General features: G+C 45.7%; 1 protein-coding gene across 1 annotated transcript; it reads right to left on the bottom strand.

The window, feature by feature from the left end:
* Nucleotides 1-26,060: 26,060 nt before the first annotated feature.
* On the bottom strand, nt 26,061-137,030 carry LOC144179269 (uncharacterized). Its single transcript, XM_077707560.1, has 6 exons — nt 136,244-137,030; nt 64,246-64,611; nt 36,473-36,910; nt 31,599-31,616; nt 29,040-29,144; nt 26,061-26,622 (listed from the first exon to the last, which is right to left on the bottom strand). The coding sequence occupies exons 1-6, from the start codon at nt 136,305-136,307 to the stop codon at nt 26,615-26,617; spliced, it is 999 nt and encodes a 332-aa protein (XP_077563686.1). The 5' UTR covers nt 136,308-137,030; the 3' UTR covers nt 26,061-26,614.
* Between the last annotated feature and the right edge of the window lie 7,149 nt (nt 137,031-144,179).

The following is a 144,179-nucleotide window of genomic DNA, read 5'->3' as shown; positions in this document are numbered from 1 at the left end:
CGCCATCGAAATCGAACCTGGGTACCTAGCGTTATGAAGCCGACGTGTATCCGATTGTGCTCTTCCGGCACAGACGAAACAGTTTGGATTTGGAGAGGGGTGGATAAACGTGCAAAATTAGGCATAAAATGCAACCCTCGGTGTAACCATCAAGATGGTTGAACGCTAGGGGAAGCCATGGCATTCCCGTATCAGCAAATTACTAAACAGCGCTATCGCAGTGCTGAAAACAACCCCGATAGGAAACAGGTGCTCGGTTCTTCGTTAGTTCGTTTGGTGTTAAACTTGATTTTGGAAAGTTTCGCCTTCCCCCATTGCTGTCGTTTCGCAATAGGTGTAGTTAATTTTTTTTGTGGTGATTTCAAATTGCGAATAATTTAATACTTCGCTGAATTGTCTATTTTTGGGTAGCTTCAGATGCTTACGGCGGTAAAGGAAGCGAGGATCTTACAGCGGCCTTCGACGACACTGTACCAGTTGACATTGACTTACAAGGAGCGACGACGAGTACAGTGAGCACTACGCACAGAAGTGACAAGCGGAAGAACTCATCAAGATCAATTGATTGATGCGCTGGCCTCAGTTCGGTATTGTCGAACACATCGCCAACGTGCCAGTGAACGTGGCCGACACGGTTACTAGGGCCATTTCATTTTAGCCAGATAGATTACAGCCCTTCCGCGCACCTCTCCCCCTGGCGAGGCATTCTACGTCCACCTTAAAATCATGCAAGTGCTTAAGTAAGTTTGCGAGTACAAGGGCAAGGTTTTGCTGTACAATGATCCTCACTGCTTTCCCATCAACGTCATGGGCATCTCGCAGTCAAAATCATCGCCATAATTATCACGTGGGGCAGTGGTGTAGCCGGAAATATTTATCACGAGTTGTTTACGCCGCCAATAAAAAAAGAGATCCTGTGCCTCAACCGAACTTTAGACGCTTTGTGCTTAATAAACCGACACCCTTCTTATGTTTGTTCTTACATTCTAGTCTATAGATTCAGTGTGCAAATAGCATAGGGGAAAAAAGGGGTGCGAAATGAAATGGGAGGGAGGGATCCGGAGCTCAGAAAATTTCTCAGAGAATTTCTCAGAAAATGTGGGGGTGTTTTGACACAGAACACCCCCAAGCACTCCCCCCTCCTCCCCTGGTTACAACCCTGCCATGGGGTCCGATACTGCGATGTTTTACCTTTTCTCCGGGGAACAATCGGCGCTTTTCACCGGGCATCTATTCGTTACCATATTTTCGAGTTTGCAATGAATTTGCACGTTTATGGTTTATTGCAGAAACGGAATACTACTTCTTCTCCATTGCACAGTAAGATACGACAAAAAGGGCCGCAATGATAGTCAAATTACACGGGTTTATCCTTCTTTTAGCCGAAATATTGTTACGAGAACCAAAGACGCGACATTACAGACGGCGACGAAGGAGTGGGAAGCACGCGGCTTCGCTGGGCACAGTCATGGCCGCCATGTACATACTGCTAATAGATCGCTCATCATCCTTATCCACCGTTCGTCTCATTTGCTCGGTCGCCTCGTAACAATTTATATAAGCGGGTTTCAAGCTTTCTCACTCTGCTAACTAGAATACTCTGCTGCGCTCAAGTTTGTTCGTAGCGCCATTGCCAGGTTTTTTATTAAAGTTGTTTTGTTGATCGGTTGTGTTGGAAACCCTGTTTCCGATACCGAGGGATTTCAATGCTCGCTCCCTTTTTTTCTGCTTAAAGGGGACATGCCTACAAAATGCAAGATTGGTTGATTTGAAAGTTTGCCTCATTAAAATAACACTGATCCCACTTTTACCGCAACATTTACTCAAATAGGCGCCATAATTAGAAAAAAAAGAGAATAGCCCCGCGACCCACTAGCTCATTTGCCGCACTAGAACCCATGACGAATTTAGAGAAACTGGGCGATTGGCTTAGGCCGGCAAAAGCAAACGCAAGTTAGGCAGGGCGCAAATAGCTTGCAAAACAAGCGATTTGCATTTAATTTAGTGCATATTCTTTTTATAGCAATAAGAATGGTGCGATAAACAATGGAAGTTACGAATGCACACGTAAACATGAAATCACCTGTGGGTACCACGCTATCTATGCTTGTTATAGCTGCACATCAGTCCGGCGCTTTGGGGTCGTCTCACACGACACTGGCCCATCGGCAACACTACATTGTCTTACGTGACCCTGCTTGTCCAGCTTACCAAACGTTGCAAGAAAGGATTACTATCAAACCCCCTAAAAATAAATCAGGTGCGAATCCGGTCACAAACAAAGCGAGTGCGGACAGCAGACCTGCGCGATACTGCGACGCCATGTAGAGGAAGTGCGGTAAACGAAGAAACCAAAGCTGTTTCGTCGTCTGCTGCAGTTTTAGTTAACATACTTACCACTAGTTTCAAATACGTGCGCCGGATAGGTGATCCCCGACATCACGGAGCAGACGATTTCGAAGAAAAATTGAAATTTTGGCTTATATTTAGTAATTGTCAGTGAACAAAGCATCGTTTGCTGCCGGAAAAGTGCTGGGGGCACTATAACACATCTAATTTTTCGAATAAAAGAAGCTACTTGTATTTAGTATTTATGGCCACCTTAAAGTCAACTCTCGAAAACTCCGACAAACGCAGCAAAAAAAAGCAAGAAAACAATTTCGTTTTAAAACTTTGCGTTTGATTTTCGAGTATTTATTTGCCTGATAAACAATGCCGTCATGAACGCACGGACGAGATAGATGGCGCTATTGATATAGAATCACGGTATTGAGTGATATTGATTTAACCTTTTTCGTAAATCACCCATTTACTGTGGTGTCCAGTAGCGAAAATAAGAAACCAACATCACAAAGCCGACATAAAAAATGCATTGCCGCTAAGTTAGCAATTATGCATTGTTGTCGTACCTCACAAAAAATTCCCCGCATTTCCCCGAGGGGAAGAATGTGAAAGTGCGAATGCACGAGTTGAATTTGCGCGGTTCGGTAATGTTCGCGAAAGAGAGATCACACACACACACACAACTACAAAAAAAGAAAGATGCATTTATTCACAGACACCTATTTGTGTTGTCGTTGTACTTGATTGCTAGAGCGGATCTCAGCTTTGAAATTTCGTGTCAGTACTCCTTTAAGCAGGTGCATTAGCCCTTCTCACGCCCGATTATTGGCCAATCCCCCACGTGGGTATGTGCCATGTCAGCGGCCAGGTAGCGCGCGCCCATCTCCCCCCGTTGCCAAGGAAGACGAGGAGATTCCTGGCCAATCCCCCACGTGGGTATGTGCCATGTCAGCGGCCAGGCTGCGCGCGCCCATCTCCACGTGCGCGGACATCGCCGGTGGACGCAGGTTCAGGGTCGCTTAAGAAGTGCATTGCACTTAAAAATTGGTGCAGCTTGGACTCGTGGTGCAAGGTTGAAAAAACAGCAGATCTGGCGTCCCCGCTTCCTTCGTCGGAGATCCAGGCTTTTGCACCTCACGTGTATTTCATAACTTGCCGCCGAAAGCTTTAAATGACGGGCAGGCCCGGATCAGTTGGTCCGCTGGCTTTCCCACCTCTCCCAAAGTGGACCGCGCTAGTACGCCGTAGAACTCTCTGCCACAGGATTCGCGAACTTGGCGTCTGTAGCGCGAACTCAGCGTCTGTGCTCCCCACTTCAGGCGCGAACGCACGTGAACTGGTGAGAGGAATAGGACGCGAAAAGTCACGCCAGGAAAGCAATTGCATTGAAACTGGTTTCTTAACGCGAGGGACCCAGGTTAGATTCCCACCACAGAAAGCGTCTTCTTCCCCTGGTTCATCTCTTGTTTCATGCGGCGGCGTTATTTTAATTTTTCCTTGTGGGTTAATCAACCTCTCAAACCCATATGTGCATTTTCCTCCCGTCTCGTAATGAGGTGGCGTGGGAAGGCGAGCTGGAATGGTTTTTGTCCGCTATCGCCGGCTAATTTTATCGCTAAGTTTTTGTTGAGTCAAAATTAAATAATGTGGCTCTAATACATATGAAAATTCCTATCTGGGCTTTTTTTTCTTGCAGGTGTTGCGCACTGCCTTCGAACACAACCTTTTATTTCCAATTGGCTGCACAAGTTATTGTTTCCCGCCGCTGCTAACCCCGTACTCTTCGGGCCTTTGGGGTTAGGTTGCCGGTTTCATGGCCTAAACGTCCCGGGTTCGATTCCCCGGACCTCCCTAACCACATTCGCGAGCTCCCAACATCTGCTCATGGGCTGCTTGCCTGCTAACCACTTTCCCTCGCACTGCCTGTCCCAACATTTTCACCCTCTCCCCTTCCCCGATGATGATAGTTTCCTGGTAACGCTCCACGACGGAACTAACAGCTTGAACAGATTGATTGATTTATTGTAGGGTTTAACGCGCCGACGCAACGCAGGTGATGAGGCGCGCCGTAGTGGAGGGCTCCGGATTAATTTCGACCACCTGGGTATCTTTAACGTGCGCCGACATCTCCTACAAACGGGCGTTTTTGCTTTTCGCCTCCATCAGAAAAGCGGCCGCCCCGGCCGGGAATCGAACCCGCGACCTCGTGCTCAGTAACACCTTGAACAGCTCCGCTGTTAAAATTATTGGGGTGTATTTGGACACCACAATGATGTTTAGAGAAAAACAACGTCTCATAAGCAACTATACACTCTTAGCCAAAAAGGACTAACGGGGCATCGGCGTTAGTCCTTTTGGGGACTAACTGCGTTGCCACTAGAATTAGTCCTTTTTGGGACTAACGGCAAGGGTACCAACTGTTAGTCCCTCTACACTTAGTCCCTTGATGGTTCAACTGTTGGTCCGCCATAAAGACTAACTGTTGGTCCCTTGCAGATCAACTGTTAGTCACCCCTGTTAGTCGACTGGAGACCAACCGTTGGTCCTCTGAGTATCAATCGTTAATCTTTCCTATTACTCCCCCTAGACGAATTGATGCTTTCAAGACTAAATGTTCATCCCTGCAAATGCTCCCCTCTGGATTAACCGTGCATACGAAAAGACGGTGTGCTGGCTCGTGCAAGTACTCCATGAGTGACTGTCGTTCCATTAGACCGACAATTCAGAAGACAGGAGTAAACACCAAAGACCAGAAGCACTATTTCTTGGCCACTCGTTCACGACAAAGTACTCACTACAAAGAAAATGTTACTTTCAAGCTTTTTATTGCAACACTGTGTGAGCAACATATACAACAAAAGTAAACCGTACTCTACTCTTGACGTTGGAGTCTCTATTTCGAAGGCCTGTACAGCACACCTTGTTGAGGCGATGCGCCCAGTATTGGGCTATTCCGGGTATACATGGCTGCTGTCCTTGGCGCAAGCGTGCTCCACTTGTCTTGAGGTACTTGTCCGTTGAGAGGAGACAGCCATCCTCCTTGACGCTGTCGGCAATGGGCGTATGTCGTCACGCTCCTGCAGGAAATAAATAGGGCAACAAAACAAGTGTTATTCATGGTAGGACGCAAAATTGAGAAAAACGCAGTTTCCAGCAGCCCTAACAAGCATTCGTAAAAAATACCTCAAAAAGCAAAAAGAAGCAAAATCAACGCTTTATGTAGTGCAGCCAGATATGGCCTGTGAATTGCACTGAGTATAAGACTACGGATTAATTAAGAACATGGCCACGGTAGTTAACAAGCGAAATTGAGACATTGTTGTTTTTCCGACTCCAGCAGAAAAGACGCCACTCAAACCAGCAATAGAACCTGGGGACTCGTGCTCCCTCACTCAACGCATTAAACCACTGTATAAGGGCAACAGAAAATAGAAAGATTGCTCATTTCTCGCATGCAGGTTCGCTATCATTCTGAGGCTTGCGTAGCACGAAACAAGGGCATCTTCCCCCTCTTTCACAAGACATGTAGGGTAAGAGACGCTTCCTGTCAGCACCAGCTCTAAATCAAAATGGTTAGACTGCAATCATAAATAAATAAAAAAAAAACAAGAAGAAATATTTAATTATTGGAAGAAAACCTGCTTTCCTGCGCTGATGGTGCGGGTTTGTATAGAACAAGGTCATTATTAATTTCTGGCTGTGATGTCGGTGTCGAAGAATGCGTTTTAATTTGAAAAAATGTATTAAGAGCCAAATTTTCTCAATGTTTAATAAATTGAACAATGTTTAAGAAATAGCCTCGGGCGAAACAAACAAAACGGCGTCCTCTCAGCTTTCTGAATGGGGAGTGGCTATGGCTGCACGTTTTTATTTCCTCTTTGCGGACAGTTCACAGTGAGTTCGTATGTGCACACAAAAAAAGGCTTTCAAAGAAAAGGGGCAAAAATGTTTGAGACTGACCACGCTGCGAGCGCTTGGCTACCAGTGAGGGAGCAACGAAAATGAAAAAAAGTGAAGGAAGCTTTCGGCCACGTTAGATGAGTCACGCGAGCGTGCGCCTGCTACTGTTAAATTCATGTGAAAGGCACGGGTGACGGGTGGGTGCGGGAAGGACTGCAGGACGAGAATGTTTCGTAAACGAGTTCCCCGAAAGCCAAACAATTTTGGGGGGGCGCGTTACTGCCAGTTAGGAGGTTCGCTGTGGCGGCCACAAGGAGGGCCGGTACTGGAAAAGGGGCCATTAGATGACACTGTATTCTCAAAAAAAAAAAAAAAAAAAAAAACTTGCCGTGAGATACATAAAGATTCTACGATTTTGTTAGATGATTTTTATTACGGCGGTCCGACCGCGCCTTCGAGGAACACTTCATTTTGCCTTTCTGCTGTGGTCCGGCAGATTACAAGTTCGGGTTCAGCAAAATATGGAAAAAAATGCCTTACTCAGCCAATTTACATCAGATTTTAACCGTTTTTGTCTAGTTTTATTCTGGACGTAGTTGCGCTTACGAGGGTGCAACTATTTTTGCCCTACTCAGCCTCAGAGTGTACGCGTCCGTTGCAGTTCCGGCGTTCTGCCAGACTTCTTGTAATTTTCCTGCTTAAAATATCACGTTTTCATTTAAAATTTAATATGTCTGCGAGTAATTCTTGTGTCCTAACACAACCATGTTGTTATTTTAGTGTTCATATGCTTGCCTAAAAAGTTAGAGCCCTTCAAGATTCTCGGCCACGTGTTAACCACGCTTTGACATTTCTGGCTATAAATGTATTAAAACTGCAATTTCAAAAGAAAAGAAGTTAGCGGTTACCTTCCTTTTTGTACGCTGCTCCTGCTGGGACGGTTATTTATGCGGTTGGGCCACTTGTTTAAAGAGAAATTGCATTTTTACTATTTTAGGGTTAAGCAAAAAATTGGGTAAATATTGACCGAAACAAATAAAAATTAGGTCGCCGTCGGCAGTAACGCACAGCGAATCGACTGGCGTTGGTTTTAAAAAATAGCTGGCACGCTGACACTAAGATGCAAGCTCACGAACTTCAAAAAAAAGGGCGAATGGGGAAAAGCCGTCGCCGCCGCAGCTCACCTTTCGCACGTCCGTCCCCGCTGGCCGCCGAAAAAGTAGAAACAAGTCGGAGGGCCCCCGCCGGGGGGAGCAACAGCAACGTTGCGGGAGCAAAGGGCGCTGTTAGTCTTTCCGTTGGTCCCATTCGCGTCGAGGGACCAACGTTTGGTCCCTTCATTTTGCACACGGCCCTAATCTTCGCGCGTTTGGTCTTTTGGGGACTAAATGTTCCGCGCCAGGCGTAATTGCTGCAGTTAGTCTTATTTTCTCCCATTTTGGCTAAGAGTGTAGGATGGTGTGGCGAATCTAATTCAGCGGCCTTTTGTCTGCGAATGTTTGTTTATCTTGGAGCGAAGTATTTTCTAGATCACCACATCAAATTGAGAAGGCTAGTAATCAAACCACAATAATATAGGCGCACGAACAACGAATTAGGCTTTTTTTTTCTATCAAGGAGATAGCCAACCCAGCTTCAGGCAGCCTGAGTTTAGAAGAAGCTGGACCATAGTTCTCTTTCAGCATAGAATAAGCTGGCGTCTGCGGGCCGCCACGAGGAATAAAGCCGTAACAAATAATAGCTAAAAAAATCATAGTTTGCGGTAATGAGCCGAAAAATAGTTCAAAGTCTTCCTGACAAAAAATGATCAAACAAGCTACGACTCTTTGTGGCTAACAAAAAAAAACTGTGTTAAAATGTAGTGAAAATATAGCACGAAGGGATTCGACATAATTACAACGAAACACTAAAATTTCATCTGTACGTTCGCTGTCCTGTGAGTTGGCTAACCATGCCTGTAGCGTTAATAAAATACTGTCTTTATTGTACCCATACTTTGCGGTGCGGGAAGAATGTAAAGGGTGCCAAGGAAGTGGAATCCGGGATGGAGTTTTGCTAGTGTTACGCCTTTTCGACCGCGAGGTCGTGACTAGACAAGCCGAACGAAAATAAAAACGCGCTCTTTTTGCATATTTTAAAAGTTGATCGCGAACATTTTTGGCTAGTTGTTCGAGCACCCTGCTCTTTCAGGGGCAAAGCCCCTTAGGGGCTGGGGATGCTGGCGTCTCCTGTCGTCGTCATTGTCGTCGTATTCGTTATCATAATACTTGTCTCATGTAGTCACGGTACTAAAACACCGGAACATTCGTTTACGCCTCGCTCTAGAGAGCTTCGTGCTTCAATGCCAAGAGACGTTTACAGCAAAGCTGTATACTTTTACCCCCCCAACGGTTTCATCTCCGTTGGCAAAAACTTCAAGACGCCAAGAATACACCTATACACTGCATGCTTCGCCCCTCCCCAGGTTTCACGTTAGTGGAGATGGCCCGGAATTTCTATCTTTTGCTTCTAGAGTTCTTCAGGCAAGCTCCCTGCAGAAATTTGTTACAAACTTTCGTGACTACAGGCGCGAAGTTTATAGTGAGAATGACGGTACTTCGAACATATGTTCAGTCATGGACAAATAAAATGCGAACAAGAAAATTTGAAGCAGAACAAGCAAAAATGAAAAAATACTGTTTGTGTAGGCGAAATAATGGCGTGCTATTGGTCTACTTGGAAAACCAGGTTTCTAAGCTTTGTTACTGTAATTAATACACGCGTCAATTTGAGCTTGACGGAAAGAAATCACCATATTTGTGTGTTCTGCTTCATTACTGCGCGATCGTATTTCATTTGAATGTTATGGTACTTTCGGTTTCGGACAACCGAAACAACCATCTTTCTGTTTGCTTGCCCTTTTGTCCGTACTCTCACTCACATGAATGTTTGAAATATTGTCATATGCTTGAGCTTTGCACCTGATGGTATAATTACTAAAGTACCTTATTAGGATTCTTCCAGTTTTTAGAGTCCTGTCATGGTGAAGTTTCGAACACAAATCACAATGCTGTTTCATTTTTTTAAAACCTAGCAACCATTCAGGGTTATATCTGTGCTTAAGAACCTAAGGAGACAAACCAGGCCTCTTACTGCAGTTTTAACCGAAATTCTGCTGCAAACACTGTGGCCAGCGTTCACGGCTCCGCAGACCTGCTTCGAGTGCTCTCTTGGGGAATATTCTCGGGGAAAGAAAACCAACCAAGGAAAAGAGGTGCTTAAAAAACATAGTTTCGTGCGGTGTGCAAAAGAACTGCTGTTATGAAAACGAAACGCGGGCAACAGAAGCTATCTTTCTGAAAAGGGAAGCCAGCGGCATCTGAAGTACAGACCACGTTCGTTTTGTTCGAGTGCACCGAGAGATAGCATTACGAATTGAAGTCATTGCGCTTTTACACCCGAGCCGTTGCGTTGTGCCTCGTTCCGGGTGAGGGGTGACATAAAGGCACGCAGCAGGCAGCGCCGCATTTCGCACGTGTGCGGTATGAAGATAACAGAATGCCGCGAATATAAGGGAAGAAAAGGAACGCCAGGATGGGTTGAATTAAAAGGGGGCGCCTGGCGTTCACCTTTGCGAAACCATGCCCTGAAGGCTCGTAAAGAAATCTCAATGGCCTTGCCTCCAGTTCAGAAAAAAAAAAATGGTTAAACCTTACGGTCCTGGTCCGAGAGCACCATCTTTATGGCCTTCCCGGCTGCTTGCTTTTTCTGAAAGTCTGTGAGAACGGTGCTGTAACTTATACACCATCCTGCCTTCTTTCACTGTGCCCAGCTATATGTGTGTTTCCCGCGGAGTTTGCTTTTATGGAGCCGCGACATTCCACATTGTGACCGACTAACCGTAACGACCTGCCGAACCAACGTCAACCGCCGCGTTTTTTTTTCGAATAGCTTTCTTTGGTTATTATTATTCGCCTCTCGGAAGCTGGTGTTGAAATGCGGGTAACCTAAAGGTGCTTCAGCACGTAATTTTAAAACTCCGAAGGCCGGACTTTGCGTGCGTGTCGAGGTGCAAGAGTGTTCGTGCATGATTTTGCGGGCACGAATTGGCGTGCGATAATTCACGCATGTCGTGCATTTAGTTTTAGAGTTTTATTTGCGTTTACTCACAATAAATGCCCACCATTGCCTTTTACGTTCAGCCCCAATACGGACTTTCACTCCTCCCTGTTGAGAGCCGCCGGAACCACTGACCTTTAAGTTCCCTCACGTCAGGCACACCCTATTTGGGAAATATACAGGCGGAGCGCACAAAACAAAAATGCCAAAGGGAAGTCAAATGTCAGAGCTGCAATATCTTTGTCCTGCACTAAGCAAGACGTACAAACCATTTGTAAGAGATGCCGACGAGAGGCGTTTAAAGGAGCCATACTTGCTAGCCAGCCACGATTCGACGACTCGCTCTGGTGGTGTGGGGCTTCGAGAGCTACAAGTGTTGGAAACCACTCACGGGTAACGAAACAGTCGAAGGGAGGTAAAGGATCCGAATGTAAGCGAGTGTATCGACATTTTACACAAAGGGAGGCCGAACGGATCTGAATCATTGTCGATTCAATTTCGAAGAAGAAGGCGAGAGGCATGTTGGATAAGAAAGGCTTCTCCGCTTTCGGAAAAGGCGTCATTTTACCAGGGTTGCCTTCCCGTAGGACTTGACGGAAAGCAGTCAGTGGACCCGTCCTTAGGTGTGCCACGTTGCCCAAAGCGGGATTTGTTTTGCCGTTTGTTAAAATGTGGGGTTAAAATTCAGTTCAGCGTTGCACCAATCGTAATTACTGCCAGTCAGAGGCACTGTTACCCTTTTCAGAAAAGAAAGCTGTGCGTCCCACACCGCTCCTTCTTCCCCGACGATTGGGCCCACAGGAGCACGAGGTCGCGGGTTGGATTCCCGGCCGCGGCGGCCGCTTTTCTGATGGAGGCGAAAAGCAAAAACGCCCGTGTGTACGAGATTTCGGCGCACGTCAAAGATCCCCAGGTGGTCAAAATTAATCGGAGCCCTCCACTACGGCGCGCCTCATCGCCTGCGTTGCGTCGGCGCGCTAAACCCTACAATCAATCAATCAATTGGGCCCACAGCAATCTTCTTCAGCGCTGCAACGTAAAAAAATCAAGATAGAAAAAGATGCAAGAGAACAACATGAGCTTATTATTTCACGAATCAAACAGCAGAAAGATGTGACTATAGCTACGCTATGTTGTACAGAGCTATTGCATTTACGCAGCATTGCAGTGAGCCTTATGCTTCTGAAGCTAGTCATTGGCTTTAGCGTCAACCCCCCCCCCCCCCTACCCCAAAATGAGAAGCGTGCACTAAGTCGCGCAGGGCTTGAACCATTGCGGAGCTGGAGGAGTTCTTTCTTTGTGAGCCCTGAAAAACACACCACCATACATTGCCTGGGGTTAGAAATTGTTTATTTACATGTTCCGTCGATGCTTTTCACTGTGGTAGTAGTGGTAATCGCCATATTCATCTGTGTCGTCTTCTTCTTCATGCATGACTGGCACGCCCGGATTGTTTTGTCCGCAGGCTTTCATATTTCTCCCAAAGTGGAGTGGGTCAACATACTTTAGAACCGGCGGCAACCGATTTCGTGTACTGGGCGTCTGCAGCGCGAGCTGTCTTGTGTTTCCCGTTGAGGCGCGGACGCACGTGAAATGTTTTATTTGTATTTTTTTGCGAGGCCCACGCGCATACCTTGACGATGCCGGGTGCTCCCCATTTACCGCGTGGTAGACAGCGTGGTAGACAGCGGGAGCAACTATGACATGGAGTATTTGATGGTGCCGCACACATTACAGTCACCAACAACAGCTCCGCTGCCAAACAACCCTGATCCTCATGTTTCCGCCTGACAGAGAAGTAACGGTGAATGCCGATGAGGACTCCTTTCATACCGAACTACGGTAAGATATCTTTAAAACAGCACAGTCAAACTACGGATAAAGACGCACGGAGTTGCGATATGGGGATTCTATGAAGACTTTTGGAGACGAACAGTTACAAATGAAAACGAAGAGTGCAGTTGCAACGCAGAACCAGGTGGATAATAGGGTGTTTTAGTTGCGCATCTTCACGGTGCGCTCAGGTCCGAGTTGTCCCGCTATGCTACAATGGGGACAGCGGGTAGTTTTCTCACTTTGGCTACAATGTTTGTGCTGTGGAAGCGGCCTTCCCCATTTGCGACACCGTCTGGCTTAGATCGGAGTAATCAGCAATAAAACAAAATAACCGACAATTTTGTCACTTTAACGAAGTATAACGTATTAATAGCAAAATTGATTTCACGTAGCGGAGCCAACCACAAACCTAAGGTAGTGGCTTTCCCTTACTCTGCATACTTTCTACACCGCGAGAACTATTTACGAAAGCACAATGCCTTTGTCACTTGCGATGGTGGGTAATCAGATTCCCTCCAATATAATGAAACTTACTGCAGCACTGAATAAACAGTGCACATATAGGGTTTACTTTCAAGAAGATGTTCTGACTGCACTAAATGACTTGCACGGTTTTAGAAGGATTAAAACAGGGATTTATAACAAATTATAAAGCCAGCGCTATGTCATGTTTTGACATTGAGACACTGTTAAGTAGAGCATACGGTTCCATGGTTAAATTGGTTTTTAAAGCACTGTTTTTGAAATAAATTTTGGTGTCGCCATCCATTTTTTGCATTTGAGACGACGCGATCTTCTTAATAAGTTGTGCTGATTAAATTGAAATAATGGTAAATGAAGCATTCCAAATAAGGATTTTTATCTAAACATTAGACGGCACTGGTGTGAGGTTAAAATTACTCCTCGATCATAAAAAAAAAAACATCGCAATGCTATCTGCGCAGCAAAGATAACGGTAAGTTGGAAATAAACTCAAAAAACTCAGTTTACCAAGGTTTCGCCAAATTTTATTGACGGTTACCCTGTATTCATTTCAATCGTGTGTCTTGCCATCATTGACAAAGCCGGGTTTTAAAAGGTTCCAAACAAGAAATACGACTAAGCTCCACTTCAAAACAATTCTTCCTCACTTACCCAGTGATATTTTTGTTAATATGTGTGCAATAAATTTATTTTTGTTTATACAAGCTATTTTGGCTTGAGTTAATGAGAAAGAAAGCTGGTGCCTGGCGGCATTCACCACCGCAGCCAATTAATCGTACTCCCTGACCAAAGGATTTGTTCCAAGATGTCATAAAGCAGCGTACTGTTGCGCAAAACTTATTAAAAAAATTCGTCTTGTTTCAGGCTGCCTGGTTTTACATATTTGTAGTGCGTCTTTTGATCCCATGCGCCGTTTATGTCACCTCAAGGGAAAAAAAATCGTTCGATAACATCCCTATGGTTTCTAGAGCAGTTCTGCTAATAATTGTAAAACGTAAATCCTTGGGGCATGCACGGAAAATATTTTCTAAAGGAGGGTTCGCGTACTATAGACGTAGACTTCAAAGGCGTTCTTTACTGTGCCTAACTCAAATGCCCGCAGCCTCTGTTCTCGCAGAGAAGGAAAGAGAGAGACAAAAAAAAGAGGATAAATATCTTTATTAGATGGGTTCATCGGTGCGTGATGGTGAATGCACCGAGCCTGTGGGGGGCTTCCTCCAGCCCAGGACCCTCTTGCTGGTGTCACGTGGCCTCTCTATCAGCAGGCCAAGCATAAAAAGGAGACTGAGGCTAATTGGGAGTGAGGGTAACCATGATCCACTATAAAGGACCGCTGTATTTCCATTGCGGTTTGTATGCCAAACTTTGTTTGCTTGGTGAGTAAAAGAAATCCCCCGTAGAAAACACCGACCAATTACCCTCGCATCTATTGATTCGTGGCCAAATGTAATTAGCATGTTTGCCTTTAATTACCACGAGTGCTGGAAACGGTACGGCCATCCAATCCACGGTGGGCCTAACTGCTGTCCAAACAGTCTTTATATTAGATATCGATTGCACGTTCACTACACACGGAACCTTTATAAAAGAGAACAGTCCTAAACATTGCCTTTACAGCTGGCCATTATTAAGGTTTGCTTGAAGTGCGCAAACTCAATATTTATTTGGATAGTTGCAATGTAGAGCGATTTTATTTACGTGTCTGTTCCGTTATTTTGGTTATAAAAAGGAGCACCGATCAATGAATGGGAAAGTTCCGTGAGCTGCCGAAACGTTTGAGAAAGAATAATGCGAGGCAAATAAAATACGCTAGTGACGTTATTATTTCTGCAAAATCTTTTGTCACACAAAAGAAATATACAGATGAATTTACAACTGTCATCATAACCTCAAGACTTTTTTAAGATGCGACATTATGCCCTACGCCATAGGATAACTTATATCTACTGGAACAGTTTGGCTCGCGAGTTATAAAAAAATGCAAGAAGAGAGCCTTGGATGAGTCCTCTGAGCCTCCGCCAGATGTCAAATTGCCTCCCAGGTTAGATGTCTACGTCTCCAAAGTGTCAAGGTCTCGCTGATGCCAGTGAAGGGCGCGTTCATAATAATGATTCGTGTCAGCTTGTTCCGCAGCAGCTGCGCCAGTTGACGGCGCATGGTAGCGAGGTGGACCATCCTGGGTCATAGCAGGAGAGGGCAGCAATAAAATCACGATGTCTGAGCAGCAACATCTCCCAACGACCACGTCTACTGGGGAGTTCTCTTCCACAGGGGTGAATATGAAAACGTGGGGTGTGACACAGATTCCTTTTATCAGCGAAATATTTCCTGCGTGGCTAATGTCAGTAGGGGCAGCGGGCGAGAAATTAATTTAGGGTGGTGGGCCCCATCCGCCGCAATGATATGGGGGGAGCGTACTACGCCGTACCCATAAAAGCCGGAGAGGGAAGGGATGCGTATGCGGTATGTTGCAGATGTCTCTTGAGAGGTTCGAGTCGTTCGCTAAGCGGCGTGAATTCCCGCCGCGAATTCTGTTATGAATTCTTCGGCGTGAATCCCGCCGTGAATTCCCATATTTCCGCCGTGATTGCAAAACAGTCAAGTTTCGTAGACTTCTGCCAACTCCCTCCATATGAGAAAGCAATGAATGAAAAAACAATTGTTCCCAATGTAAAAAATCAGGTTAATGGCAGAAAAAGATGGCAAATATTTCGTAACATTTTGGTATCTTATGAATAGTTTACTTTGTGCAGACGTTATGAGTCATCAGGGTACGGACCTGCACCATGCTGCGGTTTTTTTTCATTGGTTTCACAGCGAAATCTTAACCAACGCCGGGAGGGCTGTCTGCCAAAATTTCTTTCATTTTCAGAGGACTTCTCTGTGGAATCAGAGCGCCATCCAAATGCAAACCCACCATCTTTTTCACTCATGCCCGACTTCTTTTCCCTTAGAATTCCTTTTTGCGGCAAGCGTAATCAGTAAGCGAATAAGCCTTTCTTCAAAGGGCGGGAACCGCTCAGCGAGTGGGCGACGTCCTAATACCCTCTATTAAATGTACGTTACCCAACAGCCTGCGATAAAGTTCGCACCCTCTAGAGACCATTGCACAACAGTGCGAAAAGAACCGTTCGCGCAGAAACGAATACAAATGTATGTCAGTAGGAATCTGACGTAGGCAGGGAGGATTAGAAGAAATAAACGTTTATTGAGAGTGCACAAAGAATGGTAGAGTCGTCACTCTTGTGGGATGTCTCCGAAGTCGCGTAAGTCTTCGTGGGCAGGGTAAGGCTGTTCATTTGTTTTTAGTTTCATTATCTGCGATAACGACTGCAGTCATGGAGTTGTTGCGAAGGAACTCCGAAGATTCAGCGAGACTCCTGACAGGGCTCACCTGTTTAGCGTGATTAATACGTAGGTACGAGCGCGTTCCCAGTACGTCTTCTTCTGTTCCCTGCCGCTTGCACCCTTTACTCCAAATTGAGACATACGTAGGTAACTTTGGAAGAGATACGCAAAGTTTTTAAGGCCGCCATAACTCCTCTCACAGCCAGAAAATTATCCATGAGAGGGATTCACAATAAGTGAAACAATATCTTCGAAATGATTTACAGCCTCTCTAGAAGGCGGATTTTCGGTACCTTACTGCGCGAAATTTAATGAGCGGATGATCTTGTAAAACGAATGATTTTATATCGACCGATATCATTTTCTTATTCAGAATCCCAAAAGAGCTTGGAAGATTCATTTACGGTTGCAGTTGCGAGAAATCACTCGCATTAAAGATTAATCAGAACACTCATAGTGTGAAGTTTAAATGCGAACGAGCAAGCCCTTTTTTGTCTAGGTAAAATGTTCTAATATGTTTGCGTGGATCCATTTATCTTAGACGAGTTCTTATTCGGATCTACCTATAGGTAAAAAATTGTGCTTGTAATATATATCGACTGAAGTGCATACGTGAAGAGCTTTCAAGTAATAAAAGTAGGTTGCGTCTGTGTCTAAAATGGCACAACTGTGACTCTGGTCTATGGTCATTCCGCACAACACACACCCCTAAGGATTTAAGTGGTGTCTTTAGACGCTCAGTGCTTTAGGTAATACTCTTCGCGGTTGTTTTGCCATTGAAAGTTTTTTTAAAGCCACCCATACTGTCACAAAATTTAGGTTGATATGGATTGTATCTTCTGTATATGAAATTCATCGCTGCTCTGAAATTCGAGGTCCTTTATATTGGCATCTGGTTGTTTACAGACACAAATCTTTGCATGTAGCACTTCTTTTAGCTTGATGTATCCCGACTGGCTGTTTTCTTCAATATGCCTATGGTTCGTAAACCACATTACTATTGAGATCTCTGCATTGTATTATTCCCAAATATTGCTAAAGCATCGTATTTCCGTTCGCAGGGTCTAACAAAAAAAGCTCGTGAGGCAGGGCAAATATCGACTCTGTTATATCTTCCAATATCCCACTTCCTGTCCAGTGATCGGAATTCAGTATAAAGCTATATACCGAAAAAAAAGGAATTTATTTTAGGATTCAATCCTTGAAAAATACCGAACACATCTTTGAACGCTATATATTTAAAAGACAGGTTTTAGGTACGTTACATTTGTGTGAGTACAAAGAAGACCATTGGTCGCACAAAGCAAGCGCAAGATTTAAGAAGAACCCGGTGTCGTATAGCGCTCAGTCACAAGTATGCTTATTTCCTCACGGCACAGCTGTATGCGGGAGTGAGAGCTACTGAACGTTCGCCGCATTAGATCCCCCAGGGAAATTTGAAGTCTTTTTCTAAGCCTCTCAGGGGATTCTTTGGGGAATAGGGCAGAAAAGACGACCACCATCTCCAAGAGCTCAAAGTAAAGCGCCCACAACAAAATATCCGGCGTGGACGCCCGTCAATTCGGAGGAGGAAAAGTAAAAAATGGCACAAAACCACAAGAAACTTCCACTTCGAGCGAATTACAACTGCTGCAGCCACACCGAAGAGAGGCTTGGGAAAAAAGAATAAATTTAAGCGAACTGACCACTGCATTTTCCTAGTAATTAAGAGTCGGGTGCGTGCTCAGAGGACGTCAGACACCGACTTTGTGTGCATCCTTTGTTGCTGTAGCTTGACTTGGAAAAGTCTGTGCGCCCTTTGGGTGCGGTGCATTTCTTTTATTGCTTCCTTCCGCACGTGCAAAATAACCCAGACAAAATCTAAGCCCCATGCATTTGCTTCGACCTGAGGTCTAATTACAACTAGGAACTCTTTTTTTTTCGGAGTTGCTGCTTCCTTTTGCTGACTCTGTGTTCATCTACTTTGGAATGTTGTTCTTCCTTCCCAACTAGTGAGATATACTAGACTTTTTAGGATTTTTCTGCCATTTGTCCGCGCCGCTCTTTGCTCCGCATTGCGTGGTTCCGTTTAAGCAACGGTTCAAAAATCGCCTTTTTTTTTCTCCAATAGGTAGGCAGCAGAAAAGACACATTGCTTAGCTTAAAAAATGTTTCCGGATTTCGTAAAAAAAGTTAGCCTGTCAAGACCGACAACCCTCCTATCTATTCGTATTCACTTCAATTTTAATTAAAGGCACTCATTGCATATACTCACGAATTCATATGCAATAAACTTTATCTCTCCTACTCACCAGTAACTTTGTTTCTATCACCCATTCAGCTTACTTGTGATAAATTTCTCTTCGTGTTCTGCGGGGAATAGCTTGGCAGTATCGAATATACTTCTGTACTCAGTAGGTTCGTTTTTGGTGTTTTTATATATTAGTGTCGCAAAGCGCAACCTAAGCAAACAGCAGATATATATCTCCGGGAACACCTAAGGGAATGACAGATAAGTCATTTGTATGTTTCACTTACCGAAGACTCAAGTCCCTGCGCGGGACAACTCGAGAAATCTTGGATACGATGAAGGGCGACATCGCGTACTCCGAGCCCCCATAACTAAGCTGTCTCCTATCGTTGCGATGTTTTAACAGTTAGTGTGTTAAAACCGAAAACGGATGCCGTCGGAGCCCTGGTCAAAGTTCGGCGGGTGGGTTTTCTTGCATCTACAGTTCGGAGAGCTCCGTAACCTTGCTGAGCAGGAGCATAAATTGGGTGTGCCTTATACTCCATCCCTTGCTTATTTTTATGCTGTATTGTATCTTGAGGAACTCCCTCTTCCCCACACAAAAATGATAGGGACCCTAAAAGGGCTCACACTTAACTCCTTATGAGCCCATTATCATGCTAGCGTTTTCAAATACTGCAACACGAATTCTTTTTTTGATGGTGCACTCAACCGATAAAGACACCCCTGTAACCATCAAGGCTGTGATCTTGGTTTTGCAGGTCATTGACAGTGCTGTCACAAAGACCTACGAAGCGAAAAGGCTAACGTCAAGGCACATTCCCGTCGAATGTAAAACCAAACAGCAGTCAAAGGATCTTCTTGGCAACCTAACCTTGACGCGCTGCTGATTGCATAAGGCTTACTGAACCAACCACACCTGTAAGGGTGGGATTTTTGAGACTTAACTAGTTACAAAGCGGGTAGCAATAGCTATTTCTACTGGACGATTGGACTCGTCCTTTCGTTTGCTTAGAAGGGCACGCATAGACAGCCAAATCTGCGCACTAGTGATGAAGAGACTCACGAACCAAGCACCGCTTTCATGTGCGTGCATCCTGTACTTCTATAGTCTTCTTTTTTGTAAACTAAGTCAGCACAGTGTTGTTGTATCACAGTCGTTAAACCCTCGCTTAGTCGCATAGATCGTTTGCACTGATACGCCCGCACAGATGGCCCAGTTGCCGCCGAGAGACAAGGCGCAAGCGAAGCAGCCGTTTTACTCTCGCTTTGTAACACTGTACCACAGCGCAAAGCCCCGAGCATAATTATCTAGTTGGAGGCAAGTAAACGGCCTTGATTTTGTATATATGCTCTTTAGTGGTAGCAACCGCAGGAACACATGTTTTTGCTTAAAATATGCTGCTTGTCTCTCCAATGAAGTTACAATACGCAAGATGCTTACTAACGCCGTGAGTGATGAACGCTATCATCCCAATAGGTATAACAAGCTCTAGTATTTATTATGGCAACCTTGCAAACAAAAGCCAAACCAGGTTATCGGAACGATATATCAGATCCCGTAAATGATAGCATAAACGTTTGCTTTTGCCGTATTTATTTTTTATGATATGTATTTATTTATTTATTTATTTATTTATTTATTTATTTATTTATTTATTTATTTATTTATTCATTTATTCATCTATTTATTTATTTATTTATTTATTTATTTATTTATTTATTTATTTATTTATTTAGGTTTGTTTGCTTATTCATTTTTTTATTTGGTTTAGTTCGCCAGTTAGTTAAAAAGCTGCGGCGCCATTCTTCACGGCCCTGGTCCTGGGCAAGGCCAATGCGCATCTCCTGCAAAGGATTCGTTTGAAAATTTGGAAAGTGGCCGCCCAATACGACGCTGTACACGTCTTTCCAGAATTTCTGGAACAGTATGCTCCCGAAGAAATACTTTTGTCCTTCAGGGAGGCATTAGTAAAGAATATAAAGGTGTCTAAGATTTCGTATTTTATAGCAAAATATAGAACAGGAGAGCGCTTAATCTAGTACAAAAGTTCAGCAGACGCGTCCGCAACTCGGTTTCGGCAGAAATTAGACTCACCTCATTATGTCCGTGCAGCTTCCTGCGCACGTAATCTTAGCCATTATTTTTTTCTTTTTTCAACGCCATTACTCACTTTTTCGGTTTGTGAAGAAGCATTATCCATAACGCAAAAGCAGCGGCCAAGCATAATGAAAACCACGAAGTCTCATGGGTATTTGGAAGTCCCCGGATGAAGTCTTAACACTAAAGACACATAATTCAGCCCGCCATATTAGCTTTACTGGGGCGTCACTACGAATTATGAGAACGATACTCTTTAAAAGACTAAATTTTGCTTCCTCAAATTTACTATAGTTTTTGTTCTCTTTATATAAATGTCGTAAATATTAGTACACCCTCGTATTAGCCAGAAAAAATTGTGCTGGTGACAACCTTTATGGCAAAAAGAGTGAACCATGGCACGTTTAGTGATATCCTTATTTTCCAATACAAACTTGAGGTCCTTAGGTGTATTTACGTAATGTTTCACCTAGAGTTTTTCTGTAGGCTATACCGTGCTCCCATATGGTAAAGTTACACTTCGTTGTGAACAATGACATCCGGGAACTGTAGAAGCGTCCTTACCTTGGAAATCTGGCAGATCGAAGAAGATTGTATAATGTACAAGACGTAAAGCATCGGTATACAGAGTGAATGTTGGAAGAGGGCATGGGAACTTTTTTTATGTGCTGAACGTGTCATTGAAGCCCTGGCATATTTTTGTGGCGTCGGATTTCTGTAGTTGCTTCGTAGAACCCATTTACAGCTTCTAGAGCACCACCTAACGTTAAAAAAATATCACTATCTTTGTAAACAGCGTGAACACAAGGTATAATTAGCTAGGAGTTCTTTCAATGTACTACATTTTGTTGCATGGTTCATAGATGTCAACATTTTTGAGCGCCAATAACACGTTGGGTAATTTTAAAAAAGTACATGGGTTCATGACAGATAATAAGAACGTTTGTTATGAAAATATAATCTTTTTCGGTTTTTACGAAATAAAGAAGAAAAAAACCGTAAGTAACAGAGTCGAAAAAAGGCGGGATAAAAGTGCAATAAGGAAATTCACTGGTTTTGCAGGTGATTCAGAATTAATCAATCGCATGAAGGCACTTCTTGCTGAGTGTTCGTCAGTCCCCATTAAAAAGTGGAATTTACACGATACGACCAGGATGAGGTTACTTGCACAGGATTCAGCTTACGTCGATGTTTATTTAGACAAAGCGGATTTTGACGCATCGGCATTTACAAAAGGCAGAGGGCATCTACGTTTGTGTGGCTTTAAGATAGGGCAGCGGGAGTGAAATAGACGCTATCGCCTCCTGTGCAGCCGCTGATGCTCGTTTGGCTGGGGCGTGGTGACCACTAGTTTCAAGCAGTGGTCTATATCAGCTGTAGCGCATCACCGACATCATAAGACTCATTCAGACGGTCGATAAAAAGTCACTTAGACACAGCCTACAAAAAGCCTACGAATTTATTGACTTTGCCTTATTGGGCTAGAAGCCGTGAATGGAGAGCTTTAGAGGAAATGGAATGCATTTTTTAATGATACGCTCTGAAGCCAGAGACATAGCAACAAAGGATAGATGCTGCGACCACAAGTGCAATCGCTACGCATGCCCACCGATACCTTGCCTTCGCGTTCTTTTTGCTTTAATGACCTTTTTTAAAAGCTAGCGGAAACCCGAGGAGTCTACTGGGCCCACATGTGGGGAGAGACCTTTAACCGGTCACCACTGGAGGTGCCAATACGTAGGCAGCCACTAACACCAACGCAAAGGACACGACCGAATGCGAGAGGTGGTGAGAGTAGGTCCTTTGGTGCTAACAACGTCGAGAGCGTCAAGACGTGTTTTTGTTTCGAATTTTATTCAGCTAAAGTTGTTTTTCCTTGGGAGGGCCAGCTGGTGGCATCATTGGGGAAGATGGATTGGGGAAAACAGGCATAAAGTCATGACGGAAGGGGCCAGCTTTTCTACAGTCTATGAGTTACTGAGAAGAAGGTTCTTACTATTCCGGGAACATCTTATAACAAGGGGTATGCCTAAGCTATATACGATGGTGCCAATGCTAGACAGAATTCTTGAGCAAAGGAAATGTTATCGGCGTGCGATCCAATCACAGAGCCGAATAGAAGAATATACTCGATATAGTTTCCCATAACCACTTGTCGTTAGCTTGTTACTTCTCTGAGGGCCAAGGGTATAAAAAAATGACTAGGAACGATGGGCTTTAACCCACTTATCGGGTTTACATAAAGTGCGGTAGTGTAGGAATCCACCTAGAAATTGCCTGCCGTTTTCTAATCATTGTTATTTATGTAGTAGTCGCTGTCGATGTCGTCTGTCGGAGATCTGCACGTCTGTAGCCGTAGCTTTGTCGACAACGGCTGCTATGCGAGCCAACGCCACCGCATCTGTGTGATGCCACTCTGAAAAGTAGGTCCGTACACACAAAATCCGTTTACCCAAAAATGGTGCAGTAAAAAAAAAAAGAGGTTGTCTTGTTTGGCAGCAGGTGCAGACGCTTCGAAACGAAAACTCGCAAACCCTAGGCTGAAATTTTATTGAAATCAAGATCAAGCTTATCAAGCTCTCCGAAGTGTACACTCAATAAAACCCACCAGCTGAACTACGACCAGGGCTCCGACGGCAGCAGTTTCTGAAGGTCATTGACAGTGCTGCACAAAAACTACGAAGCAAGGCACATTCCCATCGAATGTCAAACCAAACAGCAGTCAAAGGATCTTCTTGGGCGACCTAACCTTGACGAGCTGCAAATTACACAAGGCTTACTGAACCAACGATACCTGTAAGGGTGGGATTTTCGAGACTTAACTAGTTACAAAACGGGTAGCAATACGTATTTCTACTGGACGATTGTTGTGAAATTCTGAGAGGGCTGGCGAGCGTTGTCGCATTTTTTTATTGCAAGCGACTTGCTGTGAGGGAAAACTGCCGCTGCGACATTTTGATCATCAACTCACTTCGGGAACAGCGCTCCATAACCATTCTGACAACGTGCCGCACCTGAAAATGGCGTGCCTCACGTGTAATAATATGCGAGGGCACTCAAATAGGCTTCGGCTTCTGGTTCACAGCTCAATAGGGCAGGCGTGACGGAAGCACCGAATGACGATGCTTAAACGCCGATTGACTGCGTTTTACATAACACTTCTCCCGAGAGAACAGTAATGCCCTTATCCTTTTAAGTGAATGGAATGTAGAAATGTTGGTATGGTAGGGCCCTCACCCTAGGTATCCACCTCCGCAGGCTATTGACCACGACTGTGAGTTCTACTTTCCACGCGGCTTCCACAAGCGCTCTGAAGGAGTACTCCACGGACCACGCCTGAACGTATAGCGTTTGCTCGAAGTTTCAAGATTAAGGTAGGTAGAAACGATTCACCCCTGTGTCCGACTTGCGCCGTTCGTGAGCCTTTAAATCACTTGTTGTGCGTCTGCCCTCGATTTGCTGCTGCGAGAAAAACTGCAGCGACCTCCCAGTTTTATTTTACGCCATGAAGGCGCGCTCAAACTGTGTCATTTTCTTGGGCCCTGGGCAAATAATACTGACACTACCTGGGGAAGAAAAGTTCGGCTCCGGTTCCTACGAGACTCCGAAATGGCCAAATCTATTTCGATCGCAAACAGTGGAAGTGTGTCAAGATATGTACTCTTTTGCGCTGAGGTGTTTATGTACTTCTTTCTTTTGGGTTGGTGTTCTTTTCTTTTTCAGTTCGTTTACTTTGTATTTTGACTCAGAGTTTACAATAACGATTTTCTCTTCAAATTCATTTTGATGTCCAAAATTTCGCAGCAGCATTTCCTTGTTTATTGTCTTTAATGTTTATTTTTTGTCTTCCCGCTGCTGCACCTGTAATGTCCAACATTCACCACTCATCACTGTAGTCATCCCCCCTCTGGCGTGGCAAGCCTTGTCACTAACAAAGCTGACCTCAGCAGTGCATATTAAAGAGTCCATCTTTCTCTTCCTCCCTCTCTCTCTCTCTCTCTCACTCTTCCTCTATCCTTCATTGTCTCTCCATTAGAAACTATTTGGCTGCATTTAGAGGACCACATAAGACACGATGGTTCGCAATAGGTATCCAAAGGATTTTATTTCAGGATACGCACGATCGCGCATGCTGGTTCCGGCATGATCAATTTAACAGAATTCTCTCGCTTGCTTGTGTATCATAATAGTGCATGCGAGCCGCGAAACCACGTACATTTCTCCCTTTGCGCTCGACTTTACGTCTGATCTCTTTTTTTAAAGCGAAAGGTCCGTTTGGGTTTTCTGGCGTTTTGATGTGCGGATATACACTGCGTTTAGGGCCAATAAGTACCGGATAACCACAATGCCTATGAACACGTTACACAGACTGTCGTTCTACTGGAAGGTAAAGACGTCAACACATATTAGAGACTTGAGAGCTGAAGGAAAAGACGGTATATAGCGTTACGCATTCATTTTATAGCTTATATGGGTTCGCATGCGTATTGACGGTGAGTGGCAATAAAATTCGCAGCCGCTGGTGTACAGAAACCATCGAGTACGGTCACATTTACAACTCACCTTTCCGATGCTTGAAAACTGCTCCCTCCATCCTTCCACAGGAGGATGCCGCAGTGAACGGAATCTTCTAGTCGCAGGCTCTAGCCGCTGCCCTAACCCGGAAAATTAGGCTTACCTGATTTCCCAGCCAAACGCTGGTCAGACTGCCTTCTTACCGCTCTGCGTTGGACGAAGCGTAGAAACCGGGAGGTCGGGATCGTCCCATACAATCGTAAAGGCGGTATTGGCTGTGTATCAGTTAGGGCAGTTGTACGGGTATGTCGTGGAGGATAAGTGACAGAGGACGGCCGTGTTGAAGTTGGTGAGAATTTGGAGCCGGCTTCGTTGGGACACATTGCTGGTGTGGAAAGATCAAAGGGGGAGAGGATGGAAAAGACAGCTTCTTTGGCGTTACTGGTAGACAGTGTCTGTGTACCTCTTGGGGACATCAAGTGTGAGGAGCAGAGGGGTTGGAGCCGAGCCGGTGGTTGCTATATTCGTTTCAAAGCCGTGAAATTAAGCATAAAGTGGTGTTTCTCCTTGCACGAACCCTGAATTTCGACCTCCACTTCATAAGCAGCTGCCGCCCTGCTCTTCAACTGTCGAAGGAAAGCGTCAAGTGCCCCTAGTACTGTGTTCTTAAATTACGGGACAATTTCAAACAAACATATTTGAATTGTTTTTTTTTTCAGTTTTTAAAATTTTCCTACTTCCAATACACATTGTGTTCGGGTCACGAAAAGCCCTTGTTCGAAAAAAAGTGTGTGCGGTTTGTTCATGCATTTTATATTTTTTGTTGCTCACTACCTGCATATCAGACATTCCCTAGATTGGATTTTCTGAGGCGCACTAAAAGTACTTTGCACCTGTCCGCAGGTATTTCCAGTTTTTCTAAATCCCATTAGCGTGCAACCATTCTTTTTTGTTAGCAAGTTGAGAGCGTAAACTTTGTGAAATCTTTCTGAGTATTATGCCGTGCTGGATATTGGTAGGTATTTATAGTATGAGTGAATGAAAAATTTATTGCGCAAGTGAACAATGTAACTGCATCCAAAAACAGCGAAAGTTTCCGAAGCAAAGAGCTACCTTGAGGGTTCGTTGTGTTTGTATTCTAGCATCAAGAGCAGGATTGCATTCCCCTGCCGCAATGTTCACACATAAATTGAAGTACCGTGGTGGTTTAATAAAAAATACCCTTTTTATTTATATCTCACCATCACGCTCATCTGAAGAGTTTCAACGGGCTTAAACACCGGCGCGGCGGCCTTGCGTCCGCCTCGTGTCGTATCGCCAAACCATCAACTTCAAAACAAAAGCCCGCGTATGTACAATTGCTGCAGTCCTGTGCCATTGGTGATCTTGGTCTTCTCTTCAAACATCCGTACAATAGTCCCTGTAACTAGCCGGCCCCAAGCGCGCGGGTTTCTTTTTTTGCTGGTTAAAAAAATAGCCGCAACGAGGATGGTTGGAACTTCCAATGTTGATTCAACTGGAGCATACCAGCATTGCATTTCTGTAACACCATTTAACCATAAAGAAGCATGGAATGCAGGGTGGAGATCAAATTCAGAAAAACAGAACTATTGATGTCTATCCCTTATTCCCGCCTCCCTCTCGTCATTGCTGTAAATGCGGGTACCATTCTGTTACAAATATATGCGGGTATGTACACTTTAAATATCAAAACTTTGAACGACCGGCTAGGCCCCCTTGAAGCTCCTGGAACAGCGTCGTCAACAACCTGCAAAAAAGTGTACAGGTTTTATAACACACGGTAACTGGAGACGTACGGCTTTCGAAAACACACTGGTTGACATTAATTAGCACATGACACTGCCACGTATTTGGTGATTGTTGGTGCAACACCGGTGAAAAAGGTTTTGAGCTTCATTTAAACTTCCCCGAAAACACCATTTCAGAAAAGTATGCAGAAATTTTATGCGTGTAATACTACAGTGCCGAAGCCATTGCACGGAGTCTCAAGATCACGGCCCCTTCTGTTGTAAGTGTTAAAGTGGAAATTTTGGTTTTGCGAATATTAGGACGGTTTTCGGAATTCACACTAGCACCTCTTACGCAACGCCAAACCAAACCGGCGAGATGTGGGATCAGAAAAGGCAAGCCGCTCAAAAAGAGGCAAGACAAATTTGTGACGGAGTTTGAGAACACATCAATTATATCATTTGTCTTAGCTTGGCAAGACAAGAGCACCCAGACGGGTAAACCTCGCGGTTAACCTAAAGCTGCTATAGCGTGGTAACATTTGTTTTCATTGCCTTTCAGACATGAAGGCTGCGGTTCCGGCGTGCCTTCACAACGCAATCAGCAACTTCCTTATTCTTGTAAAACGTAGCATAAACGACGAGCTCAAATCGTCAATGTGAATTGACAGTAATACAGATTTACTACTAGCATAGCCCGGAGATCTCAACTATAAATGTAATCGGTGATAATGGGAATTTCCCCTTAAACCTCGATGTAACGAACGTCTAGGTAGCGAATTCCTGGATTGAACGACATTTTTCAATTCCCCATTTCCAGCCCAATCTAATCCCATGCGCTGGCGACCTCTATGTAGCGAAGGCGTTCAAATGGTTAACATTGATGTACAGAATTGATGTACAGTCATTGTTTTTCGCACTTTTTCTGAAAAATGGGCTGCAGAAATGCAGTAATTTAGCTCATTTCGTCTGCACCGCAAACTACAGAGCATTTCCAGGCGTGAGTGCAGCGTCGGCTAGGTGCTAGGCCTGCCTGTCAGCGTGTAGTCGCGCGTGTCCACTGCTATCTGTGTTGTCGATGCGTCAGGGATGCGTTCTGCTGCCAGAAAACAACAAAAAAAACGTTTGTCTCTTCAAGAAAAGTTCGAAATTTTAAATGCCCTGTCTGCCAGCCAGAAAGGAGAACGTCACCAACTGATATAGCATCCCAGCTAGCACCTTCTCACCGATTTTGAGTGCGGGTAAGCGGAACAAGTTTATTAAATTCACGAAAAGGTGCCCTGTCAGCATAACTTTGGACCTTGAAACGCGTTAAGGCACCGTCAAGTGGCAAAGGGCAAAAGTGATACTTAAGTTACGTTTGTGAGTACGGGTGTAAGTGACCGTGCTTCTTTGGAGCGCCGTGAAATGATTAACCTTATGAAAAAGCAGCTTACGCAAATCACGCAGTTTTCACTATGAAATAAATCTTCGAAGGGTGAGCCTACTGTCACTGATATCTACCTTTCGGTTTTGTTTCTGTTTGGCTCACGTGAGCCTTAAATAGAAACCTGCATGCAACGAAAAATTGGGAATTTTTGTCAACGTCGTTATGTCCAGGCTTAAGGGTAAATGAAAGCGACAATTTCAAAGCACTTTCAGAAAAGACCATTGTTTTTCATTTTGTGTACTCCTTTTATTTTAAAGTAACCCTGCTTTTGTATGTCTTTTTCAATTGTTTAGGTTTATTGAAAAACTTATTCTGGCACGGTGTTTCTCAGCTTGCTTGCATGATACTGTTTTCTACCATTCGAGCCGGCAATATATTCAGCAAACGTCGCTAATTTTTTCTTCTCTTTTTCCTAGCTAGAGGAAATGTACCATTACTGCGCATTTGTGAGTCATAATACTACCAATGGGCAAACAATAAAATTTGTGGCAGTTAAAATTTCCCCTTGTAGGTAGCAAGAAGTACCTGACCATTATTTATGTTTGCCCGAAATAAAACAATGACTATCCTATCGAACCCATACCTTTCTCTTTCGCGTAGATGTCGTAATATCTAACAAGAACACTTTGCCGGTTTATTTGGATTTAAAAGTGCTTCTTCTAGTGCACGTCAATTCGAATGAAACAAAAGAGGTGTTAAATCTGCATAAGGCAGAACATTTTGGCTAGTTTGCATAGAGCGACGGGAGGACGCTTGAAAACACGAACAATTGGTGTTATTTGTTTCTTGCGAAGCAACATTTGTTTTTGTTTACCTTGCAATGGTTACTTACCACGGAATTGCCACACTTTAATAAAAGCACAGGCCATGTCTCGAGTTTTTTTTTTTTTTTAGGTCAGGCAGTATGCATAGTTTCTAACGTGACTCCGCTAACAAAACATTTCATAAAAAAAAACTTTCTAGATACGAGGAACTTTAATGGGAAAGAGCCGTCTCTGTAATACATACCTTGGCATAATCTCGAACTTGCGCGGAAATAAACGTTCTTGAGAAGCGTCATGCTGACTAGTAGAATCATTAAGCTCTTTGGCGGGAATGTCTTGTGAGACCCACCTAAAAGAGATCGCATGCAAATTAACGTTGAAAAATGAAAGTAAACAAACGAAACTGAATACCTAGGAAAAACAATACCGTTCTACACATTTATTAAATCTTAAGCGATCAGCACATCAATTAAAACTTGGCAGCGTATCTACTTGTTTCATTGAAATTTAGAGGAAAGATGACAGTTGTGTGGCCGCTCTTGCCACGCAGCTCTTCCGCTCTGCGCTTCCACCTCTGACCTACGCTCTCGCCCATCTCGTGAGTACTCCAATGGAGGTATGCCGGAGGGTTGCGATGTCTGGGTCAACCCCTGAACGCCGAAATATTAGTGTGCCAATGTATTTACACAAATGCAACGAAGCTGTGAATTGCATCTGACGCAGCTACTGAGCCTCCGAATACCGCTGTGTAAATATTGCCGTAATATCCACGACAAATGTAGGTCGCCGTTTTGCTGAGAAAACAGTGAGCTCGATCTACAAAAGCCGACTGGCCTGTCCATTTTTTGCACGATTCGGTTGCAACTAAAGTGAACGTTCAGCAAAAACTAGGCCTGACTGCAGAACAAGAAAGTCACAAAAGCACCCGCATTAAGGGACATTCGCAATTCGACAGCGCACCAGTAATCGTCCGGGGCTTCTACACCATTCATGAATGTATGCATGAGCATGTTCATGTATGCATAAGCATGAGGTCAGAGAAGGAGAGGCGTTATTTCTGTTTTCAGATTTGCTAAAGTGCACGAACATCAGTAAGCAATGATACGTTTCCCTCTTTCGAGGAATTAAAGCACGCCACAAAACTGGAATACAAAATAGGCGATTAGTTCTTGTAAGAGTGGACTGGTGACGCAATATCAGAGAGGTGTTGCTTGCGCTATATGTCTTAAACAGCAGAATATTGGTAAAAAAAACTTTCATAATTGCCACATTGCTTCAGAACGTTCGGCATATAGAGACCTCAATATAATATGAGTTAACTCCATGTAGTCTGCGTAATGATGTTCACCCGGTGACGGTTATGTGAATTTTGGTATGTTTTTGTAATATACAGCATAGCCTATAAAACAAACAAAAGCTAGGTAGATAGACTGAGCGAAATAGTTCCTGAAATACGAAAAAAATACGGTTGGATAAGTTACGCATCACCAAAATCATGTCGACGAAGGAGAGACAGCACTCAACATATCTCGAGGCTATCGTGCGGGTCACCCATTCAGGTGCCTCATGTACCTTGCTTATTGTCCGGTTGGTGCACGAGGTCGCGGGTTCGATTCCCGGCCGCGGCGGCCGCCTTTCTGATGGAGGCAAGAAGCAAAAACGCCCGTGTGTACGAGATTTCGACGCACGTTAAAGATCCCCAGGTGGTCAAAATTAATCCGGAACCCTCCATTACGGCGCACCTCATCGCCTTAGTTGCGTCGGCGCGCTAAACCCTACAATCAATCAATCTCCCGATTGGTAGCGTGTAGCCAGCCATCAACTGCAGTGGCTTAGCCTTAGTGCAATCGCTCTTGCGGCGTTCGCGATTGGAAATCCAGAAGCCGCAAGTGCGGAAGTGCTGGCAGCACTATTTGATTCGACTGAACCATTTACATGACCAAAACCCCTGCCTAACGGACTGGTATCCGCTGCTATTAGGATGTTCATGGTCGCCTGGTTTTCAGGACGTTTTTGTATTATTGCTTATAGGATTTGGTTTTCAGTCTTTCCCTAGCGCTCAAAAAATCGGTACTTCTACATAACGTCTGTCTACAAAATTGATTTTCTCTGTTCCCAATAGCAGGTTTCAAAAAAAAAAAAAAAAAACAATAACGCTAGCGTGCTAGTGGTTACGTCTGCCTCTTCGGTAGCAAGGTTTGATCGCCCAAACTTTCCAAGTGCAAGACATTTCTGTTTTAAACATCTCTGCTAGTAAGAGCAGGCCTCGCCATGCCACCAACGGAGAAAGGACCGCAAGCACACACCGAGCAAAAGTATCCCAGGAAGCCCTATACTGAATCCTGTCGCTTTATAAAAAATCATATCGCCGGAACAAAATTTGCACGAGCAAAGTGAGACAAAATGTGTACCCTGAGACAACCACGCATTCAATATTTGTTGCATTTGTTGTTTTACCCCTCACTGCCGCAAAAAATACCATTTCATGAACTCATTTGAGGCGTTAGTCTGTGTGACCAACGCTTTCGCCTCCTTTGCTTCCTTCGGTATACAAAAAAGCAGTTCTTGAGAACTGAGTGTTTTGTTGCGACGGCACGGTAACGCTTGCCTAAAAACTGACCGTTAGCTTGAAGATACAGTCAGTAAGTACAAATACCGTAAGGGCTTTCCGCTTGCGCCTAACAAAATGTGTGAAGGTGTGTTTTTCTTGGGCAGCGTAGCGACTACGAGACATCCAGCCGGAAAACACGGCTGCCACTGAAACATGCACACCATGCAGTCTGAACATCGTGAAAAGACATACCTGTTAAGTAAAGATATCCTGGAAAGGAAGCAAAGGCATTCAAATTAAACAGTTTTCGGAACAAGACACAAGAGCCAATTTCAGGCTTGAAACACAGCCACAGAGATAAATAAGGTACAGTGTATGGTTCCGCAGCAAACTTCGCACACAAGCTTTATTGTTCAATGATGGCATCAATAAAAATGGTTTGATGTGATTTTATGTGAGCAGCACGCCTCTGAATTATGGCGGCCTAGCTATGTTGAGGTTTGCTTTAATGAGTAGAAATCTACCGCTACCAAAACGAATTTTTGTGGTCTGTCTGGCTTCGGACACCAGGATCAGTCCGCAGTCTGCAGTCGGTCCGCATTACTTCACATACACGCGCATGAGTCCGCAGTACCTATTGTCTGCTGTAAAAACAACAGGTGGCTCCTCCCATCTCTCTCTCTCTCCCACGCACACACACGCGTACCGCACACACCCGCACACACACGCACGCACGAACACAGACAGTCTACTTGGTGGAACATTTCAGCGGTGGTCTACGTGATGCCACCAGTCGCAGAGCTCACCACGTCAACAAAACAAATAATACAAATAAGTACATTTGCTAGGAGAAACAGCCCAAAAAACTTGGGCACAGTAGACAAATGAGGACAGTGCTTGTCCTCGTCTGTTTATTGCGTCCAAGTTTTTTGTGCTGTTTATTTTAGAAATCAGTACCCAACTACCCCAAGTCAAGCCTTCGTGCGGTAAATAAATACCGCGTGTTGGATGTGGCGGGGGGAAACACTCCGATATTTATTCGGGACGGGTGCATACCTCAGTGGGTATTCACTGCGACATGACCTGCTCTCTTATCCTCCAAATGTGTCTGTCGTGGCTGAAAATGATGTGCGTCCCGAAATCACTCGATTTACACTTCTGATTTCGAAATTAAATTGCCTGCGACATTAGGTAAAGGTTTTAAAATACTCTTTTTTTTACCGTGCCATATTTTTCTTTTCGAACGTTGATTTAGGAATGCAATTATGTGTGGTGTTAGAATACTGTGTAAAATGGGCTTTTTATCATGATATTTCACGCATTCCTGCCGTAATTTTGGACTGCAATTAAAATAAATGTCAGAGCAATGCTTAAGGGTAGGCCTTTTACAATACCACGCTACCGTTGTCCAGATCTTAGAAGTACAAACAAGTGCTCGTTAGACAGTGGTCTACAATACGCTTTACATCCTACCTTTCTGCGCTTTTATAGCGCTGACTACAACTGCAATTACATACGGGCTTCGATTTGATTAAGGCCAAGAATATACTTTAATTTTACGTTTTATCCTGTTAATTTTTTGCTGCTGTCGCTCTATCACTGGGATAGCCATATTTATGAGCTAAATACGCAGTGCAGCCGAAGAAGGAGACCCACCCCCACATACAGATACACAAAGGAGAAGCAACAACATGTGTCAGTGTCACATTCGGACGCGTGGAGAGGTACTTGGCCCAGTTGGAAACACCACCCCCTTTTTAAAAGCGATGCCACACTACCCAGGTGTAACCATACTAGGAGGGCTGCCTCGGACACAAATATCTGTCCCTAGCGAGAGCAGGATCGGGGCACCCTGGGGCTGTATTCCACTGAAACCAACCAACCAACACACAGACCACCGAGGAGGTCCCCCTGCAGTCTTTGGCTTCGGGACCTCCTCCTGTATATACCCATTGTATGTTGTTTCTTTGTGTTGAAAAAACCACCATCGAATCAAAACGCATGGCCATCAGTCCTCAGCTGCTGCAGAGTACTTCACCACGGCGGCAGTCAAGAAGCAATGCAAAAAAGGTTGTTAGAAACCTAGCTCCGGAGAGGTGGCATTGCAAACTAAAACTGGAAACATTTAACAATAGTGGTCGCTCGAGCGACGGTAGTTCAGCCGTGTTACTACAGGAGCTCTAATGCTATAATGGATGTATAATAGGATTAAGCTAGGTTAGAAGAACAGGAAAGGACTTTATGCTGTTTAATACAAGGCACAAACTGTGCTACCCAAGACATGAAAAAAGAAGGAGCTTGGGGTATGTTTCTTGATCGAAAAAATGTAGCATAGAATGTGGAAGAATTTTACAGCATTAGGAAGGTGCAAACAAATTTGACAAGAGTTATTTGAATAATAGTACAAGCATATATACCTAATTCTGGCTAGGCTGGCAAGGCTGCGAACAACTTCTCGTTGGAGGTCAACTCGACATTGAATAATGCAAAAGCGAAGTACTTGATAAGGGTGGGGGGATATATCCCGAAAATAAGAAGATAGCAAGCAGGCGAACATACACTGGGAAACTGCGGTACAGGCAGTCAGAATGGCGGCGTTTATACCTGGCCATTCCTACTGCTCATGGCTCATGAGTAAGTCTTCTGCTCCTGCCATTTCCGGTTCGAGATCTCTCCTGGCCTCCCGTACTACGCCGGAGTCCTTCAGGGGCGTGTGTGCGTGTTATTTATTTCTCACGGAGTTCTAGCCTTTCAGAGAGGCCCCTAGTAGAATTAATCGTTGTCATTCATTGAATGTACGATGCATGAGTGTTTTTATTTCTGTGCAAATAGATAAACAACACACACTCGCGAGTGAAATCCCCTGGCGTACGGGAGGCCAGGAGAGCTCTCCAACCGGCAGTGGCGGGAGCAGACTATGTACCCATGAGCGTTCGCGCTTTTTACCGGTAACTTATTGCATTTGCGGAGGGAAGAAAAGAATAGCTTTGTCAGAGGGGGCATGAATGCCCTTGTGAGGAACGAGAGGGGCATGGAGAGAGGAAGGGAATAATCGAAATGATATCACTGTTCACGATTCAATCACTGGAATTGGTGGAGAGCATTTTAATGTCTTCGGTACCGTGAAAATATAGTTCGTACATTTCGTGAAGAGACAGGTGCTCAAAAACATTTATAACAGGATTCGGTCCAGGTTGTTACACTAGCTTGTATCAAGCACTGGTTAGTGAGTATTCAATTATTTTCTCTTGCTCTGAGGGGTCTGCTTGAACGCGTTGCAAATGCGCTTCTTAATCTGCCGGCAGGTGGGGAATCGAGTTCCGATAGTGGCTCGCGACGAGCGGTGAAGTGTATACAGTGTCATATCAAATGATATAGGCTAGTGATGTTTTTATCGTCACAATACGGGCAGCGTTGGAAGTGCGAGCAGTCTCCGTGGGTCCATTTGTATACTAAATGAGGGGTTAGTGCCGTGTTAGCATTGGTCTTATTAGCTGTCACCTCCCCCGGATGTGTGAGCGGCTTCAGCGGTCTTAGTACACACCCACTGGGGTTGTATCTTGCAGCCACTTGGGACTATCTGCCTTGAATGTTATCAGGTAATGTTGCCAGTCTGGTCGTGGTAGGTGTTGCAACGGGGCACGGGAAGCCACTGGAGGTGTCTCACGCCCTTTCCGGGCGGCCGTGGGGGCCGTGTGGTTGCCACGTGCCGGAGGCGCGTATAACGGGGAACAGACTATGTGGATGGCGATGCCTTCCAGTTAAAGGGGTCGGATGTCATATTGTATATTCGTGGCCGTATAATTAGGTGGAAATGTTATGTTCAATTCTTTACGGCAGACGTGAAAATCCATAATGATGCGACATTTCGGGTTAAAAAAGAGCCACAATGGTCGTGGATGGAGTGGACAGAGCCCAGAAAACCCGTGAGCACGGCTTCGTCAGCTAGGCCATGTGTATTCAAGATCTTCCGTGAACCGTTTAGCAAGGGGGCGCCCGAATATGTCCATGCGATCACAGCCTCAGTGCTGCGCACGCCGGCATGAACGACAAGGTGTCGACTTAGTTCTCTGTCCTGTCATTCTGGATGGTACGAACGTATAACTCGCGTGCTGTCGCCTGCCGCAAAGGTATAGGGCGACGCCGATGGATGTCAATCGCAAGCCGCTCCCAGGTGGAAGAAGCAATGTGTAATGAGGTAGTGGTGCCAAATTTACTCTCCACATAGTCCCGTGAGCCTATACCCTTGCCTTCGGGGGACTGCTCAAGGTGTTCCTGAAGGCGTGGCTTGTTTTCTTCGATGAGAGAAAGAACCTGACGGTAATAAATAAATTCCCTCGCAAACGCAGAGGTAGGAACGGAGCATAGAAAAGCCCTAATGGTGAAAATAAGAAACAAGTCGACTTCCTTGTAAGGGCCAATCTAGATAAGGACAAGGTTTTGAGGTGCTGGGAAAAGTAAACAATTGTGATCACAGGCTGAACCACTGTATTGCCTAACGAGTAAGTTTTAGCACAGGAAAAACAAAAATAAGTATCTTTTACTGTGCTGTACTGTCGCGTGCGATTTGAAGGTAATCGCGTGAGCTTCGACCTATAAAGACGATAACGCCCCCGCGCGGCAGTTTTCGGCATGCCTGGGACCTAGTCTATGCAATCTCCTCTCCCTCGCTCGCTGTTCCTTCGAGCAGTCATCACTCCCGGTGCTAGTAAACCACCCTTTCCGATTTGTGGCGATTGTGTGTTGTTGTAACACTTGTGCGTTTTCTTCTTGGTTATCGTGAACAGCGATAGCAGCCATTGTTATAAATACCCAGTATTTGCCGACAATGTGTTTGTGCGCACCTCTTCGAGAACAGATGTAAGATACAAGTGGGACGTCGTCGCTGCGTGCGCGATAAAAAAAGAGGAAGGGGTTACTGGTTTTGCCGCGGTAGTGATGGCTGCTTGATTAAACAGCGACCGAGGGAGAGAAGAATGCGTAAACTAGGAACCAGGCGCAGTAAAACAAGCCGCGCGGGGGCGCTGTCGTAGTGGTCGGTCGATGCTCGCGCGATTACCTTCATATCGCACGCGACTGTACAGGCTCTCCGTCGTTGTATGGCCGCAGTAGCGAGGAACACTCACCAGGATTGTAATCCGTACGACGTCGCACCTCGTAATCGGTTCCCGGGATCTCGAGCACGCACTCGAAGGTAACAGCTGGCGGCAGCTGTTCTGTGGCGAATGAGCGGGACAGCTCGATGTCGTAGGTGCCGTTCACCTTGCGTGTCCGCGGTCTACCGCGCTGCACCTCGGTGCGCCGCATGTCAGGCGTGATGCTGAACAGGCGCAACGTGGGACGCGGGTGCAGCCCGAATGCACCGCAGTGCACCTCGACACCCGATCCGCCATGCCCAGCTCCTGCACTGGAGCCACCACTCGAACTCGATGCGGAGACTAAACCGCCGTCTGTAGGGGTGCCGACGCGCGCTCGGGCGGCGGTTCCCAAGGACGAAGCCGCCGCGGGTGACGCTGCGGGCGCGGACGTCGTAACGTACGTCAGCGTGAAGTTCTTAGCCGGCACTGAAAGAGCGTGAGAAAAAAGGAACAAGTTTAAATCGCACGTTCAACTGAGAGTGTTGCCAAATAAAGGCAAAAAGTAACGTAAGTTACATTAGTGCGGAAGGGCTGGACAAACAGTTTTTGGTAAGCGCCAGTAAAAAAAGGGACAAATCTGGTCCAGTGGATGCTACACTAAACTTAAAACACAAATAGAAAGAGGTTAGTTTAATCAGCATTATGGAACGTATGCAATCGTACCTAAATATAAGTAAGCGGGAAACAATTTAGTTTGTGTTTCGACCTGAACAAAGCTCCCCGTCCAAGAAATAAATCCCAGGCGACCGCCGTGTGACGACTGGTGCTCGCTCCTTCGGCAATTCAATGTTACAAGAACACATTTTTATTGCACACGTGAACATCACCGAATACGTCTTTATTTTTGCGCTGTGAGTTACATCTGTTTTCTGTGTGGCAGGTTTTTGAGTGTCGTGACTGGTTTTGTGCGGATTACTTCTGAGAGTTTCTAAGGTGGCATATCTGGTTGGTATGTGCTACTCGCCTTAGTCATTTGTAGTTTTCAGAGTAATTTTTCTGCTCACAGCCTTTACCCCCGCCGCCGAGTCTCCATGCGCTACAAAACACGTCAAAGCGAACGGGCGCACTCCTTTTTAAACCTACCTCATTGGTGCACATCATCTGGACCGGCACCAAATACGGACACTATCACAACCGATTAACAGTATCTCTAAAAAAAGAACACAAAATAGCATGACGCAAAGGCTTGCGGGCATACAGCAATCGCGAGACGCCGTTCACACCAAAAATGAACTCGTGTTTGGGGAGTTTTTAGCGGGGCGTTCAAGAAGCAAGGACGCACATAGGCCATCCTTCGGCCTTCCAAATACGCTTACTCTTGTCTTTCCTGTAGATTTCCATTGTTTTCGTGGTTTGTTATATCTCCCTGCAATGAACGTGCATAAGTAGAATCTTTTTTTTTTGTGGCCAAGAGGAACAAAGGAAGTTACAGTCAACGCCAACAAAGAAGAATACGCGTGTCTGGCTCAGCGATGGAAATACTTTATCTCGGTGTTTCTTGGCGTGTGTTGCTATCCCGCACTCTTCTGCGGAGCCGTGACGAAATAGCCTCCTGTTTCTAATTGAAAGGTATGTGATTGTGTGTGCGTTCATGCGTGTGTGTGTACACGTGCGTTCATACGTTTCCGTGTGTTTGAGATGCAGAGAGAGAGAGAGAGGGAGAGAGATAGAGAGCGAGCGAGCGTAATAAGAGTTGAAGAGAGAGTGTACGTTTACAGGGATTTTTTGTGAAGTTGACGGGAGAAAGAGGTGAGGTAAATGTTGGTGTGCTGTGCGTGGAGGCGTAAAGCTTTACTCGGATGTTTAGGGCCAGATACTTCACGCCTGACTGCAATTTTTTTTTGAAAGAGAAAGTTTATTACAAAAAAGGATTACAAACATATTAGTATGCAGACGAGGGTTCCAGAGTCAACTGACTGAAAGGGGACCCTCGATTACAAATACATCAAACGAATTGTGTAGAAGCAGCAAATGGGCGAAAGAGCCCAACAAATCAATATGCAGTATAAAACACACAAGAAATTAGCATTTTATGCACAAACATTCGAAAGGTAGCTATAATTGTAGATATCTTATATAAAAAGTAAAAAATCAGTTCGTAAATGACACAAAGGAAGCATAGGCACATGAGAACATTTGGTATAACGTAGGAATAAAACAGGGAACAAGATCCTAATTACAGCAAAAGAAATCCTCTAAGGTTTTTTTTAAAGCAACCAAGTGATGGGGATGATTTGACAGCAGTAGGCAAATTATTCCAAAATTTCACATGATGCATTCGCGCTTCGCATGCTAGTAAAGAAATTGAGAGCTCATTTAGGTTGAAGTGTTTACGTCATTGGTCCAGCAGCGGTCCGCCAGAGCGTTAGTTTATATCACTTTTACCTTTATTTTACATTCGTGGCGTATACATGGATGACCGCGATAGGCTTTTTGTGCGTGCTCTAACGTCGCTTTTATGAAGCCCATTGTAATTTTCAAAGATATTGTGGTTGTGGGAGTGCCTCGGCAGTAGGAGTGCCTAAGATGAGACACACGTCTGAAATGGGGCCGAAATCAACGTAGTGCAGAAAGTTTTGTCGTTATTGGCTAGGGCGATGATCTTATGAATACCGTAATTTTAACGACAATTGTCCGTAGGGCGAATTTCAAACAACGGCATTACATGCTTGATAGCAATAAAGCGAAGCCTGAATATTACGCATACATATTGACTTGCGTTACGAAAAGACTAATTTTATCCCGCTCATTGAGCAACTGCTTCGAACGGGGGTAAGCCAAATGCATTCTAAACTAACAACATTTTAAGGCCGCCGGTAATGTCCAAATGCTTCTACCAACGATAAGTGCATGATTGATTGTATGGTTTAACGCGCCAATGCAACGCACGCGATGAGGTGCACCATAGTGGAAGGTTCCGGATTAATTTTGACCACCTGGGGATCTTTAACGTGCGCCGAAATCTTGTACACACGGGCGTTTTCGCTTTTCGCCTCCACCAGAAAAGCGGCCGCCGCGGCCGGGAATCGAACCCGCGACCTCGTGCTCAGCAGCACAACGTCTTAGCCTCTGAGCCAGTTCGGCGGGTCAACGATAAGTACAGCTTTCGCTGCTGCGGAAGTATGGGAGGGCTGCGTTACAATCACCGAGATGGAGTGGGGTTATTCACCTTACCTTGCAGATAGCCGCGCAATCCTTGATAGGCCCTCAGATGAATCTCTTTGAAAATTTTAAAACTCTACTTTCCTTGCCCCGCGTCTTTCAGCTTTTCACTTGGTAGTGTTTAGATTACGGGCTTTTCTTGGATATATTTCAGGCTCGTTTTCACGGCTGCCTCCTTCCGTGCCCATAAGACACATTTTTAAACTGATATGCATCCCCATCTACGCTACGTTAAACGCAGAAGGATGCCTCTACAAGTAGTAGTGCCGTATAAGTGATTTATCGTGTTTTATGACTCAATGCTTCTATTTTAGTCTATTTTAACCACTTTTAAATGGCGGGAATTTTGCATCAACTCCGACGCCTTCGTCTGAAAGATGAGCGTCTGTTTTTGCATGTTCGGCGCAAGTCTATATCTCTGGAGGCTCCAGGAAGCCATGAATTGCTAAAATGTATGGTAATTTGATTCATCATATTTGGTTTCAGCGCTCTAGTGAGACAAATAATTTGTGCTTGTAGAAACGCTTACTACCATTATTCTGCGGGGACAAATTGCAATGCTTAAGTTAGCTTTGACAATTGTCTTGCAAGTTATTTGATAGAAAGTAATCAATGTTTTTTTTTTTTGGCTAGCACACTCTTAGTCGAGAAAACATTATAACATTGGGTTTTTTTTCCGGTCTCTTTCAAACCTTGTTTAATTTTTTTCTTTGACGCCTTTCATAATACCAGTAAATCTAAAGCAAGAGCGTTTAAACATCCCGTTCAACAACCTGATTGCAATGAACGAATGAATAAATTTATTCCATAAGGATGGCGCTATCACCAAAGAGGGAAAGGGGTGGGGAAAAGAAGGAAAGATAGTTCACGAGGTGCGCCTCTTTGGCGAATGCCCATATCGCGAGCAACGTGTCTTCCCCTTGGTCTTTTTGGATGAGCAATAAAATCAAGAGCATTCGAGTCCACATTAACACTGACAGAGAGGCGCCTGGAGAAAAACGAACGAACTCCATCACTTAATCTGCACAATGCACAGGAGAGTAAGCCCAAGCACAACCCTAATTCCAGCAGTCAGTCGAGGAGGCGAAATACACATCTTTAATGAATACAACTTCGTCCCGGGCAAAAACGGGTGTTTCAGTTCGGGCCCACGACTACAGGGGATTCGCTATTCGACGAAGCCCTCGACCGCCAACAATCCCCGAAATAAATAATGAGCCTTCGTATGACGTTGGTCCGCTCCCCTCGCAAGCGTTCATCCCAGGGCCCTCTGGACAACCAGACAAGTTCCCGAGCGCCCTCCGGCTGCTCGGAAATGGATACAGGCTGGCCATCTTGCACCGCGTCCCGAAGGGAATGCCCGCAGCGGGGCTGTCCATGGTTAATGTCTTATTCATCGGCGCAGCAAGCTCACGTCGCTCGCCTAACTCTGTAATTAGGAGCCCTGTACTCGCTTTCCGGCCCCTCATATATATAAAGGTTCCGGACATGTGGTTCGGGGTTCCTTTTCAACCATAAGGGCGTCTGTGCTGGATTGCAGAAAGATAGGAACAGGAAGGTACGCCGCGTGCATTCGTTTTACGACCAGGGGTGACACTTACGGGCAAAGCTGCTTTTACAAAAAAAAAAAGGCCACGCATGTTACTTTACTTTTTTTGCTGCATTTTTTTATATTTTTATGATTTCTATGCCGCTGGTTTGTTTCGGTCAGCGTTAGTGAGAGCGCGTCTTTCAACTAGGCGTCCGCTTAAGCAACGAGGTAATTCGTTATGGAACAGCTACGCCCTCTGGGCTTAGCAGCTGATATTAAATGCACATTCCTAAAGACTTAGGTATGTTCAGCCGTGCACTTGGCCTCCAATAACATTCTATACAACAAAACGAATTGTTTACACTCCACGTAGTTGGCTAGGAGCCAAACCTTCAGCCCTGTTTTCGTTGACTAAATATTGAATTAATCCCGCGTAAAACGGAACATCTGTTTTCACTAACCATCAATAAAATAGTTGCTGGCTGACTTTCGCAGTGCCTGGTCAGAACTTTCGGCGAGTCGACAAGAGACCGAATTGTTTCGCTGCCTAAATGCACGTGCGCGTGTCGAGAAAATGCAGACTAGAAAACTCCTAACAATAACAACACTTTTATCCGCTTTCTTTTTTGCTCTTCGCACACAACGCCATTAGTTCGCCTCGCTCACACAACTTCTCGTGCCTTTCAGCGAGTGTTAGCTGTGTTGCTTCGAACGTTCGCCTGTGATCCTGTGGGCGTTCGCGCGTGCATGCGTCACCCCTTCTACACCCTGAAGGTCCTTCGTAAGCGCTGTTGCTTCATTTGTTTAAAGCTTCTTGGAACAGAAATCCGTTAATCCTGCTTCCGACAGACTCGCGCTCTATGCAGCCGGCTTGAAGTCATAAAGCATTCATGGAAATGTCAGAAAGAGGGGCGACTGCTTGAGTATGATGATCCTATCTTTAGCTTTTTGTTCTGTGTTCGTACGTATTCCTGCTCGCGCATCGATGCTATATAGAACCATGTTTTCTTTACCGTGAATATTGAGGTCAGGACCTTCTCACTGCCTCAAAGGCAAGTTGCGTGTTGACAGGCCGGACTAAGCGGCTCATGCATTTTGCGAGCGAAAACTGGCGTGATCAGAGGCTTTTTACACCCACACGAAGGGGGCTAATGAAGTTGCAGGGAATGAGCCACAGTGTATTTACATTTACTGAGCCCGTGTTGGGTGTTTCAGGCTAATACCCAAGAAAAATAGGTTGACGCCACGCGTCTCCGCTCCACACACCCCCTAAAAGAAAACAAGCTCGGAGTTAACGCAACATCACGGTGTTGGAACAGACGTTTTTCGATCCGGACAACGCCTGCATCGTCGCAAATAGAGAACTATAGACCTGTGCTTTGACCTCCCAATCATTCATTACTATGTAGAGAACGCGATTCAAGATACTTTCTTGAGTTGGCAGACCGTGTTTTATCATATATGAACCCCAAAACCTATGAAATCCAAAAATTTGCAGTGAGAACAGGATTCACCAGGATGCACAAAAATAGTCTTGAAGACGATTCCGGAAGGCGCACGTCCAGATTTGTGCACCGTGCAATGGTTTCCATCAATTTGAACTTTGTCTTTAACCATATAGCGGCTTTGTGAACCTGACAGCCCAGTGCGACGCGTGCAGCGCAAACACGAGAAATTAGGTTGTCCTGGAAAGCGCACCAAGGTGATACAAACATATGGACAAAAACCCGTTGGAATAGCCACGGTCGGCAGTCATTTGCTGTTTTAGGGGCAGGAAACGAACTTTCTGGATCAGAGAACCAAGTCGAGTAGATGATATCATAGTTCAAGTAAAGAAAAACAGTGGACATGGGCTGGCCATGTAGTAAGGAGGACCGACAACTGGTGGAAAATTACGATAGCAGAGTGGATACCAAAAGACGGGTCTAGAAGAAGGAGAAGGTCAGTAAAATGTGATGGAGGGATGAATTCCGCAAATTCGGTGGCCAACTGGGGAATCGAACGGTGTAGGACAGGAGCGATTGGAAGTCGATTGGAGAGGCCTTCGCCCTTGCTGTGGTCCTGAGTAGGTTGTTGGTGATGATGATCATAATGAAAACAATCCTGTGCATATGTTAGTCTTGGCAAAGCTATACTCAGGCTAGTGAAAACAGTAGCGCTCTTAAATGGGATTTAGCTTCAATTCGAAAATTTCACGGGGAACGTAAGTGCGCTTCCGTACTTATAAAACAAAAGCGTGCGTACTATTGTGACGGGTGCCTTTTCAATACACGTCCGCCGGTCGATACAGCAGCCACGCTATTTTACCGTACCTAATTCATCTTAAGCCATTCTTATCAATCTTAATCTAACTTAAACCATCTTAGTCTACCTTATTACACTTTACTACTCATTATTGCCCAAACCTAACCAATGAATAAATAACTTTGGTAATTCTTTATTATCTATATACACGGCTGGTATGATTTGGTTCTCTTCTGGCCTTCTTGTGTTTCGCTACCTTTCGTCTAGACACCGGGGACTGCCACTTTTATTTCGCGATCAAACATATAACGCTTCGCCTTAATAAGTACAGTAGTTGATTACATATTGCTGACTCACTATGCCGCTCCGCGATCGTACTATCAAAAGCGCTGATATGTAAACAGAGACGCTTCCAAAAAGCTACCAACACAAGCGACTGTAGCGAAAACTTATCTTTTGCAACTACTCTTCGTTGTGTTTTACCACCTGCTTCGACATCGTTGTATAATGGCATGATTGGCGAGAGAGAGATCTCAGGAACCAACAACGAACAGGTTTCACTAGTTTAATAGATTTGACTCGGTTTTACAATGCTTTACAAGATCCTCCTTGACGGGTAGCACACCGTAAAACGTCCCTACAGATATCCTTCCAAATCATGTTGTCGAATCGGGCGTCAGCTGCCAAATAATCAATACTTTAAGAGCTATTTCGGTTCCATGGGCCCGCATTCCTTCAAAAGCAGTTTGGTGCACACGATTGAGGCGCAGAATTGCCACACGAGTGTTGCAAAACATACTGTGAAATAGCTTCGTCCAAGAAAATTTCGTCATTTCGGAGCCCTTCCACGTGCAGTGATCGCTATTTCCGCTTCACAATCAGTTTCCCAAATATATTTGTCGAATGCTGGTTGTGTCAGCGTTCAATAGGTATATTTGATATAGTACAGATTGGTTCTGAGTTGTGAATGGTGCGTTTGACGCCTTGCATGTTGCTGTACTTGAATACGTTATTTTCATACATTTTGCAAACGTTTACTTCGAATAGATATGCTGCAAAGTTTTGAAAAGCGCCATCCAAAGATCAGATGACATACAAAGCATGCCTTAAAGGTTAGCTGATAATCGTTTATCAGGCGTGTGGTTTTCTCGGTCAAATCATAAACGAATGAGTGCTTACTTCTAGGAACAGGTTTATAAAAAAACAACAGGGATAAAGTTAAAATTATAGCAACTTCAAGCCATAAAATCCTATGCCGTAGTCGGAAGCGTACACGTATGAAATATTAGGCGCTTCATAAACTCTACTTTCAAAAGGAACACCGAATATGGCCTCGAAGAAGAAATCTCGTAGCTCACTTTGCTACGCAGTGGGAACCAAAAATATTTGCAGAGCATCCTTCAGCATATTCTTGTCGTACGAGAACACTAAAGCGTTTCTTTTTCCGATCTTCGGCGACCGGTCTGCTGCCGAGCGGCATTAAACTCACTGAAGCTACTAGGGCGAAACGTTTAACCTTAGCAATCGATGTGCAGTACAATGGGGGAGGCTTATCCGCATGACTGAAGCACAGAGACGCCATCAATGTCACGTATTACCCGCCACGGTGGCCCAGTGGCTAAGGCGTTGTGCTGCTGAGCCCAAGGAAGCGGACTAGATTCCCCGCCGCGACGACCGTTTTTGGGATGAAGGCGAAAAGAGAAAGCGCCCGTGTGTTCGAGATTTCAGTGCACGTTAAAGATCCCCAGGTGGTCACAATTAATCCAGAGCCCTCCTTTACAGCAAGCCTCATGCCTGTGTAGGAAGGAAGGAAGGAAGGAAGGAAGGAAGGAAGAAAACTTTATTAAGAAAGGATGGCCCGAAGCCGCTGGGGAATAGGGAGGGCAGGAAGGACGCTAGTAAAATGAGCCATCATGGCGCCCTGCTGGTGCCATGAAGTACCAGCGGCCGAGGCAAACGCCGAACGCTGCCTTGTGTAGCGTCGGCGCATTATGCCTAATCATAAATCAAATGAGGTAACTTAAACACTGACAATAATGTAGAATATTTGTGCTGATTGGGCCCAGTTACAACTTGTGAGGCCAGAATCGACCGATGTGACTGTCGGTACTGCTCCGCCACGACCAGTTAGTCGTGCTTCACTGCTGGCACAGAAAGAAGCATATTCCATAGCAGACGTATTCAGATTTCTAATAACACAGGGCAGGCGAGCCATTTTCCGCCAGTTCCTCGATTTCCTTCTCATCTCGACGTCATCCCTCATAACGAGAGGGCTGCGCAGGGCTGTGAAGCTTTAGTTAACGCAGAAATAACAGATCCTGAAACCTATGAGCGAGACAAAGTTTCTCAGAAAATATGCTAGACAGAAAACAGACACTGCAACTGCGTGTAATCACGGGAAAAACAGAAAGAGTACAGATTTAACTTCGTAATCGTCTTGGCTTGTTCTTGTACACCTTCTACAAGAACAAAACAAAATACCTTTAAAATGAAGCCCTTTTCTCTGCATTATTGCCACGATGGTTTTTCAGTATGCTACAGAGTAACTATGATCGTCTGACTACCACGGATTGTTTTCATTTCGTGTGTAACCAAACCTTTCTTGGCGTGATTTGTTCTGCGGTTCACTCGTTTTCGCATTCACTAAAAAATCACAAGCTAATGGATATCTATTATCTTCTCACAGCAAACACGCTTCCACGCCATTGCAATGTCAATTCCGTGTCTAGAATATTTGCCTCCCACTACATTCCACTCATCGGTTCCAGAATCTCATAATTCGGCGTGAACTACACATCACGGCTGGACACAGCGCTGGCGTCATTGGAGATGACGTAGAGGTGTGAATGAACTCGACAAAGAGCGTCAAAATTTATATTACTTTGTACGGTTAAATGCGTTAGTTGCAATATTTGCTCATCAGCCGCAAGTAATACAATTCCTGAATGATGTATTTTTATTATGTATCCCAAAAGATTCCTTCATTCAGCTAACATCGTTCGTTAGTCTTAGCTACAAAAGGAAAAACGCTGCCTTGTATGAGATTAAAATTCATTGCGAAGTTCTCGGCATTAGAACATCCTAACCACAGGTCCGCAATAGAGTCCTCCTTTTTTATTTTGTTCAATCGCCGGAACACTTCGGCCTTCATGCTCTGGGAAGGTTTTATCGATTGCCTTCGCTGCCAATCATACCCACGTAATTACATTTTTGCTGGCTTCAATGCTCTCGCTCAAGCTGAAACCGTAATTAGGTTAGCACTGGAGATTTCTGACGCTTTCTAAACAAGATTTCCCTCCTAATTAGATTCCCCATGCAAAAGAAATAATAAACGCAAAACAAAACCACTAACGCCCACCACGTGCTCTCGAATCTCAGGCATCCGCCAGAAAGAGCAGAATATGAGATCAAACACGCGAACGAGGGTGTAATTTCTGGCCCACAGTCTTGGTGTCTTGGTGGGAGCCTTTACTTTCCTTAATAAGCATTTCTGCTGCGGACAACGTTATGAAATAAAAGTACACCCTCCCTAAATAAATGTGCGTCTTTCTTCAATGGGAAGAACACAGGTAAGTAGCTCTTGTTTCGTTTTTATATATTAGGGTTTCTTTTAAACTTTTAAAAATGTGTTCTTTAGATATATGCCTCGGGTTTGTATGGATCAAAACCGCTCATTATTTCGTTTTGTGAATAAAGATAGTGGCCCCTCTGATATTTACCTTAGTTGATATTATTGCTATGCGCTAACGCAATTTCAGAGGACTGTAAGAAATATCGGATCCAGAAGGCTGACGATAGCGATGAGAAAAAGGAACAAACAAAGATTTTTTTGCGTTTCGTGAACTTTTGCTTCTTCTCAGTAGGAAAGGTTCATTCGGAGTATAGGAGGCTGCGTGCAGCTGAACGGAGGCGTTCAGAAATCGATCGACACCATTGGAATGGAAATGTTAGACATGAAATTGATAGTGACAGATGTAATTTGACTAATTCAGATATAAATCACCCTAAAACGCTAACAGCCGCTCCGCTAGATACAAGAGTGAAAACAAAATGCGTTTGAGGTGGCGCTCCTACCAAGCATTCCCTTTTCTATTAGTGTTCTTGATAACGCCGGCTCTCAAAAGTACACAGGCTTTCGGGTTTTGCGCTACTTCTAAACCGACTGAAAATAATAAATGTCCCATTTTGTGGCGTGAATGATAGTACCAAATATTGGTAGTCGTGTAAAATGTCACCTTGTTCTCTAAAATTGTGATTTCAAGTCAGCCAGCTTTGCTAAAATAACCATTTTTCTGATTAATGAAAAGGAACTTTATCAATAACGTTTTTGCGAAACCCAAGAAATGTACAGAGTACTGCAGTTTCAGTGATATTTCATTGAATTGGAGATAACGTATGGAAAGCCAGTAAAATTGCAGAAATGTAGGTATGACGGCATAAGCACCTGCCCAGTCCCACGACGCTTGATTTGCAAGTTTCATAAATGGATGTTTTGATTAATTAAGTTTTAGATGCGACGCATCTCTTTCACTCGCCTTGTCCCTCCGGCGTCGTCCGGCGTAGTCCGCATCCCTCCCCCATTCTCCTCGCCGTGCCAGCTGCGCGCTAGCGCCGCTCTCACCGCAGCGCTATCTGCGTGTTAGCGCTCACCGGCGCTCGCTCTGTCGCCGTACCAGCTGTGCGTGGGTGCGGGTTAGCGCGCAGCTTGCGCTCGGTTAACACATGCGCATGCGCTGCTATGCGCTGCTCTCTTTCATTCCGCTGCATATAAACGCGGTAACTGCGGCGCTCCGCTCAGTCGTCCCGCCGCCGCTCCGCCGATGACATCCTCCGATGACCACCGATGATTTGAATGGAGACTAACAGGCCTGCCATCGCGATGGTCGGCGCAACCGTAAAAAAATTTACACCATCTTCCCGCAAAGAGGACCATGGAGTACACTACATGCGACGCATCGGGGGTGAACATGCTGCGTAAAATATGGGCACACAACAACAATGGACACGCTAAGATAACGGAAACGCAACGAAAACCCCCGATGCGTCGCATCTACCCCATGGTTCCCCTCGCGGGAAGATGGTGTAAATTTTTCTTGAACACGTGGAACAATGAATAAAGTCACAAAAATATCACAAAACATTCAGTACTCGCGTTTCTTCTTTTTACTCTCCACAATGTTATAAAAAATGTAAAGCAGGAACAATTCGAGAAAATGTCGAGAAAATGCTACATGTAGGAGAAAGGCAGACAAAACGTCCAAAATAGGCCAGCCATCACCGCTCTGTTTAGCCGGCCTTGAGCGCATTAATAAATGTTGGCGGCCCAAGTCCAAAGTCCAAGGGCCTCATCTACATAGGCATCAGCGTTCCTCATTCCTGCAAGTTTCGTTACTGCCAGCATATTTCGACTAACTATTCAGGCGTGACAGATGGAACAAAAAACAATTGGAAGCAAGCACAGCATTCTATAATGCGAATGCGTGTCAGCAGTCCTGAAAACTACAGATGTAAAGGGTTGAAAAAGAAATGAAAGATTTCAAAGAAAAATGAACAGTAACTTTTCCTTTTTTCTACCAGGGTAAAGTTGAAAAAAAAACAGATCTTCCCTAGGAATCTGGGATTTTTCGACCATCGGTAAATGTCGGTACACTTCCCTTAAAGGGACAGACAACGAATTTTTGTGAAGTGCATGTCCCCCAGCTCATTAGAACGCCAGCGTTTTCTATAGCAGAGTAACTGCAACGGATTTTAAAACAACAGGCGGAAAAAATTACAATTTGGCACCAAAAGGTCCAAAGTCTGCAAGGTGGCGACATGTAGTGCCTAAACATGACACTACCTTACGGGTCAAAACAATTCCGGTGATTTAAACGTGCGAATGAAAAACCGCATGAAGGAGTAGCAAAGGTTGCATGTGACTGTTGTTTTAGCCAGGGGCACGTTTTTAAATACCTCTTTTAACCTTACGTGAAGTTAAAGGTGTGTTGCAGCATGGCCCACTGTCATGGTTTCGAGCGAAAATTGTGATTCCAAAAGTTCAAGAACGCTATTAAGAACGTCATTTCGGGTTAGGGTGTTTTAAGTGATGGCCTTTCATTTCGAACGAGGAAAATATACTGCACAAAAATCGGCTGTCAGTCCCTTTAACATCGCAGAATAAAAAGCCCGCAAGGGAATTTCGTCAAAAGAATGATTTTGGGAGCCTTCGAAGCCCCTGTATTCCTCCACGCGGTGGCAAGGTCTTCGCTTCAACCAACCCTGAAATCCTTCGCCTGTCGCGCACTGAAGATTCCATCCTTTTCTCTGCAGCATGTGAAAGAAACTGGCCAAAGTTTTGAAATATGCTCACGAAGCTACGGAATAGGCTTGCATGGGGTCGTACCTTAAACCTTGTGTATGGGTAATCCAACCTAAATGTCCCTAAATTTTTATCCACTGCACAGCTAACCATTGACGTGTCAAACGATAATTATTCAGGCGTGGATTGGTATAATGGCCGATCTTGACGCGTTGATTTAAAATCAATGCCTTGACCTAAAATCTTGCCTAAATTTTAAATGCGGAAGCCGTGCAAGGGCTTTTGTGATGCAGTCTTTTAACAATTACATTCGTGCTGGCAGAGTTGTTAGGGCATTTAGTGATAATGATATGAGTGTGTGGGAATTTTCACAGCCATGTGCGGAGGGGTCTTCTTTCAGCGTTTGGCATTTTTCTAAAAGAAACAGGAAAAATCTGCATTGAAAGTTTGCGCCTCTAAAAAATGGAAGCGTAATTTCTTTTTTCCAGAGGGAATAGTGATGGTCGGTTTTTACCACAGGTTTAGTAGTTAATGCCCGCTCTATGCGGTACCAACCCACGATCAAGCTGCCCCTGCGGCGCAAGTAGGTTCAAAATTTCTCTGTGGTAAAATTAAGGTCGAAAGTACCGGCAAACCATTCAGAAAACACACTACTTTGCTTCACTAAAAATGAGGTAAGCCCACACTAACGCGTAGGGACTCAAAGGTAGCGAATCTGTACGCAACCTCCACGACCATCACGAAGGTTTAAGTCCACGATTGCAGCCGATTTCTTTCATCGCTGCCGCAACGATCTTTACTCCATCACTGTTGCTATAAGTGTGAGCTTCTTTGAATTTTTCGGAAGTGATAATCACCGAACATCACTTTGTAGGGGCTTAAGCTATAACGTGTCTTTCTCGTTCCGAGCGAGTGTTGCCCCGATTACGGCAAACACTGGAGTCTTTCTTGTTCCGAGCAAGTGTCGCCACGATTACCCCGAACGCTGAAGTTCTTTTTGCGCCAATTTTGACAAGTCTCCCTAAGTGGGTATACTTGGCTTGAAAAACGTGTGCAGGGGACGCTGGGTGGTCGCCGCGATACCCACGTTCACGTGCGCACGCTAGGAAATTTCTTGGTATTTTTAACTGCGGACACAAAAAATAAGGATTTGCTACACAGCATCGCTGTTAAAAACCGCCTTGTCGGAGTAAAAAAATCTGTCATACATTGCCCGCACGAATGAGCGTGAGATATATATATATATATATATATATATATATATATAGAGAGAGAGAGAGAGAGAGAGAGAGAGAGAGAACCTGTCGATTGTGCGAAAGATGGTGGTTGATCCTTCACTTAGAGGAATGGGTTCGCATAAATATAGGTGCCCTTATTCTTTCGTGCAACGCTAACATGCGTGACGAGAAATGTATGGTTAGCGTGGACAGAGAGAGAGAGAGAGAACTCTTTAATGTGGGCTGGAGAGGTCAGCTCTGCTAGCGGCAGTGCTTGCTGCGCTATTTGGGGTTGATTTCAATGCAGTGAGGTGAATGTGAGAGATTGGGAAAACAACAGTTGCACAGAAAACAAAATTAAATAACAATGACATAAGGAAATTCAAGAAAAAAACACTAAATAAAGATGAGTAAAAAAGTTCAGCAACTTGCGCCGAGGAAGCACAGAACGCCAAACAAAAAAAGGGGGAAGAAAACGTACATGAGGACGCAAACGCGTACAGATGCAGTGATGCGTACAATTCAAGACTTACAAAATTTTCTGTAGTCCATTACCAGTCTATCACACCGTTAAAATGCTGTACTGGGATTATTATGCTAAACGTTTGTACCACGACTCCCGCTTCCCGTCGTGTTGCACCCATGCTGGTGCAGTCATGAGGCTCATTCCTGTATTTTAACTTCTCCAACACGCAATTAATAGACAGTTCTGTGCGTTGACATACCTTGGAAGCCGATATTCCAAACTACGTCCATGAATGCAAATTCATTCACAATAAAAGTATTGTTCCACGCTAAACAACACTGTAGCATACTAAGAATAGCTCAATCTTTCAAATGAGCTATGTTGTACGTTGTCTTCGAGGCCTTTTAGTCGCCCTCGCAAGATTTAATGGCTGGTGATGGAGGCGAAAAGCGGGTACGCCCATGCGTTCGATTTTCGGCGCACGTTAAGGATCCCGAGTTGGTCAAAATTAATACGGAGCGCTCCACTACGGCGCGCCTCATCGCCTTTGTAGCGTCGGCACGTTAACCCCAACAATAAAAACCAACAAACAAACAAACAAACAAACAAACAAACAAACAAACAAATAAAAATAAATAAATAAATAAATAAATAAATAAATAAATAAATAAATAAATAAATAAATAAATTTGTCGCTGCCTCGAAAACTCTGAAAAATTAGTATATGGAAGGCATCAAATTTTAGCAACAAAACAAGGCAGTGCAATTAAGGAATAAATAAATAAATGAATTTATTAGAAACAAGAGTGTTTCCCCGTCGGAGGATGGGGCAAGAAATTTGGAGAAGCGCCACAAATAGATTGTCTTAGTTGCAGACAATGCTAAGCTGTTCACTTCAACGGGGGTGCCCCGTGAGGTACTATTTTCACCACACCCACTGTGGCATTTGCCAGTGGGCGACGGAGCGTCCACATAAGTTGCTGGAAATACACGGAAACAGAAGTTGTTCTACTTCCTCGTCACTCGTCGTAACTTCTAACAATATGGCGCTACACGCGCTTGCCAAAAATTGATTTAAAAAGTGGTATGAAAAAATCAACTCGCGCACCTACCGCCAAGAAAAACAACTATAGCCACAAACCACACTTTCCTCCAAGTCACCGTATTTGCATAGCAACGCTTCTTATGCAAATGCTGGAAAGTGGGGAAACTTGTTGCCATTTTCATAAGCAACAAGCGTGCGAAAATGCACGCCTTCAGCGTTCTAGTGACCTAGGCGGCGAATATAAGAAAGGAGACGGAACAAAAGAAATACCTTTTTACGTTCTCCATAAACTAAGCGAAGGGGCGGAAACAGCCGCCAGTTTCAACAATTGTCCGCCCGCGCCGGAGTTTACGCTCTACAGCCGGATCCGCATTTTGAATTCCACCACGGAAACTCCGGTCAGCCAGGCGAAAGAAGGGACCCGCTCTTCGTAGGAATTCAGCTTTCATTGGCTGCGTGCCTTCTGGAATGCCCGCTTTTCAACGCTTTTTTCTCGCGTATCCTTCCGAGCCCTCATGCCTCTCTTTTTCCCTTCTTTCTTCGGCCCGCTACCTTTATATCTATATCCCCACTTTGAAAGAGCACTACGCGCACATATCTTGGTCGCGTTTTGTTCTCTTGGTCGGAGATCATTCGTTCCTCCTATAGAGATTCTTGCATTACTCTTCCTTTTTCTACGCATTCTTAAGCAACCGATGTATCGTTGCTCTTTTGTTTGCACACTAAAAACTTCTTTCGGTCTCCCTTTAGCGTTGCGGGTTTCTGTTGTTGCTTCACCTTTATGTCTGAAAACATAGCAACCTTTCGGCTTGTATTTCAGTCGCTGCCTCAGCCACTACGACTGAAGCAGTCTGCTTCCGTTTGATCCCTCTGCGCTGCTCCTCGTCTTGTCATTGATTCTCAGCCATCCGGAGCTAGGCGCGAGGAGAAGTTGCAACGCCGGCATGGCCGCATCGATTTCGCGCATCGAGAAAACTCGCTGAGGGCTGAGAACCTTGAATTCATTCTCCCATCTGAATGCTGTCTTTCTCCACAAACGTTTCCCTCCTCCGTCAAGAAACGGTTGCCGTTTTTTTTGCTCTGCTGGCGCCGTGCTATTTGAGAATCTGGACATGCTTGGCGCATGTGCCGGTGAAAGCTTTTCGAAACGACCCTCGGCCTTTCTTCATCCCAGACAGAGTGGGTCGTTTCGACATCGTCGAATACACGATCCCACTCTACGTCACAAGTATTCTCTGGATGTCTCCCCAACTAGTGTGTTTCAATTTGCATTTATCGAATCCGTGAAGACAGCTACTACCGGCGCCCGGTCGATTAGGTTGTCGCATCCTGCACAGGGACTCTTCCCTTAAAGGAGCCATGAAGAGAAAATACAAGTTGGGTTTATTAGAAAGGCTGCTTAGTCCCGATAACAATGATACCAATATCATCGCAATCTTCGAACAAATAACGGAGATATGAAAGAAAACGTGTGAAGCAGTCGTGACCCCCTAGCCAATTTCCCGCAACTTTTCTATGACGTCACGGAACCTTGTTTGTGCGATTGGCGGCCGCCTAACTCACCTGTCGCGACGACACATGACTGGACGTCTGTAATGAGGCCTCCAGTTCCATTTGACCGCATCACTTGAATGCTAACGTGCAGTTAACGCACTGAAAATTATGTTTTATTGTTGGCCCGTATGACGTCATTCTTGCTCATAACACGTCACTGTGGCGCGAAATTTGAAATTTTTAAATACTAAATTGCTTTTTTTTTCGTTAAAAAAACATCTTTTGGGGCTGTAATGGAGCTGAGTGAGATACTGAATCCTAGTTCTTTCGAATTAAACCAAGTTGTATTTTCTCTTCATGGCTCCTTTAAAGGTTTCTTGCAGCAAGAATGTGGCCACGTCATCGTCACAATAAACAGCCTATTTAGTCCACTCTGGACGAAGGTTTCTCGCGTTGACTTTCACCTTCCCTGCCCTGCGCTTCCGGAGTCGATTCTTTAGTTTCGAATTTCCTTCTTTCGTTCCTTCATCGAGTTCCCCTTCTTCTAGACCCTACTCCCATTTTTCACTACATTGAACTAAATAGTCATAAAAGATTACCCCTATTGCAAAATAAAACTTGACTTACATTGTAATTTTGTCCACCTCAACGACAGCTCTAAAGTTCCGCAGTCAGCCGTTATGTGTAACAAGAAATGACGTAGTCAGTGCGAAAAAATGTGAGAGAAAGAATGCTTCCAGAAGGAATAAAAATGCAGAAAGAAAGAATGCTTCCAGTTTTTCTTCCGTAGAATTTTAGATGATTCAAAGTACAATAACCAAGGTGCTAGTGCTGTAGAAGCCGGGGGTAGAAGGTTGGTTGGTATCGCAGAAACGTCCTTCGAAATCTCGCGGTAATTCGCAGTGGGACATACGAGTAACTCCTGCGACTACCTTGCGCGTAGATATGGAAGCTAACCGATGGGGCAATGCATTTTCTATGTGATTGTGCTTATTAGATCGCACACACCAGTGTCTGTCCACCTCAGGCTCTTTCGGCCTTGCGCTGTATGCAACTAATATTAAGGACATCAAAGACTTTCCTGTGGAGGTTGGGCAGATTTCCTCTAGCGGCACCACGCTGTCGTGAAGGGTTGCTATTCCACAATGATGCATACCATCGTCACCACCGCATACCGCGCATGCTCGCCGGTGATCGTCCATCCGTGCGATTAGTGATGTCGTTTCACCAAAATTTTCAGCGACACACGCAAAAACACATTAGTTTTGAAACCTATAGAGTCTGGCATGGCAATTCAGAACCCCGCAGGTACCAAGTTTCAAAACCGCTGCAGTTGCCACTTGGCACTTTATGGCGCCTCAAGCGAATTCCAATTTGCGTTTTCTTGGTGGTGGAAGGTGAATTGTTGGTTATCTCTCATGCACGTCTTATGTGTGTCGCACAGTTTATATAATTGCGCGCTTCTGCGTTTTGAATCCTTCAGAAATAAAGCCTCTCCCTCCACAGGAAAGGCCGCACAAACTCGTCCGCTTTAGGTAATGTCTTATACGCGGTGTGCACGCTCCCACTGGGATTCGCAACCTGCGAAAATGCGCGAACTTCATGAACATGCCCGATGCGGTCACTAACCCCTAATCCAAGGTACACTTCATGCACTCAGAGTGAACGTGAAATACGTGACCATTGAATTTGGCTAACAAAGTCACAGGCTTTCTCAGTGAATTATCCCGTGCCAGGTCAAGCACCACCAATGTTTTAAAAAGTTTGCCGCGTTCGCCTGGAGACGTTCGCCCAGTCGTAGCACCTTGCTTTTATGGCTTAGATAATAATTCTGTTATGTGTGTTAGTTATCTTCGATCCCTGCTCTACTTCTGCGTATTTTCATGAACGCGATGATTTTGATATTGCTTTAGTAAATTAGGAACAACAATAGCTATGATGTTTTTATATACCTTTGAAATAAATGGCAACCCCTGTCTATTCCTATAGAAATATCTTCATGAGCTTGACATATCTTTCGAGATAGTTACATTGTTACATAAGCTCTCCTAGTACTTCGTAGGAAATAAAAATTACTTGTGGGAGGAATCATATTTTTGTTTCACTGGTTCCGTACGCCGCAGATTAAAAAGGGAAGGAATTAAGAGCGAGGAGAAATATCTTTATCAGAGGGTGCATGAATGCCCTGTTGGGGAACGAGAGGGGCACGATGAAAGGGAGGAAATATTCCAGAAAAAAAAAACAGTGTTCAAGGTTTAACTTTTCTATTGATTCGAGAGTTGGATGATGTTCATATGGCCTCCACTCCGTGAGAGGCATCGTTAGTGCTTAATTACATGGTGCTGGCTGGCCGTGCACGCTCTCTCCGCCAGTCGGCATTCATCCAATAGCTCGGAGCTGGTCAGCTGCTCTATTCAGTGTTCATAGTTAGGGTTGGGATTAGAGGTAAGAGTAGGGGTCCGTTGTCACCCCAATGTCACGTGGCATATGGTGTCAGCGACATAGCAGAAGTTACAAGCGGCGGAGTATTGGGTGGGATACATAGCGTATTGAGGAGATATGATTTGGTTTTTAGGTGCTGGAAAGTGTTTCCTACCTCGGGTTTTCACTTTGAAAGGGAAGTGATGTGGGTGGCTTTGTAGCTGACTAAAAGTTCGGTGTATGTGTGGAGTGGCGCTGACTTCGAGGTGGCCTTGGTTGTGGAGCTGTTCTCCTTCTGGGGAAACGGTCCGGTAGGAATGAGAACGGGCAGAAGTGTGTGCCCCATCGTTCCTTTCCAGGGACTCGTGGCCAGGTGACCAGATTATATAAGTTCTAGCAATCTTTTTGCTTGTCGCAGCATGTTCACTGTTTTGGGAGATGCGGCCATTAAGGAAGTTCCTGCGGGCGGTCTGGAAGTTGTTAGCGATTAAAATCATAAATTCCTCGCCCGTTGTGGCAGCAACAGCGATGACAGCTTCCTCGGCCGTGTCGATGGAAGCCCTTGGAATAGCCGCTGTGACTTAGGTTTTCGTTAAATTTTACTTTTAAAAGACACTCTGGTGAGCACCAACGGAAATATCTCGTCGGTTAAGTAATAATAAAATTACTGATAACCGCTTAGTGCAGTGACATCGCGCGGGAAACACAAAATACAGGTAGAAGGACGCGGCGATGCGTATTCAAAATGGGAAGGAACCTCATACAAACTTTATTATCGAAAACTCTTAGTGCCAAACTTATGTTGAAATGTTTTCATGATTTCTTTTCACACATAATTATGTTCCTGACCCAGTTCACCCCAAACATAGATGGGATACACACTGCATGCTGTGTGCTAAAGCACATTAGTAGCAGTCCATAACAACAGTCGGCAATAACAGTCCGCACATTAGTAACAAGCATAGGTCGCCGCATATTTAGTCTTGTCGCGGCAAACTTCAAAGTAAAGTTGTAGGTAGCCGTGTAGGATCACACACTGGGCATTCACCTAGCAAGTGAACACAGAATTAAGACTACAAATGTTCAGTTTTCTGCCACAAACTTAATTACTCATTATTCAGCGTTGCGTTAGTCATCTCACCTTATACATATATTTTTGTTCAGTCAAAACCTTTGTATGAGTGAAACCACCGGAAAATTTTAATTACAAAGACAAAAAGCGTCTCGCCAAGTGCAGCAGTATCAACAAGAATACTATGGTGTAGAAGACTTGTCACTGCTTTCAGAAAAGGGCCCCAAATGGATAGGACCAGGAGATGGAGCACATCATTTAAGCCTTAAGCTGAGAGTACTTTTGAATGGACGTGCGCTGGGATGTCTCAGGCACACCACCCCCGTTATTATTACCAGCCACCTGCGACTGAAAATTGGCGTCACGCGCGAATTTTGTTGCTATTTTATTAGAATGCCATCGATTATCCCGCAATCGAGAAATTCTGACACTAACTACGGCATGCGGAAATAATTTCAGGCGCTCTATACGTCAGGAAGTGAAATATTTTGCCTGGATTTTCTCGCTAAAAATTTATTCACGATATATGAACATATGCCCAAAAAACATGAAATGTAAAAATGGTTAGATGCACTCAACTGCTCTTGGCACACTTGTTCATTTTTACCTCGGTGCGGAAATTCTAAGTTTCTATTTTGGGTTTACATGTTCTTTTAGAGACTTTGGTTTAAAAAAAAAAAAACTAAAAGAACGCCGAATGTAGTCTTTACGAATTGTTTACGCAGTTACGCGGATGTCAACTCGACAAATTCCGTACCGACATCTCAACTGACAAACACAAGCTGGATAATTTGTTTCGAGTTGCTTATTTTAGGCGCGGAAATTATGATTGGTAATGGCACTCAGGTAATACATAAACCAATGTCACGGCGCAAATCTCCGAAATTTGGTTTATGGTCCTACTAAGCACGCGTAATTTCGGCTCTCAGATGGTTTTGTGTTGCGTGTCGTAACGCCGCTCACAGCATAAATGATACAGGGCGGAACACAAATGCAAATGTACCTTAAGGAACATGTGACCAAGCATTGGCAAATGTTCAAAATTCTCTATTACGCCAGAATCGGCCGCAACGTTTGCCTTTGTGAAAAACTTCTGTTTACAGATTTAAATCTATTCGCAGATGCAGATGTGTCAGAAAATCCCCTCAGCAGTCCCTTACCCATTTAGAAGAAAACAAATATCCTCTCCATTCGTACCGACGGCATACTTTGAAACTGCTGTTATGCTGGCGATCAAACAGGGAACGCCAGTGTTTCTGATCGCGACCCTCGGAGGGACGTATCTTTGACCACAATGAAGATTTGCGATTTCCAGACGGTGAAATAGCCTTAATAAAAGATAAAATGGTGGTGTCACGCCATTTCTAGCACATATTGCCCACCAGGATGCACAAACCGCAACACAAACTTGAACACCCATCGGTGGTTCACCGTGCACATAAAGCATTAAACATTATGTATCAGTCTGCACGCGCATTTGGAGAAAGCCATTCTTAGGTATGGTTCCCAGCACAGGAAACCTTATATTTTTGTGTTTGCGTTGTAGAACAGCGGGATGTGGGCTCTCTGAGCAGTGCAACGGTCATGTGGCTGCTGTGGGACGAGAAGGAAGTGCGAGAAGACAGCCTACGGACCCTCCAAACTTCCAACCCGCCGAGACCACCTGGATGACGGAGAAGCTAAAATAGCGGCGGCACAGAGAAGACGCCACCAGAGTGCGCAGCTTGCCTCTCTATTGGAACGTGCAGAATGATTGGTTGTCACAGCACTCGGGAACACAAAAGGTAACCGTGCCCAATTAACATCAATTTATCAAGCTGTTGAATCACCCACTCAACACGTTGCCCGATAAAAATGTGTTTGCGTGGCGAGGCGCCGTCGTTTCCTAAGCGGTGCAGAAGAACGCGAGCCTTCTCTCACTGTCGGTTGCGCACGCGGTTCATCGCCGTAACATCACTTGTCGGCTGGGTTTGCGTTACTCTTAGCGGTTTCTCAAGAAGACATCTTCATACGTCCACATAAAAAATGACTTCCTGCCCAGTCATTAATAAGGCGCGCTTTACGCAGTAACCATATGCTAGAACTGTTCCGTGTGATAGGGAACACCCATAATTATTCGCCATTACATTTCTCTTAGATGGTAACACGAGGAGCAGTGATCTTAATAAGCGTAGCGTCCTGGGCACGTTGGTACTCCATTGTTGAATAAAATGATCGCGCTAAAAAGGGACACGGACGGAGTGAGGACAGACACACACGGCGCAAACTTCCAACTACTTTTTATTGAGGAGTCATAAGTGCCAGTGATAAGTGTGTTAGCAAGCCCTCGCTGGCTCTTAACGAAAAAGAATTGGTTTTCTTGGCCGCCGCATCACCAAACGTTTAATCTCTCCTTTTTTTGCGTGCGCATGCGCGATCGTCCTTTGCAAAGTGTATAAAGTTGACACAGTGGCGATAAAAATTCCCGCGCCTTCCCGCGAGGGGAACACGAGTAAATGCAGAGCATTGGGGCCTCAGTACTGATTGAAGGCAGTGTTGCTTCCATCGCTTCTTCCGTGATGCTGGAGTAGCAGACACGAGTAAACGTGGGCACGAGCGTCAACCAAGGAAGGAAGGAGCAACGCAGTGACTGAAACACGAGCGACCGCTAGCCGCTATATTTGCAGCGCGCGCAGTAGAGGGAGAGCAGTACGGGGGGGAGAGCGCGCATGCGCAAGCAGCGTGCGCCCTTCCACGCCCCACCGCGCTGCTATCACGCACCTGTTACGCCGAGACCGCGACGGAGCGAACGGGCTGACTACTACGCATGCGCGCGCCAGCTGCTGTTGAGAAAGAGGAGGGAAGGAGAGGCGCACCTGCTACGGACGCGGAACTGTTGACACCGTCCGACGCAGGAACAGGCGAGGCTAAGAAATGCTCTGCATTTAAAAGTAGTTGGAAGTTTGCGCTGTGTGTGTCTGTCCTCATTCCGTCCGTGTCCCTTTTTAGCGCAATCATTCTATTCAGAGCAGTGATCGTGTAAGTTGCAGTGCTCTTGATTGTAGGGCCGCAGTTGGATTGCATAGAAACTTGCAACCTTATAACAGTGTATATAATAAATGTTCACGGGGCGGCGAGCATCTCCTGTATGAAGTTTTGTGGTTGACGATTTCAGCCGGTTTGTCGATGTGAGACTTGTTGACTTGTCGGTGTAAGGTCGGTGTAACATCGTATGAAACAGGGTTGGATGAGAAAACTAAAAAAATTGCTACGTAATGGCTCAAAAAAAGACGATAACGTTCGCTTCGTCGATTCCGAGAGAATAGAAGGAAGCCGGCGTTGCAGGTAACGCGCAGGCAGTTAAACGCTTTTGAAGTAAAACTCGCTGCCTAATTATAGTGCGGAAGAGGAATCTACGATTTGTTTACTAGAGCGCACGTACCCTTGGACCCATAGTCTCTGGAAGACTCCCACAAACGTATAAAATCGGTCACCCTTAAGTAGTTGCCCCCGGGGTGTCTCGACTGGTTTTCTCCAAGGTGTCTCGCAACTACAGAGCGTGGTCCTGGTTCCTAAATAAAATTGCAGACTGACGAATGCGGTGGCCCAACGGGAGTTCGCGTTCTGTTCGCCTGGATAACTTTTCCTAGTTTCCCCACACTGCCAGCATTCTTGGTGACATGGCTCCCAGAAGGAGCTCACTGGAACAGCTGCGTCTGCTGTGTTAACTCTATAGACTATAGACAATTGTGTATATTTTAAGCCAGGAAAATGTTAAGTTATTCGGTACACGCGAGAGAAGAAAGGCCTCTCTTGTTCAAAACTTTGCCACTATACTACTGCGTTAGACGGAAACGCATGTCAGGTCATGTGGCACGTTTTGACCCCTTTACAGCCCACGACTGGCGTGAGAAATATATTGAAATATCCGATTCCTCATGCCATATTCAATTCTTAAACTTAGTTCTTTCGGGACACATTCAGTTAATTTGTTTCTTAATTATCATCGAAGCTGTTGAGAAAATCATTTGCGTTTGGTGTTCGCAGTTAAAAATGCCAAGAAAATGCGGAGTGCTCGTGCACGTGCGTCTCGAGCAGACGTTCGTTAAGCTAAGCATACTGACTTAGGGAGACTGGCCAACATTGGCTGCAAATGAACTCCAGCGTTCGTCGTATCCTGGCCACGCTTGAACCGCTTTTTTTCGAAACAACCAGATCCACCTAACGCGAATTTGAGAAACAAGCGGAAGTTTTTTACCGGACTTAAATGCAACGCCGTCAAAGCTATTATATGACATATTTTACATGTCAGCTAGGAAACGTTTGTGGCCACAAGTAGTTAAAAATTATGCGGTGAAGTTGACCAATATTAGGGTAACACGTTTGTCATATTGAATTGAAGCGCTTAATTTGATGCGGCATTCTTATGAAAGCTTTTTTTTATAATTGACTTTCAAGTATAGTGCAATTGAGTTCTGACAGAAAAGGCATTAAAATATGCAAAATAGCTTCAACAACAGTATAACCATACATGGAGAGCAGGTGAGTCCTCTTGGCAACATTAGCAGCTTTCTTCTAATTCTTCCCAAGGATAATTTTCTAGGGAACGCTTATAGGCACTCACAAAGTAAGCAAGCTCTTCATTGGTGTGCCGTGAATCTCCAAAACGCTCCACAAGAAGGCTGCTCATATCTTCTCCATCTAAATGAAGTGGTTCGTATTTTCAGAGGGGGTGGGAGGGAGGGCAATTTAGCGGGGATTGTAAGCGGCGGCTATTTAGTTAACTACTCAAATGGTAAATACGGGAGTAAAACAATAAATATAACATGCGTTACTCCGTAGGGACGGGAGAGACGATATGGAATTATTGTTTAACATCTCTGAGTTTCATTTCCTTACCTCCTTCTTACGTACACTTCGTCGTTGACATCTCGGGACAAATATTTCGCCGCTCTCCTAATTGCTATCTGACTTCATAATAAGCCAGGTCCAAAACACAAAAAAATATGAAAACACTCAAGAAACAGTCTCAACCGTCAAGCAAAAAGCAAACTCCCATTGTGAAAATAAATTTGGCTCATTTTGATACGTAAAACAGCAGTATCTGGCGCATTGTCTATAGGAACTATGATCTGCGTACACGTTCGAAGGGTGTTGTTTCACCTATTTTCTTGCCACCCAGTTTATGGGGGAGATTTACCGAGTATTTCTTGTCACTGAAGTTTTAACTGACGCAGTTTTGGTTTCTAGATCTGGCTTATTTCGAAAGAAAATTGTGGTTGATTCCTCCCTCATAGCAATCAGTAAAACACAAAAGTGAGATGTTAAGTGAAATCTGCAGGTGATCGTAATTTGTGGGTCGGTGGCTGTCTTTTGGGTGTGGTTGGTGAGCAACGTTCTGCTGGCGGGTCGCTTCGGCAAAGGTGTACTGACGGCATTTCGGTGACGGATATGACGTAAGGGAAATCTCGGGGTATCACGCCATAAAACACTTTCGTGTTAAAATATAAAACCCGACAACGGACAACCCTCTGTATAACGTAATCTTTGGTTCTGCATGTTGGTTCCCCGCTAGAAGACCCTGTGTGCAGGGGTGCACCCTTTATAGGCCGCTTGCTTCGGCGTCACTTCACTGACAGATATAACGTCGCCGAAATCTTCTTGTAGCCGGAACAAAACCCTTTCCTGTTAAAAACAACCGCCCCAATTGCTCAGAACGAGAGACACGTCATGCGCGTTCCGGTTGTGATTTCGGGAAAGAAGACCTCTTCTTCGCATCATCCACGATTGCAGCCGATTTGCTTCTTCTTCGTCGTTATGACAACAAAGATGGAGTGAAGGTCATTGCGGCAGCGAAGTAGAAGCAAATCGGCTGAAATCGCGGAAACCGTCTTGATTGTCGTAAATGTTGCGCACGGCTTCATCCCTTTCAGGTCTTACGCGTTGGTGTGAGCTTCCTGCATATTTTAGGGCAAGCGACTTTATAGGGAATTGTACAGATAACAGTGCATTTTCATTCCAGTGAACTCGAAGGGAGCAGAACTTATATATCTCTGTGGGTCTACAAACTAAGACGAAGTAAACGCTATGCTTCAGAAAGTAAATCCGTTACCCAGCTTCGCGGCATCAGTCTCCATTTAACCGGTTGGCAAGCAGCTCCTCCCTCGGCCCGGCAAGGGAAACCCATTATTTTTAGCCCGAGATGCCAGGTACCAAATGTGCCACTCATTGCCGTCCGGGTACGCTCAACTGCGCATGCGTCGGCAACGCTCAGACGTCCTAAACCGATCCAGCGAAGCGTTTACCGCTCCAAATTAGAATAGTCCGCTACGCTTGTGGACGCCGCACAAAAGTCGCTTTGATTTCCGCCCAGGAAAATCCTGGATCTCCCCCGCGAAATTCCCCCAAAGAAGAGCCCACGTAATTAAATACGTATTCGTGGATGAGTGTGTTTGAATGTAGCATCGTGGGCTTTAGTCGATCGGCACGTTTGCATTTTTTCGAGACATCCCCGCCCACAGCAGAACAGGGTTGGGAGAATGTACTTCCTCATAAAGATGAAGTAAATCTGCTTTCCCGTAGTTTCTGTCCTGTGTTGATTCACATCTCCTAGCCGCAATTTTGGCAATGATCTATCTGACTGCGTCCGCCATTATAGGTAGTTTTAGGCTATCACACCATTTTTCGCAAGCTCACAATGATAATTGCTGGGATTTGTCAGGTCGTCCTTCTACCTGTGTTGGTCCCAGGTCACAAATGCACAAGTCGTAGGAAAACACGTGCGTACTGAACTCAGAGATATTTTAAAACCCTCCTGGTATCGTACACTCACCGTACACCATCATGGATTGCTCCCGTGAGTCCTGTCCAGCCATAGACGATACAACGCACGTGTACCGCCCACTGAGCTCGGTGGTGGGTCGAATGATACGGAGCGCCCGGTACTGGGAGTCCCTGGGCCCGCCGACAGTGAACGAGTCGTCGAGACGGCCCGTCAGGATGCCACTCGTCTGTCGCGCGTTCAGTTCAGGTATCCACTGGTAGACTGGCTCGAGAAGGTCGTTAAAGAACCACTTGACCACGAGTCGGACGTCGTGCTCGTTGTACACGTACTCGCAGTCAAGCAGTATGGGCTCCTCTGTACCGTTCTGCACCCAACGGGGGACCGATAACTTCCAGATGGCCACGCACCAGGCACCTGCAAACACAAGGGAGCAGGCAGAGTCAGTATGCGAAAGGATAAAATTTACACAATATGTGGTGACACAATATAGTAACTTGCCCAAAGCTGACAGTGAGCACGCACATTGGAAAAAAGGTTTGTCAGAACTTGCGCCCCTTGTTTGACCCGAACGGTGCCATTTCCACATTCTTACTCGCCAACTTAATGCCAGCAATCCCAGCACTGGAATCTCTCAGTGGCCTAGGACATCTATTGTTTTCTGTAGCTTTGTACGCCATCAATAACGGCATTCAAAGGTGGCTGCAGTAATTAAACAGCGAAAGCGTTCTCTATAATCTGAAAAGTTTCACGGTTTCTTCCCCGATTCTTACACAAAGGTTTATTTGAAGTGTAGTTTTCATCAGAAACCGCACATTGTGGCCAAAATAATAAAGGTGGACAACTGCATAATGGTTCGAGATAATAGAAGGCGCAAAACTGACTACAACAAACGGAAGGTGCAAAGTGGCCCAGCTGTAGATTTGCACCTGCAATTATTAGCACTTCGTTTGATAATATCTCCACTATTCTTGCATGTGGGAATATGTATTTTCTGTACGAACAGTACTCAGTGGGAAATTAAAACAACGAAGAAATGGCTGCCCTGATGCCTAATTTTCTGCCCCCGACTTTTTTTTTGGCGCATTTACGACCTCCTTGACAGACTGCGTTCTACTCCGTGCAATTTATATGGCGATGATATCGCATCATGTTCCCGTAAATTCGTACGTTCTGTTACAACAAAGTTAAAATTCGCAATACATACTACAGTGATGGTTGTGGCAACGATAGCCGTGTACTTAGTAACTTTCCAAAAACTAAAATGCGGTTCTTCCTTCAATTATAAGCACCTGAACACACTCACTAGCGTAACAATCGGTCCTCATTCAATTCCTGTGTGCGGCAGCGTTTCATTTGTGCGAGTATAACTGGAGTTTAACCTGAAACTCATCATTCGCATCAAACACACAAAGAAAAGATGTGCATAGGTTACTGTCGCTCTCAATTCAGGCAGCCACCTACGTTTTGATCTTAAATTTCGGTATCTTCGGCCCCATAAATGTATGAGAGAGATAACACTTTTAATAAATGCTGAAAAGGTCAGCCGCACTAACGATAGGGCTTGCTACTCCACATAGGGGTGAATACAGTGAGATGAAAGAGGCAAAAAAGAGAAAATAAAAATAAACAGGGGAAACACGATTAAAAAATCTCAACATATATCGGAATACAGATGGCGATATGTACGGTCATACGTCACTTTTAAGTATCGCTACACAAAACATTATCTAAATGTCCATGGTGGGGAGGTGTGCACGTATTGGTTGCACCTGATTGTACGCAGCTCAGGCTGCGTAGAAAGATGGTGGAGTAGTAGGCAGATGTGGTCGGAAGGGTCCAGACGTCAGGATGTGCTCCACGTGAGATGTAGAAACCGCAGCGCATGGATGAGCAAAGCATCGAAAAACATGGCAGAGGCTTGTACGGATCAATTCTTCGGAATAGACAACTGTCGCAGAAAAGCACCTTGACTCCCAGAGGGTACCGATCATGGAGCGGCAGTTTAGAATCTCCAGGCAGATTCGTAGCGCTCCAGCTTACAAGCTTTCCATGACCTTCATGTTCGTTCTGGCACAGCATGTAAAATCAAAAGGCTATATCTCAAGAGGCCTGAAAAGAGCGCTTTGTAGAGCCGTAAGAGTGCTGCCACTGAGCAGCGCCAGGTAATCCCTGTCATCATCAGCATAATGTGAACGAACAAAGGGTGGAAATGTTTACCAAAACGTACCTGCCTACCATCGTGCCCACTGATAAAGACAAGTTTTTAAGGCTTGTTGGCTTTGTACTTCGCTTTCATGTAACATTGCGCCAAATAAGAAGTAAGGCTTTTGGGAACACCCACCGATGTCACATAACCTCCATTGAACACATGCAAATCAAGCACTTGGTATTAGATCAAGGAATTTTAGCGAAATTACTTTTAAAATATCTGTTCGGCAGCGTGGACATAAGTATCTTTCATTGCAAATCTCCGGAAAAATGTCGCCATCAGGAAGAACAATAAAGGGTGTCTAACGAATAGCATCAAACGGGAAATCGGTTGGTGCAAGGTATGCGGCCATCTTACATAGCGGCTGTTGGATGCGGTATATTTTTGTGCCAACACTGGGGTGAACTCTCGTATTTCAGCTTCACCACGGTGCACTGAAGTTTACAATGCGTGTCGCCACCCAAGCGAATTCGCCAAATGACAGCAACCTGAAACCATTTAACAGCAAAATTTAACGTGCGCTATGACACAAGTATAACATTCAGCGCAGTAGATAACGTCATACTTGCCCTGCGGGATGCCACAGCTAAAAGCGAACTTTTGAGTCAAATTGTACGCTCGACTATGTAATTTGCTGAAGCGTTTTTGTTGGCTACATGAATTGGTCAGTAGAGTGCGCTGCAAGGAATCTAAACGACAGAATTGCTTTAGAGTGGGACTGCTGAGCAGGTAGGTATAACAGCGGTAGACTACTTGCCGGCGCTTCGTTTTTTTCAATAACGTCAATTTCCATGGCGACCAACGAGACAGGATATGCGGGCAGACCGCAGGGGAAGGACAGCCCAAAGTGATATGCTGCGATTTCCGTGTGCCTCCCGATGCAGGGCTTTCATCGGAGGTGGGCTCGCTCTTCCCTCCACTCTATACATAGAGGGTATGCAAATACGAAGGCTGGCAGACGGGCCGACGTCCCTCCACGAGAGTACGGAAGCGGGATAGAAAAACGGGGGTATTGCGTGCCGCCCATAGCGTGCCAGGGTATGGAATAGCGTGCCTCAAGCGCTTTTTTTCCGCTTGTTCACCTTCAAAACCAGATATGATTGTGCGCACATTTTTAGCTTAACATATGCTCGAACGTTTGTTCCTTTCGTGGGATGCTGAGCGCGCATGGCGTGACACAGTATCAACAGTGGAATCGAGATCTCAACGAAGAGCGGAGCTCGCATTTCGCAGCCCTCTCTTGGCCACTGCAGCTAGAGCAGGAGCACTGGTATAGCTCATTGGTTAAGGTCTCTGTAGTGAAGGGTTGTCATCGCAGCCTCGTACTCAACAAAGAAGACGAACTGGCGTCTTGGGAGTAACATGGACAGCAAAAGCAGTGCTGATATAGCACACACTGTGTACAAAGACAAACATGTATAGCAGGTATGCCGCCTTTCCAAGAGTGCCTACATGAGAACTGCCGGAGCGAGGTGGCCCGCAAGAGCGTACCTGCACGAAAACGTCCATTAATAACACGCCTGTTAACAGCGTGCCCGCTTGCCCGTTTGCCAGAAGCTTGTAGGGATTCCTGGCCTTCGTAAATGTCGTGCTAAGCCAGAAACAAATAGCGACCAACACTCTAGGGCAACCCAACGGTCTCTTAAGAAATTCCCATCGACAGACAGCACGCTCTAAAACAGCTCACGCGCTCCGTAGTAGGCGCAAGGGTTAAGCAAACCGCCACCTTCACAAGACAACGCGAAGGCCAACCCGATGTATCTCCTTCAGAAAAGGTTCTGGTGAGTTGGCCAACTGTATCTGTCTTGTATACAGGGCTTTTAGACGTCGCTGTAGGCCGGAGTACGTATAAGGAATTCATTTTCCATACCGATGCAGCAATTTCCCAGTCACTCTCTTCACAACGCAACACTATGCCCCTCTTACCTCACAGCCTGCTGCCAAGCAGGCTGCGTTGGCGGAGATTAGGTATGGCAAATGATTTAAAAACACGAATGTATCTTCTAGGAGGCGTTCACCTACATATCGTCCACAACAGGAATGGTGTCCAAGTTTGGCTAACCTGCTATACGTAGTGGCGCAGGCCGATGCTCTTTGTTTTTATGTTATCTTCTTGCCAAAAAATACTCCTGTCCCGTGCTCACCGAATCCAGTGTAATCTTCGCTGATGGAGTTACAGTGCCTGAATGGAATTGGCAATGAGCAGAGGACGTATGCAAACGCCCCTCCCAAAGTGGAAGAGGCGGAAGAGGTTGATTCCGCATGGCCAAATAGGGCTTCCTGTGAACGCTCTCGCACCATTGTCTTATTAGGGGCAACCTTCCTTCCGAATCTAAAGAGCGCCGCAGAAGCCACGCCCGCTCAGGGTGCAAGTCGGCCGGCTCTTAAACGTAAAACATTGGGAGTAAATCACAATATATTTGTATTACAAGCAGTGGCATTTAACCAGTAATACAGTTGTATTACAAGCAGTAGTAGAGTAGTGTTGTATTACAAACAGTAAGACTTATGCATGTCAGAGTACGACGAGTCCATTCGGAAACCACACACGCAAAAAAAGTTCACTGAAGTTCACCTAACCAGGTTTCCCAAGAGCTTCACCATATTTGATAGTCACCGATCTTTCAGGAAACTGACAACGTCGTGTCAACAGCTGAAACCTGAGAGTCAAGCACGTTCAAGGGTAAATAAAAAAAGTCTAGTATGAACTTATTGAGTCGCGATTGGCGATCATGAAAAAATTAATCAGCCACACTCTGAAAGTCAGCTGCTGACAAAATTCTCCATAAATATTTTATTGCCTCGCACGCTTTATTGCACCTCCCTCACTACGATTTCAGCACGCCCGTAAATGCCTCACCGGGAATCCCGGCCATTGCGTGTAATCGTGCTACAGGCGATTCACCCGGCCTGATATTAACAGCGCTTTCAAAACGCCAGGGAAATCACGCGCCCGGAACAACTTCGGCTTTGTGTGTGTCTGGAGAAAAAAGGCGAACGTTCGGCATTTGTCAGCAGCTTTCGGATGCAGCTGGCAGCATTTTTACAGGGTGTGATGGAGTAATCATAAGGAGGAATAAAGTAGGGCATGAACGCCTTTTATCCCCTGCACTGCCTTCCTTCGTGCGAAAATCATTTTCTTCCCCGCCACACCGAAGAGTTGTCGTCAAGGGAACTACCGAGGGATATAAAGGCCCCCATCGCGTGTGCCCCGCTGCTTCCTGCCTTTCGCAATGCAATCTCCTAAGCACTGCCGGATGCGAACCCCACTGCCCATCAAGGCGTGCGTTATGCTGCAGTCGGCGTAAAGGCTGCCTGCGCAGCGCGCTGACTACCTTGCGCCTACAGGAAGAGCCCTTTGGAAGACATATCGCGCATCCTCGGCACTTTCAGTCGCACGAGAGCACTTGCACCATTTTGCACAGTAGAGTGTCTTACGCCCAGTAGACTCCAGGAACGTGTTAGAGTCACCAGAAGAACGGAGATCACGAATCTTTCCTTTGTTTATTAAGCTTTCAGTGCACTCTCTTCCCGCAGCACGATACATTCAACTGAGTCGTGGAAGATGCAACGCCACAAATGCTTGAGTGCATTTGCAAGGAAGAGTGCGTTTAAGAAATCAAATGCAGGTTTGTAAGGCTGACGCCCAAGGAGATGTCAGATTTACGTACTAGAAATAATTTACAGAATTTTTGACACGCATCTTTTTCATCAATAGGCCAGTGTAGGCAAGTAAGCAGGCATAAACAAAGAGGCGTTATAAAGGGTGATCAAAGTTAAGTCGACAGTTTTAGGGGCGAGGCCCCTTAGGAGCTGGGGCTGTTTGCGTCTCCTGTCGTCGTCATCGTTGTCATCGTAATCGTTGTCGAAATCGTTGTCTCATGTAGTCACGGTACTAACACACCGGGAAACTCGTTTACGCCTCGCGCTAGAACGTACCGCGTGCTAAAAAGCACCGGGACACTCTGGAGCACTTCGTAACGCGTACTAGAAAAATACCGGGACACTCGTTTACGCTTTGTACTTGAGAGCCTCGCGCTAGAGAGCTTCGAGAGCAAAGTTCTATTTCTCTACCCCCAACGGTTTTATCTCCGTTGGCAAAAACGCCGCGGCGCCACGAAAATACACTGGTACACTGCATGCTTCACTTCTACCGAGGTTTCACGTGAGTAGAGATAGCCCGGGATATGTTTTTCTTATATGAACCACTTTTATCTACGTGAACACATCTACATTCAAGACACTCGCTCAAGTAGAAGACACAGAATAAAGCGGTAATTATTGATTTTCGGGGCCTAATTAACGAATATTGAATAATTAACGTGTTAGTGGCTGCAGTAAGCAGTTATGTTTGCACTGAAAAGATAGAAGCCGTCGTGTGTCTACACAGGTTCATTTGACAGAATTTTTCTAGCGCATCCGGACTCCGAGATATCGAACTGCGAAGTTTAATTTCCGCTCGCATTATTACGCATGCAAGACGATGAGCACCGGCGGAAAGCTTCTCTTTTTTGTGAGGTGCCTACTATGTACGGTGTTTAGTTTGACAACGGGGAGGACGCACAGGCAAAGGTGATAACTTCCCCTCTCTCAGTCTCGGCTGGCAAAATTAAGGAGAAACAACGGTTCCGAATACTGCAGATTGCGATTGCGATTACAGATTTCGGATTGCAGACTGCAGATTGCCTATTGCGAAAGGATCCCGGTTATCACGTTTGCTCATGCGTTCACCGCAGCTTGGCACGTCACAAAGGGGAATGGCTTTGTGCCGGTCCTCATCGTCTTGAATGCGTTATAATGCGAACGGCAATTAAACTTCCCACTTACATATCTCGCAGTACGAATGCGCTAGAAAAATTCTGCCAAATGGAACTGTGTAGACACGCGATGGTGTCTAACTTTTCAACACAAACATGTCTGCTTACTGCAGCCACATACAAGTTAATAATTCATTTTTTGTTAATCAGTAATTACCGAAATCAGTAATTACCGCCCTATTCTGTGTCCTCTTAAGCGAATAACCTGAATGTGGACGTGGTGTTCACGTAGATAAAAGGGCCTAATTTTAAAAATATCCTGTCGACTGAACTTTGATCACCTTGTATAACATGTCCAAATACTTTGGGCCATCTATGCCAAAGTAGCGTTTAGCTGAAGCGAGAGATATATGTTTTCAATCGATTCAGTACAAGAACGGACGTAATCTTTACTCGTACACTCCCTGCTAAAAATTAATCGGCGCTAAAACAGGGACGACAGGAACACGTAACTCACAACCGTGTTGTGAGTTACGTGTTCCTCTCGTCCCTGTTTTAGCGCCGATTAATTTTTAGCAGTATGTACCAACTCGCCCACATCAAGCTTTTGTTACACTCCCTGACTTGTCTGTTACTACACATCACCAAATTGCCGCGGCACCAGTGCAGGCAAATCAGCGTCCACTTATTATAGCGAACAGCACTTAGTGGAGGACGGCAACATAAATTTGCCTTCTCTGTCTTCAAGATTTCTGGTTTCACTGAACCATTCTGCTTAACACTTTTACCTATCCGGCATAAATATACTGTTCCGGAGAACTTCAAACCCCCTGGTAATCTTGACCCTTTGCGGCCCCTTCGTCCTGCACCAAGAGCAGGAACGAGATGCACTTTTAAGTGCAGAGCACTTTAGGCGCTCGCTTGTGGTCCTAGCTGCCTCGCTGGAACCAAGCATATCGCCACGGCGTTACGGTGTGTCCTGTCACAGATGGAACCAAGCATATCGCCACGGCGTTACGGTGTATCCTGTCACATTCCCTTCGCCGCGGCGTAACCCAGATGCTTCGAAAGCCAAGCGGCTATGCCAGGATATACGTATCGTGAGCTAAGGTTAAGCTGGTTATTCTTCGCTTTCCTGGTTGTCTAGGATTAGCTGAGTATCATGCTTACTGCTGCTTACCGTAAAATCCGAATCCAATTCAATTCAATTCAAAACCAAGCCAATCCAATCCTCTCCTATGCTATCCTATTTTATCCTGTACAGGAGCTACGCGAAACTGGTCAACCTCGGCCAGTGTAGCCAATCAGGTCAAATCCAATCCAAGTAACGCTGTTGTTAGGCTTCGAAAGCCAAGCCGTTTATTTAGTCATAAGCGTTCGAAACTCGTGAAACGCTGCCGCTTATCATACATCTTCCCGTTCTTTAGCGCAAACGAAACTATAGGCACATTTGAGGAAAAATAGGCGTAATTAACCGGCAGCGCCCGCGTTCCTTTAGTTAAGCACGCCCGTTTGGGTTGGTTTTTAAGATAGTAAACGCCAAAGGTGGCAGTGCAACGCCGGCACGTGCAGGGGGAAAAGCACAAAGAGAACAGAACTACCGCTGGCGCAGTTTCAGGGCGCGCGAGCAACGCAAAGGCGGGAAATTTGAAGTGCATATGGTGGTAGCAATAAGCGGATAACGGCGGTACAGCCCATTATGGCGAATAACTGCTCTGCACTTCCGACAGCTTTCACATTGAGCGGAACGGCTTTATCTTTATTGGTAAAACTCTTTTGGCGCGTTGTGAAGTGTACTGCTTGGAAATAGTATGTTGCAGAATGTGATCTGCTTTTCTTAAGATGCAGATATAACTAATATGCTTTGAACCTCGCCGTGTCTGACCAAAGAATCCTGACTGCACAAGTAAACACTATTTTACCGTGTCAGGTGTGTTTGGGTGGTCAAAACGAATCGATGCGCCAACTATCCTGTCACGCAACTCCCTGATAAGTATGCTTCCCTGTAAACCTAATAGTAATGTAGACAGACGAAGTTTATGAAAGGAGGCCAACATTACGTGCCGTAAATAAATTAAAGTTCTACGAGAACGATTTCACTCAATATCTAATCGGTGTCGTCGGTGAACGGGCCGCTTCAATGACGCCCCATTTCTAAAGAGTTTACCGGGGAAGCTGAATCTAAAAAAAATGAGCGAATTCTGTACTACCCTGGTATACGATATCACGTCCAGGTGCAAAAAAATGATGAACAAAATAATAAAAAGACAATTGTTGGTTGCTTCCTGCGTCTGTACACCTCTGATTATTAATTGCTGCTTCCAAAGTTCGCCTTCAACTATGGTACCATTCTAGTCTATTTTACGTACACGAGAGGTTTTATCGAACATTTCGTTATTTACGGTAAGTCCTGAAGTCTGCCTGTCATCTTGTCTCTCGCCTCACAAGAGGTTAAAAATTTTAACGTTGCTTTATTGTAGCTCCAATGTGCTGTACGTACGACAGGATAATGTTTATTAGGTTGTACGCATTTTGTACTATTAGCTGTGATTCCTACCACATGCATTTTAGTGTTTTTAAGACCTTTCCTAAGAATGCAAAATTTCACCTTCGATGTAAACATCCCAAGTAAATGCGTAAGGTGAACCGGCACACAAGTGCTCTCAATGAACTGAATTGATTTTCTCTGTTTTCTCTAATGCTTGGTTGTAATTTTGGCATAAAACAGACAAAAATTCCTATGCACAGAAAAATGCAACATTATATATATTAAACATTTTTTCCAGTTCAATGGACGCATCTTGAAGAATAAACGTTTCATGCGGCACGGAAAAAGGAAGTTTTGTGATCGAGTGCCAGTCAAGAAAAAGATGTGCATGGTGTTCACCTGATGTTTCAATAGCGATGTGTTCGACGCATCTGCATCAGCTAAAAACAGCCTCTTACGCGACACTAATTGCTGCATTCTGAAACTTCCCTCCCCGCCGTGTGTTTCCTCGACCCGGCTGAGTGGAGGATACCGCAATGCCTTTACATGCAATAGTCACTTTAAAAAATCACCTCGACTGGAGGCTCAAGTGGAAGAGGGATTCAGAACACCACTGTAAATCAAGCACGCCGGTATGTTGCAGCAGTATGTGTATACTCGGCCAAGTAAAGCCATCAGATAACTAGTTTTAAACACGGTGTAAAATTTTGCAAACAAGAGACTTAGCCCCTTGGTCAGAGGGGGAATGTATAAAAAATTTTGCCTACTAAGCCCTTCCTTAGCCACAGTATCTGCGCCGAAAGATGTGGACGTAGACAAAACACCGCGTGCCTAATATCTAAATTACTGCAGTGCGCTTACGACTTAAACTTATAAGCTTGGAGCTTTCACGCTGTTTAATTGGGGGGAGCTGTGTGTCTGGCCGTGTATTTCTGGAAGCAAATATGGCCAGTGCGTAGCTTAAGGGATGCCTTAAAAGCTTTTGCCTGTACGTCGCTGCGCTTTACTGAGCGCCGTGCACCCCCGGCAACAAAAGCCGGGCTAGCTCTCCGCCATAAATTCATTTTGCGTGTATCGGCGCATGTCGCACTCGAAGGTCCGTGCAAAGAAGACGGCGTGGTGTTTCTTGCCCCCTGTAGGAGGGATGTTGCTTGTGCGTCTCCGCATAAGTGCGAGTAAGATTGTCTGCGCGCGTGCTTTTCTCTTGTGCTTGTTTGTATGTGTTAGTGTGTGTGCGGAAGCGGTTCACGGTAAAATTTGAGAGCGCGTTTGGAAGCATGTTATACGTGCACTTCCCGCTGCGTGCGTGTTTGCGTGTTGGCGTCGGCGTATGTATATTCATGCTTATCACGCTGCCTGCAGGAATCTTCAGCCAGAAAAATATCCTCACCCCAAAGCGAGTTCTCCTGTCGAGAGGTTTCTCAAGCACGCGCTGTCCCGAACATTCTTGGAAGTATCGGCTTTCCGTGGTAGTAGGAAGCACACTCTTCATCTTTTATTGTGTGCGCCTTCCCTATGCCTGAGTGCTTCCGGCCTTTGTGAATGCGTAACATTCTCTCGTATACTGCTTGCAGATTTGTGCGTGAAGTCTGGCTTCTAATGTGCATGTATAGCGTCAGCCCAGTTCGGCCAAGGCGCACTAACTTTAGCGCATAGACACACACGCACGCATGCATAAAAATAAAGAAAATCAACACAATTCGAAATACAAAAAAAAACATTAAGAAATACAGTCGAATCTTGTTATTTTAACTCGAAGGGCCCGAAAATTTGTTCGAATTAAAAGAACTTTGAAATAACGAAATCTATTAGCTACGCATAACTCTTCTGGGATCCGCAACATCTGTTCGAATAAACCGGAAGTTCGAATTAAGCGAGTTCGAAATAATGAGATTTGACTGTAGGGTGATTGATTCCACGAGAGAACATACAAGGATGTACTCGCGCATGTTTTCTTTATCCCCATAATCCGGTTAGTTATGCGCAAGCCAGAAAAAAGCGTAAACCGGCAATCCATTTTCCCCCAGCGTGCGTACTGCGCTAGAAAAAAAAACTTGCAAAAGTAGCGCGTGGGACGCGCGAATTCCGGCGACTGCAGTTTTTTACAACTGGGCTTTCTGCCCGGCAACGTTTCGTCGTTCTGTCTAACATTTGTTTAAAAACAAAAACTACACAAAATAACAAATGAGTCGCAACAAATTTTGAGTTCTGCCATAAACAAAATTAGAAAAAAAGTGTCAAAGCGCGCCAGACGCTAGATTGTCGCTAACATTGACGCCCCGTATCTTCGTATCTGTACTTGTGATCAACTTGTAAGTCATAGGTAATGTCGATCAGATATTTGTAAACATATATGAAAATATCGCTTGCTTAGAAAAAATATCAATGTACGCAAAAAAGGATCCACTGCTGTGCTTTTGCTAAAGATGCTTAACTTTAAAAATCAGAATAAGAGAAACCCCTAGATTTTCTTCAAATTCGGGAAAAAGAGACTCCTTGACAGAGTCAACAATACTGCTGTAAAATATGTTGCATAGTTTTGCTTGTACCGAAGTTATAAGTGGCTGAAATCACGCGTTGGTGACGCGTCTCCGTGCCATCTGCTCCACTACTGCCGTTGCTTTTATGGCTTGGCGTTTTGATAAAAAAAGTGTCTGTTCGCCTGCTGCGGTGACGCCACGTACGGTTCACCTTTGACGACTTCTAAAGCGAAATTTTGCCGAAAAACAAAAGAATATATTCGTTAAAGGCTGGTCCGAAGTACCCGCAACAACGTCACAAACTCTACATTTCACTGTCCTCTGAACTTTGTGCGCAGAGGCAACATAGATAAATCTGTCTGAAAAAATTACCAAAATATTCTCTCGTGTTACGGCATCAGGGCACCGGCTACAAAAAAAAAATGAATTAGGAAAACTTGCGAACCGAATGTGACCATTACTCAAATGTTGGGGCCATCACTACAAAAAAAAAAGCACAAATTCAGTGCCCTTTCACTTTGCGAGGAATGATGAGCATCGAAACTGTAGTGCGTATTGTTATTCTTACTGGCGGTTAATTGTCATATAATCTGTTTCCGGATAGCTCCTGTAAAACAACAGTTACAGGCGTTTTCTGCACTCATACTTCCTCCGTAGACGGCGTTATATTGACAGCAGACAGTAATTCTAGAACGTTTACAACTTTACTTTGAACTAACTAGTTATGACAAATAAATCAAAGTCGGCGAAATGGTAGAGTCGGCTTAGCGAACGATTGTCATCTAATTGTTTCGGGATACTTTCGATAACAGAACATTTAGAGCCCTTTTCTGTCACCATTCTCCCTACATAGATGCCCATTCTTCGCCGTTCAATACACAATGGGGAAGCCAGCTTACAAAGACAAAGCTGACAACCCTGCCCCCCCCCCCCCCTTTCCTTGAAGTCGCATTCAGCGTTAAACGCAATTGCATTGCTATGAAAAGTATTTTAGAGGCAATACAAGCTGTCGTATTTCAAGATATGAAGGACCAGGACCCGTTTTTATTTTTGGGACTTTTGTCCACGCACTGAAGGCGTGGCGCTCGCGTGAGGTTCTTGTCACATCGCTGTGTTGTTGGACACAATCTGCCGGATCCTACCCATAGACAGATTCGTTGTAGTACAAGAAGAGCTGAAAAATAGCGTTAGAAAACAACCAGTATTATTGGCGCTCCTGGCCCATTGGTGGCGTCGCGCTATTAACTGAAATCATCGTCTAGAAAACAATCGGTACATTAGGAAAATAACATGACATCCTTCTCACAGCTTTTAGGGAACGCAAAGCATATCTTTATCCTTCGCGTGACGAAACTTGCGTGAAGGATCATTAGTCTCGTTTGAGAAAAGGTGTCAATCTATGAGCAGGAGTTTATTTTCAGGGACATCAACTCCGTCGAGGCATCGTTGGTCTGAGCCAGCGAGGACGCATCAGAAATTCCAATGAAGTAAAATGGGGCAATGCGTCCAGCTACCCAAACCAGTGAACAGTCAGTCCTACAGCGACTATATAATTTCACCAAGAGCCACGTTGCCTGCGCTACGTTACGGGCGCGGCTGATACGCGTAGTGGAAACTACGCGTATTTTTTTCGGCAGAAGACGAGAGTTTCTCGCGTATACATGCAGTTTAAACCACCAGAGCGAAGTTATTGGCGCTGCTGTCTCCAACCGCACGAGCCTACATTTTTTTCTTTACCATTTGTTTTTGCTGCGCTTCTCGCCGCCCCAGCCTGCAACTTTTCTGAAGGATGTCGGTATGCATAAGATATGCGTCACGGTTGCAGTAGTTGGGCCTATAAATATAATTATTACATTATAGTCTTAATAATAATAATAATAGTACTAATAATACTACTACTAATAATAATATTATTATTATTAATATAATAGTCTTGGCTATATATATTATTTGTGTTCACGCTGTCTTTTGTGTGAGAAGTTCTTCTGGCAACGGGACTAGAAATCGGCTTCAAAGAAAGGCAGCGGCGAAGGGTAGACGCCGAGAGGCCGTTGGCGAAAGGGCAAAGTGAAAACTGCGGCGTCAAAAAGGCGACTTCCACAAAATCGATGAACAGACGTTGCAGGGTTCACCAAGACATCTTGGCTTACAACAAACGCTGCCCATTGATGTGTCATCAAATGATCAACCAGCGACACTACCAATCACTTGATTGCAAAATCGCGACAATTCAATCGGTATAAATCGTAGCGAGCGTCATACGCCACCCCGCTCGCGCTAGCGCCCTTGCTCTTCCTTCCAGCTTGAGGTGAGAACCCGTAACCCTCCCACTCGAGAGAGGGAATGTCGTGACAGTCATTTTTCGCTAAAGTGAGAAAGGAAGGATGGAGTAGAGACGCTTGCACTCGCAAAGCGTAAAATGCGGTGGTGGTCATCCCTCTCATCGGAGGCGCTTCACCCAACCTCTTGAAGGGAGCGCGAACTTTTCCGAAAGTGGGGCAATGAGTACCTACCACAAAGAGAGCGAACAGAGTGAGGATGTGTGCTCTTGAATTTTCTTCTGTTGGCGGCGAATAAGACGACGATGACGGACACTATAGACCCGTTAACAGACAGGGTTGAATCAAAAAAAGTCTTTATGACGCATTTATCGCACGGAGCAAGGAACACTTTTCTGAAATTTCATATTTGTTGTATTTGTGATATGTATTTATTAATATTAATTACACCCCGGACCTTGGCCTTTATCATCGCCGGACGCGGAGATGGGGTAGGGAAGTTGAAGAATGGGCATGGGGTGAATGGCGGCTTCTCGAACGTATACGAGATGAGAGTCGAGGACCATCTTCCTGTGTTCTGTAGACCCTTCGGGATTGGAATGATCGCAGAGTTCGCAGTCATCACATTTGAATAAACTTCACTGCGCGTTGTTATCAGGCAACGAGGCGAAGTTAGCGGATATGTGTGGTTTAAACCAGCCGGTCGTAGTTGTTGGCCCCGGTGAATCCCAGTTTCCTTGGCTTATATTTGTTGTGTTTGGCGCCACTCACGCCAGCGCGAGAATTTTCTTCTTTATTTCTTGTTTGTTTGTTCTTGTTTTATATTGGCTCTCTTCAGCCCCATTTTCTATCCCAATTCTTATTCATTTAACCACTCCCGTAAAAATATTTAGTTAAAAGCTTGACCTAATTTGTGTTTTTTTATTTGTGTCTGGCCTAAATTGGGCCGAGGCTACTTCTCCGCTGAGCAACGTTGACATGCATGATCAGTGCCATTAATAGTGACAGTGCGGAAAAGTGACGCTTGTATATGTCCAGCCCGCTTGTAACGAACACATTGGGAAACGTAAATCAGTTCGTTAAATCCGTTTTTCGCAATATCTCAACACAAACTATATGTATACAGATGGTAACGGCAAACGAGGATTTGTTCTTTATAGCCGGAATTTCTTTAAAACCGAGTCCGCTATAAGTGGGCCATGCTGTAATCAGTCCTGTAGCTCACTCTAATGAAAGACACATAGACGGTAGATAATAGGAGGACATAATTTTCCAGGCGACGAAGCATCACGCCCGTGAAACGTTCGAATGAAAATTAAGTCAGAATCCCCCGAATTCCCAGATGATTAGACAAAGAATGATAAGTAATATTGAGCGTAAATAACTCTTTCCTGAATGCGAAGTGTATGGACAGTGGAAAGAGCGAAAGCGAGTAGCGATTTTTACGAACAGAAAGTGGCATTGCAGAGAGATCCTGAATCAGGCGCGAGTGTTAGCAACTTGCCTTGATGCTCCCAAAAGACAAAGGGGGCGCCGTTCAATGGGAGAATCCAGGGTTATTGAAAGAAAGCGAGCCGCTTCACGCTGCCACAGGACAAATGGTGGCTCGCCTCCTATCTGAGGTAATCGCTTTCGGTCTGAGTGTTTTCCTAAAGCGTTGTGTTTCCCTTTGTTCCCATCGCTATTAGTCTTTCTGGCAGCCGTGCGCGCACGTAGGTAGGACATATATCCCAACTAGACAGCGACGAGGGCGTTGCTCTAGGGTCTGTCTTCATCAGCCGTCGCCCTGTAGGGAGGTCGGGATTTATGAGGTCGTGGGCGATGTTTGTCCCCAAGAGACCGCGAATTCAGCACTTGTGTCTGCGGGTTCGTCGGGCGAAACTTAGGCAATGCTTGGGAGTGTCTGAAAGGGGGACAAAAAGAATTCGTTGCTTTTGATTCGTGCCTGAAAGAAACATTTTTTTTCGCTCGAATTGTTCATCGCTATTTTCCGCTACGGCTCAGCTGGCGGAGAGCAAAACATTCTGTATTGTGGGTCCTTATTGTACTTTAGACAGTGAACACATCATTGAACCCACAATGAGAAAGATTCTACATCTGAAGAGCCACGATAGGTATTTTGAGGAGAGTTCCTTGTGGCTTTACAAGCATTCACCGGCGCCCCTCGGATACTGCCGCCTGCTGTTTGCGGGCGTAGAGTTGCTATTATTTTTTGTTCTACTTCGGTCCGATTGTGAGCTTTTGAAAATTGGGTGAGCGGAGAGAAAGAGAGAGAGAGAGAGAGATTTTGTGAACGCTTGATCAGACGTTGTGGGAGACGTCCTTGGACCAAGGTGTCTTGGTGCAGAGAAATTCTTAGAACGATTAGAAGATCTTTATTCGTGGATATCTCGCTGCAACAAGCAGGAGCAGTGTAAACATTCTTTGTTTCAGATTTCAGATTGCAATGCAAACAAGTTACGCTGGCTAAAGTAGACAAACTGCTTGAAATTATGCTTTCCACAAGAATAAAAATTGGGTAGGCTTGCTAAGAAAACGACGGACAGCCCCCATCCTTTATCAGAGCTTCCAAATACCTCGTCGCTGTTACCAGGTGTGGCCTCGCAGCTTCCAGCAAGACGTTTGCCTCGATCTGATTGTAACTGCTTGTGCTATTAGAAGTTGCTGTGATGCCTTCCTACCAGGGTGGACATATCGCTGACGTTAGTAAAGTGACAATGAAAATAATCTTTTGTGCGCGGTAATGCGAGGTTCTTGTTGTTGAAGAGGATTTTGTCAGTCGTCCACTCTGAAGGGATCCTTTAATTTAGGAAAGTGTGATCTGATCATCAAACCAATCCATTGACATTGTGTAAAGGGTATAAAATCGGAGTTTAGGTTTGTGCTAGCTGGTAGCGGTAATCCCTGACTTCGTGTAGAGCAAAAACGCAACAACAGAGGACACAGGGCATGTGCATAGCACTTGTGCCCTTTGCCTCCCTGTGTCTTCTGTGGTTTTTTTGCGCTACACGAAGTCAGGTATAAAATATTTATTCCTCCTATTCAGCCCCCATTTCATCCATTGAGCTTCCTTCGCTTGACGGTCTTGAGGTTATCTTGTTTTCCGGTTCCTACGTTTTTTGCGCTGCGGTTAACTAATATTTCCAAGGTCAGAGTCTGCGTTTCTTCTGTATTCTGTCACAGAACGTGATGCAGTGTGGCTCCCCACAATAATGTTTGCTTTTTGGCATGCGCGCCTGGGCATCACGACGTTTCTTCATTTCAACTTTTTCCGCTCGATATCTTCACGTACGCGTCTGACTAAGGCCAGAAGGCGTACCAGCTATTTAACGTATTTCTCTGTCATAGAAGACAGCCCTTCGCTCGTACTGCTAGTATAGGGGTACATACGGAAGGGATTGCACATTTTGTCAGAAAATGCGATTCTGACCTGGCTTCTGCTAAATATGCATTTGTGCGTGCATCCGTTACACCGTCTCTCCAATTCGCCTTTTTGCCGCTTGGTAGAAGACCTGAGATGGCGGGGTGGTTAGGGCCAAAAAACATAGCCTGTTATCTTACTCTGCTTCTCCACAAGTATTGGGTGATTCCCGCTCATGCCGGTGGTGTGCATGACTTCAAGGAGGATATTTTCAGTATTCCCACTTTCCGGTAGAACCAATCAGTTCGGAAGCAAAATAATTCATTTTTTTTTTGCTCTTTCAATTACTTTTACGATGGTTATTGCTCTGCTCTAACTATAAAATGGATAATGAGTGGTACAAACACCTCGTAATAAGCTTGCGGGTAGTCGGTCGTGATTTTTCTCACGGAAATGAATGTATCCTGGCAACATAACATATACCAATGCGTATGCACGTACGTTACAGAGTAAATCCGATGCAATTTAATCGTCCGTGATGTATCGTCTGGTCAAAGACCAGCGTCCAGGTAAAAATAATTCAAGACGATTGAGGAATTCGCTGTGGCCACCTACATTTTTTTAAATCTCAAAGCTTTTAGGTGGCTGGCAATTTCAACGCACTGTCGCTTACCCGTACGGGTGCTACAGCCCCACCGATGAACGACGTATGAAACTAGAACAGACTTTCGGAGCGGCCCACCTCATCCTAATAAATGATTCGTAGTTTCCCACAAGGCACGAACTGCATGCGCGGAAGTGGGATGTCATTGTGGCTCTCACGTTGGCCGGCGCAACCTCGTCGAATACTGGCGATTCGGCATTAATACTATGAGCTCCACCCTTCACCACATGTAGTTGCAATTACCCGCATGGCGCTTCAGGAAGCACTAATCAGGAAGCACTAATCAGGAAGCACTCCAAGTTGCTGACTGTTACGCCATTTGGTCTACTAACTTTCAGTGCGAGTGGTCACTTCTCACCATTGCGATATAGGAACGTTCCTTAGTAGATATGCTCGTGAGATGGATGTACGGAAACATGCCCCTATGCCAGTCAAGCACTTTTCCAACATCTTCGAAGTGAGGGGACAACCGCACGGGTAAAATGGGGAAAACGGCAGCCATCTCAAGGAACCCACAAGATGGCAACCCAACTTCACAGCGTCGTCAAACTACTCACAATATCAGGAGGGATCGATTCTGCGCCTCTTTCAGTGAGAAGTCTGACTAAGTCATAGGCTCTGTGCTCTAACGGGGAAAATAAAGGCATCTGACACTTCTCGCAATATCCTTGCTGGCGTCTGGCCTTTTTACGAAAGGGTTCAAAGAAGAGCATTCCCACACCCCTTGTAGCGTGGATCAGGTGCTCTGCACGCAACAGGGGCCACCGCTGCCGAAGTGTGCTGCGCAGAACATTTCGCTCATACTGCAGTATATGGAGACGGAGCTGGATGGAGACAGAGCTTCCTACCCATCAACGTGAGCGTGATGGGTAGGAAGCTCGCTGCCCACGTGCACATGGAGTAGCCTTATGTCTGCAGTATCCAGCAAACCACGTCCGCTCCTCCAAAGAGTGCATAGGAAGCGCATTGCCACGCTTTTTGTGTTTAAATTCGGAGGCCTGTCCGGTTTAACTTTGAGAAGACAGTGTACGCTTCTTTCTCCTCCCCCGAATCGTCCCTTGATCCTCCGTACCTTGCCCTCCTCTTCCACCGACGCTCTTTTCCTTCCGCCAGCCAGGTTGCCTTCGTCTTAATCTCGCTGAATTCAGAGTCAGGGCACTCACACTCACATCGGGGCACTCAAAAAGCCTGGGCCTATATGCTGCCCGCTCTTGATATGTACGCAATCGCGAACCTTCCCGTCCTCGCAGATGCCCCAAATATGGTTGCCCGGTACAGCATGCTCGATGTCGGGCCTCTGAGTTCGTTGACAGTACAGTTTAGTCATTTCCAGCGCATGCCACTGTGGGAACACGCACTTTCTTTTATACCTCTTCGTCCAATGTGTTATTCCCGTTCGTCCAACCCACCCGCATCCTTTTTTACACGGCACGCTTTTTTCTCTAAGGCACCGACAGCAAAAATGCTCCGCGCCTCGCGAAATTATCCCATTGCAAACAGCGGGCCTCTCCAAAACTGCAGAATTTGTGCGCCGGTGATATGCCACTTACGTCACGTTGCCCTACTGATTTGGCATTCTCCTGTGGCATCATCTGCTAGGAGGCTTCATTGACCTGCCGATTCGGCCAATTTGAGTCCTTTGTGCTTACTCTTACTCATAATAAATGATTACTAAGTCCCTGCGGCGGCCGACCTCCTCCACGTATTTTGGTGACATAAGCGCGGTTCCTTTTTGCAGTCATAATGCACCAACTCGCCCAAAACGCAACCCTAGAAACTTTCTTTTTCGATTTCTTTGCTGTCTTTTTCCTTGCCCTCCCGCATTCGAAAAAATATGTTTACACGTAATCATTCTTTAAGATGTAGGGAATACGAAAAAATTACAATTGCCCAGGTGGTACTCGCATTATCATTCTCCTTTTCGCGTAGCTACTTTTGTTTCTTCTCGCTGAGTCTTCACCAGCCTCCCTTGTTGGTAATATCACCTGATACCCCTGATGTCACCATGTATACCTCTGATATCAGGTGACATTAGCGTTGAGCTTACGACACGCCCGACAACGTCAAACCCGTTCTTCGTCAAGTTACGAGTACCGGTTGACTGTGTTAGAGCTGAAATTGTAACGTTAGACCTAACGTCACCCCGTTGCTACTCGCAAACGTTAAACATTTTTACACCCTTAAGGGTGGTTAAATGGTGGATTAAACACTTTACATCCTTTTATCACTTTATAAGCACCCTAATTTAGCTCCGGCACCCTAACATAAGGATCCTCAATGTAAAGGGTGTACACAGCCGTTTAAAATGGCGCAACAGAAGCCTAAAAGGGTGCTGATTGGTATTTACGGCCAATTAGGGAGTTCACCACAGCACCCTATGATTTGGGTATTAAAACAGAGGGTGCAAATACCCTGGTAGGAGGTGCAAAATTGAACAAAACGTGCTGAATGCTTAAATCCCACTCTGAACTACCTTACTTGTTCGAGTGCATCCCAAGGTTTATTTTGATGTCTTGGAATACGAAAAGGGAAGGCTACAAAATGCCTCTTCAAGTCCTATAACGAATTTTTTTACGGGGGGCATCGATGCCTCCAAAGAAACTGAATTTACCTAAGAATGTGATGTCTTATTATTATGCAGTAACACTGCTACGAGAATCTACGCAGTCTTTGAATGAGGATTTTGCCTTTGATGATAAACAAACCAGCATCGAACGTTTTTTAACTGTTTATGAAAATCTTGTTTCACGAATGGAAAATAGAAAATAAATGGAACAGTATAAAACCGAATATGAAGGCGCTTACGATGGGATCTCTTTTCGCAAAATTCAATACAAAGCCGCAGCGGCACCGACGTTGAAACAGAGAAAAAATTAGCCCTTGCTGATTACGAACATCGATACAATAACAATAACACAATAACAAGCCGTAGTACGGAGGGAACTCTGCATATTGCCTTTGGTCTTGCTTCGAGCTTTCCTGCTCAGCTCAAGGCTAAGGCACTAAACATTGCGGGTACTTACCGTGATTCGAAGTATGATGCAATACTGAGAAGCCAAGGGTTTCAAGGTTCGAAGAGCTTTTGTGCGGTTGACGTGTTGCACACCTACTTGCTTTCACTGCATAACACGTAAGCAGTGCAATGAAGCTCGAAGGGTGCGTACTGCAGTTCGGTGAAATGAACATAAATTTATTTTTTACAAAGTTTTGAATATTCAACAACCTCTAATGTTATGACTTCTGTACTAAGATGCGGCTCTAATATTTGACTTTCTAAATGGCTTTTTAAAAATCGGTGGAACAAAAAGTTTGACCAAAACATCAGCTGACGCGGAGCTTCAATGAAATGTCTCATAGAACCGGCTTTTGAAATCACGAATGTTTCATACCATAATCATGTGTCATATTGTGCAAGATGTGGCTACGCACGTGCTGCGCCATTTGTGAACCGAGGATGACGCACCCTTTTTGTGCCGCTTTAGGTGGGTGCTTTTGTGGAAAAAACTCCTACAGATTTGGGTGCTAAGTAGCACCCCAGGACACTTTTAGGCCGAAAAGGGTGTTATAAGGCACCCGTCTTCTGGGATACGTGCTTCACAAAGGGTGCTCCGGCGGCGGCAGAACCCAAGCAGCCTAAAGGGTGTAAAATGCTCAGTTATAAGCATTTTACGGCGACAAGCTGAACGCACCCTTTTGGGCGCAAAAATGTTATTGTGCAATCGCACTGCCCGCGTGCCATCTGTTGCTGCAGCGCAGTACTACAGCAGGTTTTAATAGCATCCGCATGATGGCACTACATACGTCCGGCCGGCACATACCCGCGTTGGCATCGCCAAGCAAAAAGTCCCTTTCGTGGGAGACTGCTATTTTTGCCTCTAGTGCGTTGGGAAACACACACAAACGTAACGACAGTCCGAGGGCATTGTGTGGTCAAGAAATAAAAGAGTACATAAAACTCGGTGCGAAAGCAAATTTATCGGAGCTTTGGCAAAAACATACAAGCGTTGGAAAGAGGGAGCGAATCAGGGAGCTAAATTCGCTCAATAACTTTACTTTCATTCTCTTATTCCTGTCCTCCACTTTGTGCACCCCTCCTTTCTTGCGACGACGTCTTTTTTCTAAGTGCCTAGTTAACCAGTGTTTACGCATTAAAACTTCGCTAGGAGCAGTTCCTAAATCGCTGCCTCAAACCCGAAATGCCCAATAGAACCTCCTTTCGCTGAATACATGGAGCACATACACTACTGAAAACTCGGAGCGGCACTTTAGAAATAGAGCCAGGGAAAGATGGCATGGGGAGTCGCCAGATGAAACTCGTTTACGGCAAACGACGCTGCAGGCTCTCTTCCAAACACAGAACAGGAGCAGCCACTTGCTCTGCCTTGCCCTTACTCGTTCGTAACCATTTTGAGCAACTTACGAGCGTCCGGAACAACAGATCTCGGAATCATTCGCTTTAAGGACCGCCACTCACCGCTTCTGCTTCCCTTGGACAAAGCGAATGGCAAGAGACCTAAAGAGACAAGGATGGGAGGATGGAAGCTTGGCAGGGTCAGAAGCAGTCGCAGCAACTCCTGCGATGGCCTGGTGCTATTGCAGAGCACTAAACGATGAGGACAATCAGGACGGCCATTTCTCTCCTGCTCCACTTTCATTTCACTCGACCTGTACCCTGTCACCCAAATAAACAAAATGTCACTCCATCTTTTCTATCCGTTTTTCTTAGTAATGTACAATTTCGTGTTCATTATTATTTCATATGCCGGAGCGATAGAAAAACTACTATTACTTTGCTCATTCTATTTTCTTGGTTGTTGCCTGTTGCTTGTTGCCCATCGTACCATGTCACAATGTTTTTTACCATAGTTCAGTATGGTTTTTTGCCCGCTGAAAAATCGTACCACAACGTTTTTGTGCGACAATATCAATGTGTTTATCCAGAGTCTATCATCTCGGCGTGGGCGCCATTATAAATCGTGATATTCCCCGGTAGCTTCTTTCCGGTATCATGAAATACCACCTGGCCATACAGGAAGCAAGAGCACTGTGACACACCAGCAGTCGGCAAAGTAACATCGCGGGAAAGCAAACCAAGAACAAAACATCGCGCGAGAAAACAACGGAGCGGAAAAAAAAGCAAAAACTTCGAAAGCACGGCAACAAAACGGCTCCGCGACAGAACAGCACGGCGACAAAATACGTCATTGAGGGGATCCTACGCCCCAGTGCCCATCCGAAGCTATTTCCTGATATTTTTTTAACGTAGCATCATATCTGCGCACCAATGTGAAAACCGCAGCTTAAATACAAAGAAATAGCTTGTCTGCTGTTTTTTTTTACATTCCAACAGCAAGTTGTAGGAATTCGCCACAATCAAATAAACGGTTTTTGTACCACCTCCCCCTTTCCACGTTTTCGTTTCTTTGCTGGCTACGCGTGTAACAAACATTAAAAGCCAGCCTGGCCAATGATGGAGAGCTATAATCTAGCTTGAGTCATGTCTGAGGGCTGCATCATTGCTACGCTTCTGTCGGGATGTACAAAGTGACGGGGACAGCTATGAAGATCGGTGAAGATCGGTGGTACCGCAGATAGTAGAAAATCTTTTTATTGAACACGCGCAGTAAAAATGTGAACTACCTTGAACTTAGCAGCGTAAGGCTCAACGCTGTGAGAAAACTGCAGGAGAAAGGCTTGAAATAAGCAGCTTTAAAACACCTGCTAAATCATCGTATTCTGACCATAACAGCGTCGTCCCGTTTTATTTCTCACGATGTGGCCCCTACACTCTATGAAGTACAGAACGACGCACCATAAAAACAGCAGCTGACGTTCCTTCAGAAGTTCTACATAATCATTTGTTCACTAGCATAAAAGCGACGCTGACGGGTCCCTTCAGCGACAACATTCACAGCGCTCAAATACGCTCGATATATCGAACAGCAAAGAAGCGGCTCCCTCGTCGTAACCCCACCTATCGCGGTTCGCTTCTCACCACACTTCGCCGACTCGACAACCACTCCTTTACATAACAGACTATTTTGGGTCGTAGGCGTCTTGCCGGCGCAGTCCGAAAATGCTATAAAAACCTTATTTCGCTCTGTGAAGGACGCTGGCCTATCTGAACGATTGTAGGAACATTACTACAGTGCAGCGTCCTACGGTCGCCAATTTTGTCAGTGTACCATCTCGGTTTTGTGCGTTTTCTTTTTTTGTGTGTGCGTGTCTGGTACTCTCTTTGTTGCTATCATGGCCACGCCTTGTGTTTTCTTAATTTCTACCTATTGTTTTCCCCTTATTATGCACCGGGGGCCTTTCTTTCCCTTCCAATGCCCGTATCCCTATCGCCACGTGTAGGGTAGCCAACTGGTCAGTGGCCGGTCAACCTTCCTGCCTTTCCTCTAGTGTTCCTCCTTTTTTTCTTTCATTCCTTCGCTTCTCACAATTATGTAAAATGCTCTCAGCCACACGCTCCGTTAAACCACATAAACAAAGCCCATCTTTTTTTCCCTTTTTTGAACTTATTTTGGAGCTTGATGTGGTGGGGTGTGGGGAGCGAACGTACCTAAAAGCGCTCGCCCACGTTCGTTCAATAATATGACATCTGTCTTCCCCCGAGTATGTGATCAAAATTGCCGCTTCTACCCGGCTTTTGTAAGCCGTTGACACATACGCACAAGTCAACGCAGGTCCAACCACCCCCCCCACGTGAAAAAGCCCACTTTTGCGGTAACAGGAGATGGCGGGGACTTGTGCCTCGGAAGGCCTATGCATTTCTAATAGGCGATCCCCAATTTTCTTGCCAATGGCCGTAGCATCCCGGTCATGCCATCGGCGTGCGTATACTGTACGTACTTACTCTTGCTGATTCCATGCATACGTGTAATCTCTAGTTTCACCTTTCTCGCTCTAAGCGTCAGTGGTTAATCCTGTGCACAGAGTCGAATTCGCCCTCCCGTACTTCTACGTAACTTCGTTGCCATGGGAGTTTGCGACTCTCGCGATTCGTGTGGTTTAAATATTGCGTGAGTTAACAAGACTACTACCGGTCGTTATCCCCATTAAATCAGCGGCTTCTCGTTCACATTAGTGTCAGCCAGCGCTGTACTCAAAGGTACTACACAGCGAAGAGATACGCGCACACAACCAATAATACAGAAATGGCGAAGTAGAAAAGCCAAACCAGATTACAGCCCAGAGTCCGCGTGTGGGACCAAGCACCGCCGATGGCTGTCGACGGGCTGAGAGGCTCTCTTTCGATTCGGACAGCGCTTTCGATTCGGACAGCGCGTACAGTAGCCACGCAAAACGACTAGGAAAAGGGGGTGATCGGTGGGTGCATTCCGGTAATGACTCCGCTAGCGAGAACACTGGGGCTCACGGGGCAACGCATAGCGCGGGAAGTAAAAGGGGAGAGCCTCGGTGACGGCATCAGGCGAAAAGTGTACCCTCACACCCAAAGCCGTCTCCACTGACGACCTAAACCCGGCCGCCTCTCTCCAAGCGCTTCTCCAACATTTCCCTTCCGCCCCACCCTCACCCTTGCTCTTTTAGGAATTGCACTTTGCGGCGTAGGAAAAGAACCAATAAAGCCAAAAATCACCCTTTCCACAACAAAACTTTTCTCGTTACTATTAGGAAAGAACAGGGCGTCGTCTTTAATTACTGAGAGAAGGGGGCATAGAGCATGAAGAAAAAAGATGAGAAAAGAATATGCCGTCAAGCAGCCAAATACCGCACTCCGAAACCATCGCGCTACGCGTCTAGAAGCCGATGCCTTCCCTTTTCTTCGCAGCAATCTCCTCGTGGCCCTGATTTTTCTTTGTTTTTGTGGTGGCAGCAGAGCTTGCTCTTTTTTACTGCTTGCTCTTCGGTACATCCGTCCGTTCCTAATTGTGTCGCGTCAGCACCTTCCTCCTGCTCACCGATTCAACGTGCCTTCCCTGACATTCTCATTGTTCCCGCTCGACTTTGTTTCAAGGGAGCCCCGCACGGCGCGCTCTACACCATACAGCATTAGCGCCATGACTTACATGTTGCCGTTTCTTTAGAATCCTCATCTTCCGTTTTCTTTTCTCTAAATTTCTGAGAGAAGCCATTTGCGATTCTCGTTTTATGACCGTAACACTAGAACTGCCTCATCTCGAAGCGCAGCAGACGCCCCCTTGCATGCGCATTGCAGACAGCGAAGGGTTCCAACACGACTAAATTTCCCTTTAGCAATGTTTTCTTCGGCTGCGACTGACGCGGAAAGCCCGCCATCCTGAAAAACCTCGTAGAGCTATTATTTCTGTAATAGCTCAATAGAACAACATTTACAGCGACGCTGTTAGTTTCTTCATTGGATGGGGGGGGGGGGGGGAGGGGGACCGCCGTTAAAAAAATATCAAATTCAGGATAGGTAGATGCATTTTGAAACACCAATATCTTGTTTGAAAAAAAAAAAGCGAGCAGCTTCAGTTTTCTTACCATCTCGATCAATTCCGGTAAGGTTCATCGCAGAGGCAAAGCAAAATTTGCTGCGTGTAGCCACAAACGCCTTGTAGAAATTCCCGTTGGCTTCAACACTCAAGTGTCATAATTGGCGCGCTAGGAACCGTCTACCTAAAACTGTCTTCTTTGTTCATTGAAAAAATTAGGTTGAACATGAAAATCTGCTGACGAACTCCTGTAGGAGACATTTGTGCTCCAACTGGGAGAAAAAGGTCGAGTGACATGCAACGCGGCGGACCATCCGAGCAACCAATGGCTTTGGAGAGCAGCGGTTACTACAGAAAAAAAACTCGGTGGAAGATAACAGAAACATTCGTTGGCCAGCAATGAATTCGGCTGTAACAGAAAGGGGGTAGTTACAAGTCATTTCTGAATACCTTCATCCCGCAGCCTACATGAAAAGGATTGATGAAAATGACGGTGATTCATTGATGGCCCGTAATCTCCAGCTATTATCGTCCTGGTTGTACTCCCTTACTGTTGCCCTCCCTTACTCCCTTACTGTCCTACCCTTTCAGAGCATCTATTAGCGCTCTTGGTTTAGCGCGTGGGGGACACTAAAATGCCATTACTCTTCAGCACCCAAGTTGCCTTCTGAGCTGATATTTCACCCACCTAGCGCTCAACTTGCCATGCTAACGGTGAGGTCCTACACAGATCCGTAGTACGATGACACTTACGAGAAAATTGCACTTACGCAAACTGACTCCAGCAATTATGATACGATTCATACTGGCCCTTCAGAGCGCTCGAGATGGAGGGAAGATATCTGGAAAAGTTACGTCAGCTATTCCACTAGCCGGAAAAAAAATATCCGAGACAGAATGCCTACAGGCTTTATTGCGTCAGGGTTGTTCCCACTTCCCCGCACACTATTAGAGCTACCGGTACGGTTTGTACCCAGGGCACACGCAATTTGGGGTGCTCCGCATGAGGGACATGCTGTAAGGTAGTAATCTGATTCGAAGGGTACGCCCGCCCGGTCGGTGCTCTTCGAAGTAAAGCATAGGGGGAGAATTTAATAAAGCGACCACGGTGGCCACGTGTCGCTTCACATGGGTGCCTGCTTTCGCAGCAATTTGAACGGCCTCACGCGCCCGCTAACAAAATGGTATAGACAGCTGCTGCGGAAACAAGATTGAAATGGTGGGGTGAGTCGAGACCAGAGGTGTGTTCCGGCGGGGTTAAACTCATTTCCGAATGCTTTCGGCGTCTCTCACCACTCTCCGCTCCTATTAATTCTCTGGCAACAAGAAAAGCGTATTTTCCACTTTCTGCCTCCATTGTTCTCTCCGCTGTGCTACCTTCTGTGAGCAGATGCTTTGCCGTTGCTGTTTCTGGAGCTGCCGACATTTTATTTCGCATCAGTGTTAATCACGATAAACTCTACTAGACCCGCAGCCAAATTGCTACGGGCAGCGAAAGTAGGCGGCCGGAAATTAGCCCCACGCATTTCTTGGGCGACTGATTCCACAAACAGGAAGCTCATGCCTCCTCTTCTCCTTGTCTATATATTTAGAGAGATGCTGCAATACTTCTTAAACTTTTTACTAAATCTGGAGTTGTTCAGAACGAAGTCAACTGCTGCATCCAGTTTTTAGGGTTTAAGGCCCACAAAGTGCTTCAGCCAAAATTACTGCTCTACGGCCATCAGATAACTTTAATCTTTCTCAGGAGATTTTTCGTTCTTTCCTTGTCTTCGCTCTCCTAGCGAGCTCGGATGACATCATTCGAGCGATTTGAGTACTTGGAGTATTTTTTATTTCTTGGAAAAACCGGCTTCGCTCCAGTTGCAGCAACAAACGCAGTCGATAGGCCCTTCAAAGAAACTCGCATCAAAAGCAAATGAGAAATCGAAAAACGTATCCGCTGCGACGAGCAAATCACACAGTTCCACTCTGCTGATTTTACAGTTGAAGCTTTCTCAGTGCTTCCAGGCATGAAGGAAAGAGTGCAAGCATTTATCGGTAGTGTTTCAGGGTCCCTTTATGGGAAAAGTTCGAGTTCGGGACTGCATGGGTGACATTTCCGGATATCACCGGGTTTGAGAGTGGTGGCATGTGAGCAAGAACAACCCCGTCAACAAGATAGTCGTCCCTTTACACCTTCTGCCGTTCGCCTTGGGTTCAGCACTTGCTTTCGCCGTCAGAAGCGCTGTCTGCAATGCCGGGTCGGCAAACAAAAGCGTGACAGCGCGCGCAAGCACCTGTAGGGTAAATTTACGATGTGTTTCAACTTTGGCTTGCTACCGTTTGCTGCCCCATCATACCACCAATCCGCAACATGTGTATAGCGTGCACCATTCCCACATTTCTCCGCCGGAGGAGCCTACTGATAGGATTCATACTTGGCAGCCAGCTCACCCTATTCAAGTTTTTATGGAAGTCATAATTCGATGCTCGGGACTGCAATAATCAGGCGTGGTATCAAGAAGCAGTCTAATTTTTTGGCATCATCAACTTCATAATTTTTGGTGACAAACTATGCTAACCGAGCAGATATGAACACGAACCGCATCAAGACACTAAACCTGTTGCATATATACTATGCGTGGTGATGATCTCTGTAACGAGACTACTTCGAACGTAAGCGCTCAAGAGGTTCATAGAGACATGGGCACAGTCCTACCTTTCTGCGTACTCAGTGCTCCAGTGATGATTCGGGGCTCCAGAGATTCATCAGAGGTATCGGAACAAGTCCACATTTCTACGTAGTCAGTGCATCAGTGATCACGTCATGCCTCAGTGATGCTTCACTGCACCAAAGATTCACCAGAGGTATCGGGACAGTACTACATTTGTACTTTATCAGTGCTTCAGTGATTACGTTACACCTCAGTTATGATTCAGTGCTCCAGAGATTCATCATAAGCACCAGGACAAAAATTATTTTCGGTAGTACAGTTTGTAAGACGCTGGAACTCCACCTAAAACAAGAAACCTTTAAAGCGACAGACAACCAATTTTTTTTGGAATGCATGTCCTTGAGTTCTTAAGAAAGTGAGCGTTTTATGTACTTGGGTAAACGGAAGGGATTTCTATATATACAGGTGGAAATAATTTTATACTTGCACTACAATTTCTGAACTCTGGAAACCGGCGACACGTAGTGTGTATACATAACACTACCTTGCGTGCCCAACAATTCCGCCTATTTGAATACGTGTTTAAAATTCGCATGAAGGAATAGGAAAAGTTGACATTTTGGTTGAGTTAGCCAGGAAGAATTTTTTAACCCCTATTTTAATCTTGCGTGCAGTTAAAAGTACGCTGCTGCACGGCTCACTGTCATCATTGGCGGCATTTCTTTTGGCGGGACACGAATGGATGGTACAATAAAACTTTCGATTTCAAAAGTTCTAGGGTGCTATCAGCAAAATCGTTTCGGGTGAAGATGTTTTAGGCGATGCTTTTTCGTTTGGAATACAGAGAATATACTCAACAACAATCAGTTGTCGGCCCTTTTAATGGTCAGAAATGTCTACGCCAAGTATATTACGGGAAGAGTTCTTCACCATTATAAAAATTCGACCTCACATACACACTGCTCCGAAATTAATTTTTGAGCTCAATAAAGGGGAACAATATTTTTTTGTTTCGATTGTAACAGATAACCATCGATTATCGGGAATTTCCGAGCTTACTCGGGACGCCACAGTACTTCGTTCTTTCTTCCAATATTATTAACGACAGAGGTCGCACGACATACGTTTTTGACAATGAGATTTTGACTTGAACTAATGCACTGCACAAAAGCGCAGCTAACTGTGTGGCATTACAGCCCGTTGCCGTGGCTCAGTGGCTATGGCGTTGTGCTGCTGAGCCCAAGGACGCTGGTTCGATTTCCGGCAGCGGCGGCCCCTTTTCTGATTTAAACGAAAAGCGAAAATGCCAGCATTTTCGATATTTCAGCGTACGTTGAAGAACCCTAGGAGGTCAAAATAATCTAAAGCCCTCCACTATAGCACGCCTCATCGCCTGTATCACCGGTGGGTTACAGCCCACAATCAATCAATCACCAATTTGCTTTATTTTTCTTTCATTCGTGTGGCTACTTTAATTACCCAGAGGATGTACCGCACGTGCGCCAACGTTCATTCGCCCTTCAGGCCATTATTCTAAGCCACCTGGTGCGCGTTCCATAACCTTAGTTAAATGATGCAACCGAAGAAGTTGTCACGATGTGCCCTGTCACCTTTGTGGCCGCTTGAAATGACGGCAGAACTATGAACTTTTCACAGAGGACATTATCAAGGAGGTGACTTTTGGAGCAGCGGCGTCGCTGTGGCAGTGAAAAAAGCTGGCATTGCTACAGTGATAGGGGAGTGTTGTGTGCTTTTTGCCGGGCGTAGTGAATCATCTGGGAAACATTTGATGGGCGGAAACATTCATATGGTTGGAGATTACCCAACAAAGCTGATTAGGTTTGTTGTGTTGCACTTGTTACGAAATAAATCCCGTTTGACCGAGGCCCAGCCAAAAGAACGCGCGAAAGTGCTGCGCCTTTCCGGCCAACGGTGTCCACGTGATGGGCGGCAGGAGCGGCTGTGTCGCGCTCGGCGCAATAGTCTGCTTACCCCCTCTCTGTGGTTGTAATGCAGCTCCGTGCGCCGATGCCACACTCTCCCCTTCCTTCCCGGGGTCTCGGCTGCTGCCGAGCCGTGCTCTTTGTCTCCTTGAAAGGATTTCTGCTCGCGTACTCGTTTTGTTCACGGACATGTTCTGAGTTTACTCCTCATCCAGGGAACACGCGCGGGAATTGCGTACTGGGGCTATAAGTAAACGGCGCCGCTTTAATCACCACAGGTGCGCCTTCCGACAGGCAGGGGTCGGTAGAAGGGCAGTGTGTGAGTGCCGTTGCTCCAGTTACAATTTTTACTTGAAAGAGGTTCACCAGCGTGAGTACAAGTGAGATCAGATGCGTTCCAAAAAGAGAGAAAACAAGTCGCAATGTTCCCAAGAAATGAGGGGCCTGGAGATTTCTTCGTCACAATGCTTACATACTGCGCAGCGAAACAAATGGCGAAAGCAAACTCCCTAAAAAAAACCGCGGGGCAGAGAAAACTCCCAATAATTTTTCTATCACGTCGGGATAGAATAATGCAAAAATAATCACGCTCAAATGTAATGTCCTTGCGATAATAACACAATATTGTCATGATATTGACGTATAATGTCTTCATAACTTACATACGGTGTCCCTTTGCCGTCGCCAAGTCGTTGAAAAGCAGTCGAAAGACAGTGATGTAGCGCAGAATGTCGCCTTTTGCGATCAAATATGTGTCTCCAATTTTTTTGATGATTCCAGAAGATTCAGTGAGGCTCTCCAATTATCAGGAACTGTCTTGATTCAGCCTGACGCCATTAAAAAGCAACATTAAAAATTACTAGACGTCCAATAATAATTAATTTGGCCACGCGCAGGCAGCGACAGCACTCATTTCTCTTTCTAGAGGGAACAAGAACGGTAGTGCTCATTAATGTCACCTGGTATTGTACAAGCAATGACGATACGATTCGTTCACCGTGTCTTCTTCGTCGCTTGGTTCTCTTTTCTTCAAAACTCCTTAAGAAAAAAGACCTAATTAGGGAAATAAAAACTACGTCTCGAAAATTTCGAGAAAAAAAGAAGATATACGAACGTATTCGCATTTAGAATCATTTCTATTTTTTTCAAACTCGCCGAAGCGGCGGTACTGTGTACACAGATAGAAAGACACCACACAAAGCGCTCACCAATATGTTTCGCGGCAAAGAAGGACTTACCATTTATTTTACAGTTATTCCGTCACGTTTTCTTCCCTTTTCTGTTCTTTTATTCCATATTCTGTAGGGGTCTCAGTTCGATAGACCAAGACAGGGCCTCCCACCGGTGGTTACGATTAATGATCGGGCTCAAACTTGGTTCTCTTCTTTTTTCTCTACCTTTCCATCCCAATCTGTAGAATGCAACACACAGGCGGGAGTCCCAACGTGTGCTCACGCACGCACGCAGGCGCAGGAAACGAACACAAAGAACAGAAGCCAGCACAGAGGGACACAGAAGACGCCTGGCATCAGTCATGTTGCCGCTCCTTCTTCCATCTTGCTTGCTATTGTATTCACCTGTGACAAGATTTATTGAATAAATCAATCTTTGGCCGCGCACTCTCCCTTTAATTTGTCGCCATACTGTAGGCACAATACACCATCGCAGTGCGCTGAGTTTCTCGCTGTGGCACTTGTGGCGAACTGCATTCACAAAGCATGCCAAAAAGGACAAAAGCGCCCGTGGTATGAGTCACGTTCCCGCGTAAAAGAAAACAAAGTAAGTCGACGGGCAACTCTTAGGGTACATCGTTCGTAATGCATACGCCCCTGACAGTACTGCGAGTCATTTTCGTGGCTGTTAACTTATCTGGTTGTGTCAGGGATTTGCGTAGTCTTAATAATACAGCGCGGCTGAAACAAATACTTAAGCGAGGCACACAGGACGAGCGCTGTAAGGTTACACATTGAAAATAGCCCGATGTACTAGAAACGCTCGTCCTGTGTGTCTCGCTAAGTCTTTGTTTCTGCCGCGCTGTATTATTAAGATGAATGACCAACTAGCCCAATACCACACTTTGATTTGCGTAGATTCTTCAGAGCTGGCATACGTCCGCGTACTTTGGGAGGCGCCTAAGCAAGGGAGAGTGGAAAGAGCGCATGCACCAGAAGTGTTTATTTTACGGTGTTTAGGAATTAAGTTCCCCGTTGTGCCGAAAACCGCTGTTGTCTTAAACCGGTATCGTTTTCCGGCAGAGCAAATGACCTCCGAGAAAATGATTAGGAAGGAACCACATTGAAGTTCGTATGTGAACTGAACATGTTTTTCCTGGAGAAAAGCCGAGTGCGTCCCCACCAGGCTACATCGGCACGTCGTTGCCGGCGGCGAAACAAGATTTAGCCTCATGCGCGCAGAGCTGTCGTCATATCTCTTGACAGAAGCACGTGACGGCACGTGAGTAGAACAGGTGCAACCCGGCCACGAGAAACTCGAACTCGAGAAGCTGTCAAGCCTAGACAGTCTGCCCTTTGAAGTAATACGAAACAAAAGGCGAAAAAATGAAAGGGGGGAGACGCAAACACATGTGGCAGCAAAAAACATCTTTACGAAGTATCGCTAGAAGGAGCCACTTACGTTTTCGCCTTCAAAGCTGAAGGTGTAAACTCCTAGAGCTGCGGAGCCGACGGTACCTTCTATATGTTTCGCTTAACAGGTGAGATATTTCCCGTGCTAACCTGCTGCTGCAATATGGTGCTTTAAAAGGAGCATTTGTAGCATCCGACTTCAAAACTGCCAGAAGGCCAGCATTCACTGTCTCATTTCCTGTTCGTTCGTAGACGTTCTCAATCTCATTTCCTCCGGCATGCCATTTATTCCGTCTTGTTGCGTATTGGACTCCGGTTTATTTCGTTGCTGTTTAGGAAAACTCGCGTACCCAAACGTGACCCCAGAAAGTTCCATCGTAAAATGTTTGAGTGATTGTACCCCCAAAATATGAAACTATCGGTTGACCGGAGTGATTTTGTGTAATCGGCTCGCGTGTATTAACCAAAAGCGACAATACTACAACCATGGCATCAACAAAACTGTCAGCATGTGGTATTAATAGGCCACCTCTGAATCTACCACGAAGTGCAAATGCAAAGGTAAAGTGAATCATTAAAAGACAATAATTGTATCTAATCTACTCCCCATTGGGGCATAGAAATTAACAAATTAGATAAATCACTAGAATAAATTATTTGCCTATTTTTATTTGTAATGATTTCTGATGGAGGCGAAAAGCAAAAACGCCCGTGTGTACGAGATTTCGGCGCACGTGAAAGATCCCCAGGTGGTCAAAATTAATCCGGAGCCCTCCACTACGGCGCGCCTCATCGCCTGCGTTGCGTCGGCGCGTTAAACCCTACAATCAAATCAATTATTTGTAATGATACTTAACGATATTTCCGAGTGTTTCCAATCGAATCGCTGCCTACCCGTCGCCGATGACATTATCCATAGGCCCCATATATGTGTTCATACCATTGGCCATTCTGAAACAAAAAAAATTAAAATTGTTAAAAAAATTGAAATATGAATCGATGCGTGTCAAATAATAAAGCCAATGTTATCTTTTCAAGCCGAAAACAGTCAGTTGTATTGCTCCAATTTACATGGACTCCCACATCATGCGCTTTCCCCATCTGCGGGGTTGAGCTCGACAATTGGATTGAATTTAACAACTACATTAATTTGCCTTTCGCTTTACCTAAATAAATTGGTTTTTACTATGCCTATGTTATTTCTAACATGCCCTATTGTATATTATTTGGGAGCTCAACTTATAGGAATATTACACATTCAACACATAATATCCAGCCTTAGTTCAACACATCACGAGCTGTGTGCCCGCTTGCTGACGGAGGTCGTCTTTCGATTCCATCTGAAATCAACCAAAATACAAGTTTGGTGCAGTCGCAATATTGTATCGTTAGAATAATACTTAATCCTATTTCAACACAAACTACACTAAAATAGGCTACATACTGAGAACAAGCATAGTCATGCGGCATCCTGGCTACTTTTCCGCACTGAACTGATGAGGTATTATGGGAAGCTCGCTGCAATTAGATGAAGCCGACAAAATCCTACGGAATTTATATACGAATTATAAGCTTGAAGAACAAGATATTTGTGCTTCAATGTGGTGGAGAATATTCCTAAACAATGGAAGTTACGGACGAACACGTAAATATAGAACGGCAATGCCTACGGCGCGCAATGCCGGCCGAAGCTGCACAGCCATTGGGCGCGTTGCGCTTGTCTGAGCTGACACTAGCGAACCACCATAAGCGACATCCCCACTTAGGTGGTGTTTTCATAAGCAGATCAAATCTTTTACTAACAATTACAACCAAACACCGCAAAAGTAAGCCAGTTACAAATAAGGTCGAAAACACATCATGCGAGGACAGCGGTACTCAAGCGGATACATCCCGCCATAATGAAGGCAAACGGTAAACAAGGCAACGCAAAAAACTTGTTCGGCATTTTCCGCAGCCTCAGTCAACATGCTAACATATAACACATTCGTGTTAGGCATGTTCCCTTAAGGCATCAACGCTGACGTCACCAAATACACGATTTAGCCGGAGAAATAAAGTGTTGGCTTAAAATGACTAATTTCTCAGCGAATAAAACGTCGTTTGCTTCCGGACAAACGCTGGGGGAACTATAACGCGACAAATCTTTCGAATAAATCAATCTGGTATTTAGTCTTCATGGCCCCTTTAAGTCACAACGAAGGTGTATGTGAGGGATCTAGGCGACGGCGTTTACGGCTAAGCTTTCTGCAATAACGCCAAAAAGATACTCCTTTTAACGTGTCTAGAAGCACTTAAAGAATGGTTATTGGTGGCCGAAATCGGCACGGCCTGTATTATATACCTCTCCTAGTCGCTCCTTTGCCTTAGTTAGTTTTCTACGAAATGGAAATCGAATGCGTTTATTGCCGCAGTTTATTGCCGCGAAGAAAGTCGAGTAATTGCCACGATATGGCTTAAGTGACGTCATTCAAGGAGCAAAGGGTGCCCTGACCGAGAAACACGACAAACGTATTTCCCTCGAGGTGCTAAGTTACGTAATGGACGTAATGCATGTGCATTTGTTTGGTATACTAAGTGACCATTTAATCAAAGTTCTGGACGTACATCTCAAGCACGTTCTACCGGCATTTCAGAATTTTAAAATGGTTGTAAATGGTGTCGGAAGATAACGTCAATATGTCTTATGGGTCTTGTTGCGAATCTACATTAAATCGGGTAAAGCACAGGATCAAAACTGATGTTCTTCCCTCAAATAATTCTAATATTTGCGTTATTTGATGCAATTCCGCTGGTCTTTTTTAAAACAACCAGCCTCATTACGAACACAATAACATGAGGGTGTCGGCTAGTTTTTAAACTGGCTGGGTGTTTGTTGTAGGTTTCTTTGACTGGTGCCCCTTTTTTGTGCTGTGGGCATTATGGTTTAACAACAAAAAGGTTTCCCCACAATTTTCAATCCGGCTGACAAAAGATTTCGGACACACAAAAAATGGATAAAATAAGGGGTACAGTCAACTCAAAGACCAAAAAAAGTAAAATGCTAGAGTAAATGAAGCAGGTCACTGCGCTCGCATTTAAATTCATCGGTCGTCCCTATAGACGCGCGGGACACTCCGCTGCAGCCCTGGCTCTGAAAAATTGCGCCATTCTGCCTTGCGACATTCATATTGGGCAGAAGATAAACAATTCCAAGGATTGCGCCTCGCCTCAGATTCTGCCGGGGAAACAGAGAAAACGCATCGGCGCAAACAAATCGGGCGACTGCAATAGTGGGGAGGGAATAAAAGGGAAGGAATGAAAAATGCACCCAGTATCACGGTGCACCAGCTTCAGCAATGCGCACAACGCAGCCGGCAAGTGGAAACGGCTGGCACGGAATGCGCATGATGGGCAACGAGGCAGGCGGCTGTGAGAATGTGATCGCCGTCCTCTTGTTTTCACGCCCTCTTCGCTCTTGTTGTCGTTTTGGTCCAAGCAATGGCGGGTGCTTGGGCGTCACCCGCCGGGAACGCGCTCCGCATTCTCAAAAGAATTCGCGAGCGGGATGCGCGGCTTTGGACGCGCAACTGCTAGCCCGTGACCAGAGATACATTCCGTGGCTTCTGGGGAAACGGACTCGTTGCAGCGCTGGGGAAGACGGTGCGGAAAAGAAGTGGGTGCCCCGAAACGGGGAAACCATTGCGGGTGAAAGAATCGACGAAGAACGGGAAGTTGGTTGTTTTCGTTTTAGAACTCGTTCGCGAGCTCCGCGCCGCCATTTTATACATGCATGTTTGAGAGACTATATGACGCGAACGGTTACTTGAGTGGAGACGGAGAGTTTCCATGTTGGGAGTCAGAAAATGGTGTATCTTGTAACCAAGACAAGAAAGGTGCAGCCGTAGAAAATTGTAGCGGAAAGAACTGGTTAACAGACAAGCATCTGTGAGTAATCTGTTTTTAAAAAAAGAGTTTCTCGCCGTCTACGATCATATGAAGGAGTAGCGGAAATTATTACGACAATCTATGGAGTGCATTTTCCTTCACCCATTGCTTTGAGTCCTGTTCGAGCATTTCAGTTTTTTTCTCCTGTGTACGCAACATTCTTGCTTGTTGCGGTTCGGTAAAACGAACAACGCAATTAGTTTGGACGCAAATTCTTTTGTTCGAAGAGTCACCTAAGAAGCTTACGTTATTACACCATCATTTGGCATCGCGTTCCACAAAAACACAAGAGTCAATGATATTCTTACTTTAAAATTGTTTCTTGTTTATTTTGCGAAGTGCATTATGTTTTCCTTGGGGTTCTTAAATGTATGCGAGGGGAAAATAGCGAACTTTATTGCTAAAATTACTAATCTATGCACATAAGGCATTAGAATATGCATTCCGAGTTGGCACCAGGAGATACGGACATCATGATCCCCTGCCAGATATACATCTTGATGTATTTGGTCTGGCAGGACGTACGGTTGTGCCGGGTACATTGAGCGATATTTTTTTCTGTCCTCAACGCATTGTATGTCCCATCCTCAAAGCCTGAAATACGGCGAAAGACAATAGACTATAAGCAGATGATATTTATTTTATTATTTCGAGGTGAACTGCTGATGAAATCGATAATTTACTTTTAATGTACTTTTGTAGTTTGATTTTGTACTTTGTACTTTGATTTTGTACTTTGATAATATACTTTTAAATGTCCCGCATTTCGTAAACTACAACATTGCCATGTACATAGTTAGGACATTTGAATTTATTACGAACACAAAATCGATAAAGACCATCCAAACAAAAGCTCCCGCAGCGTCTGAGAGCGAGGATGTTCGCAGAAGCGATACAGCCCAACAGGCCTAAAAGAGCAACGAAAACAACTCGGTACACAGGGAGGCAGTCAGAACAAGTATATCCGACAACGCGAATTGTAACGAATGGTTATTTAGCCAGCTTTGATTATTTAAAACAAATGTATTAAAAATCACCGCACAATCAAAGAACGTTCCTGGAACTTGCAGCAAAATGTATAAGAACCTTGCTATGAAATATTACGATTTCAGCCGCCTTATATTAGACAAAACATGAGAAGTGCTTCCCCTTTATTAGCCTGTAGACTTCAATCTAAAAAAGGTAAAGTTAGTGTTAGGCCAAAATGTTATACTGAAATTTCAGTGCAGCAGAAAGGATGAGAAATATATATAGGCAAAAAGGTCTGGCTCGACAGCTTAATTATGATTTAAACTTTAATTAACTTTAACTCTAATTATTTAAAAGCCTAAATTGTTCTATATTTGTTGCGTTCTGTAGCCGGATTCTCGCAAAGACCCGTTTGCTGCTTCAACGATGCGAAGTGGGTACCACTGTGATCCATTCTCTCTCATACTCGGTTGTTTTTTTGGAGGGTGAATTGTTCGAGTGTTTCGTAAGGGTTCCTTCTCCCGTTCCCAATTGGCACAGCAGTTTTCGCACAGAAGTAGGACCGCTCAATAAATCAAGAATAACTTTATTTTGAGGAGCATCTTTATTTTTTTCTGCTTTTGTTTTTCTCTCAACCACAGTAGTGAAAGAAGGGTAGCAAACTTAAGGGAAACCTAAGTTCGGCGAAAGGTCGTTAAAACAGAAAGGAAAAAAGAGGTTAAAGGGTTTCGCCATGAATCTCCAACCCATTTCGACATAGCAGCCCTTCTTTTCGTATTTGCTCCAAGACTGCTCACAGACGCACGTATTTCCGCTGACAACTTCCTCTCTTCGTAAGCATAATAAATCATGCTACCAAAGAAGCCTTGCCTGGCGGATCAGTCTATGTCGCAATATTAAGGTAAGAAAAGCGCCCGTCACCACGCGCAGGAATCTCTCGTTCTAACGTTCCAAATTTTTTAAATGCATTGCTCCTAGCTGAAGAACGGCTCACGCCATTTGAAATCTTTCTCTTGTTCACATATACGTTTTACTGTCTGAGAAAGTGGCACTTTTTCTGCGTCTCCAAAGTAATGAATTAAACTTCTACCATCATCATTTTTTTCAAAACTAGGAACCGCGTTATCCGCTTGTCCAACTGGGGGACATTAACTTTGCTCTTTTAAAAGCAAAGCTTCCTTTTTTTTGTTTCTTCCAGAACTTCGAGAGCCTCTGAAGTTTTCTTGCGCCACTATTTTTGTCATCGCCCTGACCGTTCCGGGGAGGAGCATTGAAGGCTATATCGCCCGCCGCTATTCCATTCCTGTCCTAGGACTTACGAAATGTGTCATACAAGTCCCTTTTTCATGGCACTCGTTGCGCAATGCGAGCTGTGCACCGACACGGGTAGGTAAAAGTGTTCTTTGCAGCCTGTCTCAAACACTGTCCCCTTGGGAAAGCGCAATAACATTCTCAACACGATGTTGTACGTAATTGAAAGAAAACGTAAAAAATAACAAAATCGAATAACGCGTCAAACATACAGCGTTCTCTTAGGGAAAAAAGGTTTCTTACCTGAGGAGAAGAAACACCGAATCCTCATTCTGGGCTATTTGTCGGTATTTTACTTGCATCCCCTCTGTGAGCCTTATAGTGCTGGGCTCCAGTAAGGCTTTTTCCCGCTCCCGAAGGAGACGTAATAAACTTTACTAGGTCCAGTCGTAGGTGTTAACATAGGCGCACACTCCTGCTGGGTGGTTTCGCTCCGGTCCCGTATACCCGTACCTACGGTGGCTACCTGGACCCTTTTCCCAGGCCATACTAAATAGAGGGGATGTGTTAGGTCACATGTGCCACGCACTGCTCGTATGGGGGCTAGGAATTAGAAGAAAGGTTTCGGGTTAGTTGACACTCCTATACTAGCAGGTATAAAAATCAGGGAGGGCCGGTATTTCCCAGAGGCAGGTTAGTGCGGGGTGTACGCATGACGTGTTGTACTGTATTGCGTAAGAACTCGCTTGTAGTTGTCGGGAAGATGTCATCTGCGGCTCAGGATACACCTGGGTGAACTTCGTGGTGTTACGCATCAAGGTACAATAAAGCACGCAACGTGGTTTTTCAGTCTTGTTTTCAAGGACTGAAGTTCGTAGTTGTTCGAAGATTAGCTCTTGCAGAGTTTGTTTTCTGTCTGAATGCAAAATCTTGTTTTTGTTCAGTAAAGACATTTGGTATGTGATATTCAAATTTTACACATTAGCGTTTGCCAATACTTTTGTATTAAAACAGGTCAACGCTTGGCAGGACGGAGACAAAAAAGTGGCAACGGCTCTGGCACTCTTACCTCTTCATGCGCTCTTTTTATAAGGCTGATCATTGCGAATGTATTCTAACTCAAATATTTTTCTGAAAAGTCACGCATCACTTGTAGCTTCAAGACAAACGAAAACAGCGGTTTTGGATGGTGTGTGGAGCGGTTTGAGTTGCTGTGTGGAGCGGTTTGAGTTGTTGCGTTACACAGACAGTAAGATGCCTACGACGCGCGATGGAAACAGAGAGCCCCATGTCTGTCTCCTATAGCAAAACTGTGGTCTTTCCACGTTTCATACAGCTAATTAGCTAGGAAGTATACTTAATCGCGATTTATAAACAAACGTGTTCTGTTTCGTGCACTCATTGCCCAGCGCCCTGCTTGGGTGGTGATACTTCTTCACTGAGTCAAAAGGCACTTGTTTTTGAAAGTCTGCAGTGATGTTGGCATCATCGTTATGAGTACGCAGAGAGGAGACCTTTGAGTAGAAGAAAACTTGTATTTTTACTCTTAATGGCGTGTTTAAAAGAGAGATGTCGAGTCGCACAATTTTTTGCCTGAACAAAAAAGCGCGAAACAGGCGGAATGTCAAAGTTTTCCTGCATGCTATATGAAAAGAAAAAAAATAATACAAGCACACGAGCTCTAAAAGTGCGTAGTTCAGTGGTCCGGTTAGGGTCACCACAATCCCCCTTTTCCCTCTTTCGAACAGTGGGTGTGCCACACTTTGACCCATAGAGGGGAGAAGATGGCAGTTCAATCGCAAACGAGCTCTAAGAACAAAATGCCGGTGCTTCATGAGCCGGTCCGGAAAACAGACGTGGAGCTGGACCAGCAAGAATGTAAACCGAAGACAATTCAGAACACAAAGGGCAAGGCTTTTGGAGCAAACATGAAGACTGAAAATGAAGCAACCTATTGGAAACGCAGGAATACACGCGCCGGTCACAAAGTTGGTTCTGAGCTAAGGCAAGCGATTCCAATCTCTTCCAATGTAGGCGCTCGGAATAGGATCCGTTCCCTTACTCACGAAAGCACTGTTTATACGGCCTATTTCGTATTACTATTGCTCCTTCATTTTTTTCTTGTTTTTTTCTTACTCGAAGGGAAAAAGAACAATTCCTCGCTTTCCGATACGATGTCTAAAGTGGGGAGAACTCCCCGTCCGGAAAGATTGTTGGTGCCTTCAAGAATAAAACCGGTGAGGGGTTTCAGCCGTAATCTCGGTATGAATGGCGCCTGCGTGCTGGCTACACAGAGCCTGTAGAGTAATGTGTATATAGAGAAAAGAAATGCATAACTCAAAGAGCTGAGAGAATTTGGCCAATGCCTCTGGCACAATGGGGCAACAACGGGGTGAAGTTTGAGACGTCCGCATTTGGGTAAGGCTCGTGCCTGAATGATACAATTTTGGTGGAAACGACGAAAAGGATTTTACTTTCCACACCATTTCCTAATTTGTAAAAGTATTTTGCGCGCACGTTTTCGCGCTGTTCTGGTATTTATTGTAAAAACTGTCTGATTGTATACTTCCCAATTCTCTAGTTGCGTCGCCTGAACGTACCGTTTAGAACACGAAGAGTTTGTACAGGCGACTGAAATTTTTATCCCTATATTTTTAGAACGGACATCTCTTTTCGTTCTTGTTTTGTTTTTTGTTTTAAAATCATTTTCCCCTGCTTCAGTTGCCCTTCAATGAATACGCGTGTCTTCCCAGGTTGTCTGAGCTCCTTCAAAGAAAACAAAATCACGCACCGCCTTTTCAAGCGGAGATCGCGAATAAATGATGAGGAAAGGGACTGTGCGCACACGTTCTGTGATTTCCAGCTGCCTAACATCAAAACTCAGGGTAGGCTTCACGGGTGAATCAGTTATACAAATAAAGCTCAGTTGTTTCGTTTGCTGCCTTTCCCCTTCTCAGCGGCCGTCAAGAAATCGCAAGTAGTTGTCTTCGCTCCCCCTCCAACTAGAATAGACTACCCAAACATAAACACATAAAATTTATGCGCAGAAGCCTCTTTTACTTGTTTTCCTTCTCTGTTACTTTTACTACTGCTATTGAATTTTTACATATCCGCTGGTTCTTTTTGATCCGCAGAAATTGATAACTTCATGTTTTTATACCTCGCCAAACACTTGTTTGCTTTCTGCGTTAGTTTTCCGTGATGTTTCCTGCATGCGGCTTCTTCCACATATGCTGAAGAACCTTCGATGACCGTCTTTTGGGTGTTATTTAGCGTGGCGATTCGTTCTGTCCTCTTTCTCATCGGTTAAAAGGGTAAATTATTTCTGATGGAATATTTTAAACTACAGTGTCTTAGCTCTCACTGGCCTACTGGTGGTTTTCTACGTTTTGCTAGTTTTACTCTTTCTACTTTGAGATTTACCCTTACTTCAAATAAACATCCTCAGGTCGCTTCTACGAATCCTGCCTAGCCCCTCTCCGTCCTCTGCAATACCTGAGTTGTGCTTATAATTAAGTCAATTTTGTTTTTTTTTTCTTTTCCTTTGAGACTTCCCATGTCCATGTCTTATTATTTTGTTTTTGGAAGATTGGGTTTATTAGCCTCAGGATTTTGTTCCGCAAATCCAACCGTGTGTCTATTCGACTACTGCGAGTGCCTACTCCAAAGTTGTGGGTCCCCTATGCGGCCCCCTGTCGGGATACAAAGCCCGTGACATTCCACGCTCTCAGCAGGCGCAGTGCTCTGCAGTCTCGGCTTGCACAGCAACGGATTCCACTGACAGACACTTTTCTTAGGTCCTTTGTGCCGCGGTCAGAGAAATTGGATGCACTAGGGATCCCCCGGGACATCTTGGTGGGGCACTCGACTGTAATGGAAGGCTCTTTTGTGAAAAGACCGTCAGGGGGTGGCATTTCTTTTCAAGGTGTTGCGAAACTCTCCGGGGCCCAAGCTGGCGACCACCAATATGCAGAATCGAGACGCCCGCAACTTTCCTGGCGTGCTAACAGACGCCTGACTATAGCCCCTGGAGGTTAGTTTAAGAAATGACTAAAGACGCAGCACGCCTCTTCGTCTCTGGCGTATCTGTTGTTCCGACCGTTTGTCTTCGATGTGTTACCAAACACTTCTCCCTTGCGACCTCTTCAGGCCCACGCACTTCCCTTTTTATGTTGCAAGGTAAAACTATTCAGCAATGGAGGAACGCAGACCATAAAAGAGAAGAAAATATATGAGGGTTTCAGCTCTCAAACGTGGTGCCGTGGGGAAAGATTCAGGGCTCCCAGGATGGCGAAAGAAGCAGTGAGGCGTCCAAATAAACACACATAATTTGAGGTGCACAAAAAGATGTGAAAGGAGGCTGCACAACAAGTTTATTGCTTAAGCCTTTTTTTTTCTGTAAAACAATAGAACTTTACAGCGCATTGGCTGAGGAAACGGCTAATTCTTTTGAGCAAGAAAAAAGCTGTAATAAAATAGAGAGGCCGACCAAACAGGGGCATTGCCTGACCTGTCACGTACAAACATGCATATATGCAAACATACCCATACATCTGTCATACATTACCCTACACACGCGCATGCGAAGATATACACATGCACATTTGCACACGTGTGCACATAGACGTGCACCTGAGTGAAAGTGGGATAGACGTTGACAGGTTGCAATTGAAACCATATCCACGAACGAGAGAGAGAGAGAGAGAGAGAGAGAGAGAGAGAGAGAAAACTTTATTTTTGGTTGGGGCGGCATCCGTCAGCCGCCTCCGTCCCGGCAGCAGCTGGTAGCATTTCTGATGAAGACCACCAGGTCCCGTTGATCTTGGTGATTTCAGGCGGTAGCCAGCCACTCCTTAGTGTGATGTGTTCTGAGTGATGACGTGTTAGTGCATTCCCACAATATATGTTCTTGGTTAAGTGTGGCGTTGCAGTGGCTGCACTGGTGGGGGTGGGGGGTGCCATGCTTTGGGCGGTGTAACCATGCTGGAGTTTGTAGTGTGGCTGTTTGTGCTTGTCTGAACGAGATACACCCAGTCGCTTTCCGCAGCGACCTCTAAATGCCACTGTTTAACCACGCTATGTTCAAAACGTGTGACTGCAAGCAATGCCAAAATGGCAAAGAAGCCAAAAAGGCACCCGCAAATTATGTATTCGGTGTCCTGATGAACACGGCAAGCCTGACAGAGAGGCGGGCAGAGGCAATCATTCACGAAACGCACATTCATATGCATGCAATATACGATAGATTAGCGCGGAGGAAACGAGAGAGCAGTGGAGTGTAGATCAGTGGTCCTAGTTTCCGACGATGACGAATGAGGTCTGGGTGAGAGCGCAACCTGTGCGGGTCTCTCATGGTCGCCATGTACATATACTGCAAATAAATCATTCGCATATCTCATGGTTCGCGTATTCTATCCTGCCGCCGGGTAACAAGTTTGGGGGAGTGTCCAGGTTCATCCCCATCCTGGCCCGAGCTTCGCAGCATCTCGGCCTGGATGCGATCAGCAAGGGTACGCGGGCCATTTAGGGAAGCCCCAGCCCCGCTACGACAAACCACTCGATCGACCACGCCCCCGACCCGTATACCCAGCCCGTGACCAGCCCATCAACACTTTACACCACGAGTTCAAAGACCAGACAAACCAAGCCAAAGACGCGAGTTTTCTGTCCTCTCGACCAATGTGGTTCCGAGTACACTTTACGCGTCGTCGCTGCCATCAGTACATCGCTATAGAGGGGCTAGGCATCATCGATGCAATCATCGCTACCCATGGGTAGAAGCCCCTCCCAGTTCACTGCCATCGCATCATCCGCCTTCATCGCAGTGGTCACGGAATTTCCCGCGACCTCGACGGGGACGGTTGCCCTCGACTGCGACGATATGTCACAAGAGAAGGCAAATAAGTGGACATTTAGTCATAGCGCCCTGCTTGCCCATCTTTGAAGAAGATTAAGCCCATAGTGGGGCATATCTGTGCTCGCGCCTAGATTACTAAAGCACATTGAATAATGGCATAATCAGTCATGGTTCGTGTCATCGTTCTAACGCCACGTAACTATAGCGACATAACGCTTGCTTAGATCAAGACGCATTCGGTAGGCGCCGGAAGGATCAACTGCTAACATTGTTTGTAGCTTTCGCACCGTCTGGTCGTAGCGATAGTTGCGACTGCCGTGCCACGTAACATGGAACGGGCACGGCATTGCGCTGAGAGAATGGGGGCGGGATGGCGCGATCCTTTTGGCGGTGGCGGCGTTCCCGTTTTACCTCACCACGCAGTGCGCACCGACTGAAGCACAACGACTTGAAGTATGTGTGGAACTCCTGCATGACAAGGTCAACAAGCCAAACAAAGGAGAAATTTGTGTTTATACACCGAAAAATAATTTCGTGCGATGAAAAATTGTACAACTTGCCCGCAGTTTCCTACTATTTATGGTTCTACCATGCCAGTCCCAAATACGAATCCTGAATACCTTCATACCAGTCCAAGCTGCCTTCCTGGAAAAAACGAAGAACAACTCTTTGATGAAGTACTTCACAATCCGTCTTGCAAACAACCCGACGTTCTAATCACTGAAATTCTACAAGGACGCTCGCTCAGTTTCTTTTCTCTCTCTCTCTCTCTCTCTCTCTCTCTCTCTCTCTCTCTCTCTCTCTCTCTCTCTCTCGTTCTGTTACCACTTCTTGCCCTTTATAAATGCCGTTCTAAACTCTACACACTTCTCCTATTCCTGGTTCCTCGTTTACGGAACTAACGTAATCTTATTAACTATGATCCTGGGAACAACAAATGAAATATTTTTAATATTCTATTTGCATATACCCGATGAAGCCACGGACGGATTGTATACACCCGATGGAAATTTTTTAAGTCCTAGAGGGAGCCTGCGAGTTATTTCAGCTTTTTTTCTAAATTTTAACTGCTTCCAGAACGTGGTCAACGAGTCCATCCAGTAGTTAAAATGCGGCGTCGAAAAGTACCTCAGCCACCTTACGCAAACTGCAGACACCTTTCCCCACAGCACACTCTGCCACGCCATGTTTCCTGCCTACAGCTCAGCTAAAATATTCTAATTAAGTAGAATATTCTAGTTAACTGCAGCGCAGCCAAATGTTAGTTTGTCTAAACATGGGAGCTGTCTACCACATCCCCCTATAATGCCCCCCATCCGTCCCCAGCCACTAGTCCCCAACATCACCACACAGCAGTGGGTGGAGTTGGTGGCGATCTCCGACCCCTCTACCCAGCGCATGTTGGTAGAGAAAGCAGTGGGAGCAGGTCACCTCCAAGGCATTCTCGACTGACCACGCCTCGCACCGGGCGGGCGCCCGTATATCGCGCTTGCTGTTTTGCGTAAAGTTCACTCAATCAACTAATCCACACCCACCAGACAACTTAAGAGTACGCTCAGACTTTTTTAACAGCGAAGTTGTTAACAAAGTGAACAAAACCAGAAGCGGTTAACAAAACCAAGAAAATGCCGAGCGCTCCTGTATGTGTGTGCCTCGCGACGACCGCCCAGCGCCACTGGCACGTTTGTCAATCCAAATATATTGGCCAAAAATGGCAAAAAAAACAATCTCCAGCGTTAGCCCTAATCGTGGCAACGCTTCCTCGGCACGAAAAATACGTGTCATGGCGTATGCTCCACGAAGGGGTTGTCCAACGATTATCACTTCAAGAAATGGATGAAGGTCACACTTACAGCAGCAATGATGGAGTATAGGTCGTTGTGGCAGCGAAGTAGAAGCAAATCGGATGCAATCGTGAACTTAGACCTTCACGATGGTTCCGGAAGTTGCGCACAGCTTCGCTACCTTCATCTGTTACGGGTTAGTGTGAGCTTCCTTCATTTTTGTATCCCTTTTCATTTCGTAGCGTTCTTTGTGTGCTCGAATGATGGGATCGGAGAGATATCGAGGCTATTGTACGGCTTCTTAACGGTTGCAATAATTAACACGTTCGATGAACAATTTAAAGAAAACCGCGCAACATCACCAATACAGAAAATACAAGGTGGATCTGCTTCGACGAGTAATTGACACAGCGAAGCTGGCACAGCGAATTGACACAGCGAAGCTGCGATTATCGCCTTAGCTGGCGATAATCGCAGCTCTCGCAGTGCTTCCAGGACTAAGAAAGAACATTTTAACAGGGAGGCTGTTTTAAAAATCCCAGTTTTTTTGTTCCGAAGTTAAAAATACCAAGAAATTGCCGAGCGCGCACACGTGAGCGTGGGCCTCGCGGCGACCGCCCGGCAGTTAACAAAACCAAGAAGATGCCTAGCGCTCGTGTGTGCGTGCCTCGCGGCGACCACCCAGCATTCCAGCCGCAAGTTTGCCAGCCAAGGATGCGAACTTAAACATATTGGCTAAGATTGGCCAAAAATCGCCGTAATCGTGGCAACACTTGTTCGCAACAAGAAAGACACGTCATAGCGAACGCCGTTCCAAGGTGATGTCCAATAATAACTTCCAAAAAATAATGAAATCCCACATTCATAGCAGCAAAGATTGCGGAAAGGTCATTGCGGCAGCAAAGAATAAGCAAATCGGCTGCAATCGTGACCTAAACGTTCGTGATGGTCATGAAGGTTGCGTACAGCGTCGGTTCGTTCAAGTCTTACGCGTTAGTGAGTGCTGCCTTCTTTTTTTGTTTGCCGGAAATGTAGCAGGGTCCATCAAAGTGCCAATGAAAAATAATATCCAGACTCGATCTTTTGTCATGGCGTCTCAGCTGCACGTTCGATATCTCGTCCGTATAGTGCGCACAAACCCGACATGGCTGGTCGTGCAGGCGTGCATAGCATGAGCTACCTCGGAAAACTTGCGTACGTGCCTAATGGATGACTGTCGGAGAGATTGGCGTTTAAAAAACACTCTACGCAGATTCGTGAAGAGACAGGTGTACTATTAATACCATCATACTTTGCTTGCACATACTCCCACGGCTAACCAATGTGGGGCTCTCATCCAAGCGTGCCAAGCATTCTCAAATCCCTCTCGGACAAGAGGGTAACGTCCATTACATTGGGCCTAAAGCCGACAGAGGTAAAAATTAATGACAAAACCCTTCAAGCTGCACGTGGTTTAATGGTAGAACCATCCTCATCGAAATGTTTGTTGATTTCGGTGCATTAACCTTGAAATGCGGTAGACCTGGGGTGCATTGTACATATCCGCACATGTTTTTTGAGGACGGTATGCTCACAGTAGGCCGGCCTTTAGTTGAGTTCTACGCGTGGACTGACTCAAAAAATATTCTGTCGTTCCCATGAAACCCGACCTCTTATTACGCGGCAAGTGCAGGAATTACCGATTTTGCCCGGCAGCAAAGCAACGTTAATAAAGCGGCAACCACATGGAGCGTTTGGCTCGCGTCTGGCGTCCATCGGCGTCTCCTAGCGGCGACGCGAAACGGAGGTTGGAGAGGACCAAATGCAAAAAATAAAGAGCCAATGTGACCGGATACGAAGTTTTTAGGTAACAAAACACTCTGGCAGATGTTGGTGGGTTATATTGCGCTCTCCAACATATGTCGCGTCGCCACCAGGAGACGCCGACGGCCGCCACACGCGAGCAAACCGCTCCATATGGTTGCCGCTTTAATCTTTGGAGTTAATCAATTGGTTTTGGTAGGCATAATAGCTAACCGCAGACCCTTCTGTAGGGAAGATAAAAACGGCACTGCTGCACACCTTCGTTCCCAGGTTAAGCATACAGAAACTGCGCATGCGATCAGATATTCGGTAAGTCCGTGGCAATACCGAGGTACCCCCTACCAGTGCTGAAATGACCTGCTGCTTATGTGGCGGTCATGCTACACTATCCCATATCATCTGGGCTTTTCCGGAAAACCCCTTTCCCGAAATACCCTCGGAAGAACGGTGGGAGGCCGCGCTGCGAAGCTCGGACCCGGACCTACAGGCCCGCTTGGTCGCCAGGGCTGCCGAGGTCGCTGATCAGTTCACGCTGACAGCCATCAACGCGATCTAACCACCAGCATCGCTTTCATGATGCATAATCACTGATTTTCCTCGAAATAAAGTTTATTCTCTCTCTCTCTCGGTGGGTACCGACAAACAACAGGGCCTTCGTCCTGGCCGCACGATTCCTGCACCCCATAGCTGACAAATTGAAAACCTTGCACTTCCGCGCACACTGCACGAAACCCCTTTGGAGTGCGCACTGGTTCTGCTCAAGCGCGAGGAATGAACTGCGGACATGTAGAAATGTAAAATGAAATGTTAATTACTATAAAAAACGTCCCCGACTGTGTTTTCATTACGGTATAGTTAGGGTATACGTGATTTAATAATAACCGTTGCTTATAGATTTTATCTGCATTTGTAAGCAGGCTGACCACTGAAGACATGTCGCATACGCTGGCGTCTCTCAGCCAGCGGCCGGGCGATGGCCCATCGCCTGTCGCTGTCATGTGGTTGCATCGGCGAGCGAAAAATAGAGCGACAGTGAGAAGCTGTCGTAGTCGCCTGTGCCGTCACTCGCAAAAATCGCTCCTTGTGGTTACACCTTTATTATACAGTAGCACGGTACTACAGAAACAATCTCGTGTACCTACATTATTCCTGGGTCTCTATGAAGTTGTATGCAATTTTGTGACTAACAAGCAGTTTGCTAGATCAACAGCAGCGACTGTTGGGTATGCGCCGGGGTTAGGCTTAACGTTTCATTTTGAGTTCTTATGACGCCATCCGGTACCAGCAGCTTGATATAGAGTAAGCTCAAGGAGTACTTTCCCAAAAGGGAACCATTTGAAAATAATAAACCCCAAAGCGTCCCTTTAGGTCAAATTCCCGCGTTAGGCACAACGTTAGGTAGCGTTCACGTCGGGCGCTAGGACGTGCAAAGCAACTTTATGCTCGTACATCAAGCAGGGATTACCGCTTGGGAGCGTTAGATCTGGAAGCGTGTTGTTAGACAAATTCAGGACGTCGCATACGTGCGACACTGGCTCGCCTTGCTGCGTATCAAAGTTTGGGCGAGCGAATTATAACCCGGAATATACGAGAAGCTTTACCGAGTGAACAATCGTCATCATCATCATCATCATCATCATAATCATCATCATCATCATCCCAACCACCACCATCGACGTTGTCGTCGTCATCCTAATCAGGTCCACTGCAGTACGAAGGCCGCTCCCATTGATATCCGACCACTACTGTCCTGCGCTGCTCGAATCCATAGTTTACCCCTGAATTTCTTTATTTTATTCCTACATCGAGTCAATTGCATTTCTCTTGTTCTAGACCCATCTTTTGCTATCCACTCTGTTACCATAATTGTCAACCGGTTGTCGGTTCGTTTCACTACAAGGCCAGCCCAAGTCCATTTTTTTTGCTTTATTTCAATTATGTTGTCTTCTACTCTAGTTTGTTCTCTGATCCAGCGAGCTCGTTTCCTGTCATTGAGTGTTATTCCTAATATTATTCGTTCTATGGCCCGTTGAGCCGACCTAAGTTTGCTTTCTAGTTGTTTAGTCAGGTGCCAGGTTTCAGCTCCGTGTGTCATAACGAGCAGTATGCCGCGGTTGTAGATTTTTTTTTGAGTGACTGAGGTAGCTTACATTTCACTGTTTGGGAGTGCTTGCCGAGTGCTCTCCAAACCATACCTATTCTACGACTGATGAATTTCTCGTGTTTGAGGTCAGCACTAATCTTCTGTCCGAGGTAGCTGTATTTCTTTTTACTTCTTCTAGCATTTCGTTCCCTCAACTGAAGAAGCTGAACAATTTCTCACATCCGCAAAATCGGCCAAGGTGGGCTGTAATACCTACATGCCAAAACCGCAAAACCATAACTTGGAATATCAGATTTCGCGTAGATCGGCACTTTTAAGGACAACATTTCGAGAGGAAATAAAAACGACCCTGGAGACAAGGCATGCGCTAAGTGCGCAAAAAATAGGCACGTGCTTTGAATTTTCTGAGTATCAAAACAGCGAGATTCTTAGAAACATAACGGTGAAGCGCTTCTAAAGCGTTCCTTCTCAACCAACATTTTTTTCCCGTGCTTGTAACGACTCATCAAATTCTTACGCTGCAAAGCCTAATTCTCAGATCAGGGCACAAACCCCATCTTCAATCTAATGCCAGTCTGTATATCTCTCTCCTCCGTTAGGGCTTAGACCCGCTATGCGCCGGAAAAGGCCGAGCTGAATGTATACTCATTAACCGTGAGCTGTGACACTACGAGGTGTATCATTAGGCTCCTGGAAACAACCCGCATCAAATCTGTGCAACCCCTCGCTCTCTCAACGCTATCCTTCGAGGATATCCCGCTGCCGCCTGTGCGAAACTTTCCGCCGACCATGGCAGCTGTATAGCGGTAATTGTGGTCCTAAAGGCGCCCAGGACTGCTCCTTTAGCGTGCTGTTATCGAACGAGGCCGCCAACAAAGGAGCTTGGAATCAGCGTTCTGAGAGTGCGACTAAGCCACCGGATCATCGAACCTTAGAGTGAAACTCCGCCACGCCACAATGTAATCAGTACGCCCTATTCATGTGTCGAAGACGGGAAGGAACTTGCGTGTCAATTTTGAGTCTCTCAATCAGTGCGACCTGCAATTTCTGAGAGTTAGAATTTAGGGGCATGTAATAACCATGGATGGAAGAACCTCTTTCACCAAGTTTAGTTATCGTGTGACGTGTGGCATTGGAGAAGGAAACGATCCAAGGCGCGGGACGAGGTGGTTCAGTACATTTCCCGCCTTGATCGATAAGACATGCACGCGGAGGAGAAGAGCTAGCTCCGTTGCAACCAAAGGGACGCGAGTGATGAAACAATGCGCTAACTGTGCTTCACGTCACATTAGGCCTCAGTGCAACACTCGCTCTATCTATGCATTTACTAAAACCGACGTGCCTTGAGGCTGTTCACACGGGTCGCTACCTGGGACGCTCGTACAGGGGCAAAAGATCAACTCTGTGAAAGAAGGACGCCCTCCTGCCTTTCCTCACATTTCAGCAGTACGGTATTGCAATAATAAGGAACGTGCCATTGGAAGTGCGGAAAGTGCTTGAGCCAATATGAATACATTCACAATATACCAGATCCTCCGGTTTGGGGGCAGTTGTCTCACAAAGAGGGGACTGCTTCATAATGAGCTATGTTTTCGGGGGTACACCCGCGCGTGGCTTTCCAATTCGTTGCCCCCTCCATCATACGCTTTACCGGAACCAGTGAAAGGCGGGACGACGCAGTTAACCTAAAAGGCGAGTCATGGTCACGAACCTCACAGGTGCAAAGCAAACGGAGTGTAATGCCCGGTCAAATTCATATGGCTCAACGCCACGGAGGTTGTCTGTTGTTTGCATTTGCTTATTAACAATTAGCCACTCGTTCCACTAAATCATTTTTCAGGATACTTTTCCTGCCTAGCCCATTAGCGCATGAACACACATGCTTACTATTTAGCGTGAAAATTGTACGAAAATACTGCGGACGCATTTAGCTTCGACCTGTGTAAGGTGCGGGGCGATCTCCCCGGGGAAAATGATTTAAAGTTGACAAACGAATATCCAACTATCTCTCTCTCTCTCTCTCTCTCTCTCTTTCTCTCTCTCTCTCTCTCTCTCTCTCTCTCTATATATATATATATATATATATATATATATATATATATATATATATATATATATATATATATATATATATATATATATATATATTGTAATGCAGAAGATTGGCAACGTTGACCGGAAGAATCAAGACCGTCACCAATCCCCTGCGGGAGATGTGCGCCACTTTATCGTCGTCGGTAGCAGAAGCCGGATATGGAAGCCGCACCGCCATCGCCTGGAGCGACGGGGTTCTCTCTCGCTCTGCTTCCTCCAAGCGTCGACTGTGCTCGGACTGTGCTCGGCCTGTGCCCTCCTTGTCATTCGCCTACACAGCAACCCTTGCCAATAAACCCCATTTCAAGTGGTGGAGGAGCCGGGGTCACGATCCAGTCCTGGAACTCCGGAGCCGAAAGCTGCCCGAAAGGATGACCAGCGAAGCCAACCAAACCACTACGCCCTCGCCTCGGCCTGTGATGTGCTCTGTTGCTGTGCGTGAGCGAGACCCGCCAGACTTCAACGGCACTGACGAAAACGACGCGGAAGATTGGCTCGAAACCTTTGAGCGGGTGAGCGCGTGCAACCGGTGGGACGATGTTTTTAAACTCACTTACGTGAGCTTCCCCCTGACCGGCGTCGCTGAGGTGTGGTTCAAGAATAACAAGAGCCGCCTTAAGACATGGGCTGAGATTAAGGACGAATTCCTTGCGGTTTTCGGCCGTCCAGCTGTGCGCAAGCTTCAAGCAGAGCAGCGCTTGCGCTTACGAGCCCAGCAGGTCGGTGAAAACTTCACGAGTTACATTGAAGACGTCCTCGACCTGTGTCGGCGCGTCTATCCCTCTATGCAAGAAGCTGAAAAGATCAAGCACATCTTGAAAGGAATAGATGACGACGCCTTCCAAATGCTTTTGTCGAGGGACTTACGCACCGTGACCGAAGTCATTAACATGTGCCGAAGCTTCGATGAGTTACGGAGGCAACGGGCCCTCACTCGACGATCTCTTGTACAGAATGACTGTGTGTCAAGTTTGTCAGCGATGCACGCAGATCCTTCGTTGCTTTCGCAAATCAAAGACTTCGTGCGGGAGGAGGTGGCCCGTCAGTTGTCTCTTCTACCTGCCGCGGCAAAGCCTGTGTCGACGCTAGGACCTTCTCTCGAGCATGTGATCCGAGATCAAGTTGCCGAAGCACTTCCGCCTGGTCCGCAATACGTGCCGATTGCCGCGCCAGTCACATACGCCAACGTCACCGCAAGACCATTGCCGCAGTCAACCCTGACGTACCAGCCGACGTTTCCGGTGCAACCTCGAGGAGTCCCAACTGTGCCTCCGCCTCCACGGTTTAATTCCCAGGCCGGTGGTCCGTGGCGTACTCCGGATAATCGTCCTATTTGCTTTGCTTGTGGAGTACCTGGGCACGTCGCACGCTACTGCCGCCGCCGTCCGCCGTCATTATGGGACGCTACACATGCCGGTTTTCCGCCGTCGGCTCAAGCCCAGGTGCCACTCCGCTTCCCGACTGAACCTCGCTCTTCGGATCGCACCACATTTACTGACCGTCGTCCATCTTCCCCGCGCCGTCGCTCGCTTTCTCCGATGCGACGTCGTCCTGGTAACGAAGACACGGAAAACTATTCGCCGCAGTTCCCGAGGCAAGAACTGCGCTGACGTCGAAAAGTACAAGGCCTCACCCTCCTTCGTCCCCTACTAATGTTATCGACGTTACCATAGAAGGTTTTCGCACTGTCGCCCTGGTAGACACGGGAGCTGCTGTTTCCGTCATCAAAGCCGATGTATGCCGTTTATTGCACAAAGTCACGACGCCTCTTCAAGGACTGTCGCTCCGAACCGCAAGCGCGCACAACATTGAACCAATGGCCGTTTGCACGGCTAGGGTCGTTATTCAGGACGTGCTGTACTTCATTGAACTCATTGTGCTACCGGCGTGTTCCCACGACGTCATATTAGGGTGAGACGTCATATATATATATATATATATATATATATATATATATATATATATATATGTATTTGTCTACTTTTTATGTTATCTCTGCGTGCACACCTTCCTATATACATCTCTCAATCATTGCATTTCTATAAATTCGTCTCTATATCCTATTTATCCTACAATTTTACCGTGTATTAAAAACGCAACCCAACGATTTAAACCTCGTTCGGGATAGCTTGAGTACATGGTAAGTCACTCCCACCTTTTTCGTAGCAAGAGCACGTGCGCGTAATTACCTGTTTTCAATTTACCGCGGCACGGCTAATTACGCAGTAAATGCACGACGTGGGGCCCATGGCCCTCGCACTTTCCTTTCCTTCGCGCGTGATACGGCCCACATACAACCCCCCTCGCCGCTGCCTTCCACCCTCGGCTCACAAAAAGAAACACCCACACGTCCTGTGATTTCGGTGCCCCGCCTGAAGCGCTGCCTGATCCCATATCGCCCGCTGTTCCAGCTGAAACATCGCGGTGACTGCCCAATGAACAAACAAAAATTCGGGCCTGGCTGCCTCTTGGTAGGGCTTGCAAAAGTACCAAAAAGGAACGAGAAAAATGCTTGCACAAGGAAAGGTCTTGAGGGTAAGGGTGACGCCGCTGCCATTTCCTTGAACGCTAAAGACCCGGCATGTGGCTCAGCCGAGAACATATCGCGGAGAAGGGTCCCTTCTTTTCTTCAGTGTCGGGGTCGAGCCCCCGGCGCACAGTCATTACGTATGCGGTGCGGCCCGTGGCAGATCTACGACGAGAAAAGATATATACGAGAGATCCGCCAGAGCGACACAGTTCACACCCAGGCGGGGCAAAGAAAGAGCGGAAGGGCGAAATAATCGTTACGCAAAACTGTGCACGTCCGCCGCGTTTGCAGGCTGATCGCTTGGACCGTGTCAACCATACTGAACAGGCGGGACTCAGCGCTCTTTTCTCGCATTGCGGCCCCTTCGCTCCCTTTGTGTGCCTAAAAGAGACTAAAGGACACGAGGGCAGAGAGAACGCGACTGCTAAGCGTGCTCGGACAGAAATTTCGCTTTCTGCGACGGTGCGGCATGCCTTCCCAAGCTGTTCGCCCAATGATTACTAACCGAAACGTATGGCTATCTCAAGAAGAACGCCTGCCCATCTTTACCCTATCCGTAGTTGTCTTTGCTGGCACAGGTCACGGGACCTTGGGTCACCAGATAAGATTGTATGAAAAGGGGAGGTGGTCCGCGTCCACCATTAGAGAACGCCTTCATCGATGTGCAGTTATGCCAACACGTATAGCCTGCCCGGTTTCTTTCAGCTGTGCCAAGACACGCCTCCAGTTCCAAAGCTACTCTTCCGTTATTCTACTTATCCTTACTTGTGCTCTATGTTCCATATTTTGTTCTTTAGATCAACAGCGATAGGGACGAAGGAACCGCAATGAACCTGCAAAGAATGGGGCCCCGAAAGAGGGAAAGGAAGAGAACACGGAATAGAATAGCAGAGGGCTGCACAACAGTTCATCTGGTAGAGTCGATCATAGTCCTGTGGCGTTTTGTGGAGGAGGAAGCCGAACGTTTTCGCTGAAACACCCTGCGCTTCTGGTTCATGTCAAAAATCGCCGTTCTTACTTGCTTTTCTTCAGTTCTTGATCCCCGTAATTCAGCCGTGTACTCAAAGTCCGGAGCTGTCATTGTGGGCGATACGTAATTCAAAGTGCCCTACGGACGTTTTGGCACCCCTGGCGGTTTTCAGTGGTTTTAACTCCATCTATAATATCCCACCCTCTTTAGTAGTTTGTTCTTGAACAGGCGAAAAACAGTAACGCCCGCGGCAAGATTTCTCCTTCTGGTAAATGCCCTCGTGTTATCTAAAATAAATTGCATCCCTAACCTAATTTGTCGCTTCAGCACAGGTGTACGTTTGCCGCGTGAAAAACGGGTGACAGGTCTGTGTTTTGTTTCGGCAAAGACAACCTGATACCTCCCGAAAACGTGTGTATGCTATCCAGTTGCCATGCCAGAATCGTTTCCGTTCTATACTTGTCTTAAGGAATACGGTTGATTTTGCGACGTGTATTGACGGTTTTGTAAGACGTTCACAATTTCTCAGAGTTCTCGTAATCAACAACTTCAAAAAGAATTACAAGCAGCAAGTGCTTGATTTGACGCTAATGCATATTTGTAGCCTGCCGAGATGGACTGAATTGACGCTAAAGCAATTGGCTACGATTATCCATTGTCGAGGTGGCGAATAGTTTGCTTTCAAATTAAGAAAGCGTGGCTTTAGCGCATATATGATACACGTAGAAGCAAGAAGACGCTTCGAAATTTCGCACTTATTGTGAATTTCTTATGTACCGTTTCACTTGTGTGTAAAACATAAAGCCGAAACAGGCTGTAAAAAGCCAAGAGAGACAACAGTTTTCTTACGTTTCGGTTAGCGAACTACTTTGTAGTTCACCAGGTTTAAACTTCGCGGGTATTGAGCTAGCTCTCGTAAAGGGTGACTGACTGCCTTCCTAACGGTTGCTCAAAGAACAATACATAAGTTACCAGGTTACTCTACATGTCGTATGTTGTTGCCGTGCGCTACGTTTCTATTCTGTGGCATGCCCATATGTTTTGTTGTGAAGTTAAATGGGGGGCAATGTGAGCGTGTGCATACATACATACAATGCAAGGGTGCTTGCCTCTTTTAAAGTGAATTGAGGGGTGATCGGTACACATGGTCGGAGTGAATATTTTACACACTTGACATCGAGATCACAAACAGCGCCGACTTATATATGGACCGAGTTCACCACGGGAACGTTAACTCTCACCTCATTTGTTGAAAACGAAAACAAAAAGGGAGCAAAAAACGATTGACAATCGTCGTGAAGGCTTGCTGAGTGTCTGTTTCCAACTGAGCCCCCACGTGCGGATTAAAAGTATCCCTCATTTCAGAGGGCTCGAGCCGAAGTTGGGGTACCTCTAGCAGACGAGACCTCTTGGTTATTTGGGGCTTTCCAGTAAAGTCCGTCCCAGAGAACCTTGTAGTTGAACTACTGCACAATGGCAACCCTTAAAGCAAAGATTATAGTGCATCCACTAATTCTGCTCTCCAGTCCGACGAATTCACTTCCTTTTTATGACGTCCTTGCAGCCGGCAGCGTACTCCGCACTTTGCCCTCTTGTTCTCGCCGCGAGAGTGCTCCCCAAAACCCGCGAGGCATTTTCAGCGGGGCTCCCTTCCAGAAGCACGCACGCAGCCCGCTCCGTTTTCCCGACATCCCGCACCCTCCCCACTGACCTTTGTTCCCGACCTGTCCGCGGGCGGCTGGCCCCTTTCACCCCGGTGCGGGGACTATCGACTCTGCTTAATCTCGTTTCTCGGTGACTCGGGAGCGAGAGGTCTGCCACGTGACCGCCCTGATATTGGCTCGAGGAACACAAGCTCACTGTAGCTTCTTCTCTTTCCCCTCATCGCCTTTCTCACACCCTGGGGGTTTTAATGACGAGCGACGCAGCACATGAAGAACCCGCGCGACCCTGACCCGCGGCACAAAGCCGTACAACGCACAGCCGCCAGCCATTATCTCTCCCGTTTCTCTTTCCTCCCTGGATTGACGTTTTTTGCTATTGCCGTGGGGAACGTTTCTTTGCTCGTCATCTCGCGCTTTTTTTTTTCCTAACCCACCTTAAAATTGTGACATGAAAAAATCTTCATTGACTATTTTTTTCTAATTTCGGGATTTTTTTTTCTGATCTCTTTTTAATTGCAGCATTTGCCCTTTTGGTCGTTATTGGTACTTATTTCTATGCTTTGCACTAAATAGCAATCGAGGCCAAGTTCGGATAAAGGATGAATATCTATTACTTCAGCAAGCGTTTCCAATGAAAGTTTCCGCTGCGCTTGCATATCAAATTATAAAGGAGCACGACTGACGAGAGAGTGGGTGTAAACTGGACAACGATGTTTACCTAGGCAGACCCTCCGTTTATCATTAAAGCACCGGGTATTCATTTAGACAACTGTCATTCCGTTGTATGCATGTCTTGCTCAGCAAATTTATGGATATAGTGCATTTTTAAAATGAATGTATCGAATGCCGCCGCACATTCTCCCGCAAGGGGCGGGCCAGCGTTTTCCAACGACTGGTCCTTCTTCTGTGTGCGTGTGATGGCAACACGCTAAACGGGGCGCTGTGATTGGATGCAGCTCTGTACATCGTCTGACTAGGTGCTTGAGCAGCTATCGACGCCCCATCTTCTGCAGCTGGTGCAGGCCCTTGCGTTTTGCCCCTCTCCATCGTCTTTATACCTGCACTTCTCCTCGTGTGGTCACGAAAAGGTGAATTATGTTTTTTTTTGGTTCCATCTCGCGTTGATGAATATGCCGGTGATTATTGGCGGGACCAACTGAGTACAGGTGACGGCATGGCTCGAAAGGTTTCACCAATAAATGACGTTTTAGAACGTGATTTAGCGTTCACAGGGCTTTGTTCGGAGCGTTCAAAGCTTTTGCGACCACAACCAATGCTTCAACCTGCAAGCTGTCTTCACTGCGCTCCCGTGCTACGTTCGGTGAAGCTACCTTTCTAAAAAGGGGACGGGTTCCTGAAGCGGTCAAGGCATGAGGGATACGTAAAGGTTCGACATTTAGAGCGATAATCGAGTACGAATCACATTTCTCTTGGTAGAGCGTTGGTATTCGATTCGAACGTTAAATCTTTAACGTGAACGAACACGTATTGTGGATCGAAAATACGGGCGGCCTACAACTATCAACTATCGCATTTAAACACCCAGTCACGTCCAAGTGTGACCCATTGAAACGTATCCCTTTTTCTAGCATGAAAACACAATTACGCCTCGCTGCGTATTTTCTTCGTTTCGCGCTTACTGCAATGTAAGGGCCTCTTCTAAGCGGCATTCCGCGTATTACGCTACGTGCACAAATTGGTAAATATTTCTTATTAGCTTGACATAACAAGCCACCGAATATAAAATATCTGAATTTGCTTTGCATTTAAAAAAATAGGGATGCCTCCACTCAGGACATAATGTCTCTGCTTTTCTCGGCCGGAAGGGTGTATACATTGCTAGGGATGAACAACAAATGATATTATTGTATCAGTGAGGGGAAGAGGGAGGCTATAGTTTCTTCTGACAACCGGAATCAAGCAAGCCAATAAACTGTGGGCAGTTAGCTATTTTTTTCTGGCGCTAGAACAAGAGAGTATGTATACAGGACCTAAGAAAAGTATTATAACCATGGTAAACAAAACACAATTCGAACCAGTGGGGTGCGATGCAGGGTTCGCGGCGAGCCTGAACTTGAAAGCAGGCCTTGATTGAATACTTGGGTTCATTTAAATAGCTGTGCAAAAGAAGGCAGCCAGGCGCAATGACACAAAAATACACTCTTACAACGCGAGGTTATAGCAGACATAAAAAACAAGCAAGACCACGTAAGACTGACAAGAGATTACATGCTTGAGCTGATACATGCTGAGCTGCTACATGCTGAGCTGATTACGGGCCTGTAGAACACTCTCACAAGAAAGTACCTAACCGGCAAAAAAAGGTACTCCGCGAAATGTTTACACAAGATAAACACGCGCCTAAAAGATAAACTGAAGTAATGTACTGTACACTTCGCGGCAATGACCCGATGCCTACTCTACAGAGCCAGTTATGCACTCCGTTTTAAAGCGAAGCTTTCTACCTCTACCCCCAAAGGGTTCTGTAGCGACCGTTGGTGCCAACAGAAAACTTCGGCGAACAAATAAAAGAAGCAATGCCACCGCCAAGAATCGAAGCTGGAACGAATGCAGAAAAGGAGCGAGAGCCTGTTGTCTTACTGATTGAGCTACGAGCCAACGCGGAGACGCGGGAGATAAATTGTGCACTCCCCGAGCCCATCTGCGGGTTTAAACCCCCGTTCACGCTGAATGCCACTTGACAGCGTCACGCGATCTCTCGCGCCCCTGTGCACTCCGCCCACGATAAGTGTAGCGACAGTGTGCGCTAAAACTCAACACGCAACTCACTCAAGAAAATTTCGTTCTCAGTGCCGTGTTAAAAAGGTGAGCGACTTAGTCTGTTCCTATTTTGTAATGTGTGGTAGTATGGTTACAAACATATAGAAATTTGATTCAACATGTAGACCGAAAATTTATACATACTGTTTAGGGTAGGTGCATTCGTTGACGCTGTTTCGGTCCCGGAACTTATATTTTAAAATGTGCCGACATCATATGTTTCCTCCACGCAGGAGACATGTGCGCCGTGTGAGTTTTTGATACTGATAAACCCACTGTAAAATGGGTGGGAATTTTTGATAATTAATTGAAGGGTTAACGTGGCGACGCAACGAAAGCGATGATGCGCGCCGGAGTGGAGTGCACCGAATTAATTTTGACCACTTGGGGATCTTTAAACGTGCGCCGAAATTTCGTACATAGGAGATTTTTTGCATTTCGCCTCCATGAGAAAAGCGGCCTCCGCTCCCGGGAATGGAACCCCCGTAATCGTGCTAAGCAGCGCAACGTCTGAGCCACTGAGCGCCGTGGTGGGTGCGTCGGTGATGTCAGCAATGCTCAGTATATCGTATACGGTACGGTAAAATATTTAAAAGAGCAGCAAACATTACGCAGAGAATAAATTATTTCCGATGCCTTGTTTGTGATCGTTGCGTAATTTAACGCTAAAACTTGGGATGTTTTAATGTAACAGTTTATATTCTTATTATTTTCTTCGTTCTCATTATTCCACGGGTTAGGTTAGTTATTTTGAAGGCATTGAATTATTACAGAAGTACTTTTTATTTGCTTTAACAGCGTAACTTTGCAGAACTGTAGTGATATACCTTCTAGTGTCATCAGATAAGGTTACAGAGTATTGGCACTCTTTTCTCCTATCGTTCCGTGCGCCGCCATGCTCACTGGTCAGTTCGCATCACGTGAGATTTGTTTACACTGCGACGGTTCATGGCCGCTGCCATTTTGTTGTTTAGGGGTTTATGTCGGTAAATTGTGGTAGACTTAGCTGGTCGTCCCTCCTCTGCGGCTGTGCGCGACTGACGTCGTTCCGAGCGCGCATCAAAGATAACGCTTGTAGCCGCATTTCAGCAGCAGAAGTGCGTCTGAAGATGCCGTTCCGCTGCATCTTCGGCAGCGTTATCAACAAGCGACCCGATCGAAGTTAGCGGCGAGGCGGTACATGCGGCAATCTCGCAAAACTAATAAACGCCAAAATGGGCGCAGTTGCTGCCTTGCGTGGCTCAGTGGCAGTTGTATGACACCTTATCTAGGGACACTAGTACATTCCTCTCACCTCAAACGCTTTCGGAATGACCATGCGGGCCATTTATTGGGCGTGCGGTCATTGACCTCCGCGAAAATAGGCTATATTATGTTTTTCTACAAACACCTTCAACCATCTGGCATTGTTGAACGGCTAAGACGACAGGTTACTAGATGTGCGACCTCAGATTCTTTGAATTGTTACGCAGCAGTAAGAAATTTGGTATTGATGAAGAAAACGCTGTTCAGGTGGACAACGTGTTTCTGATAAAGCAGCTTTTGCAGTTAAACGAAACCGACTCTCAACCATACTTTTTTCCAGTTTTTGTGATGTGCGCAGCGGTATTTATAAATTACTTCGCACTCCCGTGAATCGTAAAAGCTGGACTACTCTGATCCACTTATTTTCCTGCCAGTGTTTTTAGTTATTATTATCCAATCTCTGGTGATTACTTATTAAAAACATGGGCGGCAGCGTCGCCAAATCGACCTATACTGATTCATTTTGAAGTGTATTTTCCTCTCTCTCTATATATATATATGTCTGTCTTTCTCTTTCTCTCTCTCTCTCTCTCTCTCCGCTTGCAGAAATTCTCAAAGTTTAATCAAACAGGGCACCCTTTCCATCCAATCTTCTATACGACACTGACTCACTATAATATGCAAAAGATTTAAACCGACATAGAAGGGGTAAGTGCAAATACTTCTGACGGCTGAAGTGACGCTAAGGCCCTCGTAATTTGAGATCCGCAAGCGCCATTACAATCACGAAAATGACGTTTTTCGCATTCTTTCCCAGCTCGAAGATTTGTAATATGATCAAACGTGAGCTGGTCCTTATTTCAAGGTTCTGTTTCCCTTTATCATCCACACGAATAAAATCCGTTCGATTGCTGCGAGTTAGCATTAACTGTTGCGACTGCTAATGCTACCGGAAAAAGAATGAGAGAAAAATATGGTCAAAATACCAGCAGCTAACACACCGCACTTGTTAGCCACCTCCAATGTGATGGTGGCATTACTAGTTTCGCTTCATCGCATATTAAAGGAAAACAGTTATTGCAACTATTAGCGTTATTGAAAGGAAGCAGTAAACGTGCATGTCTCTTGATCCGACAAAAACAAGAACACATATAAAAATAAAAGGCTGAGTCACACTACCCGGCTGCAAAAGTCAGCCCCGCATTTCTTTTCTACCCTCCAAGACTGCTAACTCCGCCAGCAAGCGTGGTGCACGACAAGCGAACGTGCACGGTAAATATAAACTAGAATGCCATGGTTCATAGAAACAAGTAATGAAACATTAGCTGTGATAGGCTTTAACCATAGCGAAACTGTAGTATTTGTTTATACATGAGCACTGAAGCACTGATCACTACGCATTTGTAGAAGTACCATGTTGCCGTTCGTCTTGTTTTAGTGCGGAGTACCTTCGGACCGCACAATGTCCGTGCGCGTCCGTGCGTATAGCATTTACAATTGAAAAAAATTATACAGGCACCGGCAGGATTCGAGCCTGCCTCTAGTAGACTAGACAGAGTTAGTGCCACTCGTCTTACCCATTGTGCTACTACCGTGAGTCAGCAACCGCGAGTCAAACAGCTCACTACCTCGCCTGTAAAGGTGCGGAGTACCTTAGGACCTCCCGATGTCCGTCGGCGTCCATCCGTGCGCCCACCACCATCAAGCGAAAATCAAGCGAAATTCGATTTGAGCCGTGAGTTGGAGTTTCAGGGAATAATCGAGGTGCATCTTACGGCTCAAATCGAATGACGGTTGGGGCACAAATCGGATGTCACTCGGGGCGCAACGTGGATGTCATTTCGAGTCCCGGTACTCCGCACCCTCGCCATCATCCACGGAATGGAGATGCTGCCATTTTTGTCTCCACTTCTAAGGTTTTAAACATCTGTCTGACACAGGTGCCCTCGCCCACACAGGCGTCAAAAGAAAATAATTCAGGGATGCTTGCACACACGCGCAAGACTTCAATGCCGAAGCTGTCGTAGGTGAGCATTTCTGTACACATAGTTAAGGTTCATTTGCATACTAGTGGTGCTAGTCATCGTCGCAATTTACCTCAAAGAGGTTGTCGTCTTCCTTGCGACAAGTGGTGAATGCAAGGTCATCCTCAGCATTGTATTCTTCCAACAGCTCAACTGGCGAGGCTTGCACTAAGTCGCACATGGCTTGAACCATAGCGAAGCTGTAGGATTTCTCTATACGTGAGCACTGAAACACTAATCACCACGCATGTGTACGTTTGAAATTGTCTATTTACATATTCCGTCGTTGCTTTGAACTGTGCTAGCAGCATTCATCGTCATATGCATCGACGCCGTCGTGTTCCTCATGCGACGCATTATTATATGTTCAGACTACCGACGTAACAGCCATATCGTGCACTATGCACGTAAAAAAAACGGTGTGTGACGCAGTTTGGTTGTCTGAGACGTTGAATTACGCCGTCAATTAACGATGTTACGGGAGTTGCGATAACATACTAAACCCGGCCTTACATGCGCGGCAGCGCTTGACAACAGCGGTAGAGTCTTTCTTTTTTTTTGCTAAAGCAACCGCGCATGCCGGGAACACCTGGAAGTCGCCGCGAGGCACGCGCTCACGAGCGCTCCGTATTTTTTTGGTATTTTTTCCTGCAACACCGAAATTACGGCTTGTACAACAGCTCCGCTGTTAACAAAGACAAGCTGTGCCCGGGTGTTGACATCTACAATGGTAACACTCATGAATGTGATGAGGAACTGATACAAATACACTTGTTTTAGGCCAACAATAAACATTCCCGCCATGTTATTCCATTGCATTAGGAGTTTTTTTTGTTTGTGTGCGCGTGTGTGTCTGTACGCCTTTATTTTGTGCTTTCTTCTAAAACACGCACTTCAACTTCGTTTTTCAGCATCCCCGCTCCATTCCCGCGGATGTCTGTTTATTGGAGGCTGAGTGGCTGTGGAAGCGGAACACACAATCGATTGCGTATAATCCGTTTTCCCCTTTTCTTCTTCCTGCTGTCGCTAAATGACAGTTAAAGACACAAACAAATAAAAGCACGCCGGCTTCATCTGGCAGACTCGGCGCCTCCTTATGTCTTTTCGAGCCTTTGTATTACACCCCTTAATTTGCGCTTTTCGGGACGCCTATATCTAACAGAAACGCTGACAGCAAAACGATATTTTGTTTTTATCTGATCATACCCACAACCCTTGCATGGTGCTATTAAATAAAAATCCTTGATTTCACATTAATCGCGGACAGTGACAACCGCCATCCTCGGTCAACACGATTAATACCAAAATGACCACCGTTGTAACCCGCCGAGGTGGCTCAGTGGCTAAGGCATTGTGCAGCTGAGCCCGAGGACGCAAGTTCGATTCCCGGCCGCGGCGGCCGCTTTTGTGATGGAGGCGAAAAACAGAAACAAACGTGTGTACGATATATCGGCGCACGTTGAAGATGCCCAGTTGGTCAAAATTAATCCGGAGCTTCCACTACGGCACGCCTCATCGCATGCGTTGCGTCGGGGCGTTAAACCCTACAATCAATCAATCAACACCGTTGTAAACAAAAATTTAAGAAACAAAAAGAAAATTGCGTTCTTTTGGGATATGAATCCCGATAGCCAGGATAGGATGCGGGTGTACAACACCTGCTATAATTAATACAAAACATCGCATCCTGTCGGGCATGCGCGGAGGGCATTATAAAACTCCGAATCTCATGAACAAAATGGAAATTTACGTTGACTTCATGGAGCCTCATCACTTGAGCGTTAGCATCCCTTCTCAGCGCAAAATTATGCTCACGATTTCTGACATCAGAGAAAGCTTAGGTGCCCCGTAAGCTTTTCGGTGGTGCTGCTTCCAGTTCGACGAAGTCTGCACCAACGGTGAATTTTTCTTCCGCTGACAAGGTTTGAAAACCGAACTAAGAAATTAATCATAAAACACTCATTCGTAACTTCTGATCAGCAAACACTCGTGGGTTTTGCTCACTGAATACTGTGGTTGATACACTTCTGGCTGGTGACGTATGTCTGCTTATGTGGGGCTGTTATACTCGGGAACAATTGTTAAGAACGGCAACGGAAGTTCCCGCTGTGCCTCATCACCGCAGCCGGATATTACTACGCGCTGCGCAAGTAGCGCGTTACTGGGAATATTTTGAACGTGACACGAGCCGTTTCCGTGATTTTTTGGACTGAATACGCCTATAAACTACGGCAGCGATGACAAACAAAGTACGTGAGAAAAGGCAGACGATATCACGCATCCATAGTAACCTCCTTTCAAAATCCGCGGGCCCGTTGACATCCGGGTCCGTCCCTTAGGCGGAGTGGTACCGTACATGAGCTATTGCCGTTCTTGACTTGTTCCCGAGTATATGTGACATTCAATATATTGGTACGCATGTGAATTATACGCGGGTACAGGTATGCTGTCACGGTGGAGTGCGTATACTGCGATGATTCAGCCTCTGATATAACTGAAGGCTTTCGTTTGCTTTTACTGTATTTCCTCGAATATTTTGCAGCCATGGCGGGAGGGGTACTATATATAGAGGTAAACTATATGTATAAAAATTCCAATAAAACAGCCCAACCATCGAGCTTCAAAGTACAGTGACACGCTGTGCCAATCCCAACAAATCAAGAACAGATACAAATTATTTGTAAGCGGGCATAGGCTGATAAGGCTGACGGTCATCTGCAATTTTCGGACAACATTAGACGCATTTATGTACACTGAACTTTATTTGAGTTGCATGTAGGTGTAGACGTTTATGCATGTAGGGCTAATATCCTCTTATATGGTCGTTCACCGGTGTTTAACAAAATCTTACCAAGACGCGTTCTTACTTCAGCAGAATAAAGGAAACAGACACGTGTGAGAGTCCTGAAGATTTCTGTTTCAGAACGTCAGAGGCCTGCCTCGGTCACCAAAACCTCCGCATTCACAAAAGCATTTTGTGTTTCACATCCGGGCCGCGCCATGCATGCGCTGTGGATCTGCAAAAGCAGAACACACACTGACAAAAAACCTATAAATACTATGGGCAGACAAAACTTGCGCATAACAAGGAAAGAGACACTCATTTAACTGGGTAGCGCACATCCTGTCACCGTAGCCCGATTCCCCAACGTGGTCCTTCTGCACCAATCCTTTTGTATTCATCTGCATTAAACGTAAGAGCCTTTTAAGGAAATTGCTTTCCCAAGTCTCATTTATAGTGCTCCGATTCCGGAGATGGCGTTGCAGATTCTGTCGAAGCCATTTTCCCTCAATCCTTTCACGAAGAACCCGTTCGTCCGAGGGTCGCAAATGGAATAAAACGGTGACAACAGCCGTCAGAGCGAATTTTGTACGGCCTCTCTGCTCCACGCCTAAGAATTACGCCCGTTCGCGAGAATAACTAAAATCGAGTCCATTATTCTGTCAGGAATAAATTTGCATATTTAAGGACAAACGGTTTGTGCGAAAATACTCTTAGCATGCCCAAGATTTCTAAAAATTCCCAGCAAATTTGAGGAGACAAGTAAAAAGTGACACTGAAAGAGAACCTCCAAGAATGTTGAAAAATGGAAAGGCACAGAAAAGGAATGGGGCGTGCTTTCAACGCACACATTTACAACCAACTATCCGAGAACCCGTAAGCATTAAGACGCCGTCCCATTCCACGACACGCTTGGCCGGGCGCTCGTTATTTCGTCCCGGGCCTATTGGAGACAGTTTCTTTTAAACCCGGTCACATACACTACGGAGTGGGCTGCAGGTGGTAATTCACTTCCGAGGCTTTCTTCCCATGCAGTTGGCGCCGCTTCCACTCGACTTGCGCACCTGGAATGCGGACACTCGCTTCAAACGAGGCGAAACTTGGCCATCTTCCTCTTTCTTTGCAACGGGCGAATAATGGGAAAGCGCCAAGCACCGAAGCAACGCGACATCGAAGGAGTGCCATCGCGTTCGGAAAAGCGATAAAGCGAAGACGTGGGCCGCACTACAGCATCCCCTTTTAGCTGAGAAAACGACATTTCGCTGTTTACGAGCAACTTTGGAACCTATCATTACGCAAGCACCAAATCCCTCCGAAAATATGGTCGCGGGTTCGATTCCCGGCCGCGGCGACCGCTTTTCTTATGGAGGCGAAAAGCAAAGACGCTAGTGTGTACGAGATTTCGGCATACGTTAAAGATCCCCAGGTGGTCAAAATTAGTCCGGAGACCTCCACTACGGCGCGCCTGATCGCCTGCGTTGCGTCGGCACGTAAACCTCACTGTCAATCAAACCGAAGACGTTGTCAACAATGTGGTTACGTGCATAGGAGGGGTCACAGGAGCGCTTCTCCATCCTCTAATCGACTAAATTTTTACTGTGATGAAGGCGGTGCGTGTAGCTTATTAGGAGGAATGTGAAGCGCTGGGTACCGTGGAGTAGCAGGGAGAACTCTCCTTCCGGGCGGATAGGAGGAAACAATATTGGCAGCCTAGCCTACATCCTTGATCGGCGCCCTGCCGTCATTGCGCAGCAAGTTGTTTATGAGGTAGCACGGATCGCATGTGTTGTTTTCTTCTCTGCAATAGTGTTGCGTCGCAGGATCGCGTGGTGCGCGAGTTTTCTAAAGTTTTTCTGTTTTTTTTTTAATTCCTGTATATTCTCATTCATGGTTTATTTATTTTTCGCTACGTTTTTTTTTAGTTGGCGTAGCGAGGTACAGTGCACGTTATACACCCCGTTATCGTCAAAATTTCCCCGGAGGTCTCCACTACCGCAAGCCTCGTAAGCCAGGTGGGGCTTCGGCGCCTAAAATTGAAGAAGTTTGACATTTGAATTTGTGCCATCAAATCCAAAACTTTTTTATCGCACCAGGAGGAACGTATTTCGCGGAGTTCGCATGCAATAGGGACGTCAAGGTGTGGTACGAATGGCCATGCAAGTCACACTGGCCGCAACTTAACAAAGACTGTCCGTGTGCGGCCTTTTGCAATGCACCACTTTCCGCACAGTCAACGCGACACGGAGATCGGGCGTCGCCTGGTCTCCATTCTCGAACGGACGAATTTTGTTCCAAGAATATCAGCAAGGGCGACGTTTTCAAACCGTAACGTAATGTACTTGGCAAGCGTAATGTAGTCTACACCAACCTGTCTTCGCACGCTGTTTCTAAAAGCATGCTTCATGTTGTGTTTACGCCTTACGTGCGTGTTGTCGTGCTGGTTGTTTAAGTTGGCGGTCGGAGCGGTGACCCCCAGATTCTTTTCCAGTCTTTGCTATAGCATATCAGCCTAGCCACAGCGTAGGACATCTGGTCTAACGTTAATTAAATTGCACCAAATGCCTTTCGTCGTACCGCCAGCGACCCCGGAGCCCCGCCGTTCGGCGCCCTTCGTACTCGTCACGAAGTACGAAGTACCCGCCCTTCGTACTCGTCACGAGCGCAGAAACAATGCTTCAGTAAGCATTGCATATGTTTCGTCGTAGTGCGGGCCTGTATCATGCACGTTGGCACCCTCAGAACTAAGCCATAGCGGCAGTTGTCTTGCTGCGGAGGCTGCAGCCTCGACGTCATTTCCGACTCTGTTAGTAATCCCTGTGCGAACAAATGTGTACATGCTCATGAGATAAAAGTGTGGCAACCAGCAGCTTAAAGCCGTTTAATTTATGGCACGGGTGCGCAACCTAATATCTACGCGTCCAATATTTACGCGTCCGACAGGTGCTAATTCACAGAGACACTCCAAAAAAATTGCACAAGTCGCCCATAAAGCCTATCCGGTGCTCGCCGATGCGCCCCGGCTCCATTGAAGGCATTGACGAGAAACGCGTCCGAAATGACCAGGAGAGTCGAGTGACGTCACATCATCCAACATGGCCGCGCCCAGGACGCCACTTTTTATACCGTTTATAAAGCTAATCCTTCATTTATGACATAATGCGACTGCACTATAAGATGCTTCGTGAACCCTGGGGTCTGTTTCGGCGTGCATGTTTCGGAACCTTGGGTGACAGAAATTTTGATCCCATTTGTACTCAATCTTGTTACCAAACAATTCATCAACAGCTTTTACAGCTTAGCTTTACATGGCTAGGATTGGGGGATTTTCTGCGCCCTAGAACAAAGGAAATCGCACGGGAACGGGTCATTCCATTTGTGTTCTAGTGATGCTAAGAACCCGCACGTGCATGGAGCATTCCATTCGTAGAACTCCTCAAGGGCTGCGTGTGTACGAAAAGCGACTGAGTTCACACAGCACGCAGAGCGATCGATGGGATACTGTGAGAGAAGCGAAAACTTAATTGAGAAGCACGCGTGACAAACTTCGCTGATAGTAGTCGGCGGAGACAGCAATGTGTATGCATGCGAGCCAGACAAAATGTACTGCAACATCAGATCGGAGGAGCCTGAGAAACAGTAAACTGGTTTTCTTTAACGAACAACTGAATATAGGTCATGGTAACTTCCACAAAACATCTCTCTGAAGCTGTGCTATCGTTGTCTCCAAAACAGGCAGGAATGTAGTGGTTTATCCAGCTTATGTTTTAAGTGTTAGGACCCCAGTACTGCAATTATTAAGATAAACCAAACACTCTTGATGAAACGAAAGACGCATTTTGTGGTCCACTTGGTTATTCATCCAGACACACTGAAACGTGATATGGAGAGATTCATTACCACGCAATTTGCATAAATTAGGCGTGATGACACACCCCTGTCATCAAGATTTGATACAATATTGTGGGCATTTCAAAACCAGACCATAAATGGTTTTCTCAGTTTGTGCTCGAAGTGTTTGACTGGAAGTGCCACACAAATTAATGAGCAACGCTCCTGCGCCAAGAATTTGCCTACGCTTATTTCCAAACCATACAGTGCTTACAACAGTAATCAGACAACTATCGTTACTGCCATTACCAAATAATGAAAACAGATGCATAAACCCTTGTCCAACATTGCGTTATGAGATGCAGTATCGTTGGTCATCCACCTTCGAAGAGTGAAGGGCCTTTCTTTTTTAGCATCTACGTTAAATTTACACCCACTGTCACAGCCTCGCTTTTCGGTCGCTGCTGATTAAATTCCAGTAAAAGAAATATAAAAGAAAAGAGTTGTGGAAAAGAAGGTTTTTGCTCCTTAAATTACCGCTGCTCTGGCGCGCCGTCCCCACCACCTCAGGTATCCCGTCGAATGCTTACCTTGCAGCGAGAGAACGCTGATGCTCCACAAAAGCAGCCACCAACAAGTCTTTGACACGGACATAATCCTTTGAGGGCGGTGCACGTGTTCGACACAGACGCGACCACCAACAGTAGAACAGCGAGATGACGACAACGTTACACGCAAGTCAGCACAGGGCGACGAAATGGATGTGGAGGAATCGATCTCTCGTGGAAGGGTGATACATTGACAGAGCCACTCAAGCGCGAAATCCTCCCTCAGAAGTCGGCCTTTCACTTTGCCGTTGAACCACAGCCAAACAGCATCGTCGCCAGCGATAAAAACCGAGAAAATGTGCAAACTGTTCAGTGACAGCGCTTAAGGGCCGCTAAAGCACTCAGTGACCGCTCAGCCCCGAAGTCACCAAAGAAGTTCCGATAGTGCTCAAGAACTGTTTTTCCTCCCCGTTATTCCGGCAGCAAGTTGTGTGAAAGCCGAGTGGTAGCAGTAGGGCAACGCACGCTGTCTAGATACGCGCCAAGGAAGAAGAAAAAATTGGAGGCGAGGGAGCAGCCGCTACATTGACGCCACCGGAAGCACGCGCGCGCGCCTTCAGCAGTCGCGCCAGCTCCAACGAAAGCTGTCCCAAGAGCCGCCGCCGTCAGAGTTGCGGAGCATCGTCACCGCCGTGGAGTCCGAGGCGCACTTCGGCCGCGTGCAGCCCGGCGCTCCGCTGCTGCGACTAAGTCGAAGAGCGCGCCGGCAGGGATTCTGCTACAATGCACGAACCTTTCACACCGCCGCTGCTGCCACTAGGCGACCACCGACCCCTGGAGAAAGAGCGTGAAACGATGGCGTCACGAACCCCGCTTGCTGACTGAACTCGGAGCTCGGGCGCCGGAACCCGTCCCGCCATCTATGAGAGCGCCGGTGCGATTTCTCTTTCGCTCATCTCCACACACTCGTCGCCACAGTTTGTGCAGAGGAAAGAAATTGCCTATCAAATTGATAAATAGCGTTGGCGTTTCGTATATATATTCGACTCTGAACGCCCCTAAATTTAACGGAGCATTCTGGCTCTTGGAAAGGAAAAAAAATGGCCTCAGACCTTTCGCTGAGAAAGTCTCCAAACGAATGAAATGCAAGAAAAAAAAGACGGCAATCATCTGTCTCCCCTACCACGGAACGCTGTCTCCTCTCTCCCTCTGCCACTCTTCATCTTCTTCTGCTCTCCTTCACTCCTGTTAAGATACGTGCGATGAAAGTTAGCTCAATTATATTTTCCCGCATTCGCAGTGGTCACCGGTCATCTGTTGGGTTCTTTTGTTTCTTTTGTTCTTATACCAACTCGAGCACTAGCTCGATCACCTTTGTTTTACTGTTTGTTTCATTTTGCATTGGTTCGCTACCAATTTTAGCGTCTTGTTTTTTATTGGCCATCATAAAAACCAATCCAACGTGTATTCTTGACTAATAGAGCGCTTGTCCTGTGGTGTTTACCTTATAAAAGCCTCAAGTACGCCTGAGTCTGTTTCCGGCTGAATACAGTGGATGTGGATAACTCATGGCAGCATTTTCAGTAGTGTGGAAGACTATCGCGTAAATACACACCGTGTTTAGATGTCTTTCCAAGTGTTTCACGACCGGGTGACTGAAATCGAGTGATAGATGCAGACGGGCAGACAGGTGTGAAAATGTTTGTGTTTGGTATCCCAAGGAAGATTCTCGTCTTTGAACAAAGATTTGTGTACAACGAGTCATGACGCCTTCACTTCAAATGAGGACTTTATAGTGACTGTGCCAGAGAGCTTAGGAGTTGCCATCGCTTTCCCTCTTTATAGCGGGCACACGAAAAGGGCACCTAATGCATTTGTTAGCAGGCGAGAATCCAGGTAATTTACTGTTTTCACTAGGAATAGTCATGGCTGGTCGCAGAAGTTTTTCTCCCCAGGTCGCAGAAGTTTCTCTCAAGAATAAAAATTTAAACACCAGAAGAAAAAAATTATGGTTTCTCTCAACAATAAAAGCTTAACCACCAGAACAAAAAAAATTATGTGCCATTCCACTCTCTAAATGTGGATACCTAAGGAAAGAGTGCACTTCTCACGCAAAACTAAATGATGTACACGAATTTGTTTTTAAAGCCATTTCGTAGTTGTAGATATTATGGCTTTTTCCTTAATTATTTAAATCTGAAATGGCTTCAGGTTTACTCTAGGCGACAAATATGAGGCTGTCGGTTTCGCGTCCGTAGAAGCGCAAGTATTGAGAGCAGACTGGAATTCTGTGACATTTACAATATCAATGTGATATAATTATCACAAGTAAACGAAAGTCAACGAATTATAGAGCCGCAATAGCGGACGCTTCTCGTACAATTTTTAACAGCGAAGCTGTTTAGCAATTTGTTGATTCTGGGGTTTCACAAAACTCAGTATAACAGTAAAAAGAAAACAAAAAGCACTGGCACCGGCAGGATTCGAACCTGTCTCTTACCCACGCGACTACGACCAAGTACACAAGAGTACACAGGTACACAAGATCAAGCGGCTTACTCACTCGGCTGTAACTGCGGGGAGGAAACACATCACCTGCTCGACACCGAACACGTGACAGTACGGTACACGTGGCGTCTGCGGGCGCCTAGTTTCAGTGCTCGCGTTCTGTTTGTTCGTCCTGCATCTTCGATTTGCTTCTTCTTCGCCCTTATAGCAACAAAGATGGAGTAAAGGTCGTTGCGGGAGCGGAAAAAAAAAGGCAAATCGGATGCAATCGGGACTTAAACCATCGTGATGGTCATGAAGGTTTGGTAGACCTTCGCTACCTTCGGGCATAACGCTTAGTGTAAGCTTCCTCCATTTTTCCGGAATGTTTTGATGAAACAAGAGTTACAACCGTATTCTACTGAGTAATAGCCATAAAGCTGGAATTGCTGCAAGGCATTTGCGCACACTAAGAACAAATATGCACCGAACCCTTACATACCTCTGTTTCGAACTCGGACCTTTTCATCAACTTAGTTGAGTAGCATCACCGAAATCAATGCTTATCGGTGCGTCTGGGGCGTGAGCCGCGTTCGAGCCAAATTTTCGAGTTTCTTTTGGTGATGAGAAGGAGGAATAAATGTTTATTTGAGCAGCGGTGGTGCTGCTGTTAGGGCGTCCACCCGGTGCGGGGCGGCCCAAGTCCGAAATAGCCTGACCTTGCCTAGCAGTCGAGCGCCGGACTGTTAGGCAGGCCGGCCGCTGCTCGCAAGAGTGGGTACGGTTGCGGGGTAGGAATGGGTGTCTCGGCACTCCCGTACCTGAGAGTATAGGGAGCCGCGTAAGGTACAGAAATGACAGGGGCCTGGTTTAGGATGTGGTAAATGACATCAAGAAGGATGAAACGGGGTAGGAGTTGGTCTTTCTCTTCGGAGGCTGGTGGATCTTTGTCTATATAACTGTGGATGTGGAGTCAGGAATGTTCTTTTGCTTCGGCGGTGGTGGGCCAGTATGTCTCCACACATAACTACATGTTACGTCTTGGGGGCAGTAGGCGATGCCTGTTCCTCGTAGATAATGCCAGCTGTACATGGGTGCAGCACTGCGCGGTCTCCATCGAAATTGATTGACCACAAGGGTACACGGAGCGTCGCGCTGTGGGGGTAGAACACACGTTTACTTGCTTGCCTTCTGGCTTTCTTCCTTGTTCAATCCCGGGCTTCATTAGGATTTTCCTGGTGATCCGTACCTTCTCAGAAAAATTTCGACTGCCAATATTCTTCGCATGGCAACCTGGGTGCTCAAAGTTTTGCTATCGATAGAATGTAATTTTGGGAGCGAAGTCAAAGGATACAACTAAATGTTTGCTTTTTTTGTGAGATCTGAAGCTTTGTCACACTTCAAACATGAAACCGAGTAATTTTCCGCGATATTTTAATGAAATCTTGAGAAACAAAAACTGAGGTTTAAAAATGGGTGTAATTGGTGTAGTACACCCTAAAACATGGCTTACGCCAAAGGCAGATGCTATAACGATTTTGTTATTGGTTGGTTGCCTCATACCAAGCAACCAATACCGGAGAGACGCGGGAAGTGGTCTTTTTTTTTTATCCAGACAGCTGACGCACATTTACCACAGATCGTAAATTTTCGTATAGCGAGACAAAGCAAAGAAATTTCGCTACCGAACGTGCCCTTTTCCGCAACTGACAAGGCATTTTGGACTTCTTTACAAATATTAGATAAGCGAATCTTCTTTCGAGTTCATAGTAAATTTCAAACTCGCCACCAGTGACCATCCGTGAAAAAGAACTTAGATCAGTTCATTTTTCTTCTTTTTCATCTGCTACACCATCGTCGTATTCTCCCTCTTCGGGCCTGCCGCGGGAAATGCCAGGGTTCAGTCTCATTTCAAACGCGTAATCCCTGTTCGAAAAGAACAAGATTTGCCGTCACGGCTTCCTACAGGCAGCTCCAGTGGGGTTTGTTATGAGTATGCCTTCTTCGGTTTCCTGAGCATCGCCATCGTGTTCCTATTTATTCCTTCGGTGGTGAAACTTTCCCCACAGCCGAATATCGTTTTTTTCAACCGTTGTGGGCAGGTCCTAAGTAATTTCCCGTAGGCATGAGCTGAACGTGTTGCACCTGTTCTCTTGACCATTCTTGCTGACGCGTTTTTCTAATATTTCCTGGCACGATGCAGAGTCAATAAATCCTGTAGAGTTTTCCAAACCGTGCTGATGAAAATGCTTCACTTTTCCGGAGAGCCAGAAAAAATAAAATGAAGTTTTGAGTAGGCGCTATTGCAACGGAAACTGGAGGGCTGCATGGTCGGCTCTCAATATATATGCATTGTCGGCAAAGGTTCACGAGGTTCAAGTAAGGCTGCTCGTACATGCCTTAGCTCTCAGAAAATTTTTATACAATTTTGTATCTCTCTCTGCCTTGTCACCAAACAAATCAGATTGAGGTTGCACTTCATACACTGTATGAGACCGCCCTCAACGTTCCCGTTAATGCGTCCACTCAGCGCCTATACTCTACGGGGTTGTTCCTGCCTCTGGGAGATCTTATAGAACAAAACAAAGACAGCCAAATGGCACGTCTTTCTCGCAAAAAACAAGGACACTGGATCCTTCACCAAGTTGCTCTCAAATATATTTACCTCCCTATCATCACTCCTCCTGCACCGCTCCCAGAAAAGCTTAGGATAGCTCCCATCCCAAAAAACGTTGCAGCTGACACAAATCCAGGCAGACGTTGTGCTCGCGTTGTAAATCATGTCCATCTTTTTGATTTGTGCATCACGGACGCACGTCGGAGCAGCAGCATATTCTATCGCAAGTGGCAGTGAAGTAGACTCCCACACCCTTGGTCCTTTGACTAACCCCCACCTACAGTGACTTAGAGACCCTCCCAATAACTACCAGTATTCCGCCCCTCCCCTTAGCACCCCCTACCCCTCAGGATGTGCTATATACACTGATTCAATCCAAGCTAGCTGCACCGTTCACATGAGCAATATTCCTGAAGAACTACAGTATGATTTACGCACAGCCTTAACAAAGCTACGTCCACACACTGTCACACTGAGGTGGATTCCTGGTCACACTGGAATCTCAGGCAATGAGGTATTGCATAGCCTCGCCGGAGGACGTCTGCACTGGGCGCTTGGGATTCACTGGCCTTATCCACCGACGTGGGACACTACTCTCCACTAGAAACAAGAAATAAAGATTCACGCCAGAGGTTTCCTGGAGTGAGGAGACCTACCATCTCGCACCGGCAAGGACCAAGTCCTAGCTAGCATTTTCAGCGAATCAACATTTATTTCTCTCTTCTACAAGAGCATCAGAGAAAATCTTCGTGCACTTATTGTTCCAGATAAATCACTAACCACCACGCAACTACGCATTCTTCGAGTTAAATACCCTCCTTCCACCTACTCGTTCCTTTCTCTACCGTCTCCGACACTCCCCAGCATGTCCGAATTGTCCCGAACCAAACGCGAATTCAGAACACTGCATTTTCTCCTGCCCCATTGCACTTCAATTGCCGCATTTTCCACGCCCTCCTTCTTCAACGTGGCGGACTTGGCTAGCCTCGGACCAGCTCACGGACCAGTTGGCGTTGGTGAACCTGGTTCGGGACATTCTCCACGCTTATGTTGCGTTTGAATACAGTTCTTTTCTCCTCTGATGTTCATGCTTAACGTTAAATAACCTTAATTTAACGACGACGCACCAAGCAACGTCAGACTGATTGAACGTCGAGCTGAGGGTACCGGTTCACAACTTTAGACCTAAACGCGTGACGATAGGTCCTATAACGTGCGTCCATCGCATACCCACTTCGGTGCTTCCCTCTGCTGCGTATCAACCTTCCGTCCTGCTTTATAGGGCGGTATTTTAAACAGACATGGATTTATTGACCTCCATCGTTAATTTAGAAGGAGCGTTTCCACTACTAAATGATAATTTATCTGCTGCGTTTCTCGAACAGTGGCTTTTCCGCACAAAGGGGCACTTCCGGGTAGCGCTATAAAATTGGTAGCAGTATGAGAATTTCACTTAAATATATCAGAAACAAATTAAGACTCTCTTCTACACTTCGGACACACCAGTAGTTGAACTATACAATTTTTTATGTGCATTGTAAATTTTCGACAGAACCCTTGATGTTAATATTGGTTAATCCGTTAAAGGGCTGAAAAGGTTTTACACGTTTGCCTTTTGTTTATAGTTTTCTGTTTTCTGGTGGATGTCGGATAAATTATGGAGCGATAGAAGAGTTTGGATAGACGTGCGTCGCTCAGGCCTAATGACCCTCCCGGACATAGACGACACTACACACAAAAAAGTGGCTTGATTCAGAGAAACAACATTTACCTGATGGTAGTAAACGAACGAAACGAAAAGAGCCGTATTTTTGTGCGATGCTTATGTTAGTGCCCACTAATTGGTGCATGTCAATGAAGGCTTTTGAGTGTTCTCGAGAGGCTCGTAAAATAGGTTTATTTAAGCATGGTCAGTTTAAATACTTTCTATGCAGATAAGGGCATGCCAAAGGTTTTAAAACAACTTCGCTAAAGCAACGGTCCTTTCCAATGCTGCAACGCATCAAAATGCGAGTGTTCGAAACGGAAAATTTAGCCTCCCTCAATCCGATCCTAACAGACAACAATGTGAGTCCTCCAGGTGCCATTAGGAGGCAGATTTTGCCGCGAAATGAATTCATCCATTTCAAAATAGGAGAAAGGACGCAATCCTGAACGGCTTTGTTTTACCATTGGGGGATAGTGAACTGGTATTCAGTAGACATAAGCAAAAAGCTATTAAAATATTCGTCTAGAAAAAGCAGGAAGCGGACCAATAGAGGGCCGCCTCAACCATAGATACCTTTCGGGCATAATATAAAACGAAATGTGAGTGGGAGTAGTCAAAGATGAGCAGTTCTGTATACGCACTTACAAAGCCGAATGACATAGGCCGCCACTAAGATCCAAGCGGGGCAGCACTTTAGGCTTCATCGACATCATGGTCACCGCCACCACTGCCGCCGCCCCGACCCCTCCTTTACCGCGGACAACATGTGGGAATTGTCGCTAAAAACGGTATTCGCTTGTCGTTCTCGCTTATCCTGCAACCTCCTCTCGCCCAGTCAGCAAGAAGGCTACTCCGACCAATAAAATTTCGGTTTTAAGGAATGGGCACTGGCAAGGCGAGCTGTACCTGAACGCTTCCAGGATTTTCTGCTTGTAAAAGACATCCTTAGGGGCACGGCGGCACTTGCCCGAAAATCAGTTCCTTCAGCCACCGAGTGCTCAGTAGCGAAAATTGAGACCACGTACTTTACGAAGATACAAAACATGAACCGTAGTTGCGACAAACGGGCCCCTGCATCAATCAAAGCAGACACCATTCCGAATGTGAGGATAGATACATGAGGTGCTGTAGGCTATGGAAGAGCGTCAGCGAAGGAAATGGAAATT

This window comes from Haemaphysalis longicornis, unplaced genomic scaffold (genome assembly GCF_048455015.1).
Source record: "Haemaphysalis longicornis isolate Haplotype H1 unplaced genomic scaffold, Haemaphysalis longicornis Haplotype H1 scaffold_4, whole genome shotgun sequence".
NCBI lineage: Eukaryota > Metazoa > Arthropoda > Arachnida > Ixodida > Ixodidae > Haemaphysalis > Haemaphysalis longicornis.
The sequence above is the reverse complement of the archived record's forward strand: the minus strand, read 5'-3'. Positions and strand labels throughout refer to the sequence as shown.

What these genes read in the sequence shown, in the direction of transcription:
- LOC144179269 (XM_077707560.1), bottom strand. Translation starts at nt 136,307, where the DNA reads ATGTCCGTGTCAAAGACTTGTTGGTGGCTGCTTTTGTGGAGCATCAGC. An exon ending in CAGCGTTCTCTCGCTGCAAG is followed by an intron (nt 64,612 to 136,243) that starts GTAAGCATTCGA and finishes TTGTGTTTGCAG; the next exon opens with GTGCCTGGTGCGTGGCCATC. An exon ending in GCAATCCATGATGGTGTACG is followed by an intron (nt 36,911 to 64,245) that starts GTGAGTGTACGA and finishes ACGCTCTTTCAG; the next exon opens with TGCCGGCTAAGAACTTCACG.